This window comes from Micromys minutus (genome assembly GCF_963924665.1).
Source record: "Micromys minutus genome assembly, chromosome: 15".
NCBI classification, from domain to species: Eukaryota; Metazoa; Chordata; class Mammalia; order Rodentia; family Muridae; genus Micromys; species Micromys minutus.
The window spans coordinates 3134203-3278381 of NC_137984.1; the positions used below are offsets into that span (position 1 = coordinate 3134203).

The window sequence follows — 144179 nt, forward strand, 5'->3', positions numbered from 1 at the left end:
AGGGGATAACATTTGAAATACAGAGAATATCCAATTAAAAAAAAAAAAAAGACTGTCTTACATGTAGATCCACAAAAAGGGGCTGGGACTTAAACATCAAGCAGGGGACTCTTCATACTTTTCCTATAAGCTTCTGAGGGCTACAGCTACAGAGAAGAGACAGCTAGAAGTCACATTAACCCCCTTTGAGGTTTTCCAGTGTATGCACAAAACCCTGGGTTCGATTCTCAGCACCAAGGCTCGGAATCCAAGCTCTTGGGAATTGGAGGCAGGAAGATCATAAGTTCAAGGGCAAGCCTTGGCTATATAGGTATTTGGGGGCCAGCCTGGGCTACATGAGAGGTCCAATTTATACACACGAGACACCAAAACACGCCCGCAGCCATGGCAATTTTTAATGATTGTTTCTTTTTAAGACTGTGTCACTGTGTTGCACACCGAGGTTGGCCTTGAACTCCACGTACACACAGCTCTGGAGCACTGTCATGAGGGCTGTCCCACGAAGACAAGTTGTGTTAACTACGGTAGTTATGTGGATGCTGTCTCTGTTCTCTTGTGCATTCTAGAAGGTGAGTGTTCTCAAAGTGGGCTGGATCAGTGGATTATGGACGATACAATACCACGTTTTCTTAAATTAAAAACACCCCCCCCAACAAGCCAGCAGTAATACCACCATTTGCCCCCAGCCCGGAAAAACAAAATAGAACAGAAGCATTCATTTCTATACAACCTATTCATATTTTAGCTGTTTTTTTCTTTTTAAGTAAATTGCTTTCTCTCTTATTTACACAGATACTGAGGGCCCTAGTCTGCAAAAACTCTGTAGATGATTTCATTTAGCGACTCCAACTTCTAGTTATTAAGCTGCTGTTAAAAAATGCTACTTTGGGGGATGGGGTGGGGATAATGTCAAGTAAATAAAAGCATCTCCTTATAGCGACGTTCAAGGCCTCGCTTTTGTACATTTTGCTCAGCCCGCCTCTTTTGCAATCAGATCTGTGTTTCCAAAGCTCCACGCTAAAGCAAACACACGGCTTCCCAAGAGACAGCGGGCCAAGGAAGGCTCTCCCGGTCCCAGGCTCGCCCCGCCAAGCGTGGGACGGGAAGGGCCCCCGCCTCAGGAAACAACCGAGGGCGGCCAGAGGTCGGACCCAGCGCGGCCCCGGGGCACCGCCCCGATCCGGGTACCCGCGCCGCGCCCGGCCGGCCCCTTCCGGCTCCTCCCGGAGCGGCGGGTGCCGGGGATGCTGCGACTCTCGGGGCTCTGTGCCTCCGTAGGCCTGGCCGCCGCGGCCCGCGCCCACGCAGTCCCGCGCGTCACGGGCCCGCGCCTCCGCGCCGCGACCATGGAGCGCCCCGCCGCGGGTGAGAGCGCGCCGGCCTGCGCGCCCCCGGGCGAGCTCGCCCGCACCCCACGCCCCTCGCGGCCGATCCTCCCCCCCACCCCGTGCACCCCGGTGCACCCCGGTAGTCCGGGCAGTTTGGTTGCATCCGTGGGTCTCCGTGCACCACTCCACACCGCGAGTGGAGAGGGTGTGATCCCACGAGTTCTTCGGCCTCTTCCTTTCTCGTGACCCTTGGCCCAAAGTTTTACAACACATCCTTTCCTACTGTGCTGGGGAGGTTAACAAAATCAAGAAAAAACAAAACAACCAAATGTCCGTTTTATTTATATATTTATTTATTATTTTTAAAACGGCAAATAGAAACCCCTGAACACCGTCTTGTCTCATTTAGGATTTTTACTCGACGCTTGGCACTTAAAACGGGCACCAATCTCCTGGCGCCCAGAATGAACTTCAGTTTGGTTCAACTTTAGCTATGTGCTGAACCTGGGTAGGAATTAGAGGATGGACTTGGAAAGGAACCGAGAAGTAACAGGGGGATGGGAAGGGGGAGATGTTATAGGAGATCATTATATCCTGAATGTATACAAAGCATAAGAACATTAAAGTAGGTCGTCTATGCATGCTATGCAAATACTTCACATGTGAATATACATTGTGTGAATAATGTACACGTGTTTGTAACTTTCCTGTGAATGCGGTTACACCTATCACGTGGGGAGAGGCCCCGAGTGGCCCTGCTTGGGATGTTTTTATAAGATGAGGGGGTGTGGGTAATGGGCGGAAGGAAGTAGGGAAATGGAAGGAGAAGGCTCTTCTCATCTACTTACGCCGTGTGGCGTCGCCTTTTGGGATGCTGTTAGCGTCGTTTCCCTACAGAAACAAAGCTTAAGGGGCTTGTCTGGTTTACTGGGTCCTTCCATTCCTGTAGCCTCGATTCGTCAATTTCTCCCTAATCATTGGACTGCTCCCTCTCCCTGAGGAGGAAATGGAAGCACACTGGTAAGCATGGCTGGTGTGAAGTTTGAACGTTTCCGGAGACTCCGCTTTACGCAGCTAATCTAAGTAGGTAGACCATAGTGGATGACCGTCTGTCCTATAGCTGCTGAAGGAGCAGCTCAGGGACCAGGAGAGAGTCTGGCCTAAAGACGCTGTGTTCTGTTGTTCAGCTAGGAAACTTACTTTGCATGACTTGGGCAGTCTGTCTTTGTTTTCCGTTTGCTTATATGACTTGGACCGTGTTTGCCGAAGCGTACCTGTGACTTGTGTACCTGTGACTTGATGATTAGGCTGGCTGTGAGTATTTGAATGCGTTCACATGGGTGGCGTTGGAGGACCCTTTGGATACCTACATCCATGGTTTTTCTTATAAAAGCAATGCTCACTTTAGGAACAACCCAGTGCGGTGGTTGGAAAGTATTTAGCATTCAGAGATGCTTCGGCCTTATTCTTCCTTTCCTAACTGTACATCTTGGGAACATGCAGTCTCCCAGTTTTTTGATTTATCACATGCTTGTTTTGTAACACTGGGGATAAAGCCTAGGGCTTTGCATTTGCTAAGTCGGTGTTACCTCCCAGTCATACCCAGACCTGCTTGTTAGAGTTTCCCCTGTCAGACTCTTCGGAGCCGTGGTTTTCAGTCACTGGACTGAGCATGCCCCGTCTAATTGTTTCTCTGTTAGGCATTTAAATTACCTCCCCCTTCCCTTTCCTTCAAGCAAGGCTATGAGGAGGCCTGTTTGAGTGTATGTGATAGGAAACCTTGGGCGGTCTTCCATGCTCCTCACCTGTTGGCACATTGCTTCCTGTTCCAGTTCACAGAGCAGCCATTAGTATGGTCAGAGTGCAGGGCCTGGTTGATTGTGGAGATGGTGGGTCCTGTCACAGGGCTACTTGATCCAAATGGTAGCTCCTGAATCTACTTTACTGGTCGGCCAGTTTTCTAAATCAGTGCCTGGTGTAATAGTCTTTCTGATAACAGAATTGTTAAGATTTAAATGAGGGGCTGGAGAGATGGCTCAGTGGTTAAGAGCACTGACTGCTCTTCCAGGGATCCTGAGTTCAATTCCCAGCAACCACATGGTGGCTCACAATCATCTGAAATGAGATCTGATGCCCTCTTCTGGTGTGTCTGAAAATAGTGACAGTGTATTCACATACATGAAATAAATAAGTTAATTAAAAAAAAAGTGTGTTTGCCTGGCATAAAGTACCCATTTAAATGTTAGCTAGTAATGCTGGTAATGTTAATTTTTAATTAGCCAAACTGGTAATGCTATTAATTTCCAGTTTCACTAAATAATTATTAGTATATCATTTACTCCCGTGATTATTTGGATTTATGTAAATGTTACATTTCGTTTTAATGACAGATCAAATTTTGGGTGACTTTAGAATTCTTTGTGCCATGTGGCTCAGGCTGAGGATAGCCTTGAACTTCTCATCTTCCTGCCTGTACCTCCCTGGGATTGCAAGTGTGACCTAACATGTCTGGCTTACACATTCTGTCACTTTGTAGAGCTGAATCTCTGTCTGGTACGTGGCAAGCAAGAAGTCTCTCTCTCTCATATCCCAAGCTTCATTAACTTTAAATCCAAGGTAGAAATCTCACTAAATTGGTTGTATGGGATTGTTTTTAAAATTTATAATCCTGCCTCCATCTGTGCTACCAGACCTGGTTTGTTTAAGCAACATTACAGTAACCACAACAGTGAATTTGTGGTTTAAATGCTTAATGAGCTACTGTTTTTTTTATTAATTCATTATATATACGTATACATGTACACACTGTAGCTGTCTTCCCACACACCAGAAGGTGGCATTGGATCCCATTACAGATAACTGTGAGCCACCATGTGGTTGATGGGATTTGAACTCAGGACCTCTGGAAGAGCAGTCAGTGCTCTTAACCACTGAGCCATCTCTCCGGCCTATGATTGACTGTTTTAAGGAAGTTTCCCCAGAGAGAAGTATTTACACCTTATGTAAGAGGCAGTGTGGTTGTGATGGATATATTAATTATTTCCCTTAGACTTTGCCCAAATCCCAGCACATACAGACCTGAAGTTTGAGCAAATCCTGTGGAGTAATCTGCACTTTCTTTTGGGATCTGTGAGGCAGATTTAGATGCACACACCAGCCCTATGCAGCTAAGGTAGGGGGATTGCTAGCTCAATGCCAGCCTGGGGTACATAAAAAGACTGTCTTTACAAAAAGCAAACACACACAGGAGCAAGGATGTGGGGAAAGATAAACCCTTTGATGGGAAGGTGAGCTTGTGTAACAATACAGTGTGACTCAGCATAGAGACTTCCCAGAAACTGAAAACATAGCTACCCTATGGCTATAAGCTATGGCTGCACCCCATAGCCACACCCTATGGCTGTACCCTATGGCTATATGCTATGGTTGTACCCCATAGCTGTATCCTATGGCTGTACCCTGTGGCTGTACCCTATGGCCAGCTATAACACTGCTAGGTATACATTCAAATAGCTGCATATCCACGTTTATTCCCACACTGTTCCTAGTAGTCAAGTAATATAACTAACGCAGAAGCCCATCCACGCATGAGTGGAGGAAGAGAATGCGGCACATTTTCGCTGTTGTAAAGAAAAGTGAAGTCGTGGTATTTGCAGGATAAGAGACAGCACTGGAAATAATTATTATCCTAAGAGAGATAAGCCAAACTCAGAAAAATAACATGTATGTTTTCTCTCCTGTGTGGACCTAAGCTAAATTATATATGTAGATACACATATGTATTTATGTATGTGTGCTTGTAGGTCACGAAGCTAGAAAGTGAATCTTGAAGGGGAGGAAGAAATTCTAAAGGTGGGGACAGTAAAGAAAGAAATGAAGTACTTGTGACAGGAGGACAGAGAAGGGGACAAGTTCAGGATGGTGGTGAAGCAGCTGGAGTGGCCAAGGTGACTGAGCGATAATGACGCACGTGCTTGAAGAGCCCAGCAACTGGCTCACCCCAAACAAAAGCTGACTCCACTGTCGTAGAGTAAAAGAAAAAAAGATTAGTTGCAGGCGATACTCTCTTTTTGGTGTTGAGTCTCGTCTGTAAAAATTCCCTGTTTTGTTCTCTGACGGTGGAAGGCAGTTTGTATTTTAAGTTTTGTCACTTTTGATAAAAAGATCGAGTTTGAGTTTAATATTTAATTGTTATTTGACTATGTGAAAGGATGGTGAGTGGACGGTCATTGTTAGGGGCACAGTCATTCCTGAGGGATGAAGTGGGGAATGAGGAGTTCAAGGCCAGCCTCAGCTACATGTTGAGTTTGAGACCAGCTTGTAATGTAGCAGACTTTGTCTCAAAACCAAGACCAAGGAAGCAAACAAACAAGCAAACACAAAAGAGTGCTCTAGAGTAAATCATAGTGTGCTTTAATTTTTGTTCCTGATACCGGTTCGTTCTAGTTTTGACTTTGGTGAGTGGGGCTGAACCCCTGGTGGAGAACCATGGGCAAGCGGTCTGTGGGTAAGCCGGATCTTCAACTGTCATTTCTTAGGCTTTATTTTTACGCTTTTAAATGAATCCCATGAAAATGAGAGACCATGCCATGCCCGGAGACTGCAGTTAAGTACTGTCATTTTGTCGTGGGTATGGAGACAGAAGCACCACAGTGAAATAGTAACGGTTCCCAGGTGTGTACTTGCTTGTTCAGTCATTCAGTAAAAATTGGTAGGGTCCCTGCTGGCGAGCTGGCTCAGTGCTCAGAGTGGAATTATCATTGGGGAGCCAGACAGATGTTGGGGGGAGCATAGAGGAGGGTGACCGTACTTACTGAAAGTTCCCCTTTCTACCAATATTCCTAACTAGAGTGGTGGGTAACTTGGTCACTTTTAACATGGAGAGGACAGACAGGTGGACATCTGCAGCCATGCACCCCAGTGGGCCCTTCCTGGAGGGAGACTGGGCTGCTCACACACTAGGCAGCCCTTTTACTTTGCGATTGTTTGTGCTTTTTACTGCACTGCATCATTTGGAGAAGGCTCAAGGGACAGGAAAAGTGAGTTCTGGCAATGGCTTTCAAGGGACAGGAAAAGTGAGAGTTTCGGCAATGGCTTTCAAGCTTCCCTTGGGCGTGGGAATCACCCATGAGCTTTTAAGGAATCTGGAGGATAGCCTGGTCTACACCACCTAGACCTGGTTTAACTGGCCTGGGGGTGGACAGGTTTGGTGCAGCGGCTTCTTCGGCTTCTTCAAGTGACTCGCTTAGCATGCTTTTCTTGCTCAGTTGTGGTGCTAAACTGGTCTTACGATATAAGTTAAACTGCATCAAAGACTTAACGAATGACTTAATTCTCCGTGCTATTCAGTGATTCTTCTCGCCTTTAGAATGTATTAGAGCTCAGAAATCTTGGGGCTGTGTGGAAACTGGGGCTTACCGCCGTCCCCCACCCTCAGCATCCCACAAGATGGGGGTGTGCCTTATTTCACTAGCCTGGAGAGAAATCAACACTCAAGATTTCAACATGCTTTCGACTAAATGCTTTCCTGAGCAGCTGACAGGAAGGAAAGTCGAACAGAGAACAAGATTCAGAACACTTCCCACAGACTCTGGACAAGGAACCCCACCCATGTTCTGACCCCACGCCCTGCCTCCTTGGCTCTAAAAACCTAAGCCCATCCCACACCCTGCCTAGTTGGCTACCAGAGCTTCAACTCCACCCCACACTCTGCCTCCTTGGCTCTGAGATCCTGACCCCACACCCTGCCTCCTTGGCTCTGAGAGCTCCCCTTTAATCTTAGTAGTAAAAATGATAACCAGCTTTTGTACCCTCATGAGATTGAAAAGTTCTACTTGAAGCCATTGTAAGTCAGAATGTGGCATGTAGATGTGGGAAATAGTATTGATACAATAATCTCATATCGGGACTATCTCCTATCACTACGTGCTAGATTGAGAAAGAGCTAGGGGGCCATAGCTTATTTATTCCTCCAGTTCAGATTCTGTGCGATCGTCTATATGTTATGGGTAGTGTACAGGTGTCTCTAATTGTATAAGTACTTTAAAAATTGCTTTATCATTGATGTTGTTATTTGGAGTCAAGATCTATAGTGTGGCTTTGAACTCAGCATTCTCCTGTGTGCCATGACTAGAGTCATGGATGTGCTAGTGTGGCTTTGAACTCAGCATTCTCCTGTGTGCCATGACTAGAGTCATGGATGTACTCCCCTGCCTGGCTGACAAGTGCTGTTTGGTTTTCTGACTGTGAGCTGTTTGTGGGTGATGATTCTTTACATAATTGTAAAGATTCAAGATACATACTGATCTTTCTAAACTTTTGTTTAAGTCCAAACTGCATTTGTGTTTCCAAAATGCTTGTAGTATACGTGGTAGGAGGAGAAGGTAGAAGAGTCAGGTGTATCTTTAAAGCTAAGACTCATGATGTCCAGGCTGGTTTTGAATTCATGCTGCAGAAACACTGACATTGAGACCATCCTGCCTCAGGCTCCCTACTGCTAGGATTATAGGCCCAGACAGTCCCAGTTCGCAGGACATAGTTGTTTGTTTGTTTTTCCTTTAGTTGTGTGTGTGTGTGTGTGTGTGTGTGTGTTGCTAGCGATTATTAAAGCTAGGGCCTTGTTCCTATGAAGTGCTGTACTTCTAAGTGTTTTCCGCAGTGCCCTGTAAGTCATAGTTTAAAAAAAAGATTTTTGTTACTATTTTGTGTGCATATGTATGCATGCGTTTCTGTATGTCTGTATGTGCACGTGCCTGAATGTATGAACGGTGCAGCACTCAGGTGTCTGAGGAGTCTGGAAGAGACTGTTCAGTCTCCAGGGAGTGGGTACGTTGCTATATGTGCTTGACCTTGGGACATGAGCCTGGGCCTCTGGAGGGCGCAACAAATGCTATTCCCCACTGAACCATCTCTAACCTCAGGCCACAGCCCATCTCCTCCCGCTTCCCCTCCCCCTCCCACTTTTCCTCCCCCCCCAATCCTCCTCCCCTCTCCCTCCCAATCCTCCTCCCCTCCCCCTCCCAATCCTCCTCCCCTCCCCCTCCCAATCCTCCCCTCCCAATCCTCCTCCCCTCCCCCTCCCAATCCTCCTCCTCTCCCCCTCCCAATCCTCCTCCCCTCCCCCTCCCAATCCTCCTCCCCTCCCCCTCCCACTCTCCCTCCCCTCCCCCTCCAATCCTCCTCCCCTCCCCCTCCCAATCCTCCTCCCCTCCCCCTCCCAATCCTACTCCCCTCTCCCTCCCAATCCTCCTCCCCTCTCCCTCCCAATCCTCCTCCCCTCTCCCTCCAAATCTTTTTATTCTGAGGGTAAGGCTGTTTGGCCTGTGGAGGTCAGGAGAAGGTGTTGGACCCTCTGGAACTGGCGTTAACAGACATGCTGGGTGCTGGAAACTGACCCCAGGTTCAGTGGAAGAGCAGAGGAATTTGTTCAGTACAAATAACATTTGTGTCTGCTAATGGAGGCATGGTGAGGGACAGACCACCAACAGATACACTTAGCGATTAACTGTCAGTTCCGGTCTTTTTCTTGGTCTTCTACCTACAGCACTGTGGGTGCTTCTCCCATAATAAGAAAATAAAGGCCAAGTGTGAAACGTGGCTTTTAGGACATGACACGGGTGGGCTGTCTCAAAATACCGTGAGGATGATTTGCTTCTCATAGTTGAATTGTTAAAAACGCATATTAGGGCCACATATTTCAATGGTTGTTGCGTACATGGGAAGGCAGGCATGGATGATCTGTGTAAGGAGGTCAGAGAACAGCACCACCACCACCACCACCACCACCACCACCACCTGTGGATGGGTTCTGGCTGCCCCAACTCTGGTTGCCGGACTTTCATGGTAAACACCTGTACCCAGGAAGCCATCTTGCTGGTCAAGTCTTTTTAGCCAGATTTACAGTGTTAAGTGTAATGATGGAGTGGAAGAGTTTATAGAGAAAAGAAAAAAGAAAACGCAAGACCTAATGCAAATTAGAAACACAGACTGGGAGGAAAAAAGGATGAGAGGTAAAGTGTGTGCTTGTGTGTGCTTGTGTGCATGTGACTGTGATCAAAACACACTATTTTATCATATGAAAATATTACAATGGTTAGTATATCCTAATTAAATAATAATTAGTATATCCTAACAAAACTAAATTGGACAAAACATATTCAAATGCCCCATATAACTGAAATAGACATGAGAAGATACCATAAACAAGTCAACAAGCAACCTTTGTTAGTTTGTTGTCAGTAGGTGAAAAAATAGGACGAAAGATAAGATTATTGATGTATTCGTCATCTATGTCCTTTGGGAAAGGTCAAGCTTTAGAAGCTTACTGTTTAATGTAAGAAATACACCTTTCAAAACAGGACTTTAAACAAAACAAAGAAAGCCAGGCATAGTGGCTCAATCCACCCAGCACTCAGGAGGCAGAGGCAGGTGGAGCTCTGGAGGTCAAGGCTAGCCTGGTCTACAAAGAGAGTCAAAGATACCCAGGAGTATTACACAGGGAAACTCTGTCTTGAAAAAACAAAACCAACCAACCAACTAACCAACCAAAGAACAACAGCAGCAAAAACCAAGCCAAACCAAACCAAAACACACCCAAGACTCTGTTAAAGGAGCAAGTAAGTAATTGTAGCCTTCCAGCGGCTTAAGGTTGAGCAGGGCCCACCTGAAAGGAGGGCTGGACATGAGCAGGGCAGGGGCGAGAGAAACATGGAGCCAAGACATGTATATAAATGTCAGCACAGTGTATATAAAGGGGGAAACCACAAAACCTATGCCCAGAACGGTAACTCGGGGGTAGCGACAGAACATCAGCAAAGCCGTTAACTCCAGCACATCAAAGCTCACAGATGCAGCCGGGTCTCCCCAGCCTGCCTGGCTGAGGTGGTCACAAGTAATAACCTTTCCTTCTAGAGATTACTATGCATTGAATTCACTCAGCCGAGTTGATTTGGTTTTCTTCCTTGGAGTTTAACAACTAACAGCCAGATGACTTGTTTCTGCTTTTGGTTCGTTACAGGAGAGATAGATGCTGTTAAGTGCGAACTCGTGTTGAGAGAAGAGGAAGGGGCAGGGGACCTGGAACCCAGCCCTGTAGGTTCTCTAGCCGACATGCCGTTTGCTGCTGTAGACATTCAAGATGACGGTAGACGTAAGTAGAGCATTAAAACTCAAATATGTAAAACGCTGGGCACTGCATTTAGCTATACGTTTCATCTTTAAGTTATTCCCTTGTACACGTGTGTCATGCTTTGAGGTGCTCACGGTTTCCGGTACTTTGTTGTCAAAGCTGCCACAGATATTAAGGCATGGCTCACAAAATTTTGGACAAGATTATTCAGCGGCTACTTCTGAAAGTCACGGGCCTGGCAGATCGTTTGGTGGTTGACAGCAACCCACTTTAGTTCTTTAGAACCACCTGAGATTTCAGGACCTGCCCTGTCATGTAATAAATGGTTAGTGGCTGAAATGGGGCTTTGCATTTTTGGGGGTGCTTTTATGTAAGAGGATATTTCATTAGAAATATATAGGAATACTAAATGTTCTCAAATGTAATCAGATACAAGAATGCTAGATACATTTAGAGTCATTCACCAGAACACAGAAATAGATAAATAAACTATAACTGTATATATGAAAGAGGATCTGGTACACGGTGAGGAGACAGAGCAGCTCGGATCACACCTTTGCCTGTTGCTTAGGCGTGATCCAGCAACAAACATAACTTGAGAGAGGACATACCACGACTCAGTTGGTTTCTTCTCTCTATAAGAGAACTGCACTGTGGCTCAACTGGTTAGAAATCTGGGAAGCCTCCAGAAAGCATCTTGTGGTTTTGTTGTTTGTCTCTGACAGTGGAGTGGGCATTAGCTGGGAGAGTCACTCTGCTCATGGGACTCCCCCAGTCTGCTTCCCACAGAAGAGGGGCAGAGCTTTGGTTTCACTGAATTCCTAACAACCAAGCAACATAGTTGCATTTATTTATTTATTTGTGTGAATGCATATGTATGTAAGCATGTATGTAGACAGGTATACGTATGAGGGCATGCATGCCGGAACACATGTATGGAGGTCAGAGGACAACTTGAAGGGATCAGTTCTTTCTCTCCACTATTTAGGTCCTGGGAATTGAACTCACATCATTAGACTTGGTGGCAAGCCCCCTGAGCCCTTAAGCTACAGCTACATCACGATTCAAAAGAAAACATTTCAGAGTTGGTTTTTAGTTACATGACTTTCCTAAATGTGAAACTCACTTCTACAGAAAGTACTAATTCTTATTTTATGTCCTCAAAACTCGTGTTATCTATATGTGTGTATGTTTTGAGACAAGGTCTCATGGGACTCAGAGTGGTCTCGTAATCACTGTGCAGCTGGGGCTGGTCTTGAACTCCTCTTGCCCCCATAAGCACTTGCAATGTAAGTGTGCACTGTCATGCTGGGCTTTCTCACACAGAGCTCTAACATATTAGAGATTTTTGAGATAGAGAACATTCTCATCTCATTACCTCTTAACTGGTTATGTTTATACATTTTAAAGTTATCAAACAAAATTCATCTAAAATCTTTGGAAAAGATTGTATTTTAGTACACACACATATCAGTGATTATCTTTGTCAGTTAAACAGTTACATTATAGTGTGTCCTTTGTATAGTTAATTGGAAAGGCAAACACCACATACAGAAATGAGTCTTGCATAATGCATGGGTGCGTTCTGAGAATTGCTTTATTAAGCCATTTTATTGTTTGTTTTGTGGCATCACAGGGAATATTGCAAACTAAGAGGGCTGTGATGTCACTAGGTGATATTTTATTTTTTTAAAGATGTGTTTATTCTATGTATATGAGTACACTATCGCTGTCCTCAGACACACCAGAAGAGGGCATCAGATCCCATGACAGATGGTTGTGAGCCACCGTGTGGTTGCTGGGAATTGAACTCAGGACCTCTGGAAGAGCAGTCACTGCTCTAACTACTGAGCCATCTCTCCAGCACACTAGGTGATATTTTAATATTTTAAATATACTTACTTTTTTACAACAGTGACTCTATGTTTAGCCCAGGTTGGCCTTGAACTCAGAGTAGCTCCCCTGCCTCAGCCTTCCCAATGCTGGAATTATAGGTGTGCATGGCTATTTCCAGCCTACTTGGAAGATTTCTTCTATCTGCTTGAATAACTAGAGAGGAAATACCAAAACAAAGTCTCATTTATTCTCAGCATTTTAATTAAGAGCAAGTGTGAAAACAAACCACGATAACAGATCAATTAATTAATTTCTCTTCTAATTCACTCCTTTGTTGTTTAGGAGGAATGAATAGAATTGAGGGGAAAAATAGATGATTTACTTAAGCTGACTTGTGGCGCTTTTGTAAAATAACAAAAACAAAAACCTGCAGTTGAGAGAGTAACAGCCCTTGTCAATGACAAGTTTATCGGCACATAGTTAATGGCTACTGAAGTCATTATGAACATTAACAAGGATAATAAATTAAGTTTATGGGTTTACAAGCTGTACTTCCACAGGTGACTCTTTGCTAACTAGTAAAATTGCTATAAATAATCTGGTAAGCTAGATGATTACATCAATCTTTGGCTTTTATCTTTTCATGTGTAAGCAAGGAAAGGAAGTATCAGCAAATTGTCTTTGGGGACACAGATTTGATCCCTGCATTGGAAGGAAAATGAAGCTCGGGGTGAGACAGTAGAGAAACTCGGTTCTGGTCCTACAGATAAACATGGTAAACACAGGAAGACTCTCTGAGAACAGGAGACAGCGTCACTGACAGCAGCTCACGGGTTGCCATGACAGCAGCTCACGTGTTGCCATGACAGCTCAGTGTCACGGGTTGTCAGCGTCAACAGGACAAAAAGGCAAACACACTGCAAGGTTGTAAAGTTGTCCTATGTGTACTCGAGAGACTGCTTTTCAGAGTAATTCTCTGACTTTTCCAGAGGTAACCGAATTGTCATTTTGATTTTTTTTTCTTTTTAGAATCATTATAGACTGATTGGTTTGATCATATTTGATATAATTTACACTACTGAGTTTGATGCTGGATGCTCAAATGATCTCGCCTTTGGCCAATGGAAAGATTGTACGTTGACCTTACAGCCCACGTGACATGATTCTACCTGCTACAGTTTACATCATGAGTGTCCACAGTGGACCATGTATTAGGTCACCAGTGCTGTTGAGGCTGGTGGCACATTGTGCTTGGGGAAAGAGAGGTTATCAGGAGGAAGTTAGGTCATAGGGAATGGATATCAAAGGACATAAGCAAGCCAACCAACACTTCACTTCCCTAGTGGTAGAAAGACTATGATTTCAGATGTAGTGGCTAATATATATAATCCTGAATTTGAGGGGCTGAGGAAGCTTGGTTTCCATAGCAAGACCCTTCGTCAACAAAACAAACAAAGAAAACTAAACTAAAACCCTTTGGCATGTGGCAGAGAATGCTTGTTACTGGTACCTTAAGGTATAAGTCTGTCTGGCCTGATTTTTAAATAAAGTTTTATTGGTACACAGCTGTATCCTTTCATTGTTTTGTCAGAGTTAGACAGCTGAAACATGAGCCAGTGGTCCGAGAAGACTGAACTGTGTATGATTGTGTGCTTTATGGAAGTGCTTGCCAACCCCTGCTTTATATTTGAAAATGACAATTATACAGTATTGCTGTGTATAGATGCTGCACACCTTCCATTTTAAGCTGGGCTGTCATTGTTTACCTGTGTGAGACACCCTCTCTCTCTGCTCTGTTTTCCTCTAGTCCCTGATGTACCTCAAGGAAACCCAAAGAGAAGCCAAGAAAATGGAAGCGGCAGGAGTGATCACACGAAGAAGAGAAAGAAGGCCAAAAAAGATTACCAACCCAACTACTTCCTGTCCATTCCCATCACCAACAAAAAGGTCAGGGCTTCTTACGAACCTGTGTTTACCACAGAATTTTATTCTAAAGCATCTTTAAAGAATAGTACAAGTTGGCTCACTTGCTTTGTGGTTCTGATACTGTTTGATAACATTTTAGAAGGACCGTGTGAGGAGACTTCTCATTTAAGTTATAGAAAGTGGTTTCCGTTATAGTTTGGAAAAATATTACTGAAATTGTCATGTCTGGTGATAACAGGGCCAGACAGAAGCCGGGACATTAGGACAAATGGTAGACAGCTGGGTGACTTCCCTGAAGACACGTGACCGTGACCAGATGAGAAGCCATCGATTTGTTACTTTATGGCGGATCCTCTGGTGTGTTTGGATCTGAGGGTCATTGGGCTGTGACATCTGTTGTTATCCTGATGTACAATCCTTACTCACAAGGACAAGGTCAGGATCCTTCCCAAAGCCTTGCTCAGTGCATCGGAGGAGTCTTTAGAATGCGAGAGCGGTGGCCACGTGGGAAAAGAGGCTCTGAAGTGTCTTTGAGCACAGGAAATGGGCTTCTTGCTGTATAGGTCTTCGTATGATGGGTGTCACCGGAAGGTCATTTCTGTAAACACTGCTCATTGCTGTGTAGGATGCACATCCCTTGCTTAGACAGCTGGAGACCGGAATCTGACACATTTTGGACTAGTTTGGGTTTGGACTAGTGGGGTGTTCATATGAACATGATGAATCTTGGCATGAGATTCCCGTCTGAATAAGGAATGCGTTCGCTTCTTGTGCTTGCCTTCCTCCCGTGTCCTGATGGGAACGCAGTGCGTGATACTTAGTGTGCCCATGTCTCCATTACAGTTTATCACATGGCATCAGGTGTGATTTTTTTTTTTTTTTTTTTTTTTTTTTTTTTTTTTGTATTGTGTTTTAGATTTGGGGCATTTTAGGTTTTAGAATTTTGAATTAGGAACCTTCAATCGACTGCATGTTAAACTCAGCACGAATCTTTTTTTTTTTTTTTTTTTTGCTTTAGGACTATGTGCACACAGACATCTGGCAGGAGCAGGGTAAGAACCTCTGCCATGTTAAGTAAGACAGGCCCTAAGGAGACCAAATGGTAGGCAGCTGGAGTGAGTTCCTGGAGACACGTGACCATGAGGAGAGAAGCCAGGTGTTTGTTTGTTTAGATTTGTTGCTTAGTCACCAATCCACTAAAGTCTCAGTGTGTTTGCTGTGAGGGTGGTCAGGCTGTGATGTCTGTCACCTCTAGATGGCTCAGCAGGTGTCCCTCCCTCACTCCTTTGCTGATTCAACTGTGTTCAGAGGGCCAGTCTTTGTCAGGGGTCTGTGAGTAGCTTGTGCACACTCCTGGCATCTCGGAACAAGCTCTCGGCGTGATCTCTATTTCTGTGCTTTAACTGGGCGGTTTGTTTCATTGGTCGATTGTACATGTGATAATTATTAGACACATGCTCTAGCTCTAAACTACACCCCCAGCATTCTTACTTCCCGACTGGGAGAGGGCCTTACCCAGTTGTCTAGGCTGGCCTTGGACCAGTGATCCCCCTGCCTCAGCCTCCCGAGTAGCCGGGATTCTAGGCCTAGGTCCAGCCGGCAGCTGGATTTCGAGTTTTCCCTTCTTGCTTTTGTTCTTGGATCCATCCTAGGGTGTCTCCGTCCTCCCGCTGTCAAACGTGACTCCTGCTCTTCCGGTGAGGGTTGGTGGGGGCGTGTGATGGGATGCAGCACCCGAGGAAGGGAGCCACGTGGGCTAAGGCAGCGAAGCTCTTTCCATCCTCACTAGGATTTGGTCCGCAGGGGCTGTAGGAGGAAGGATGATGAAGTTCCGTTTGGCCTGGAGTTCACAGACCTGGTAACCTGCCCCACTGCATTACGAACTCTACTGGTCCATGTCCATCCTGCCTGTTTGAGTCTCTCTTGCCCCCTGACCAGGTCACCTCCCATAGTCTCACTCAATCCCACAGCTAAAGGTCTTCAGAGATTCTGGCTGCCTGTCACCTGTCACTCTAGCCGTTCGTTTCCCCCCACAGTGTGTCTTGCTGGTGTTCTCAGTGTCTGGACTGACACTCTGGGAGTTGCTGTATGTATTCGCTGTCATCTCAGGGGATCCACAGAGCATTCCCACCATGCCAAGCCCTAATCCGAACTCCCTTTTCTTTAAGCATGGTGCTGAGGGTTGGACCTAGGTCCTCACATTATGATGAGGAAATGTTTCAGCCCCACCCTCCCACCCCCAAAGTCTTAAAACTAATAAATACGAATGCTGATTTCACAATGTAATGTCAATAGTCAGTTGTTTTAGATGGGGAAGGGTGGTTTATATCTGTGGAAAATGCAGCTTAATTTAATCCTGCTGTCTTGGGAGACTTTTAGGGAGCAGAAAAACTTTCAAGTTTACACAGTACTATGAGGAGAAAAAGGAGAATTGCGTAGGAACAGGACTTTATATTTCAGATCTTCTGCTAAGAGCCTTTTCTGTTTGTTTTAAAGTATCTAATTAACGTTCATTTTCTTTTTAAACTACTTATGAGGCTGGATTGGAAGGCCTGGGAAAGAAGGCCCATTTGCCACATTGTTTCAATGGAAGAATGCCTTCCAAGTTCCAGCTTAGTGACCTGCAAACAGGCTCTCGGAAGCCAGTACATTCACAATGAGTTGCTCTACATTTGGCCTCAGCTTCTTGGCACCCAGTTTTAAAGAAAAAAGAAAGCGCTCAGAATTACAGGGCTCTTCGATTCTAAATGTGTTTTTAGTAGTTGGGAATTCTTTATTATGGAAAATTTTCATTTCACATATTTAAGAAATTAGTTTAGAAATTAGATTAGGAAATAAATTAGAGTTGCAGCAAGTTAGTGTCCCAACCCAGAGCATAGGAGTATGTGTTTCACAGTTAACATGTCATTACGTATTAATTTAAAAGAAGGAAGAAATTGATGGCTTATAGTAAAGCTTATCTTAATGGCTACAACTGTAGAATCATTTATCTGGCTGTTGCCCACATGTGCTTTCGTGTGTTTTCATGTGAGAGGTAACTGTGTGTTGGTTATCTCCCTAACAAAGTGTCTGAGATTGACTCTTGCTGGCCTTGGCTGGCTTTACTTTTGTGCTTCCTGTGAGGTTACTTCCTGTGAGGTTACAGTCCTCTTCCCGTAGGGAGCCTGTGGTGGAGCTAAACTGCTTTCCTCCTGGCAAAAGCAAGAGGACTGAATGGGGACACAGCAACCCTTCAAGGATAGTCCCCCAGTGATCCAGTAACCGCTCACTAGGCTCTCAAACAGCCACTGCTCCTAAGGCCCACCCTGGACACGGAGCCACTAACACAGGGGTCTGGGGAACATTCACGACACAAACCATTGCAAACCCATCAGGACTGAAAGGCTCACCAGGACCCAACAGAAGTCACGGAAACGAGGAGGGAACTAATTTCTAAATAAGCTCTTCTTGCATGCTAATGGACAAATTTCCTTCAGGACTTTTAAAAGTGTTTGCTGCTGGGGTTCTTCATCTTGTGAGAGTCACTACTCTTAATGCAAGTATGGAAGATTAGTGAATTCAGCCCCAAAATAGTAAAGTATTTGAAGTCTTCTTATATTAAACACTTGGTAAAGAATGCTTTGGTTTGAAGCTTTAAAAAAAACTTTTATTCTAGTAATACTAGTTTTTCAATAATTTTCATGGTTGTTGACAGGCACGAAAAATGAGAGTATTTAGTGTTCTCTTTCTCTCTTCTCTCTGTCTCTCTCTGTCTCTCTCTCTCTCTCTGTCTCTCTCTCTCTCTGTATGTGTGTGTGTGTGTGTGTTTATGGGTATTTTGCGTGAATGTGTGTGTACCATACACATGTCCAGTGCCTTTAGAGTCTGGAAGAGAGCATCGGATCCTCTGGGACTGCGGTTGCTGTGAGCCTCTGTGGGTTCCGGGAGCAGGTTCGGGTCCTCTAGAGCAGCCTCTGAGTCATCTCTTCATCCCCCAGGAGTATTTAGCTACAAAGGAAAGTTCGGTAGCAGGCATGTCACATGTACTTTTCCTCCTTGTCTTAGAAATCAAACCTAGATCACCTTGTGTGCTAGACAAGTACACTACCAGTGTGAGCTATACCCAGATTCCTGGATAGCATTCTAGTAACTCTTAATGGGGCACTGATTTAGCAATGACACAATGTTACAGGGTGAGGTCAAAGGCATTCTTTTACTGTGCACTAGAGCACAACTTAAGTCTCTCATGTTGAGGCATGGTAATTTATACCATTTCAAAATCTTATACATGCATTGAGTCAATTAGAAAGTTTCAAAGATATAAAGATGACTTTTCTAAATGTATTATTTTAGGCATGTGGACTATGGTTTGGTGGTAATGTTTCATGGTTCAATATATATTTTTCTATTAACCCAATGAGCGGAATATTTAAGGTTTCAGTAAAGTTTTATTTTAGAAATACCTTTCAATGCTATATTTAAGCTTGACTGTTAGTATTAGGTTTAAAAATATACTTTTTACAGTTATACCAGTGGTGGGGGATAATGTGATGGGGAAGGTTTAATGGTTTTGTAGAATTTTAAACAGTAACTGTAAAAATTAGTTTCTATTAATCGTTTACAGTTAAGATTCTGGAGTGTTTTTCTATCTTTTAAAGATTGTAATTAGAAGTAAAAAGCATCTTAAGATAGTATCAAGGAATTTATAAATTAATTGGAAACATCAAAGCATAGTTAGAAACTTATTGCTTGATTAGATTAGCTTTTAAATTTTTATAGGTTTAAGGTTAATTCTATGGTACAAGCATTATGTGGCTTCATGGAAATTAATAAGTCTTCAAAACATTTTATAGTTTTTCATTTTTAGTTTTGCAATTCGTGGATAATTCAGAGGCACAAATGGCCTAAAATCATGTCACATGTAAGACATTGCACCAAATGCTGATGACAAGGATGGGACCAACTGTGTTTGACCTGAAACTTGTTTCTGGATATCTTCCAGGAGAGAAGGTTCTCGAATAATTTTTCTGAGTTCATATAAAGTGCATACCTTTCTGGGAGAAATCAGAACCAAGAAACCAAGATCTGTAGTATCCCCCAAATCCAGAGAAACCTCCCTATAGTCTCTCAGTTGCTGTTTTAGGGAACCCTTGGATTGGCTTTCCTTTTTGTCCTGAGCAATGGACCTATTCTTGATAGACCTGAACATTTTCTATGGTAGATTTTTTTTTTTTTTTTTTTTTTTTTTTTTTTTTTGTGTGTGTGTTTTGGTGCCGGTCGTGCTGCAAGAGGAGTGGGTTGCTTCCTAATCTGTTTTGGCAGGAACATCGTATCAGATTCTCCACATATTAAGTCAGTGGATTTTCTCATAATTGCTGGGCTAACAGTGCATTGCCTAAGACAGATGAGTTGAGCCTTTAGTGGACTCACGTGACTTTTATCTTTACCCTGGTTGAGGAGGAAACCCTCAAGTGACAGGGATAGGGTTGGGGAGGGGGGTGCAGGGTGGGGATGGGAGGGGATACACTTCAGAGAGGTCAAGGAACCCTCCGAAGAGAACAGTGTGCCCTCAGCATAGAAAGCCCTGGTGAGCCTATCGTCACCTAGCGGGACTTTCGGAGACTGGCTGCAGGAGATCTGGGGACCGGTCAGGCAGACTCTCCAGACTTCATCTGAACACCGCCCTCCCCAAACGAAATACTTTTTTTTTCTTTAAAGCGGTTTGTTGGCTTGTTAGAGCATAAAGCAGGGAAGATGGGTTTTTCTGTCTTCCAACAGTGTGTGTGCGCCTTCCGGCTGATTCTGATCCGAGCCTGTTACCGGAAGTACTGGGGTAGAGCCCAGTGGAGCAGATAGTGTTGGGCTTTATTTCAGTAGTCAAGACCTCCAGTGGCCTCCTGATGGAGAGGTCTCTACCAAAAGGCAGTTTCTTTGGAACAGATAGCATACCAGACAGTGTTTTTCTTACAGTGTCACTCTGTAAGGGTGACAGAAATCTACCAGGTGCAGGGCTTTTTGGGCTAGGACTGCTTAAGACTTCGAGGCCAGCTTCTCCGTTTTCATCCCTGTAGGTATTTTTTAGTCATCTGGATTATTTTTAAAATTTATTAATTATTGTATTTTATTTAGGGTGTTTGAGTGTGTGTGAGTATATGTGTATGTGAATGTATATATGTGTTTGTGTGTATGTGTGTTTGTGTGTATGAGTGTTTATGTGTGTGTGTGTGTGTGAGTGTATATGAGTATATGTGTATGGGAGTATGTGTGAGTGTATATGAGTATATGTGTATGGGAGTGTGTGTGAGTATGTGTTTATGTGTGTGTTTATATATGTGTATATTTGTGTGTGTGTGTTTGTATGTGTATATTTGTGTGTGTGAGCATATGTTTGTGTGTGAATGTGTGTGAGTGTATAGGAGTATGTGTATGTGAGTGTGTGAGTGTATGTTTGTATGTGTACACATCTGGTAATCAGAGAATAACTCGTGGGAGTCAATTCTCCGTTCTCTTCTTCCACCAAGGGTTCAGGGATTGAGCTCAGGCATCATGGCTGGCGGCAGGTCCCTGTGCTCACTGAGCGAGCTGGTCCTGTCTTATTCTTATTGTTCTTTTAAGCTGTTTGGCTGTGGTTCAGTCCTACCTTCTCTGCAGAAGACTAAGCCCTCTGACAGATCTGTGTACAAGACATTTCAGTACTGCGAAGATACTCCTGCTTTGGGTCTGCTTAACTTTGCCGTGCGATGTTTTCATTTACAAGTTCTTTGTAATAACAGAGTTGATGGAATTTAAAAAAATACTCAAGCTGTGTTTTAATGAAAATGTTTTACAAGTGAAGATCTGGCCCTGTAATCGGAGGGTGACTCATCTGCTTTTCCCCGGCTTCTATGCCCGAGTGGTAGACTGCTCAGCCTTCTGACAGTGGAGATAGTTTGGACAGGCCTTTCATGTTTGTCAGCCTAGAAGCAGCCCTTAAAGATCTGGTCAGTATTTGGCTTAGGCGTATTCCACCTGCTGGAGCTATCCTGGACCTTGTGCCTCCCTTTAGTTTGGCTCCTCAGTGCTCCTGGAGGTCACTGGGATCTCCTTTGGGTGCCAGCTTTGCCACTAAACTCTTAGCCCAGTGGTTCTCAGCCTTCCTAACTCTGTGACCCTTTAACACAGTTCCTCATGTTGTGCTGACCCCCAACCATAGGATTATTTTTCTTGTTACCTCATAGCTGTAGTTTTGCTACTGTTTTGAACCATAATGTAAACATCTGATTTGCAGACGCTCTAAGGTGACCCATGAAAGGGTAGTTCCACCCCAAAAGGGGTTGCGATTCACAGGTTGAGAACCACTGTCTCAGGAAAATCTAAATTTGAGTAAGGAACAATTTGTGAATTGGAGACAGTAGAGTTAAAGGAGGTTTAGCCCCCCCCAGTTCCCTTGTGTTGTGAGCAGGTATTTATAGGAGAAGGTGGGAGTAAAGTAGAGAAATTGGTTGTACTTACAAAGTTGCCTTTTATGGTTCACCTTGTTGGAAACTCCTAGTCATGTAATCACTATAGTAGTTGGGTACTTGTGCTTGGCCGAGGTCAATTTATGTCTGTGTAACAGAACCAGCAATGACTAGAAATGACTCCACTCAAATTTTGCTGATTTCTTTTCCATTTGAGCAAAGTTCAGGCAATTTTTAATCTCCTTGGACAATTTTTTAAAAAAGTTATTGATGTGCACTGGTGTTTTGCTTGCATGTGTGTCTGTGTGAGGGGGTCAGACTCCTGGAACTTCAGATGCAGATAGTTTTGAGCTGCCACATGGGTGCTGGGAACTGAACCTGGGTCCTCTGGGAGAGCAGCCACCTCTCCAGCTCCTTCCTTGGACAATTTTAAGGCCAGATTGTTTTTACTTTAACAGGGTCCATGGAGACAGAGGTAGGATATAGGTGGTAGGGAATGACCTTCCTGAGTAAGATGGGCTTTATTCAGACAGAAATACAGTGGGGCTTTGTAACAGGGAACAGTGGTGAGGTCAATGGGCTGATCATTGCTAAGAGGAAACACATGGCTTGGGCAGAACCACAGTTGAAGGCAGACCACAAGGAAGGTGGTCAGGGTACCAGGAATGGGAGATTTTCTCCAAAGTGACTTCATAAGCTTCTTACTCAGAGCAGGTTCTACAGGGACAAGGAGGGGAACCTGTGGGTCCAATTAAGCATGGGACTTGAGGCTGGTTCAGGGAGAAAGTCTGGGACCCAGGACGGTGCCTTCTCATCTGCTCAGTGCATCTCATGGGTGGATAATGTGGCCATTGTTCAGGGTAACACAGACAGTCCAGAATCAGAACAGCCCACCAAGCTCATGACCCCCGCGCTCCCTACCCCTGCCTTTTCTGTTTTGTTCTGCTTCATGCCAGCACAGCCTTTCCTTTTCTCTCAGTAATTCTGTTGTCCTGAGGCTTTTATGAATTCTCAGGGGCCTTTCTGAGGGCTTGCTGTTTTATTTCAGATTACTCTCTGATGTGTGGCCATTTGCAGGTTGACTAGAATCTATGGCTCTCACAGGAAATGGAGGAGGGAGATGCGCTGTCGCATTTCAGTACCCGTTCCAGAAGAGCAGGTGCTGAGCGGGAAGACAGAGCAGACTGACCTGTGGGCTTTTCCCTGTGCACACCTCAGACTTTGGCCGTCTTCAGCTCTGTCTCCATGGTTATGCCCCACCTCTCACAAGTTAGGGAAACATGGCAGTAATCATTGCTATTGGAGTTCCTCTTATCCCAGAGAACCTTAAAGGCAGCAGGGAACAGGTCCAACACACTCGCTGTGGGACAAATAAATGTTACTTCTAACAGAGATGGAATGTTGTCTGCGGATCTGACCTTTCTGTGGAAGAATAAAGCTTTTCTCTTAGGAATGTTCATAATTAGCGAGTCAGATTCATATTACAAGGACACATTTCTAAAAGAATGTGTGGCCACAGGGAGTTTTCCCACTCAGTGAGTGACTCAATCTGCAAAGAAAGAGCGCTGTGCTCAATGCTCGAAAGACAGACACACATTTTCTATGTTTATACATCATACCAAGCATCCAAGTTAACTATCTAGCAAGTGTGGCAATGACTAGACAATTACACATTTACTCACTTGTGGAATCTCAACTTCACTTTAATTTTGAAAGATTGATGCTTATTTTTCTTACTGACTTAAAGTTTTGCTTGCTTAAACAATTCTCTTAAATCCTCTTTTTTTTTTTTTTTTTTTTTTGTATGTGTGATTAGATCACAGCTGGAATTAAAGTCTTGCAAAATTCAATACTGCAACAGGATAAGCGACTGACCAAAGCCATGGTTGGTGACGGCTCCTTTCACATCACCTTGCTAGTGATGCAGTTGTTAAATGAAGATGAAGTAAACATGTGAGTATCATCTTCCCACATCATTACTCCACTGCGAGCAAGCACAGCGAGCCCACGGAGGCGTGAGACTTAATGAAGTCGTCTCTATCCCGACTATTGTGACTGCTAGTCAGTGCACATAGGGTTTGTTTTTTTTTTTTTTAAAGAATTATTTATTTTATGTATATGACTATACCATCTGTCTTCAGACACACCAGAGAGGAGCATCGGATCCCATTACAGATGGTTGTGAGCCACCATGTGGTTGGTGGGAGTTGAACTCTGGACCTCTGGAAGAGCACTCAGTGTCCTTAACCACTGACCAATCTCTCCAGCCTGCAGACAGGGTTTTTGACTTTTATTTTATATAACGTAGACTAGCCTCAAACTTGATGTGTCAAGCATGGCCCTGGACTTCCAATTTTCCAGCCTCAGTTGACTAACTGCTGAGGTGAAGACACATTCTGGTTCAATACCATTGTTATCAGGCATATTCCTTGGTTACACAGCTGTAGTGCCCATGTTATTTATCTAGAACACCCTGGTGTCTGATGCTGCTAGAGTCTAAGCAGAGGATCAGGTGAGGATTCAGGAATTCTGGCGGAACCATCCTCTGTTAGCAGCCTAGCTTACGCTTGCTGTTCCAGTAAGTAGTGTCAGCACGAGCTAGAGCCCTTCACATGCGGCCAACAGGCACTTCCTCATAGCTGTCTGTCATCAGAGCTGTTACCTTCCTGGGGTAGTGCAGAGAATTCTGGTTCAGTTTGCTCCAGTCATTTTCAGGGCCATGGCATTTCATCCCATGCCTCCTGCTCCACACTCTATAAAGGTTGACTAATAAGTCACTGACGACTGGAGTGGAGAATTCCTTGCTGTCTCCTATGGTGTTTGATGTATTAAGTTCAAGCTTGGACTCCTTAGGAAACCAAAGCCAGGATGAACAGAAGATTGTTCCTGTTTCTGCCTTGGCCCATATGGCTCCAGAGAGAATGAAGAAAAGGCTTGAGTTAGTGTCTTATGGTTTTACTGCTGTAAACAGACACCATGACCAATGCAAGTCTTTTATGAAAGACATTTGTAGATTTATGTTAGTGTGATATAAGATTGGGCAGTGGGGAAGTAGGCAGAGGAATAGTAGGAAAACGGAAGAAGAACAGGGATTGAGAGAGGAAATCAGGATGGAGCCAGAGAAAGCAGATCTGGATCCTGGTGACCACAATTGGCACTAGGTAGACAGGAATATTTTAAGGGATTCTATAGGTCTTTTCCAATAGAAGGGCAGTTTGTCATGTAAGGTCCTTTTGTGTCTTTACAGTGTAGAAGGAAGAAGTAGAAATATTTTAGGCTGTTGATTGATAGATAGTTGCCCGATCTTAATTTAAACTTTGGCCTGAATTCAGTTTCAGGATTCTGTTTTGTCGTGGATATGCCTTAAAAAGAAAAAAAAACCCTTATTTAAGTTAAATTTAAATATAAAGACGTCTTTTACAAAGCACTCTTGAGAAGATATCCTACTTTTGGAAGGTTCTGATAGCAATGCTTCCCAAGATGCCCTCTGATTCCTGGATCAATAGCATCTCATTAGGTAAATACTTTGCTTTATACAGCCGGACAACCGAAAGCCTGCACTGTTTCTCCCTCCTGTTTCCTTTACAAGGATTCTACAGATTCATTGTAGCACGTGTTAGTCTCTCATGGTTTTGTAGTTCATAGTTCCACGGAACCCGGATGTAGTTCCTAGTGCCACGGAACCCGGATGTAGTTCCTAGTGCCACGGAACCCGGATGTCTCGTATTCCCCTGAATTTGCTATAGGTATGCGAGAGCTCTGTGATCACGTGCCTTGCTTCGCAGAACTCAGTGAAGGACAGCATTGGATTATGAGTGTTTGTGTCGTGAATGCAATTGGGGACCCCTGACTTCTGAGGTAGACGTGGAGGAGCAGGGGGAACACTACATCTAAAGCAGTTCCACAGCGTTGTGTGGTCTCTACAGCACGGCTGAAGTACATGAATGGGCTCCTTCGGAGTTGGGGTGTGATGGTTAATTCAGGAATATGAAAATACTACCAAAAAAAAAAAATCTGTATTTTACATATTTATCTGGTGACTTGGATGACCCAATGTTAGAAGAGAGTTTGAAAAATCCTCTCCAAACCACCTGTGTCCATTTGTTTTTTAAGTGACTGCTGCCCTCTAGTGAGAGTTTAAATTTTTTCTCATGATAAGGGACATCCACCAGCATTCTTCTCAAGATGCAAGTGATTGAACATATGTCTAAGACCTTGCAAAATTTGATAGTATCTAGCTGGGAGTATAAAGAGCAATGAAGATTTGAAACACAAAGTGGCCCTAAGTGGACACGGGCTGGCAGCCATAACAAGCGTTTAGCTCCTCGGTGGCAAATATAGTTAAACCTCTGCTTTATTTGAATCCAGTTACAAAAACATCGTATCACCAAGAGTGTTGTATTTTGAGAACCAATGCCTGCTTAAGTTTTAGTGGAATGCACTGTAAACAGTAAGTCCTGTCATTATTACTAGTATTTTTTAATCTAGGACTTGGGCTGTCAGATGCAGCCTGGGTTTGATACCGGGCACAGTGTGTGCCTGTCACCCTGACATCTGGGAAGAGGTGGCCACAAGTTCAGAGCCATCCTTCAATAATGAGAACCTGCCTCAAACCCCACCCCTGGAAACAGAAACAAACAGAAGTGTAGCGCATTCCCCACAACCTAGCAAAGCTGTTGTGTGTGGAAGGCTTTTATCATAGGATGTATCATTAGTGAAAAATTAGTGAAGTGTAGTTATAGTTCTTCCTCTCCCCGGAGGGCACTGGAGATTGAGTCTAGGTAGGACCTCAGCCAGAGAAAGCAGGTTCTATGTCTGGGCTGTGCCCACAGCACGTGCGGTTAACCGGCAACGTTTCTGAGTTAGCAATGTAATGCTTGCTGTTTAGTTTGAGACAAGGTCTTATTGTAGTCTCCTTCTACGGTCCAGGTAGGCCTCAAACTCAGATTTGTTGTCCTCCTGTCTCAGTCTCCAGAGTGCCGCGTTTACAGACATGCGCTGCCACATCTCACTTAGAAGTTTCTTGATGAATAATAAAATCTTTAAAAACTATGAAGTTTCTTGATGGGTAATGAAATACTATCTGCTTTTATGTCTTTCATGGTGACCATAACTAGAAAAAGACGCCACTTCTTCTATAATTGTCTAAAGACTAATATTGATTTTTTAACTATAGGTTAGATCGCAACGATATTTTGAACTTTGAAATAACTATTATAATATGCAATTTCATATTATATATTCTATGCATATATTGCATTTATAATATGCATAGGTAGGATGTCTTTACTCCCCATTTTTCTGTTTTTCATCATGTTGCTGAAATGTCATTTTTCACTAGTGGTACCGACGCACTTTTGGAACTGAAGCCATTTGTTGAGGAGATCCTCGAGGGGAAGCACTTGACTTTGCCCTTCCGAGGGATCGGCACTTTCCAAGGTCAGGTTGGCTTTGTGAGGCTGGCAGACGGAGACCACGTCAGCACCCTTCTGGAGATCGCAGGTAAGGCCGACGGCGCCGGACTCGGGAAACCTCAGATGTGCTTTTGCCAGTGGCTGCCATCTTCTCATTTGGAAAGCCGGTGTAATCTCACTGCACATGAGCTTGCTTTGGTGTTTTTTGTGTAAGCAGTGTCCAGAAGCCTGGAAGGTTCTCTTGAAGGGACTCTTGATTGTGGAGCTTTCCAGGGAAAATACTAGACTGGATTCAAGTATGAACTATAAGTCCCAATGATCCCTTTGCTTGTGAGATTTGACAAGTGATTGGCCCTTGATAAATATTAAAAGACTAAGAAACAGTCTCTGTGTTCCTACTCAGAGGCTCGTGGGAACTGTCACTCAACTCTCTATTACTGGGCCAATCGGTGGATTAGCCACGTTTTCATTCATACAGCTCCTTCCTCCCTTTTGGCTACTATTTGCTGAGGATAATGTTGACTTAGGAGAGTCTGAGGCTGCCCAGTCATTACTGGCCACTTATGGCAGATACACTCAACTGTAACACAGTAGGGGCTGGACAGGTGGGTGAACTTTGGATTTGGTTTGGAGACAACAGGTTGAGTGTTCGGCTACATGCTGCACTTGGTACTGTGTAGGCTTACTGTCTGCCATCGCGGATGCTCATTTCTCTCTGGTCTGAAACACTATCAGTCTGTGCAAGATTTACATATTACATATAAACACTGTAGCTGTCTTCAGACACACCAGAAGAAGGCATCAGATCTCATCACAGATGGTTGTGAGCCACCATGTGGTTGCTGGGATTTGAACTCAGGACCTTTCTCCAGCCTGCATGGTTTACTTTTACTTTTTTTCCCCTGTCCTTATCTTTTTTTTCTCTCTTTTCTTTTTTCCTCTTCCTCTTCACCCCTCTATCTACCTTGTTCCCCCTCCATTTAACCACTTAAAAAGTAATGTAGGAACTGAACATCTGGTACTAACATGAAAGCTAAAGTTTTGACAGATTGTTGCTATCATTACAGTCTTTTTCTTGGTCTGCCTCCCTTTAATTTGGACATCATCTTGAAGTTGGTTCCTTGTAGTCTCTCAAAATATATGCATATTTATTTTAGTTGGTTTTAACATAATAAAAAGAATCCCAAGCTGTCCGTGACCCTGTAAGATATGCTTTTATTATTCATATTATATTACCTCTGTGCATTCATAATGGCTTATTAAAAAGCACACTTTTAGTGGAAGGATGGGTGGAGTGGGAATGGGTTTTCATGGTTGGCTTTTCTTCTATGTTTAAAGAATTTGACCCTCTGTAGCAGGGTCGGTGTGGCTGCTCTGTTGCATGGGTGTCAGGTGACGGCAGAGAGGAGAAAGCCTGCGTTTAGGCTCAGTGTTTTAAACTATGAACATCCAAATGAGTAGTAGTCTGACGTTCCCTGAAAAAAGAGGGAGTCTGAGGTAACCACCAGTGTGGCACGGTGCAGGCCTGGGGGGGCAGACCATGCCTGAGAGGACCCCTGCCTGGTGCCGTACTGCATGAGCAGGGCGTGGCACTCCCGAGACCACCCCTGAGACGACACCAGACTGTCAGAGCTCCCAGGTGCCACTAGGGCGAGAGCAAGTAAGTGGCAGAGAAATGGAAGAGAGAGAAACAGAAGGACGCGGGCATGATGGAGAGGCAGAGCTGGAGACTGAGGGGGAGGAACGGCCTAATGGGAGCAGCTGGGACCATGTGGGGTCCATGTCTGGTCGGTGGCCCTGCAGCAGCATCAGGGGTCTGTTTCTGGTCTTGGCTGCTGCCTGGGACTGTGCAGACCCGCCCCCACCCCTCACCTGAGCTGAAGGCAGGAGAGCAGGCGAGCAGATACCACCTCTGTCCAGCCGCAGTATGCAGAGTGCCCTCCTGAATTTGTGGGGTTTGCAGGTGAGCTGGCCCTGAGCATAAGTGCCAGGAAGAGCTGGCCTAACACTTGTTTCCCATGCAGTGGTGGGATACCCTTTCCTCCTTCTTGCCCCAACCCACTGGCAGCAGGTTGGAGACCTGGACCTGGCTCATAAGAACAGGAGAGCTGCTCCTGCCTGTCATGGGAGGCACATGGGAGCAGGCCCCGTACATCACGGGAACCACAGGAGAGCTCACCCTCATGTGGCGGTTGTAGGCGAGCTGGTCTGGAGGGCAAGAGCGCAGGAGATGAGGTCTTACTTCTCATCTGCTGGGCAGTGGTGAGGATGAGGGAGAGACACCCTCCTTCTCTCCCTCCTCCGCAGTCACCTATGGAAGGCAGGAAAGCTGGCCTCGGGGTCATGAGAGTGGAGAACTGGTCATGTTCCTCACCAGCTGCAACACTCAGAGAGCGGGCGAGCACTCTGCCTGGGCAGCAGGGTAGCACTGGCCTTGGCTGTGGGGTTTGTGGGTGAGCCAGCCTGGAGTGCCTGAATGGGAGAGCTGACAGGCTGAGCGGCTCAGGTACTGTTCAGGCCCAGATGCAGGGCTTTGAATTGGCTCAGCCACACATCTACCTCACTGCTGGAGCATGTGAAGGGGCCTGTCCTGTAGATCCAAAGCTGCAGTATCCCCATGACACAGGGCAACAACAGGGTATCCAACAGGAGTCCCTGTGAGGATCCAGTACTGAGTGTGTAACAGAGGCCAGAGACCTCATACTAGACTAATGAGTCTTGGCAGTGAACATTTCAAGCAAAGATTATACCGTGGGACACAGGGTGACACACTACAGCATCCAAAAGGTTTGTTTTCTCTGTTGGGAGGCAGATTCAAGGGTGAAGGGGAAGGTGGGTGGTCTTGGGGTACGTGATGTGAGATTCACAGAGAACTAATACAAGAAATAAAAGAAAATGTGAGATTAGTGTTTTGTGAATGACGATGTTGTCATAGGATTTCTCACTGCTCAGACTATCTGTTGCTATAGAAACACAAGGCAGTGATACCATCTTCTCACTACTCAGACTGTCTGTTGCTATAGAAACACTAGGCAGTGGTAGCACCAATGCTGTCCTGGGAAGAGCTGAAGTTTGGTTGGTTGCTAAGCATCCAGGTGTATTAAACAAAGTGCTGTTTACCTTTCAGTAAAATATTTTTTCTATTATTTACTTGAAAATATTTTACACATGAACAATTTATCTGGGTTGTGAATGTAAAATTTGCTATTGATGTTACAGATCAATTTGACTTAACTAAGGATTTGATAAATTTATTTTTCCTAAATACATTTCTCCTAAATTTATTTCTTTTACATAATTCCAGGGTGAAGGGATGGTACTTTAGTGGGACTGTTCATTACTTTAAGCATAAGTAGTTGCGTGGGATATAAACTTGGCCCTCTGAGGAATAGTCTTACACCGAACACATCCATGAGTGGATGTCATGGAAAGCAATGATTTCTATACCTAGAGGTGGGGCTGTGCATCAGGGTACATAGGAGAAGCTTCTGTATGGAGAACTGTAGGCTTAGATTCTTCAAAACCTACTTAATGAAGGGTTCATAAATGCTTCATCCTCCCTTCCAGCCCACCAACCAGAGGCAGGGGAGAAAGAAGGTTAATAGCAAAAGGGGGTTGGGGATCTGTTTGGACATAGTTCCTGGGGGACACAATTCTGACAGCCCAGTCCAATAGCAAACACCAAACGTAAGTCAGAAAGCAGCAGTGGCAGCAGTATCCAATGGGAACAGCAAGGCTCCACTGAATGGCACCCGTCAGTGGAAGCAGCCAGAGTCACCTCAGTACCACGAGAAGTCCTTTGGTGTTTCTCTCTACAAAGTGAAGACCAGTGAAGCATTGCAAGACCGCCCTCAGTGAGCATCACCAAAACATCAAGATATCGACTGAGCTTTTAAAGCAAGCAGGAATTTCAGAGGACGTTTTCACAGGAGCTGTAGTGCTGATCTGGGCATTGAAGGTATCTACAGTGCATTCTGGTTAACGGAGGAGATTGAAGATATCTACAGTGCATTCTGGTTAACGGAGGAGATTGAAGATATCTACAGTGCATTCTGGTTAACGGAGGAGATTGAAGATATCTACAGTGCATTCTGGTTAACGGAGGAGATTGAAGATATCTACAGTGCATTCTGGTTAACGGAGGAGATTGAAGATATCCACAGTGCATTCTGGTTAACGGAGGAGATTGAAGATATCTACAGTGCATTCTGATTAACGGAGGAGATTGAAGATATCCACAGTGCATTCTGGTTAACGGAGGAGATTGAAGATATCCACAGTGCATTCTGGTTAACGGAGGAGATTGAAGATATCTACAGTGCATTCTGGTTAACGGAGGAGATTGAAGATATCTACAGTGCATTCTGGTTAACGGAGGAGATTGAAGATATCTACAGTGCATTCTGGTTAACGGCGGAGGGCGTTCCTGCAGATGGAAGAGCGTGTGCCAAGAAATCAAGACATGTTTAGGGACTTTGAAGTAGTTCAGCTCTTATTTTAAATTTTACTTATTAATATTATCTGCATGCAGTATATGTGTGTGTGTGTGTCTGTCATCTGTGTCTGAGTATGGAGGTGCCTGTGCAACACACGTGTGTGGAGGTCAAAGGGCAGCTTTGTGGCCTCAGTTTTCTCCTTCTCTTTTTACACGGGCTTTGGGAATGGAACTTAGGCCTCCAGGCCTGCATAGCAAGAGCCTTTCTTGGCCTGTGGCACAATTTTTTTTGAGTTTAAATTCAAAAGCAAACAAGAAAAAAAGTGAGAAAATGATTTTAGGCAAATGGTGCAAGTTTCACGGTCAGGAGAAGCAGAGAGGGGCATTTTAGGATGTGAGTGACAGGACGGGAGGTCACTGCAGAGCGTTTACGATGCTAGTCCAGAAACCCAGGCGCTCTATTTTCTTGGTGCTGTCCTGAGCATGGGATGGAGAGAGGAAGCTGAATTAATGCACACTTGACCTTCACACGCAGATGAGTTAAAGGGACCAGAGGCGTGGGCATTGACTCGGAGTGCTAGATGGTGTCTGATGGTGTGCTGTCTAATTTCTGTTAAAGAATGAATAACATGGAGAGAGATTAATATTGAAAGGATGGGCCAAGAGGGCTGACAGTATCAGTAGAAACCTACAAATGAGAACGTTCTAAGGGTTAGTAGTGGCCAGAGAGCAGTATCTTGAATTTTGAGAATCTAGGGGTGTTATTCTTGAAAGAGATTTCATGGAATACTTGTCCATTATACACAAAGCAGGGCAAATGATAGAAGTTCATTGTACAGTTCAGTAAGGTCACTGGAGGACGTATCAATGTAAGAATATGGTAGGCAGTTGAGGCCAACATGGGTAGAGGCACTTGTCACCAAGCCCAGTGATCTGAACCCATCCTCTGAGCTCCCGTGGTAGAAGGAGAGAACCAGTTCGGGCAGGTTGTCCTCTGACCTCCATATGGTCACTGTGGCATTTGATCGTGTTTGTGCATGATATGCACACTTGTAAATAAATGTGAAAACGAAAGTGCCCTAAAGAGGCATCACGTGTGCCGGTAACACAACTGGAAGAAGGTGAAACAACCTAACAGAGAACAGGTTGAACTTTGGTGGAGAGAAGATTCCAACTATGCCTTTGCAGGGTGCCTTTATCAAGTGATTTCTTCGGTTTTCCTTCTCTTACACTGAGCCAGACCATCAGAAAAATCGCAAACTTACTCAGATAAAGCCACATCTCTGTAGACCTGATACGGCAAAGTTGCTTTCAAGATGTTTTATCTTCATGTCTTAGAGAACTTTTGTCTATGTACTTAAAAGTATATGTTGTTAGTGTTTAATGTGTTAAATAACCAAAAAGCTGACTGAAAATTTCTTGTTCTGTTTTGTTTTTAATCTTGTTGTGGGACAAAGTCTCACGTAGCCCAGGATGGCCTCCCATCACTGTGTAGTTGAGGATGGTCCACATATACCACCAATCCTGGTGCTCACGACAGACCCAGGGCTTTGTGTGTGCCAGACAAATTTTCTACTGTGTTATATCCGACCCCATGCCCAACTTACTTTTTAATCTCAGCATAAGAACATTTTCTTTAAGCAAAATGATTTTTTTTTATTTGTTGAATATTGGATTTTTAACTTGTGTCTTCTGAGACAGACTTGGTTGTGAGCAAGCTTAGATTTTAGTTTATAGACTGCAGGGCACTTCATCCGTCTTCCTACTTTTAGTCTTCCTTTGTTTCATTTCCTTTATTTTATGTTCATCCCTAATCCTGTTTAGGGGTAGGGTCTGACAAAGTGTGTACAAGCAACCATTTGAGCAATGGCCTTTAGAAGCCAAACAGGATGTACAGACAAACGTTAGCTGGCCGAAGGGAGAAAGCTCACAAAACAGCGAAGGCAGGTCATCTCAGAATCAATGTCCACAGTCAACACACTTACTGTATTTTTTTTTGTCTGCCTGAGCACTTGAGAGAACATTCTAGGCCTAAGTCATTTCCTTTGTAATATAAATATCACTGGAACATTTAATTAGTTTAACTAGTCACTCGGCCATTGTCCTTTTAAATAATTCAATGGGGGCTTGCACCGAGAATTCCATCCATTCGCTGCAGATATTCTCACAAGAATTCTCGCCAGCACCGATGAAAGCTGCATTGTGTGCCGAGGAATGTGGGATGGCACCAGCTTTCATGGGAGCAGGAGCTGCACATGCTTATTTCTCAACACAGGCCACCACCCCGTGCTTCCTGACGCACTAGGGTTGGCGGCTAGGGGTATTATACTCTGAAAAGTTCATTAAAACAATACAAAAGTAGGAAATGGAGGCAAGACATCACCACTTGTTAAACTTACTTTTAACCTGTTATTGTGAGGATTGTGCCGTTGCCCATGCTCATAGCTTTCCTGTGTGCTTACAAGAAGTTAAGATGTTTTAGTAGTCATGGGAGATTTTCATTTATTCACACATGGACGCAGAAGCTTCTGTTTATCTCTGTTGCTGTTTTGGGAAAAGGTTTTGTTCTGTAGCCCTGTCTGGTACTCTGTAGTCTGGGTGGCCTTGAGCTTGAAGCAATCCTCCTGTCTCAGCTTCCCAACCAATGACATTGGATGAGTTCCATGATGTTAAGGCTTAGGCACTGCATTGAGAACAACAGGCTCCAGGGTCTGGTCGGTTGCTCCATTTATGGTAGTGTTCATGTGGTCGGAATGTAGACATTTTTTAGTATTTTATCTCTTTATATATTTTTTTGGCATCATGCAGTTGGATGAAGGGCCTTGGCCATTCCAAGTATATTTCCATTACTGAAGTCCATCCATAGTCTGCAGATTTGGTTTTAAAGGAATTCTCCAGGATCTTCTGGAGAACAACAGCATCTTTATCAGGAGCACTTTCTGGTTTCCCCTCAGTTCCTGTTTGAAAGAAGCCAAGGGAGACACTCGGGTAGATAAGCTTGTTGCAGAGTAACGTGAAGCACTCTGAAGAGGGGAGTGGCTGGCCTGTGTATACGCTAGGCAGGTTCCTGAGGTGTCTGCAGCTGCCAGCTTCTCCAGGGCCATTCCCCTGTCTGCGTGATTGGCTCTGTTAGGTAGAGTCAATGGCTTCTCATCAGCTACTGTGCTAAATGGTGATCTTAAAAGATTTAGGGCTCATGAAGTTAGATAGTTAACCATGACCTTCAGAGAAATTGAGGATATCATATCTCCTCCCAGGGCTAGAGATATGACTCAGGTCTCTTTCCTCAAACTGTAATTAGTGTCCTGGAGTTCTAGTCTTCATACAAGCCGTAGATTATGAGACAAGGTCTACCCCTAACATCCTCTAAGCCTGCACATATCTGACTAGTTACCTAGTGGGATCAATACAATACTTTAATATTTGTTTTTAAATTGTATCTCAGCTTTCTGTTCAAATGGTATATTCTAACTTTCAGAAGAATATATTTCATCTAGCAGGATATTATTTAAAAACGTTACACATTACGTGTGTGTGTGTGTGTGTGTGTGTATGTGTGTGTGTGTGTGTGTGTGTATGTGTGTGTGTGTGTGTGTGTGTGTGTCTACGTAGGAATATTAAATGTTTGTCTGGTGCTATGGAGGCCGTGCTAGTCAGACTTTATGGAAAGCAGGAAAGTTTGTAAGGGATGAAAACAGTGTGACTTATCCATTTTTAACCAAGAGGTTTTAGTTCTCAGGTTAAAGTCTTAAAGTTACACAGTTTTTATAGAAAGAAGTGACTTTAGGTGCTACTGTTTGAACTTATTGCTGCAGATCATCAGTATGAGGAATGTTAAGACTCTGGGTGTGAACTCTGGGTGTGAGCCTGACTCTAGCCATGGCTGGAGGACATGAGTTAGCAACCTGGGCGGTACAGTGGGACCTTGTTTGCAAAAGAAGTGATCAAACGATTCAGTGTATAAAATGGGAGAAAATTCTCTTGTGCATTAAAACATAGACTCTAAATTAATGAGCTTTATCCATTGGTGGGATTTATGGTATCATGCCCCAAAATATTTTGTGTGTATATGTTCTTGTGGTGTGCACATGTGTTATGGTGTGTGTAGGTCAGAGTTTTGTGTTCTGTGTAGTTTTTTGTGATTCTTTGCTTTGACATTGAACCCAGAGCTCACTGATTTGGCTAGGCTGGTTGGCAAGAGCTCTCAGGGATCCCCCTGCCTCTGCCCCGCCAGCACTGGGGTTGCTGATGTGCACTGCTATGACTGCTTTCTACATGGCGCTGGGGATCTGAAGTCACGGTCTCATGCTTGTGGGGCAAGCACTTTACCCACGGAGCCATCTCTCCAGTCGATACCCTAAAACATTTTATTTAATGATTTACCTATTTTTATTTTATGTATAGGCGTGTTTTGCCTGCATGTATGTTTCCGGGCCATGTGTGTGTCTGGTATGCACGGAGGTCAGAAGACAGCATCCTGTCCCCTGAAACTGGAGTTACAGAAGGTTGGGAGCTGCCATGGGGGTGCTGGGAACTGAACCTAGGGCCTCTGGAAGAACAGTCAGTGCTCTTAATCTTCCCATATCCAAAGGCATTTTGAACTAAGGAAAAGCTCTGGAGAAGTGGCTGATTACTCTCTGACCCTCCTTCTCTTCCTCTGAAGAAGTTTATAAGCGTAGGAAGAATTTTCTAACCATCCCTGGAAGCAGATTGTCTGCCTTTCGTTTGAGACTGTGTCTTCCATGCCCCTGAAGGAAAGGAATGGCCTTTTCTCTGAAAGCCCAGGGACACTGAAAGGCCTTGCTGAGTTCTAAATAAAATTGTGTGCATTTTCTTGTTACTTTGTTAAAGAATTCCGAGCCCTCAACATAACAAAGTAAATGATGTCCCCTTCCTTGCTGTCACAATTTAGTTAAACAAGCAGATTTGCTGCCACCAATTTTTTTCTGTTCTTCTAATGTGAGCAGTTATTTTGTGCAGGAAGGATGAAAGGGCAGGGCCCATCTGTGCATGTGGGGTGAAGGGGCAGGACCCATCTGTGCATTTTTGAACCTGTGTGTTCATGGTTGGAGCTCCTGGAGAGATGCCAGTTAATTCACCTCAGGGGCTCCAGTTCACATTTTCCTACCTCCATCTTGTTTTCCAGAGACAGCACCAACTTCTTTGCTAGCATAATCCTGTAGCCATAGGGATTATGAAGACCCAGAAAACTAAATTTATATGCCATGTCTTTACATTTACGATGATGAAACTGCTCTGAAAAGCTTTTTTTTTTTTTTTTTTTTTTTGGTATAGAAATGGACATCGAATTTTATTCATTTCTTAAGCTAAATCCACTTTTTTGTTAAGAAGGTTATTAGATTGAGAGATTGCTAAAACTTCAGCCTGTTGGAATTACAGAGGTCTTTGCATACTTTTGTTCAGAATGAGAAAGGTGTCTTTGGTTAGCATGATGAACGTTTCCAAGTACATTTATCTCATAAAATAGAAAATGAGAAGCTTTAGAATGCTCACTCGAGCTTTCTCTTATTTTATGCTTTCTCTTATTTTGACTGTCATTTCCCCCTCAGGGTGGAGAGGACAAACTGCGTTTCTGGTTCTTTGTAAGCAATTTGTTCCATCCCCAGCCTCTCTAGGCCTCCCCAGGCTGCTGAGTTCCTAAGGGAAGGTTTCCAAACGCAGGCTGCTGTTCCCTCAGGAGCTTGCTGACGCTCACCTATGGCCTTCCTCAGGCTTCCTTTGGACAGAATAACTTTGCTACCCTCCCCTCACGTGCTGCTCTTCCTCATGTCTGCGCTCCCTGTCCTGAGCCCGGGACTGGCGCACCTCATTTCATTTCTGCCTGTTGGCATATGTTGTTCTCCCTGCTTCCTTTCTTCCCTTTCTCTTAACCTTTCCCTGTCTCCTCTTTCATTTACTTGGTTTTCAGTCAGACCTATAAATGAACATTCATTGTACTGTACTTTGTTTTGTGTGTGTGTGTGTGTGTGTGTGTGTGTGTATGTGTGTGTGTGTGTGTATGTGCACGTGTGCCTTGTGTACAAGTCCCTGTGGAGGCCAGAAGGGGGCGCTGCATCTACTGTTCCTGGAGTTATGCTCCGGATGTGGGTGCTGGGAACTGCACCTGTGACCTCTGCAAGAGCAGCAAGTCCTTGTAACCTCTGAGCTGTTTCTCCAACCCCTCTAATCATCTTACAAGTGTCAATTTGTTTAATTTTGGCAGAACTGAGGTAGGGCTCATTACCCCTTCCACACCGGGTTACCTGATAGACGAAAATGAGGTTAAGTTACTTGTTGGTAAATGGCCAAGCCATTGTTTGCATCCAGGCAATTTGATCAGAGTCTGTTCTGGATAAATTGTATGAAAACTTGTCAATTTGTAAATCAACTGCTGGGCTTCCCTGACATTTTCCGAGAATACCCCTTACCTTCTTGGTTTAGCCAAAAGCCAGCTTTTTATCGGAAATGATAGTTTCTGTGGGTGGGGAAGCTGTGCATTTCACCAAGCCATCATGCCCAGTACCCAGAGGTGCCACTGCAGTCCCTGGCCCTTGTCTTTTGTTCTTATCCTGACCTCACAGAAGTCTTCCCTCATTGGTGTGTCATGGCATCTGACTTTTTCATCACCCCTCCCCCTTTCTACAGTCACCTTGGCATTCCATTCCTCTATTGAAACTTTGTGTTTCTTAACCTGTACTGTGATTCCTGCTTGCTTCTGTAATTGAACACAGACTGCCTGACCATGTTGGCTGTGATGGTTATATATATTGGCCCAGGGAGTGGTACTATTAGGAGGTGTAGCCTTGTTGGAGGACATGTGGCCTTGCTGGAGTAGGCGTGGCCTTACTGGAGTAGGTGTGGCCTTGCTGGAGTAGGTGTGTCACTGTGGGTGTGGTCTTTAAGACCCTTATCTTAGCTGCCTGGAGGTCAGTCTTCCGCTAGCCGTCTCCAGATGAAGATGTAGAACTCTCAGCTCTGCCTGTACACTGGCTGTGCTGTGTCTTAGTCAGCAGGGCTGCTGTCATGTGGAATAGAACACCTTTACATCTACATTTCTTGCCCAATCAGATGGCTGTCACGTAATGGTAAAGTCACAAATAGTAAAATTTACCACCTTAACGATCTTTCAGAACTCTGGAATTGAGTAGCATCAAGTTTGTTAGTATCACCGCATAAACAGTCTCTAGACATTTCATTTGGCAAAACCGAAACCCAGGATCTATCAAACATCCCCCTCTCTGGCCCCTGCGAGTAGCCTCTGCCCTTCCGTGTCTGGAGACCTAGCTATGGTTGTGTTCTCGTTGGAGAGAAATCACAGAGCTTTTGCCCTTTTTGAAGATATTTCTAAGGTCAGTTCTTTGTGAATTCCACACTGTGTACCCCGTTTCCACTCATCTCCCAGGCCTTCTCTATTTGTCCTCTGCCCCTGTCACCTCCCCCTACCCACGCCAAAATGTCTTGTCTTGCCATGAAGCCATGGTTTGTCACTGCTGTCACACAGCACACCCTCCTGCCCAAATAGGCTTATTTGCAAATGCTCATTGCAGCAAGTCATGGGTGTGTTCCTGACCTCTGCTTCTGTTACTCTCTCAATACTGGGCCCTCACTGGGACTCCTCCTGGGGATCCTGTTGTTATCCTGTGTCATGGAGGTCCTAAAGCTTTGGTTCTGCAGGACAGGTCCCTTCATGTGCTCCAGCAGGTCTACATGGGGTAGATGCTGGGCTGGACCGACTCAAAGCCCTGGGTCTGGGCCCTGTCATAACTGTCAGCCTGCCTGGTGCCCATGTCATTGGGGCTAGCTCTCCTGTGCCCGTGTCATTGCTGGCACCACCATATGTATGCTGGCTGCTGGGTGGCAGGGCCAGCTCAGCTCAGCCATCTCCCATCAACATGGCCGTAGGTGTCAACCCTGACTATAGCTGTCTGCAAGGCATTTGATAGTAATACAGCCACAGACATGAACACGGACAAACTTAAGATCATGCTCAGTGAGACAGGCCGGCCTGAAAAGGTGAATACTGGAGCCAGAGGCCCACCCGCCAATCAATAGGCACCATTAAAACAAGCAAGTGTGTGGTGGAGAGACAGGAGAGAAGAAGCAGACCGCTCCCTGCACTGAGTTTGAGGCCATCCTGGTCTACAGAGTGAGTTCTAGGATAGCCAGGGCTACCCAGAGAAACCCTGTCTCAAAAAACATCGTTACCACCACCATCAATTGTGATGTGAATGGGTGTTTTGCCTTCATGTAAGTCTGTGGACCATGTATGTGCCTGGTACCTGCGGAGGCCAGAAGAGGGCATCAGATTGTGAGCTGGTGTGTGGATGGTGGTGAAGGACCTGGGCCCTCTGGGAGAGCAGCCTGCTGCTCTAACCACTGAGCCCTTCCTCTAGCCTCAACTTCAGGGTGCTTTATGTTGCAGTAAATATTAAAAAGTGGCTTATCCTTTTCTCCCGCACTTCGCTGGCTCCCGTGGCGCCATCTGGCACTACGAGGATTTCTATCTTGGTGCTCTATGCGGCTTCTATTACCTCAGGTACAGTTCACACCACTACCCCTGTTGCTTCTGTCCTGGGTGGATATGGCCGCCCCTGCGTGTTCCTTTTCTCCACTGCCTGGTACAAACATGACTCCACAACTATTAACGTGTCAAACAGGCTTATCCATTTGTCTTGAAAGTGACGTATGTCTCATGACCGTCCGGTACCAAGGCTAAGCAAAGCAACACATTGTGTGTCTACTAAACAAAGTCACTAAGAAATACCTCTCAGAACAAGGACATTCCTTTCCCCGTTATACACCTAGAAAACACTGTGCAGAGAAAATACTCTGGTGAAAGCTAAATGTGCTCTGTGACAAATATTTAGGTGTATTGTGAATAAATATCAAAGATTTTTGATGAAGAGAGTTATGGGAGAAGTTATGTCAAAATCAGATGGAACTAAACCCAATAGATTTTAAAATGTTCAGTTGTACTTGATTGTTATATCAAATAAGGCAACATGTGGAAATCTAATCAGATAGCAAGTAGTGGCTCAGACGCCTCCTGCCTCCATGTGGACTTAGTCCCGTGGTCCCCGTCACAGTCTGAGTGCTCTGCTCTCCGGACTCTGTTGTCTTGGTCTCCCCTGTTTGATTTTGCTCACCCTGGAAAATTTCTGGGCTCCATCTGGGGTTCTCCTCCCACACCCAAGGTCTTACACTGGAGCAATCCAAAGGCTTGGCTCCAGTGCTTGTTTATTTTACTGAGGCGGAAACTTCTAGTTCCTTGGAAAGTCAGTTATGTCAGATGATGCTCTGCTGGGTGCACAGGTGGAAGGGTGTCTTGCTGGAGCAGACACGGGAAAGACTTGTCCTGGAGCGGACACAGGCGAAAGGATGTTTGGATACAGCAAACACGTGGAAGGACCCTCGATGAAGGGGTATGAATGTGACCCACAGACAGCGGGAGACGAGCACTAGGCCTTGGTTGGTTTGTTCTGCTTCGATATTCTTTGCTAACAACACACATGCATCGGTCCACCTTACATAGCATTGTGCACTCAACTTGTGGTAATGCTGCCATTGAGAGAAACTCACCCAAGAACATCCCGTGAGGCTCCTGCAGCAGCTTCCGAGGCCTTCCTCATGCTGTGGTGAGCCTTGCTGTTCCTTCAGGATTGAACTGCTGGCTCCTGCCTGGCATCTGGCGTCTGCCTGCCTAGAGGACTGGTCTGCAGCTGCTCAGTCAAAGATGGGGCTTGTCCCCAAAGAACTACTGCTGACCAGGTCACTTCCCCTGTGTCCTAATAACTTTTCTTTTCCACTGCCTCTGCTGGGTGGTGGGCTAGAGGAGAGGGTGAACCTTTATTAAAATAAAAATAGGTTGCAAAAAATTTATGCTTGCATTTATTTATTTATTCATTTATTTTTCATTCATTCATTCTATGGACATGAGGTTTGAGTACACTGTCACTGTTCTCAGACACACCAGAAGAGGGCATCAGGTCCCACTGCAGATGGTTGTGAGCCACCATGTGGTTGCTGGGATTTGAACTCAGGACCTCTGGAAGAGCAGCCAATGCTCTTAACCATTGAGCCATCTTTCCAGCCCTATACTTATATTTTATAATGGACTGTGTGTTTGTGTGTGTATGTGCATGTTTGTGTGTGTGTATCTGTGTATATGTTCGTGTATGTGTGTGTGTGCGAATATGTTTGTGTGTGTGCTTGTGTGTGTATGTGTGTGTGTATCTGGTGTCCCTCTTCTGCTCTCTACTCTATTGTCTGCATCAGAGCATCTTGCTGAAGCTTATTCTAGCCCAGCTGTCTCGAATGTTCTCTGTTCCACAGTGCACGGGTTCCAGGCACACACACACACACACACACACACACACACACACACACACCCATAAAACACAAATTGGAAACTGTAATATCTTTATAATGCAGTTAGTCATCTCTTGAACCAGCCGCTTAATACCTAAAGATAACCACGCGTTCCATTAACATGCTTGCATTCTTTTTGTTTTCTTCAGAGACCGCGAAAAGAACATTTCAGGAAAAAGGCATCACGGCTGGAGAGAGCAGAACTTTTAAGCCTCACCTGACCTTCATGAAGCTGTCCAAAGCACCAACGCTCAGGAAGCAGGTGAGCACTTGTTGTGCAGGGTGCAGCATGGTTGGGGGTGTAAACGATGCTTTGCAGTTTTGGGTTGTTCCTGGGACTGTCAGGTGCACACTGACCTCTGATCGCTGCGGCATCTTCTGCGACTCCTCCCAGGAGCAGCCTCTAGATGGCGCCAGAGTTTGCCTTCTTGCTTAGGCCCTGGGCCCCTCAGCTCTCGGAGCCTCTGTTCAAGCCCTGGCTGAGGGATGCTTTTAGGTTCTGTTTTTTGTAGGTCCTGGAGCGATTCCAAAAGGCAGCCTTGCACTTCCAGCAGTCAGCTCCGCTCGGGTCTCAAACACTTACCACGGACTGAGTGTCTGTGGGCCTTCCCCTCCCGGGGCTTCTCCACAGGAGTGAGACCAGTGACAAGCTAAGACAAGTGCCTTAACTTTCTTTAGCTCTGGGTGATTTTACCTCCCTCCCCCATACACACATTCCACAGCCCACATCTTTCCTTGATATTTCATTTTACACACAAACACACACAAACACACACACACAAATATACACACAAGCACACACAAACACATACACACATACAAGTGTGCACACTCACACGAATATACACACGGTCGCATATTCAGCCCAAGGGTTAAGTGAGCAGCTGGCCTCTGTTACACCAGGGTTTCTGAGATGACACAGATGGGCGTCCACCCTGCCCACATTCCCCTCTTGTTGAGACCTGTTTGCAGCTCTGTAAGGCCAGACTCATTAGTAAGCAGAGCCCCCTCTCCCTCAAGCTTAGCATGTTCTGTTCTCAGAATCATTTGTGTTCTTTAAGCTTGTGTTTGGGTGACCCATCCTACAAATTGTTGCTTAAGATGCCCTCAAAAATATATCTTGCGTATTGTTGATAGTTACGTGAACAACTCATTGGCGTGCACACGAGGCATGATCACAAACATCTGTTGGGGAAAACACTCCGTAGGTACTACTGTCTGCAGCCTTGAGTACGGGCTGCAGATCTGTGCACTTTGGCTTCTCACTCACTGTCTTTCCTGTTTTGCTCTCAATGGATCCTCGTCTTCCAAGTGGTTTCCCACTTAATGCCAGAGTGAAAATCAGTTGTGAAGGTAATTCCCCTATTATAAATGTTGGTAATTGCTGTTATAAGTGTTGCTTTGTCTTTATGATATTAACTTGCAGCAACAGTCACCTAATGGCTGTTTAAATGCCCAGGTTCTGGATTCCAACCTTTCAGACTGTCTGCATGTGGTTTCTTGGCTGTTAGTTGCTTAGAACTGAGTCTCTTTCTCCCCCAGAGAAAAGGGACATGGCACCCAGAGGGTTTAAATGCTTTAAGTGAGGTCACAGCTCAGTTTGTGAGTTCCGTCTCTGCGTCTAAGAACCTGTCTTATTTTCAGTCTCATGTCCTTCCCCCTCGCTGGCCAACTCCAGTTCACCCAAGCTCATTGGGAAATATGGGGACTGGTTTCGTAGACCTAGACTGGTAATCAGAGTGGAAAGTTTCTGCATGGGTGGGAAATCAACTAGAAGCCAGGTTGCCTTCTGTTTAGATTAGAAGGCTTAATCTACAGAAAACAAACGACAGCATTCTCTCTGTTCTCCACAGAGGCGCAGTAACAGGGACCCCAGTAAATGCCTGAAAACACAGATATCACACTGTGTTCTTTTTCCCCGTGTGCTCACTCACTCAAAGAAGCACACCATGTCTATCTTTGACACATCAAACGCCAGCATCATCACTATACACTTTAGGGTCTTTATTATGTCTTTTTTGGTTTCTGTACTTTTGATTAATTAATGAATTAATTAAATTTTATTTCATCTCTTTTTACAGTCCAGATTTTACCCTCTGACTGTTCTGCATCCCCTACCTCCCCTCCCACCTCCATAAGGATGTTCCCCACCCCCACTCCACTGATTACCCCACTCCCTGGGGCCCCCAGTCTCTTAAGGATCAGGTGCATCTTCTCTGACCGAGTCCAGACCTGGCAGTTCTCTGCTGTATATGTGTTGGGGGCCTGATATCAGCTGGTGTATGCTGCCTGGTTGGTGGCCCAGTGCCTGAGAGATCTCGGGGGTCCAGGTTAATTGAGGCTGCTGGTCCTCTTACAGGTCTCTCAGCCTCCTCCAGCTTTTCCCTTATTCACCCACAGGGTCAGCAGCTTCTGTCCATTGTTTGGGCGCAAATATCTGTATCTGACTCTTTAGCTGCTTGTTGGGTCTTTTAGAGGGCAGTCACGATAGGCCCCTTTTTGTGAACACACCACAACCTCAGTAATAGTGTTAAACTTAGGGGCTCCCTTTGAGATGGATCCCACTTTGGGCCTAACAGTGGACCTCCTTTTCCTCAGGTTCTTCTCCATTATTGCTCCTGCAGTTCTTTCAGACAGGAACAATTATGGGTCAGAGTTTTGACTGTGGCATGGCAACCCCATCCCTCACTTGATGCCCTGTCTTTCTACTGGAGGTGGGCTCTACAAGTTCCTTCTCCTCATTGTAGGGCATTTCATCTAGGATCCCTCCTTTGAGTCCTGGGAATCTCCCCTCCCAGGTCTCTGGTACATTCTAGAGAGTCTCCCCACCTCCTTCCTACCTTCTGAGGTTGTCTGTTTCCATTCTTTCTGCTGGCCCTCAGGGCTTCAGTCCTGTTCCCTTTACCCAATACCTGATCATGGTCCCCTATTCTCCTCCCTGTCCCCTTTCTCACCCAGGTTTATTCCTCCCCCTCTTGTGATTGTTTTCTTCTCCCTCCCAAGTAGGATTGAGACATCTTTACGTGGGCTCTTTGACTTGTTAAACTTTGAGTTCTGTGGATAGTATTCTGGGTGTTTTGTACTTTTTTGGCTAATATCTGCCTTAGTGAGCACATACCATGCTTGTCCTTTTGGGTCTGAGTTACCTCACTCAGGATGATATTTTCTAGTTCCATCCCTTTGCCTGCAAAACTCAGGGTGTCTCTGTTCTTAATAGCTGAGTAGTATTCCATTGCATAAATGAACCACATTTTCTTTATCAATTCTTCTGCTATGGGACATCTGGGTTGTTTCCAGCTTCTGGCTATTACAAACAAGGTTGCTATGAACATATCGGAACATGTGCTCCTGTGATGTGGTGGGCATCCTTTGTGTATATTTCCAAGAGTTGGATAGCTAGGTCTTCAGGTAGATCTATTTTGAATGTTCTGAGGAATCTTCAGATTGATTTCCAGAGTGGTTGTACCAGCTTATAACCCCACCAGCAATGGAGGAGTGTTCCTCTTTCTCCACATCCTTGCCAGCATGTGCTGTCACCTGAGGTTTTGATCTTAGCCATTCTGATTGGTGTGAGGTGGAATCTCAGGGTTGTTTTGATTTGTATTTCTCTGGTGACTAAGGATGTTGAACATTTCTTTAAGTGCTTCTCAGCCATTCGAGATTCCTCTGTTGTGAATTCTCTGTTTAGTTCTTTCTCTACCTTGTTTTTTGATTGGGTTGTTTGGTTTGTTGGTGGTTAGCCTCTTGAGTTCTCTATATATTTTGGATATTAGCCCTTTATCAGATATAACGTTAGTGAAGATATTTTCCCAATCCGTAAGTTGCTGATTTGTCTTATTGACTATGTCCTATACCTTACAGAAGCTTTCTAGTTTCATGAGTTCCTACTTATCAATTCTTGATCTTAGAACATGAACCATTGGAGTTCTGATTAGGAGATTTCCCCCTGTGTTAATGAGTTCAAGGATCTTTCTCTGTTAGTTCCTGTTAGGTTTGTTTTTGTAGGTGGCATTATGTTCATGTGGTTCTCTCCTTTTAGCTTATTGTGAGATGATTAATATCTTGTTTTTTTCTTTGCTGTATGTACTCTCTTCGTGTTGGAGTTTTTCTTCTATAATCTTCTGTAGGGTTGAATTGGTCGACAGATACTTTTTGAATTTGGGTTTGTCCTGTAATATTTTGGCTTCTCCATCTATGTCGATTCGAGAGTTTTGCTTGGTATAATATCCTGGGCTGGCATCTGTGTTCTCTTGGAGTCTGCTTGACCAGGCTCTTCTGGCTTTTAGTGTCTGTTGAGGAGTCTGGTGTGGTTCTGATAGGTCTGCCTTTATATGTTACTTGGCCCTTTTCCTTTGCAGCTTTTAATATTCTTTATTTGTTCTGATTACTGTGTAACAAAATGGTTGTTTTCCAGGTCCCATTTGTTTGGTGCTCTATAGGCTTCTTGTACCTTTATGGCCATCTCTTTATTTTGGTTGGGGAAGTTTTCTTCTATGATTTTGTTGAAGATGTTTTCAGCTCCTATGAGCTGGGAATCTTCATTCTCCTCTATTCCAATTATTCTTAGGTTTGGTCTTTTCATTTGTGTCCTGAATTTTCTAGATGTTTTGGGTTAGGAGTTTTTTACATTTTGAATTTTCTTTGACAGTTGTATCAATCTCTTCTATGGTATCTTCTACACCACACACACACACACACACACACACACACACACACACACACACACATCATACACATACCACACACACACACAAACATACACACCACACACATACACATTACACCACACACACACATACACATACCCATACACCATACACACACCACACACACCACATACACACACCACACACACCACATACACACACCACACACACACACACCATACATACACCACACACACAAACACCATACACACACCACACACACACCATACACACACTACACACACCATACACACACCACACACACACCACGCACACATACATACACACCCATACACCACCTACACCACACACACAAATACATACACATTACACCACACACACTACATACACATACCACACACAAACACCATACACACACCACACACACACACCACCATACACACACCACACACACACCACACACACACACATACACACACCCATACACCACCCACACCACACACAAACATATACATACACATTACACCACACACACCACACACATATCACACACACACATAGACACTACACACATACACCACATACACACACATGCATGCACACACATGCACACACAGGTCCACGTGCACACATACATGCACATATGCATACACATGAATGCACAAATGCAACCATGTATGAATGCATAACCAGAGAAAGCAGAGCGTTTAGAAGACAAGTAAAATCATTTTCATTTTCTAAGAACTTTTAAAAAATAGCAGGAAGCTGATTTTATTTAAAAATAAGCAAACAGAACGTCCATTGGCTCTAAATCCACACAGCACCCCTCGCAGTGACGGTGAGTGACCTCAGTGTCATGAGGCAAGCTAGCCTTTACAAAGGCCAACTGGAAGAAGTTGACGAGAGTCTGGCACTAAATTACATCACAAACCAAATGGACATAAAACACACATCCTGTTGGGTCTAGAGGTCTTTCCCCTCTGTCTCCTCCATCCCCTCTGGCTCTAACTTTTTTCTGCCTCCTCTTCTGTAGGGTTCTATGAGCCCTGAGGGGACGGAGTTTAGCAGAATGTTGCTAGGAGCCATTTTATTGCCAGTTCCTTTAACAGTGTTCTTATTAAAGACTCAACAACTAAAATCTATGCATAAGCTAATACATACAGCATTTTCTTTGTTTGGTCGGGGTGACCTCCCTGAGGATGATCTCTATTGTGTAAATGTTCTGTTTTCTTTATCCATTCATTGATGGATGTCTGGGTTATTTCCAGTTCTGGCTGTTATAAAATGAGTGGTGATGCACATGGCTATCCAGTGACTCTGGAGTGGGTTGAAATGTCCTTTGGGTGTGTGCAAAGGGAGTCAGGGCTGGAACTCAAGCAGGTCAGGAAGCAGGAGCTGATGCAGAGGCCATGGAGGGATGTCACTTACTGGCTTGCTTTCCCTGGCTTGCTCAGCCTGCTTTCTTATAGAACCCAGGTCTACCAGCCCAGGGATGGCACCACCCACAATGGGCTGGGCCAGGGATGGCTCCACCCACAATGGGCTGGGCCAGGGATGGCTCCACCCACACTAAGCTGGGCCCTCCTCCCTTGATCACTAGTTGAGAAAATGCCTTACAGCTGGATCTCATGGAGGCATTTCCTCAACTGAGGTTCCTTTCTCTGTGATGACTCCAGCTGTGTCAAGTTGACACAAAACCAGCCAGTACAATGTCTAAGGTCTACACTTACACCCAGCCTTCTGAGAAGCTGCAGCATTGATTTCTACAGTGGGTGTGCAGGTTACGCTCCTACCAACAGTGGCCGAGTGTCTCCCTCACCCCACTGTAGTACAAGGGGCTGACACTTGGCCATTCTGACTGGTGTAAGATGAATCCTCAAAGTAGTTTGATTTGTATTTTCCTGTTGACTTAAGGATGTTGAATGTTTCTTTAAGCATTTCTCGGCCATCTGTGATTTCCCCTTTGAAAATTCTGTTTAGATATGTGCCCCATTTTTAATTGGGTTGTTTTCTTCTATCTAAGTTTTTGAGTTCTTCATATAATTTATATTGTCCCTCTATCAGGTGTGTAGTTATTTATAAAAATCCCATTCTGTAGCCTGTGAGCTGCTTAGTCAGATGACGTTCTTTGCCACATAGCAACTTTTTAGTTTAGTGAGGCTCCACTTACTAGATGTCACTTTAGTAGTGTGTGCTGTGGGTGTTCCGTTCAGAAAGCTGCGTGCTGCTGTGGTCCAGACTATTCCTCACCTTCTCTCCAATCAGCCGCAGTGTCTCTGGTCTTATGTTGAGGTCTTTAATCCATTTGGAGTTGAATCTTGTGCAGGGCGGTAACAATGAATCTATTTGCTTTTCTCTATATGCAGCCAACCAGTTTGACCAATACCATTTGTTAAAGAAACTGTCCTTTCAGTACATATTCCTGGGTTCTTTATCAAAAACCTGGCCTCCATGGGTGTGAACTTATTTCTGGGTCTTAAATTGAGTTCTATTGGTCAACATCTCTGCCTTTATGCCAGTACCATGATATTTTATGCCAGTACCATAGTACTGTAGTACAACTTGAAATTGTCATTGTGATACATTCAACAGTTCTTTACTTGCTTGGGATTATTTTAGTATCTTGGGGTTTTTGTATTTCCATATGAAGCTGAGAATGTCCTTTCAAGTTCTGTAAAGAAAGGTTTTGGTTTTTTGATGGGGATTGTATTGAATCTATAAGTTGCTTTTATATATTAATTTTAACAGCCTATGAAGATACCTTCTTCGATTTCTTTTTTTACTGTTTTCAGTTTTTTATATTATTATTTTATATTATTAGTAATAAATTCTTTCACTCTCTTGGCTAGAATTACCCAAAAATATTTTATTATTTTTGAGACAATTGTGAAAGTTGTTTCCCTGAATTCTTTCTCAGTCTGTTTGTCATTTGTATGAAGGAAGGCTACTGATTGTTGTGTATCGTGTATCGATTGATTTTGTATCCTCCTGTTTGCCAAAAGTATTTATCAGCTCCATGGAGTTTTCTGGTGGAATTTTTAGGGTCACTTATATATACAGTCATATCATCTGCAAATAAAGATACCTGAACTTCTTCCTCTGTACACCCTCTTGATCTCCTTCAGTTGTCTTATTGAAATACTGAGTAGGTATGGAGAGAGCAGACAGTATTGTCTTATTCCAGATTTTAGTAGAAACGCTTTGAATTCTTTTCAAATGTGTTGATATTGCTGTGAGCTTGCTGCAAATCACCTCTGTTATGTTGAGGTTTGTCCCATGAATCCCAAATCTGTCTGGGACTTTTATTCTGAAGGTGTGTTGGATTTTTGTCAAGGATGTCCCAAAGCATTCAGCCTGTGTAGGTAGAATGGAGTTCACAAACTGAATCGCAAGGGCTGTAAGTGGGGAGGGGGAGCGGTTAAGAGCAGGAGCCAGTTAAACATACAACACAAGCGTGTCTTACTTACCATTAATTATTAAGGGCAGCAGCCTATTGACAAATAACATGATACTCCATACAATGGAGCATGTAGAGACAAAAGCATTTTGCAATCCGTATGTGAATATTGATGTGGCAAATTTCCTGACATAATGGAACTGGCTTTTAGAAAGCACCGAGGACAAAACCGTATTTATGTGAAAAGTTAAAATCAATTTTCATTTGCATAGGAAAATGAAACAGAACAAGAGCACATGATTTCCTGTCATAGAAAAATTTTTATGAATTTTTTATTATTAATAGGGGAAAATTGTATTGGTAGAAAGTAAAAATTAATAGAAAGAATAAAACTCAGAGACCATGACTTGGGACTCTGAGGTCAAAGTGTCAGGACAGGTGGTGTTGGGGGGGGGTGATATTTCCTGCTGAGAGGCTATAGTAGCACCAAGAGGACCTTGTTCCTGTCTTCAGCACCCTCTGCCCCTGCTGTGTTGGAAACAAGGAGAGGCAGAGGGAGGAAGATGCAGAAGAGCCATTGGTCTCCCTGCCCTGCTGAGATCTGCATTGTGCTCAGGTGGTTTTTATGTGAAGGCTTCAATACTGAGAGTTAGTGTTTTCAGAAGGTTCCCCTCCCTGTGAAGTAAGAGCCACAGCACTTAAAATAAAACCACCCACCCACCCACGTGCAAATGGTTATGCTCTTGGTAACTCTGCCTCATCTCATGGTTTCTTAGTCCTGACGCTTAGAGATGTACAAAATTTCAAGTGCTATCACATCAGGTTAGCATTTTCAGTTGATGGCTTTCCATGGAGCCCGGCCCAGGCATAGAGACTTAAAGAAAAAAAATTTTCGGCATTTATTTTTATCTGAATCCAAAATGTAATATCAGGCTCTGAGAGATTGACGGAAATAGGAACTGGGTGCCCAGTGGAATGACCGCCTGACATGGATTTGTTTGTCATTTCAAGGGAGTGAGAAAAATAGAGCCTGAATTGTATGAACCGTTTATCGACCACAGATTTGGAGAAGAAATACTGTACCAGATAGATCTTTGCTCCATGCTGAAGAAAAAACAGAGCAATGGCTATTACCACTGTGAGTCTTCAATTGTGATCGGTGAGTGCTGTGGAGAACACCCTGCAGTAATTTATTACTGATTTCTTAACACCACTGCTAGAATAAAGATTTCAGGTTACTTGTTTATTTTTCAAAACACTGGGGTTTTGTTTGTTTGTTTGTTGTTGTTTAGAGGTGCTGCCTTGAAAAACTGTGTAGAGAACTTTCCACTCAGCCTCTTAGGTCTTGAAAAGTCGATGGGACTTTGTTTTCATTTAATTTTATCTCACGAACACAAAGAAAGCACTTCTTCCAGGAAGCACCTTGTGCCTACACTGCTCCCCCAGCTGGCCTTACCATGGTAGCGGCCATTAACAATGGGTAGTGACCGGCTCTGGAAGTTTCCACACACAGATGGCTTGGTGATCATGTGGGGTTCATGGGACCGACCCCAGTCAGTCCCCAGGAGGACCATGCGCACCAGGAGCAGTCCTATTCTAACACCCTTCCAGCACGTGGGGGTGTGCACCACAGGAGGCTGCTCTGTCGGACCCAACTGTACCATTTCTAGGGAGACACCTTTGCCAAGAGCTGAACTTGAAGACAACCGATTTACATGCCTTTTAAAAAGTAACAGGAAGATAAATTTGCATCTGTAAATATCTCGAGTTCTTCAGCCAAAGCAATCTCGCTCCATGTCAGCTTAAAACAACATCCTGCGTTGGATTGGCTTAAGATCCTGAAAGAATCATCATGTGATAGACGTTCATTGAAATTTTGTAAAAAAATGTTCAAGAGGCGGTTTTACTTCAGAATCTTCATTACAGAGCGTCACAGACATCCTCACCCCAAAGGTCTGTTTTAAACAGAAGATTTAAAGTGGAGTTTGGGTTTCACCGAAACCCTCCCAGTCCTGTTTCAAGGAAGATGTTTGGTGCACGTTTTCAGAACCCGCTCAGGGGTTTGGTCAGGTCCTGCTGACACTCACACACAGGGAAGTTGTGGATCCACTCTGGAGTGTGGGTTTTGGCAGGTTTTCCAGGTTTCTACTATAACTAGGTTAGTAACCTTGAAAAGGGGTGTGGTGCCCCCCAGGGTGATTAAGACAAAGGAAGAAAAGGTAGATCTAACTGAAGATCCTGAGATTTGCATTTTAAAACCCACTGTGTACATTTGCTCAGTGGCCAGCAGGGGTCACTGTCCCACCAGCCCCACTTCAACCTGTTCCAGCAGGTTTTCTGCATTCCTGTTCTTTTGCAAGAGTGGTCAGAATGGTTATCTATCCACCGTCTACTGCAGAGTGACCATGTCAGTTTCTGTCCCAAACAATGATGACAATATGAATTTTAAAATGACACCTCCTTCTAACTTTATTATAATTAAGTTTAATATAAACTGGAGTTTCTCCCAGTTCTGGCCTGTTACTCTCCACCCTGTTTTTGAGGCAGGACACTCACTGAGGCTGGAGCTCACTGGCTGGCTAGAGTGGCCAATGAATGATCCCTCCAGGATCCCCCTGTGTCTCCTTCCCTACTGGGTTCAAAACCATGCCTGGCTTTCTGGTGGGTATGGGGAGTTGGAACTCCGATCTTCACCCTCGCTGCTCAGCACGCCAGACCATCCCAGCGCACACCTGTGCTGTGCATTGCTGCAGCATTATTGCTTTTAAGACAAAGATTAGCACAGGAATCTAGTTATTAAAGGTGTGAGGCAGGGGTTTGATTTTAGGGATATATCATTGTGTTAAAGGGCTTTGAATATCCCTCCAGCTTGGTTCTGTTTGCACGAGGGATTACATCCTGGAAGCCCTACATGCTGCATTTGATTTATTTGTTTCGTAATTTGAGCACTTGTTATGGTTTAAATATCAAATGTCTCTCATTGGTGTGTGTGTGTGTGTGTGTGTGTGTGTGTGTGTGTTTAAATACCTGATCCCTAGAGGGTGGCACTATTTGGGGGCACTATGTGATCTTTAGAACAGTGGCTCTCATCCTTCCTCATGTTGGGGTAAGCCTTCTCTCCCATTATAACTGCAGTTTTGCTACTATCATGAATCATAATGTCTTGAGTGCCCCCCTGTGAGAGGGTGGTTGGACCCTGAAGGAGTCACCACCCACTGGTTGAGGACCATCACTCAGGAGGGAGAGCCTGGCAGAGAAGTTAGGTTGTTAAGGATGGAATTTGGGGATCTTGCTTTCCTGATGTGCAGGAATATGAGCGAGCTCCCACAGCATTGAGCTGCTTCTGCTGTAGCCCAGCTGTGAGCTGCAGCCTTCCTGTGTGTGGAACAGCCCAGCTGTGAGCTGCAGCCTTCCTGTGTGTGGAACAGCCCAGCTGTGAGCTGCAGCCTTCCTGTGTGTGGAACAGCCCAGCTGTGAGCTGCAGCCTTCCTGTGTACAGAGCATAGCCCAGCTGTGAGCTGCAGCCTTCCTGTGTACACAGCATAGCCCAGCTGTGAGCTGCAGCCTTCCTGTGTACAGAACAGCCCAGCTGTGAGCTGCAGCCTTCCTGTGTGTGAAACATAGCCCAGCTGTGAGCTGCAGCCTGCTTTCCTCATCCTTACCACAGGGGGAATGGATCTGTGCAGCAATGCGGGTTGATTTTGTATTACAGATTTTAGATTTCTGCCTTCTTGTGAACATTTCCAGTGCGGCTGTATTGTTCCATTTTCCGCATGGGGCGGGAGGCTCACTGGAGTGTGTCTGAGTATCCCCCTGCCCACCATACATTTCCACCACGGCTATTTCTTCTTCTCTGTGCCTTCCCATGGAGTAAGTGTGAGAGGGATTTGAAAGGATGTGCTGCTGTCCTGCTCAGACCAGTGAGGCTCTGTCTCTGAGAATGAAAGGAAATGCCAAAGGACAGTGTAGAGTACCAGGGGGCTCTAAGCATTTGAGCTCCAGGAGTGCAAATAAAACACTTTTTATATTTTTTATTAAAGCAAGCAAAACTGATGTTTATAGTTTGTATAGTCCAAGCTCAGTGAATACAAGCTCAGTGAGTGAGTACACGGGGTGTTATGTCTTTGCTCATGTGAGAGAGCCAAGAATATATATATATATATATATATATATATATATATATATATATATATATATATATATTCTTTTATGCCTCTTCTTCCACCCCATGTGTGTGTATGAGTGTGTGTGTATGATGTGTGAGTGTTTGTGTATGTGCAAGTGTGTGTGTGTGCAGGCACATACTCACCAGGCTATTGTCACTACTCTGTCTTTCTTTGTTTTCAAGTGTATTTAGTTTCATAGTTTATGCAGTTCTTTCTAGAAGGCCACCTCCTCGTGAGAAGAATATTCTGCATTCTGCCCCATTCGTAGATGTAAGAAAGTAGGTTTACAGCTTCCTTATACAGGTTCCCGAAAAGTACAGGGATGTCTGCAAATGTTAGAAAAGACACATTTGAGTTGTCTCATAAATAAAACTTGGGGCAGTAATATGACTATCAGCCATTGCGCTCCTGTGGAGCCTAACTTCACTTAGCAGCTAAAAGTTGAAACTAGATAAAGAAACCCAGTTTTCCTGATGGAGCCAGGGATGAGAAATACAGCCCAGAAACACTAGGGCTGTGTGGGCACTTGACTTGGGCTTTTTATTAGTGCTCAGGCACCTCTGTTTCACTTACATTTCCCTGGGGAAGATAATCCACCCTTTTGTAAGGCTGAAGGACCACTTAGGGTTTTCAAATACTGGTTTACTTTCAGGTGAGACATACTTTATAGGAAGCAGTGGCAAAATGGGGAGATGAGTACGTCTAGAAGTCTTATTCCCAGAGCAGCGTATTTGCTTATGACTTCTTGAAGCAGAGGTAGAAACAATAATTTGGGGTGTGCGGTGTTTTGAATATGCTTGGCCCATGGGGAATGGTCCTGTTGGATGGTGTGGCCTTGTTGGAGGAAGTGTGTCACTGTGGGGTAGACTTTGAAGCTCTTCCCAGTGCGGAGGAGACAGTCTGCTCCTGTTTGCCTTCAGAACAAGATGCAGAACTCTCAGCTCCTCCAGCACCGTGTCTGAACCTCTGTACCTGTGAGCCAGCCCCAGTTAAATATTGTCCTTTATTAGAGTTGTCTTGGTCATGGTGTCTGTTCACAGCAATGGAAACTCTAACTAAGAGATGGGGGAGTCCACTTTTTATTTTGTGCCTAATAATGATTATTTAACATTAATTTGGCAACATAGTACAGTGTGTTTACTCCTCTCTGAGTTTTCATGAAATAGAATAAGACCCAGCCCTGGGGAATGAAACAGTGTCACTGGCAGCTAAAGCAGCTTCTGAGAAACAGAGAGGAAAGAAGAGGGCTTGTTCCAGGCAGTATGGACTTTGGTATTGCGCCGTGGAAGAACTTTGTAATTTTGTCTTCTGGGAGAGATGCGGGGGAGAATTTAACTGAGTGTGAAGGAGATGAGGGGCAGAGTAGGGGGTGTTTTAGAGCAGTGGGGAGGGGAGCAGTGGGTGGGGGCAAACACCAGAGTGAACCAGCAGGGTTGGTGGGTGAGGAGCTGTAGACTGGGGCTTCCTAGGCTGGTGAGCAGATGGATAGGACTGTCGTGCAGAGATGGTGAACATAGATCAAAGAGAACCGAATGAATAGTTGAGGGATATGTGGAGCTTACTACTCAGACCTTAGAGATGCTTCTCATCTTGGGATGGGCTATATTCAGCTCGATAAACTCATGGCAAGTTGAAAATACTGTAAGTAGAAAGGGCATTTTGTACACATAGACTAATGACCACATAGCTTAGGTAGTTTGCTGGCCTGCTGTGGCAGGCAGGTTAATCTATAGTGTGTACATTATCAACACAAAAGCTGGGCACTCACACTTGTGTGTGTACGTGTGTGCATATGTGTGTGTGTGTGTGTGTGTGTGTGTGTGTGAGAGAGAGAGAGAGAGAGAGAGAGAGAGAGAGAGAGAGAGAGAAGGTCAGAGGGCAAACTTGGATGTCACTTCTCAGGAGCTGTCCACCTTTCTCTTTTTCAGATAGGGTTTTTCACTGGTCTTGAACTCACTGAGGAGGCTGGCCAGCAAACCTCAGGGATCTGTCTGCCTGGCTCTGTTTCCCCAGAACTGCAGTTACAAATGAGCCAAGTCACCCAGATTTCCCCCTCCCCTACTTTGTTTTCTTTTAATATTTTTAGCTTTAAATTTTATTTTTTATTTTAAAATTTCATACAATATATTCTGATCACTCTTTTCCCCTTTCCTAACTTCTCTCAGAGTACCCACCTTTCTCCCGCCCAACTGCCTTTATCCTGTTCTTTAAAAACAAGCAACTCTCTCTCTCCCTCCTGTCTCCCCCCTCTCTCATACACACCCTCACTCTTGCTTTCTCACTCTCTTGTTCTCTCTTACACACTCACTCTCTCTCTCTCACACACTCACATCACAAAACACAATCAGAAACCAAAATATATAAGCAAAAGACTAATAATAATAATAATAATAATAATAATAATAATAATAATAATAAAATCCCGGACACAGCATTCTAAGGGTCTGAAGTGTGGGGTTATATTTAGTGAGGCTCTTTGGAGAAGACTAATTTTTTCTTTGTAACTATTCACCCACCTTTTTTTGTGGGTTTTGTGACTGAACTTGTCTTCAAGCTTGCTCAGGTCAGCAAGCACGTTACCCACTGAGCTCTACATACCTCCCACCCCACCACCTTTGAGACAGAGTCTCTGAAGTCACCAAGCAGCTAAGGATGACCTTGATCTTATGATCCTCCTCCCTCTGCCTCCCAAGTGCTGAGATCTGCTAATACAATCTTAACTAAATGTGTTGTATCCAAATACACAACATTGCCAGTAGAGCGCTAATAGCTTGCTCTTATGATCACGTGGTTAACAGACAGCTGAGCTCCACCTCAGGTCTGGAGATAGAGTTGTGCCGCACATTGCTAGCCCAGAAAGAAACCACATTTCAGATGGAAAGCTCAGTTCCTGCTGATTGTGTTTTGCTCTTGCTCCTCTGTTAAGTTGAAAATTGGAGCTGAACTGTTGTAAATCAGTATGGCAAGAGTGACTGAGTCTGGTCTGGTCTGGTGGTAGAGCAATGGAATACAGGCCCAGACTGTAGGTCTGAAAACCTAAGTTTAGAGAATCCAGTGTGAGCCAAGTCCATAAATTATCCCAGAGGTCCTCCTCATTGAGAATGTCCCCTAGGAGGGCTGGCGGTTAGTGGTAGAGATCATCCTTTTAGTCTGAAAGGCTTGCAATGTTTCTCCACCCGAGCTTTTGAGTACTTGAGCCAGGGGATGATTTAACATTCGGAAGAACTTTTGCTTTGAATGTGCAGTTGGGTGTCTGACTGAGGATCCTTATGTCTGACTTGAGTGTGACTTAGGGGGTGGGACAGAACTCTGAAGACATAGCTGCCTACTGGGGCTGTGTGCACTTACAATATGTGTGTGTGTATGTGTGTGTCGGGGGGGGGGTATAAACTCTCTACAGAAAGGAACACTACCAAGAATGGAGAAATGGCTCAGCAGTTAAAAGTACTTGCTGTTCTTCCAGACCTGAGGTCAGTTCTCAGTACCCATGAGGGCCTCACAACTTGTGGATAGTTTCCTTCTGTAAATGCTCTCTCTCTATCTGTCTCTCTCTCTGTCTGTCTCTCCCTGTCTCACACACAGAAATACATTTTCAAAAAAGATAAAAATAAGTTTTCAAATAAAAAAAAGCAAGCCAGTGTGACTCACCTCCGTTTGCACTTTGAGAACTCAGAAGGAGAGGAATCAGTGGGTTTTGTTTATCCCCGCTGGGTGAAATACAGGAAAGAAATCTGAGAGCTTTCTAGAATCCTTGAGCCTAGACCTTGTTTGATAAACATTGAGAACGTGTAGCTCGACAGTATGCGTATGACTCATATCTTATGCTCACTTGAAGATCCACTCAGTAGAGAGAAGTAATTAGTGAGAGATATATCCTTAACCGACTCCTTCACTTTCTTTTTGCAGTAGGAAATGGACTTCATTGTGTTTGTCTGTGGGTGAGCTGTGGTTCTGTTAACTTGCTAATACCTTTGTGGGTTTTAAATTCTTTGAAAAAATACTTTAGGTTCACCAGCTCTTCGAACCTCTTAGACACCTTTAATGTGTCCTTGAAGAGAAAGTTGTATGTATGTATGTATATATGTATGTATGTGTGTATGTATGTGTGTGTATGTATGTGCGTGTGTATATATGTATGTATGTGTGTATGTATGTATATATGTATGTGTGTGTGTATGTATGTATGTATAAAGGTAAGACAACACTTGTTCCTCTCACTGGGTCAGTTACACTATTTATGCTAAAGCAATGGTGGATAAAACTGTGCCAGTAGGAATCAGGACAGAACAGCTGCAGTTCAAAGCAACAAGTGTGTGTGTGTGTGTGTGTGTGTGTGTGTGTGTGTGTGAGAGAGAGAGAGAGAGAGAGAGAGAGAGAGAGAGAGAGAGAGAGAGAGAGAGAGATGTGTGTCTGCGTCTATGCTGAGTTTCTCTGTCATGTGTATATATGATATGCATGCCTGTAGGCATAATTTTCAGTCTATTTTATTTGGGTTCTTTTCTCTCTACCTTCCTTCCAACCTTTATCTTCAGTTAGGGAGGAGAGAAAGATGGATAGAGGGAAAGGTGATGTAGGTCTCTATAAATTACTTCCTGCTGATTAAGGGCGGTGACTTCCTTGGAGTAAGTCCAGGATGTGTCTTATCAGGTTATCTCCAGCCTCTTCTCATCTCTTTCTCTCCACCAGCAGCAGCAGCAGAAGCAGGAACCAGCAGGAGGAACAGCCTTGTCTTCTTCAGACCACTCCTCCCCCTGTCTCTCTGGCCTCTCTTAATTGTTTCTCGAATTAAACTATCTGCCGACGCAGATCCACGCCCCTTCCAGGGCTCATACAAGTCAGCTACTGAGGACAATCTGAAGCAGCCCCATTTCCCACGCCTGGGATTAAAACAACAAAAGTGTTTACATAACATAACTAGGAACCCAAACTCTCTCTACAGTGGAGGATGTACCGGGTGCTCTAGTGCATAGGTTTGTCCCCCACTGCCTTACTCCCTCAAGGCAGGGAACTGGACGAGACGCTCTGCTTTGATTGGGTCTGCCCGGCTCTGCCCACAGTGCCCGAGGTCTCTATGCAGATCGAACCCTACAACCATACTCACACTCCATCCAGCCACAGAAAAGGGTAAGAAGAATGTTGGAAACCTTCACTCCATTACTACGAGCTTGCCAACATCCTAAACATCAAGTATCTCCCCCAGTTTCTATCACAGGAAATCACGTGCACAGCGGTAGAGGTTGTAGTGTGTGACAGTGAACTGTCTTCATTCAGATCAGGCGAGGAAGGATGTCTTACTTGTGACGATGCCTTCCCCAGGGGATCTACTTTTGAGGCACAGATCAGTCCCAACATCCCACATTTAAAGCTTTTCTAGGTACTGGGGGTGGTTTTTTGATGTCATATGGTGCAGGAAACCTGAAAGGTGTCAGTAACTCAATGGGTTGGTGTTCTCCAGCTCAGGTTGCAAGCCCACACAGGATGACAAAAGGTGGGGTGCTGTCTGAATGTATAAAGGATGAGACATCCATTTGTGACCTAACTTGAAGACATCACAACTTGTCCGTACAGAAAGCCACAAGGATGCCTTACAACTCTCCGAGTTCAGTAAATATCTCTATGTATATCCCCATATAAAAGCTCCTTGGAACGAGGGACTATCAAAAATTTTGAACCTCACAAAGATCCCTTAAGGCAAAGCATTTTAAAGCCTGCTACAGTGACTAGGTCTAAGAGGTCATGGATTTTGGGTTTCAGAATTTTGGCCAATATTATTCTGATAAACTAGTTTAAGTGGTTCTTGCTACTCAGCATTAAAATGTATACTAGTTTGATTTCTGTCTTATTTTTTCAGCCTTCCCATTTAATTTCCACTTGAAAGTAATCACTTTGTGAAATCTGGATTCTGTAATCTAACAATGTCTGTTTTGTGATGGACGTAAGTTGAGGAGTTTTTGTTTCTTCTGCAGAGGCCAAAGGGGTATGATTAAGAACATTTCATATCTCAGGCTGATTAAGATGAGTTCATCTTAAGCATGTTAGGAGGGAGAATGGGTTATAATCCAAAGGGACATTTTCTTTGTTTAAAAGTATTTTATGGCTTAATGACAGCACAACACAAGATACTTGATGATTTCCTTTTTCACACAAACTGGTTGACTATATATTGGTTGAAAAAAAAAATATGATTTACCATGCTGTATTATGTAAATGGAAAAGAAGGATCTATGTACTACTGTGACAAAAAGAAGAAAACCAAGACTCTCCTGGCTTGGCCATATCTCACATAACCCTATTTAACAAGCATAGTATTGTTTTAAAAAATTGAACTTTTGGTGTGTTGAACATTATATATCAATTGGTAGCCATTCCTTGTTGTAACTTAGTTTTCATATACTTTTTGACGAAACATGTTCTCCAAGAAGAAGTTTGAAATTTCATTTTTACATGCTCCTTATCCAGATGAAGAACATCCTAACATTGGAGTTCTTGGGCTATTTTTTATATTTGTATGAGTCAGACAAAGCTTTAAGATACGTAGCTGAGAAGCTTAATCCTGGTGTGGGCCACGATATTTTAGCTGGCATATCAGATGTTAATCTGGTTGCTGGCACAAAGTGGCAGTCTGGGCTAGTCTGGAAAATCCATCTGCTGGTGTGAGGTCGCACCTTGTGGTTCATTAGACACCTTGGCAGGTGTGTATTAAGTGGGAATTATCTTCTGACAGAATTAGCCATGTGACTCACATGGAGCAGTAATAGATTACCTTGTGAGTCATTTGTGGAGCCTCCAACTTTAAGTGTATTTTCAAATAGTTAAATATTGGACCCCCAGTAAAAAGAATAAATAAACAACGTGAGTAGAACTCCGGTACAGGGGAGTTGGTTTTCTTTGTGTAGCCGCTGGTAGTACAGTCATTCTCCACCAGATGGCAGTGTGTCCAAGAGCATATGGGCAGTACACACTGTACCTGGTGGTTTTCTAAAGGAGAAAACCAAGAGGACACCAATCCGGTGGGTTAGGAAGGGGGTGGGAGTAGGTTGGTGAATGTGGTCAAAATACGTTTATAAAATTTTCGAAGAACTAAAAAAACCCCAGCAGTGCAGGGAGTTTTATGACTGACAGGAGATAAAGCTAAAACACGGCATTCCTTAGACCACGCAAGACTATGTAACCATTGACTCACACTACAGTACCATTAACCATTGACTCACACTACAGTACCGTGTATTCAACCCACCCAACATGGACCATATCAACAGTCAGTCCGGGAAGGGGAGGGCCTGGATGCTGAGCCCACAGGCACAAGGATGACCTGGTTGACCTTGGGTTATACAGTGAAATAGGTATACATAAGTGCTAGAGAGAGATTTATGGGAGGTGGTCTGTGTGCAAGGAATGCACATGTGAAACTGAGAAGGAAGTAGAATAAATGTGAAAGATAGGACATTACTATGGGGAGGCCCTGTCGCCAGCAGTCAGTCCTAGCCAACCCGCCACACTACCATGGTGTCTATGACAAATGTTTACTATGCTAACTACGACTTAATAATGCTTTCTGAGTGCTCGGCATATGACTTCTGGCTTACGGTGTTATATTATGCACATTGGAATACTTACTGCAAACATGTTCTTGCTTTTCTAACAGTAGAGCACCTGTTTTTTTATATGTATTATTATTGCTTTATTCCTGGTTCATGGTCAGCACTGCACTTCAAAAGCAGGGCTGCGTGTAAGTTTCTGTGTAGGATTGATGTGGTATATAGTATTACTTACTGCTTCGTTGCTGTAATTAGACACCTAACAAGAAGCAACTTGGAGAAGGGCTTAGTTTGGATCATAGCTTGAAGATGTAACTTTCGTGGCTGGGAATGATTGGTGTCAGGCATGGCGGTGACGGTGACGGCCGTGAAACTGCTCGCTCACGCCCTGGTAGCCAAGAAACAGAGAGAATGTCTGCGCTGTCTGACTTTGGCCTTTTCTTCTAAAAATCCAAACTGTTATTACTATAATTGGTTTTTCAGGACAGGTTTTTTTCTGTGTAGTCCTGGCTGCCCCAGAACTCACTCTGTAGACGAGGCTGGCCCGGGACCCAGAGATTCACTTGCCTGTGTCTCCCGAGCACTGTGCAGGATTGCAGACATGCATCACAACTGTGCAGAAAAACGGTAGATTTATTGTGTGTGCATGGCTAGACACGTGCATGCACACGGAGGCCCAAGGCTGGCCAGGTGGCTGCCTCAATTGCTTCCTAAATATTTCGAGGCAGAGTCTTCCACTAAACTCTGAGCTTGCAGACTCAGCTAGATCAGCTGCTCAACAGACCTCAAGAAACTTCCTTTTTCTGTCTCCCCACTGCTGGGATTACAGCTGCATGCCACCATATCCAGCTTTCTTATGTGGGTGCTGAGGACTGAACTCAGGTCTTTGTTTCTGCTGCAAGCACTTCACAAGAGTAGCATCTCCCCAGGGCTCCTTTCTCCCCTTTTGATTCCATCAAGGCTCCTAGCTGTGAAGTGGTGTTCTTTCGGGACACACCCATGGGAGATAGCCAGAACTACATCTTTCTCTAAATATTCCAAATCAGTGGTTCTCTATCTGTGGGTTCCAACACCTTCAGGTCAATTTGTTCCAATAAAAACACATCCTGCATGTTAGATATTTTCATTATGGTTCACAAAGTAGCAAGATTTCAGTTTCTGGAGTAGCAGTGGAAATAATTTATGGTTGGGGTCACCATAACATAAGGAACTGCAGTAAAGGGTCACAGCATTAGGAAGGTAGTGTTACAAATCCAGTTGACAGTAACAAGCGACTGTCACAATGTATGTAAGTGTACAGTGTATGTACATACACGGATGGAGATGCTTTAGCTGTGTCAGCTGTGATAAAGTTGACAAATGTGAATATTATCCAAGATAATCTGGCAATGAGAGGAGGTCACAGGAGACAGTGTGACATGTAGTTAGTGAGGAAGATCCGAGGCTAGTACAGAAGAACATACACACACACACACACACACACACACACACACACACAGCATGCACTAGTGAGCTAACAGAGTGCAGAGGTGAAAACACAGTGAGGTAGACTCAGGCCTTTTCTAGTGTGGTACTGATTCCCAGGTACACAGCTTTGTGTGCAGTGATTCCAAACCATCTATAAAACAAGGACAGTAGTTGTGACCCCCCAGTCTCCTGTGAGTGCTGTATGAGGTCATACACACACTGTTAGCATCAGGCCTGGCCACCTGAGCTCCTTGTAACTGCTGCCTGTGACAGACAGTGCAGCTTTCCTGAGCCCGGGAGAGGACTTAAGGAAAGGCTACTGAAAGAAAAAGAAAATGCTGGGCACTTTGTTTATTTGTTTAGTGTCTGTGCGGAATACAGGCAACAGGAATCCGGATTCTTAGGACGGTCAGGGCGTTCAAACAGTGTACTGAGGGATTTCATAAAGTCTCCTTACTGGCCATCTTCCCAATGGGAGAGAGTAACCTGAGATCTGGTGTTTAACCTAATGTCGGAATAACCCAATGAAGTCCCTTCGATGGTCAGGATCCGTACTTTAATCTATTTTGTGCAAAAGTGCAGCTTTTGTTATAGCTAGATTGTTATTACTACATTTCTGATGAAATGCTGGGGAAGTAAAATTCTCATCTTCCAGCTTCATATGAAAATCCAGTTTCCATCCTGTTTTCTGTCATTATCCTCAGTCTGGGAATGGCGTGAGGCACAGCAGTAGAGAGGAAAGGGCTTTAGATGTCGCTAGTTGTCACGCCTTCAGAATGTACTCAGGGTCCGTTCATTCATTCATGCATTCATTCTGCAGCTGAAACCTTGTTGACTATTGTATATGTAAAGGCTTCTCCTTTACCTTAGAACATCTTCAGTCTGGTCTGGATTGCTAAAATTATCTGTTAAGTTTATTAACAGATAATTTTGAACGTGTCAAGTGCCAGACATTATGCTGTGTATTGACCATCAGAGATGGTTCAGCAGAAACCTTGCTCTCAGGTTGTCACTAACAGGCACTCACAATTTAAGGTGGCAATACTGTAATGATCTCCGTGGGAGCCAAGCAAGGATACTGCTTCTTGGACCTTGTCTGAGGATATAAACACTAGCCTACAGTAGACTTCATGCTTTTCCTTCATTTTCAAAGTGTTTTAACATGCAAACACTTAGCTTACCCTTGAATAAGTAATGTGTCAGTTTTTGTGACTGTGTGGTTAATACACAAAAAGGACAGACTACAGAAAGCATGGCTGGACGGTATCTGTAGATGACGGATAGGTCCGTCACTGCTGGGCAGGAGTCATCCCTTGGGTTTTCTTGCTCTTCTGGGTCTATGGCTGGAAATAGAGGGCTCGCTCTGTTTTGTACCTTGCCTTCTCATCTGCTCTGATTGGTTGAACTATTCTGTTTCAAAGTTAACTTCACCCCTAGAGCCCCTGTGCCCCTTGTCTTAGCACATGGAATGTGTTCAGTGTGGGGACCCGCTGTCCGGCAGGCTGGAGATGCTGAGTGTCAGAACCCCGCCGTCGTCAGCCTTCTTCAGCCTCCTCACTCCACTGGCCAAGCTCTCTCTCTGAGCACGGAAGTGAGTTTTCCCCTGTCATTTACTTCTCAACACAAGAGAAGGCGTTGGTTACATGTGTTGTTTAAAGCCAGGCTACACTTGCATAAAAGAACAGACGGATAGTAACCATGGAGGGGGCATTTGTGACCTGGCACCAAGCAGAACTCTCTTAGCTGAGATTTTGGATACCTGTTTCGGATTAATTTGTAAGGAATGCGCTGGCTGGGGAGGCTCATATCTACAGTCCTATCAGTTGGGAGGCTAAGGCAGGAGGATTGCTGTGAATTGTGGCTACCCTGCACTATAGAGTGAGACTTCATTTCAAAACCACAAAACAGAAACAAATAGAGACTTTTTATTTTATTTTTTAATTGGATATTTTCTTTATTTACATTTTAAATGTTACCCCCTTTCCCAGTTTTCCATCTGCAGTCCCCCTATATCCCATCTCCCCCTTCTTCTGCCTCTATGGGGGTGCCCCTCACCCACCCACCTACTCCCTCCCGCCTCTCTGCCCTGGCATTCCTCTACACTGGGGCATCAAGCCTTCAGAGGACCAAGGACCTGTTCTCCCATTGATGCCGGATAAGGCCATCCCCTGTTACATATCAGCCGGGGCCACGGGTCGCTCCAGGTGTACTACTCTTCGGATAGTGGTTTAGTCCCTGTGTGTGTGTGGAGGGGGGGGTCTGGTTGATTGGTATTGTCTCTGTGTGTGGGGGGGGGTCTGGTTGATTGGTATTGTCTCTCTGTGTGTGGGGGGGTCTGGTTGATTGGTATTGTTTCTATGGTGTTTCACACCCCTTCAGCTCCTTCAGTCCTTTCTTTAACTCCTTCATTGGGGACCCCAATGGTTGGCTGAGAGCATCCACCTCTGTATTTGTTAGGCTCTGGTAGAGCCTCTCAGGAAACAGCTCCTGTTAGCAAGCACTTCTTGGCATCAGCAATAGTGTCTGATTTGGTGACTGTATGTGGGATGGATCCCCAGGTTGGGCAGTTTCTGGATGGCCTTTCCTTCAGTCTCTGCCCCACACTTTGTCTCCGTACTTCCTCTCCTGAGTATTTTGTTGTCCCTTCGAAGAAGTACTGAAACATCCACACTTTAGTCTTCCTTCTTCTTGAGCTTCATGTGGTCTGTGACTTGTGTTTTGGGGATTCCGAGCTTTTGAGCTAATGTCCCATTATCAGTGAGTGAGTGAATACCCGGTGTGTTCTTTTGTGATTGGGTTAGCTCAGTCAGGATGATTTCTAGTTGCATCCATTTGCCTAAGAAGTTCATGAAGTTCCCTTAACTCACACATGCTTTGGATGGTATATTTTTCTCCCGTATGCTTTATAGGAAAAAGCAACCTCTTTCAAATTACATGCTAAAATTACACAGTGAATGGTCATTTACAACCACACATTTCTGTAACTTTTATCATACAAGAAAACAGAAAAAAAAAAAAAAAAAAAAAAAAAAAAAGAGGAGGAAGTCTGCTGGGATCTGACACAGCTGGAGTGATGAAGAGCCAGACCTAGACAGGCTGATGGACGCCCCGAGGGCAGACAGCCTGATGGACACCCTGAAGGGCAGACAGGCTGATGGACACCCTGAAGGGCAGATGCCCGTCCTTCCTTACAGACCAGAGGTAAGGGCATCGTTTGCATATCAGTATTCCAGGGCTCCGAAACCTTCTGGGTCTGGGCAGCGACAAGTGCTCATTGTGATTTGTTTTTCCCTTGCACAGAGAAATCAGGCTGTGCACGTAGCTCAGTTGGAAGAGAGCTTTCCCAGAAAAAGTCACACTTCATTTCCAGCACCATATAAACCATGCCCATGGACCAGCACTCGGGAGGAGGAGGCAGGAGGATCTGAAGCTCAGAATCATGGTTGGCTCTGTAGCTAGTTGAGGTAGTGAGTGTCTCTAAACAAACAAACATAAAGAAATAAAACATAAGATGGGATGCGATTACCCCATCTCCTTTAGGTACAATAGCTTGTCTTCTGAGACCTTAGAATTACTATTTTTTGGTTTCAATAAATTATTAAGCATTTATGTGTATATGTACATGTTCATATAATATGTGTGCATATACATGCAGGTGCATAGGCCTGTGTGTGTGTGTGTGTGTGTGTGTGTGTGTGTGTGTAGACCAGAAAGAGGTCAATATATGGTGTTAGCCTCCATTTTTTTGAGGCCAGGTTTCTCACTAAAATTAGAGCTTACTAATTTGTCCAGACTGACAAGCAGAGAACCCCAGGGACATCCTTTTCTCTGCCTTGTGACATGTGCCACCTTGCCCAGCTTTTACATAACGCTGGGGATTTGAACTCAGGACCTTGTGCTTGCATTACAAACACTTTGCTGGCTGAGCCCTCCCTCTAGGCTGCCCAGGGCCTTAGCTTCCCTTCCACTAAAACTATGGCTGTTCTCTTACCGAGTCCTTTTGTGTGCTGCCCATTGTTTCACAGAATCGAGGCCACGTCCCTTGCTTCAAATGCATATACATTGCAGAATCTGGAGTGAGAGAGCAGGCCATCCCCTTCCTCAGGCTTTAGGACTTAATGGCCTTTTCCTCATCATTATTCTAATAAAAGACTATTTTCTTTCTTAGGTGTCCACAAGTCATTCAACTCATGTCGTCTTTAACCAATTAGCCAAAAGGCTGAGGAGCAAGAATTAACAGCAGCAACAATTTTATAGCTTTAGAGTTACATTATGTAATTAATCAGATTTTGGTTTTCTGAAGCAGGGTCTCCCTCTGCAGTCCAGGCTGGCCTGGAACTGGTGGTCCCTGAGCCTCAATGCTAAGTGTAGTGTGTGGGTGTTCATTGACAACTCTGGCTTCAGAGTCAGCACAGAGGCTTATAGAAAGCTTTTCCCTTTATTTTGAGTAGGACTCAAAAGTACTCTGAAGCCTGAGTGTGTGCTCTGAAGTCCGTGTGTGTGTGTGTGTGTGTGTGTGTGTGTGTGTGTGTGTGTGTAATTAGTCACAAATAGAAAAAGATGGCCAACTGCTGATGTAGAGAGCAGTTGCATCATGGTGAAGCTTTATCTATTAGAGACAAGAACTGGACCCAGTACTTCGAATGGCAGGAACATAAGGTGGTTACCACCCTTACAGGATTGCTTTCATTCCTGCCATTTTTTAACCATTATAAGAAAAGCCCCAAACCCTAGAGGAGATATATGTATATATATGTGTGTGTGTATATATATAATATTATGCCCTTAAGTACCACTTGCCTGTAGCCAGGCTTTCAGGGAAAATGGACAGAACAGGTTAAGGTTTGCATTTATGTCTCAAGCTGTATGTGCCAGATACACCTCCTCACTGGGGTCAACCTATCTCAGTTTTATTTTTAAGGTACTTATCACCGTGTAGCCCAGGCTGGTCCTCAGCCCCCTCGGTATGAGGTTAACCTTTTACAACTCTTCTGGTCATAATGCACCTCCATATCTTGCTAAAGTGACCCCGCCATCCCTCCATAAAACAGGGTGAGAACCCTTGGAGGAGCTCTTGTGTCTCCTCCAGGGCAGCTCTTTTTGGGCACATTCCCATACTCACTTGCTCCCAACTGAATCTTTCCACAGTGGGAGGCAGTGTCTCTAAGCATCATCTCCAGAGGGATCTGTACTCAGGTCTTCTGTCTTAAAACGTGGTCCTATCATGTTAGCAGTGTTCATAAAGCCTGTGGTGGTGGGACGTAGGGAGCAGAGTCAGGATTTTAAGTTACAACCATGAAGACTGATTAAAATTCATTTCTGCACATACAGTGTAATTTCATACACTTTGGCTAAGAGCCAGACAAACTAGGTTCACTGCCCACTCCAACTTTTCCTCACCTTACTTTTCTGAGCTTAAGTTGAGATTTGGGGCTAGCTCATGTGTTCTAGAGCTGTTGTAAGGATTGAATGGGTGAGCAAAATTTTGTACTGAGTTTTGCATGGAGGCTGGACCAGCAAGCGTTAGATTTTTAAACGCCTGCCTACAATTTCTCCCATGGTTTTCTATCTTTCTGTTTGTGGTTGACTCACTGTTTCTTTTTCCAGTTTAGCTTTCTGTCTGTTGAGATGGTGTCCACCTGTGTGGCCCACGCTTCTTTACATTCAAGATCCTCTTGCCTCAGCCTTTGAAGCACTCAGATTCTAGGCCTGTGCCACCATGTCCAAACAACTTAGCTCGCTCTGGGTGTTTGTGGAGAAGTCTGTAAGGTCATGTGGCCCTTTTTAGAATAGTCTTAGAAATACTGGTCCTTTGCTATGGACACAGTTTTAGATGCTTTTACTCACAATTGGAAACTCACAGGTTTTTGGAAGCAGCAGCAGTGGGAGTATTTAACAGGGTTGAATGGTGACATGTGCCATAAGGCTGTCCCCCGCTGGATGCTGTTTTGAGTTAAGGGGTCTTGTATTAAGAGGTAGGGTTCAACCCGGCCGACTGGCAGGGCAGAAAACTGTCAGAGGACTGGGCAGGATGGCTGCTACAGACTCTGAGGTGCATATAGACAGACGTTCTGATCTTGTCCTCCATACTCCCCCGTGCTTTCTACTTTCCAATGACATTTTAGAATTTGAAAATTACCAGTGAAGATACTCAGATCCTGACAGGTTAATCTTTCATGGTTGTAAACACCCAGCAGATCTTGGATTTACACATACATGATTCTAAAGGTCACATCAGGTCTGGGAGATGACTCGGTTGTTAAAGTGCTTGCTGTGCAGTATGAGGACGTGGGTTCATGTCCTAGAACTCAACATTATTCGCTTATTGGTCTTAAGAGGTCCAGGGGCTGGAGAGATGGCTCAGTGGTTAAGAGCACTGACTGCTCTTCCAGTGGTCCTGAGTTCAAATCCCAGCAACCACACAGTGGCTCACAACCATCTGTGATGGGATCTGATGCCCTCTTCTGGCACTCAGGTGTATGGGTGCATATATGTATGCACTCATACATACAATAAATAAATAAAATTAAAATTAAAATAGGTTCCCATATATTATTTACAACTACACACAAAAATCGTATTTTGTGGTTTAAAGTTTTGCCTCATGTGTGGAAGAACCTGAAAGGAAGCAGTGGAATAGTTTCAATAGCCAATAAGCTGTGAACTAACAAACTGGATCCGACAATGAAATTTGGCTTAAAATTTTTGCATAGTTCATTATATAACCAACAGAGTGCTCTCTTAAAATACAGACAAAACTGAACATTATGTTTATGTTTAAAATACTCCAAAAGGGGGGGGGGAATCTGATTAAGGACATGTGATGTTTTAAATACTAGTTTTAATTATGTTAGAAACCTGGGAATTTCACATAGTCAAATGTATGCTTTTTATTACATAGACCTTTACAGTATTTCTAATCTTGCAAATTAGAAGTACTCGAAGTCTGTCTTAATGTGCCCCATGCGTCACAGGAATAGCTCATATCTCTTGACATACTCTGAAAGTTCTCAAGGTGTGTATAAAACTTAAGAGCATCAAAATTCTGCCTGCTGTACTGTTTACACCCCCGTCCCAGCTACACCGGGACTGAAGGTGGAGGGATCAGGAGTGGCTGAAGCAGGAGGATCACTCCGGCTGAGCTGCAGAGTCCAAGACCTACCTGGGTAATAAATAGGGTCTGCTTCTCCCCTAAAGGAGAGGAGGGCGGGGTAGAGATGCCTGAACCAGTCAGTGCTGCCAAAACTATGCGAGAAGGCTACTGGAATTGTATTCTACTGCAGGCCAGGCTTTTGCTCTTAACCCAACACCTAGAATGAGCAAGATTGACGGGTTTATTCTATGCAGCATATCCTGGTCCGAGTGTCTACAAAGGTTTGTGTGCTGTGTTCAAATCCACTGGGAATTTCCATCTTACTTCGCTCTCCTCGTAGCCACTGGCAGATCGATTGATGTGTGGGGCTCACTCGGTCGCTCTGGAGGGAAGGAAGAAGCTGAATGGGGTCCCCTGCCCTGAGAAGGCTTTGGTTCCCGTAGTGTCAGCACACATGGCCACGCCCTGAATCAGACCACAGCTTTTAAACAACCCCAGGATGCCCGTTACACTCTCAAGAGTCTCAGATGATGTCAGTGAGTCTTGAGAAGAGTAGTTTTGCTGCCCTTGGATTTGGCAGTCACCTTGTGTCTTCTTTCGGAATGATCCCCTTATCCACGGTCTAGTTCTCAGCAGTTCTCAGCGGTATGCGGTGGTTTTCTCTGCCGCGAAGATGTTGGATGCTACAGTTTAAAATTTCATCATGTTGACTAATGATTTAATAAGAGAACCAGGGAATATTTAAAAATAAAAAGAGTTACGGAAGATAGGTGTAAAGTGCAGAAAACAGTTGATTCCAGCCTCTCCCACCCCGTTTCTATTGTTTATACAGTTTGTTGGGTGTTTAGAGGCACTTGAGACGAGTCGAGTTTATTGAAAAGAAGTGGGATTTATAGTGTTCTGCTGTACCATGTTCTCTGCACACAAGGCGATAAACAAAAGTATCTTGGGTAGTTCTTCCTCTTTAAGAGAGAAACGCTGGCTTTTAAAATCCTGGTTAGAATTTCATGTGTGATCGCTGCATTGGTCTGTGGTAAAGACTCAGGTTTTCTCCTTCACCTTCTTACTGACAGCCTGGCTTCCACACGTGGTTGGTCCTGTTCTCAGGCTGGCCAGGGCTTGGCTGCTGGGAGAATTGGGCGAGCATATGGCCACTTCCCTAGCCAGTGCGTCCCGGAGCAGTCTCTGGAGCTGGAGGCCGGGAGGAGGAGCCTTTTCCGTGAGGCAGCGAGCGAGCTCCCTTCCCTTTCTCTCGGCGGTGCCGCGCTGAGCTCCGGGCTGCAGGAGGCGGGCAAGCAGACCGCGGTGTAGCCGCAGCCTCCCGGGTGGGAGCCCGCCAGGAAAGCCGGGGCCATGGGCCAGCTTTGCTGCTTCCCCTTCGTCAGAGATGAGGGCAAGACCTGTAAGTAAGGCGCGGAAGCTGTGGGGCTTGCCTATAAGGTGGAGGTTGCCTTAGGGTTAGCTTTGGGTCCTCCCCTCCCCGGGAATCAGCAGGAAGAAATGGGCTGTGATTCTCAACTGTGCATCTAATGCAGGTGTGAAAGTACAGTGTTAGGTTGACACCGGAAACTCGTTTTCAATTGTCCTCTGCTGATATTCGCACAGCCCTTTCTCATGGCACTGTCTAGCCCAGAGTTTAGTTTTGAGTTTCTTTAAATCATTGCATTCGGTTCATCTGTTGTACAAGCCAGAGCCCCTTCCTTAGGGGCTGACACTGGCAAGCCTCCGGAGCAACACCCAGTCATTGCATGCAGGGGTGCTGTTGGTCCCGAAATGAGGCTGACTGAATGTTTGCAGATACTTTCACGTGTCCTCCGCTTTGTTCTTGGGGAGGGTTCAGGTGTAATCATAAAGCCACACCAAATGGGTGCTGCCTCTTTGCCTCTCACCAGAATCTGGGTGAAAAATACTCTGAACATTGTGTAATTTTTGAGCATTTAAAATATAATATTTTAAAATGTCAGGCAGATTCTGCATCTGTTTCTGGACCATAAAGAGTTCAAGTGGAGGTGTGTGTGTCTAAAGACCCCCCTCGGGAGCTTAGATGCCTTTACTTAAAACGTTTTGGTGTCTGTGTAGGCTGCTGGCTTCAGAATTAGTGTGAACGACCTGTCTTAGGCTCCTTATCCCCAAAATAGGGAATTTTTACTTCCCTTCAGATGAAATCTTTGTAGTCATACCTCTGAATTTGCAGTCATATGTGTCAAACCAGTGTGTGATTCTCATTTAAGAGGGTCACAGAATTTCATAGCTAGCTCGATATGATCCCAAGATCCCATCTGGTTTTTGTTTCCTGATGTTCGTTCCTCAGGAAACTGAGCAAGGGCAGGTTTAAGAAGTCAGTGGATATTCTATACTCATTACTACCCTAGGGAGTCAGTTTTCCTAGGAAATCTTCTGGTATGACTTTGGAATAAACATTGACAGACTTTGGAACATTCAGCTCTTAATAAGAGTCAATAATGTCTGTAAATTTTACTTTTGAGTGTCACTGAGCACATGACAGACCTGCTCTTAGAACCCGAGACACACCAGCTACTTTCTAAGACCAACCATAAGCGTTCACTGAGCCGTTGGACACTTTCTGGATGTGTCAGAATGACTTATCTGTAGTTCTGGAGATCAGGGTATAGACTCACTTTCTGGAGGCCATCCCTATCTGAAAAGCCTTGGCGTGGACATTTGCAAGGACAGGAGTTCTTGCCTTAACTCTGCGTCTGGGTCCTCTGTGTGGGCTTTCCCTGCACCGGTTTGCGTTTGCCCTTCCCAGGGAGCTCTTCCCGGCTCTGCAGAACAAGTTCCCGTGTGAGGGGAGGGCGGCTTCTGCTTTGCCTTTGTCATCTGGGGCTGCTGCAGAGCCAGGTCTTGTATCTCTAGACACACCGCTTCTAATTTTGGTTTTGGGAAGTCCTCTATAATGCGCTTTGGGTTCTGTTTCTTAAAATGTAACGTTCCCACAGGAAAAGGAAAATAGTATGGTCTGTCTGAAGGAGTCATCTAGACTGCTTCCTCTCCACACGAACCCAGCCAATCCCTGGTCTTGCACGTTCCTTCCACATCATTCTTTCCCCATCTCTGGCTTTGTTATGACTTCACTGATCCTCAATCCATTTACACACCCCATGCACACACACATTCCTGTTGTAGTCAGAGCTGCCAATAATGCTTGCCTAATAGGACTTACCCAGTTAGGGGCGGATGTTAAAACACTCTCATGGAGGCAAGGGGAGGAGGGAGGGGGTAGGGGGATTCTGGAGGGGGGACCGGGAAAGGGGATAACATTTGAAATAAAAGTAAAGAAAATATCCAATAAAAAATGGGCAGAGATTTCATTGCCCAGTGTGTCTCAAGAAGAGTATAAATCAGCACTGACTGGACAGATCTAGTCTTTTAGTTGTATTGGAATGTGTGGGGAAAAATCCACAAAAGACATTTGAGAGGGTCCAGAATAATTTTGCTCCAGTCACTAGATTGTGCAGTAACACCCAAAAATGCAGATGTGGCTTCTTGTTGGGTTCCCAGATACTGAGTAGCCTTGTTAGCCTCATTCAAGTCACCTTTGAATCTGCTAGGGGCAGAGCTGAAGAGTGCTCCTGTCTGTGACTCAGCCTCCTAATTCTGTCCCCGGGGGCCATGGGCTGCTCTTCCAGTGGGTGGCTCAAATTAGAGACAATCCAATGGGATGTTGGTGGAAATTTATATTTGTGGGTATCATTCTCAAAACACAGGCAAGTTGGAAAATCCGTCTTCTTCTGCAATCCCACAGAGACCCAGCAAGGATAGTTCCATCGAGCCACATGGTAAGAGTCAAGCAGGACCTCTGCTCCTGTTAGTCTATCCTGCCCTGGCCTTTGGTGGTGGTGCTGGAGGAGGGAAGGGACTCTGGTTTAATTGATTAATGTCGCCATCTTAATCTGTTAATAGCAACCAGAATGATCCTCTTATCGGCCAATTATAAAGGGCCTAAGTTCATTAACTGACAATTAACTGTGTGAACCTGGAACTCTTGGTAAGAGGGTGAATGCTGAAATGTAGCAGAACTGGTTGTGGTTTGGATATCAGTTAACAAATGGAAGCAGAAAAGCCATATTTACCCAAATCTCAGTGCTTGGACATCCCCTCCCCAAGTTTTATAGTTTTAAAATTTTGGACTAAAGTAAGAATAATATTGAAAATGATTCTTAGAGAATGAGATTTTTATATTCTATGTAGAAACACTCCTGACAGCAGAAACAAGTGCTGGAGCTATTCGTCAGTATAGATCTGAGTTTTTTCCTAGACTCTTTCCCCTTTGGATTACTGAAGTTTTAGTAGTCTGGAGGGAATGTCCATGAATAAAAGTGTCAAGGCAAAAAGGTGTACTGAGCGACATCTAATACCTCACTAAGGAAACCTCAGTGGCAATTTGGCAACAGACACTTTAACCAAGTCCTCAACATTCCCGTTGTGCTCTCCCCAGCGCACACTCTCTTCTCCTGAGGCACTCTGTGTGAGAAGAGCAGGTGAATGGCCTCTTGAGGGAGGCAGTCTGTTCCACTCCTTGTTAGGGATGTTACAGGGACACTGGGTCAGCCGTCAAAGACATATGTCAACAGCTCAGTTACTGGCTTTCTGCGATGCTGTTCCTCAGTTTTCTCCTCTGCACACACGGGCTTCGTGGTTGTGTTTCATGTGTGTGCTCTGTCTCCTCACGTGGACGTCCAGTGCTGACCGTTAAGAACAGCTTACAGATTTCTGCAATTGCTGCAGGCTCCGCACGTGGCTTCCCCGCTGCAGCCACGCTGTGAGTGCCTGCAGTGAAGGGGGTGGTTCTGGCTTCCTGTTAGGCTGAGTGTGGCAGGGTTTGCAATGAGTAAGGTCAAGAACTACTGTGGATGGGGTGTGGCTGCAGAGATGGCTTAATGTTTAAGAGCACATACTGTTCTTTGTTTTACTTTTATTGAAAGTAGATCTTTTTTCATACGGTATGTTGTTGTGGCTTCCCCTCCCCTGGCTCCTTTCACTTCCTCTTCACTTTCCCTCTCATCTGGATCCATGCCCTTCCTGTCATTTGAAAACAAGTGGCACCTGAGGAATAATAATAAAATAAAACAAAGCAAAAGCAAACCTTCTGGAATAGGACAAAGCAAACAGAAGAAAAGGCACAAGGAACACAGGCAGATGTAGAGACTCATTCACACACACTGGAATCCTATAAAAGCACAAAACTGGGAGCCAAATATATACAAGAGGACCATAAGGTTCAAAAGAAAATGCCCAGAGACGACAAAGGGCTGAAGATGCCATAGATTTCATTCTGTGATGGCCATCTACTTCTTAGTATGGGGCCGGCCCTTAGGAATGGTTTGTTTTCCCAGTGAGACTCTATTGGAGAAAACAAAGTTTTTAGAAGATTAATTATTTATTTATGTATTTATTTATTTATTTATTTATTTATTATTTATAAGTACGCTGTCACTATCTTCAGACACACCAGAAGAGGGCATCAGATCTCATTACAGATGGTTGTGAGCCACCATGTGGTTGCTGGGATTTGAACTCAGAACCTCCTAAACACTGAGCCATCTCTCCAGCCCAAAAACAAAATTTTAATTTTCGAGTGGCTATCAGTTGGAGATAGTTTTGGGGGACAGTATGGGAGCATATGTCCACATCTCTCTCAGCTTCAGCCTCTGTGAGTTCAAATACAGGCACACACTGTTCTTACTGAAGACCCCCAGTTTGGTTCCTTGTCTCGACATTGGGCAGCTCTAACTGCCTGTCACTTCTGCTCCTGGGAAATATAATAACTCCAGCCTCTGAAGGCACTGAACTCATGTACACATAACCAACCAACCAACCAACCAACCAACCACCAACCAACCACCAACCAACCACCAACCAACCACCAACCAACCAACCAACCAACCAACCACCAACCAACCACCAACCAACCAACCACCAACCAACCAACCACCAACCAACCAACCACCAACCAACCAACCAACCAACCAACCAACCACCAACCAACCAACTAACCAACCACCAACCAACCAACCAACCAACAACTCATATGGAGCTGGAACGATGGTTCAGCAATTAAAAGCACTTGCTTTTATAGGGGATCAAAGTTTAAATTCTAGCACCCAAGCTCCAGCGACCCCAGTGCCCTCTTCTGGCCTCCATAGGTTCAAACACACATGTGCCGTTCATGTACACAGACACAAAAATATAAAAATCTTTCTAAGAAGCATTATTATCCCTAACCCCCATTTGCCTCTTAGTGCCAAAAGGCTAGGGGCTTCAAGAATCAAGCAAAGATCACTTTAAAAAAATCTGTCTTCCAAGCTGGGCATGGTGGCGCACACCTTTGATCAAAGCACTCTGGAGGCAGAGACGGATCTCTGAGTTCAGGGTCAGCCTGGTTTACAGGTAAGTTCCAGGACAGCCAGGTCTACATGGAGAAATCCTGACTTGAAAAACAAAATCAAACAAAAACAAAATCTCTCTCCTTCTCTGCTGCCTTCTCTTTCCCTTCCCACCTCCACTTTGGCCTAACTTTTTGGATGCCTACCATCTGCCAGGTACCCTACCAGGGTTATTTTCACTGTGTTCAAGAGGATCAATTATTAGATATAAGCTCCCTGACTGCCATGTTTCCGAGGGGAAGTTGTTGGCAGCCAGAGAAGTGGGGAATTTCTCAGTTATACTCCTCTGGGACAGTGGGGCTGAAGCTGGCACAAAGCCTGGATCCCAGACTGCTCAGTATCTATTACCCTCTGAGCAGAGAAGGGGGTGCATTGTGTAACTCAAGACTGCATTGTGCATGAGATCTGGGCGATGTAGTGGTGTCCTCAGTCTTGTTATACAATGTAAACCATTTAGCCATTGTCAATACTTATTAGATTTTCCCATTGCTAAATGATGTACACCCGGGAGGAGGTTTGTTTCTAAAATTGAAACATTAGAGCAAATGCTGACGATTACAGTTCATGTTTCACCTTCCCAACTCTGCTGGTTCACAGGCTGTGGTGTGACTGTATTTCCTTTCAGTGTTGTTCTTAGGACTTCTGAACATTGAACATTGAGAGAGATCCTCTTTCCCAGGCACTTGGCAAAACAGGTTTGGGTTTCTGATGTTGTAGAGGAATTTTAATTCTAGGGATCACATCTAAAGACCTAGGCCTATATGATCTGATGGGAACGCAGACACACCCGGGACTACAGTATGGTCTGGCTGGAGTACAGACATGCCCTTAGTATGCATCTTTAATCCTAACAATGAGGATAAGGCTAGTCTGTGGAAGGAAGCAGCCATGTTTGAAAGTGACATCTAGTTGAGGGTCAGACAAAATGACAAACTGGAGAAAGATTTGACAGAGTGAGTCAGAGATAGGATATGCTCAACTCTCACAGGAAAGAGGTTATTTAAGAGCAGAGAGAGGGAGGGAGGGAGGGAAGGAAGGAGGAGGGAGTTTGCAGAAAGAACAAGGTAGATACAGGTGAAGACAGATGAGCCACAGAATGAGGAGCTGGAAGACTAGAACAGATTGCTGAGATTAGTATGAGGCCAAGCAGAGCATTTCAATCAGAACTGAGAGAAGCCAGATTGAATTAATCAGCTTGGAAGATTAGGTTGTGCAGGGGCAAGAGGCTTCCAGGCCTCGGCCTAGGGGTAGTTAGAAGATGGAAATGCTCTTGAGTATTTCTGAGCAGTGCATTTGTGGAGCTTGAGAATGGCCCTCATCTCATTCTGTCATCCGAGGAAATAAAAGCAAAGTTCACACGACATATCCTGTTCTCCAGCAGTGTGCTGTGACCTGACAGTCTCAGGAGAATTTCAAGTGTGAGTTTACATCTTGTAAAATCTTTTGAAGTGGGTAACCATTTCCTGTAGATCTGTTTAATTTTTTTTCCATTTTACCCATAGTAAAGAGACTCAAAAAAGCTCTTGTGTGTTCAATGGCATGTCATAGACAGTGGAGGTATTTGGAGACATAGTGACCCAGTTTGTAATTTTCATTTTGGTACTTACTGTTTCATTTTTACACTTCATACTTCAATCTTAAAATAGTATCTACCTGTCATGGAAATTAAATTTTAACCAATATTTATCTAATATTTATGATGAGCCTGCCTGCTAGCCACTCTTCTTTAAAATACTTGGGAAATATGATTTCTCTATAATAAATAAAGTCTGTGTTAATTGCAGCTCAGTTTGGCACAGAGGTGGTTTTATTTTTATCTTACCTCAGAGGGGGAATTAGGACTTAGAATTTCAGCTCCACAGAGTGTCCGTTTTTGGAGAATTCTCTCCCTGTGTTTTTGAGGGCCTGTCAGTCCCAATGTCTTGCTTCCTGCCCAGGGAGACATGTGTGATTCACACATTGCCAACTTAAGTCTTCTTGGGTCCCACAGAGGGCCAGTCTACAAGTGAGGCCTGCACAGGTAATGGAAGAGCCAGGGAGGGAGGAAGGTACCTTATCACTTTAGCCATGTCTAAGAACTTCTCCAGCACAGAAAGCAACACATACTTGCCCTTTCTTTGCTTAACTTTATTTGGGTTAAACTTTTATCACTTGCAGCCACAGACTTTGGACATTAGACTATGAGACTTCCCGTGTCTTTAGTAGATATGGACCCCTGTCCTGCCAAACTGACTTAAAGTATAGCTGTGATTATACATTAACACATTCTTATTGTTACAGAGAACTGAGACTTAATGAGTTTATTATGTGCCAAACTCGAGTGTATATTCTGGTAGAAATACACTAGCCCCAGTGAGAAGAGACAACTTGCGTACTTCTTAGAAACCTCCATGCTGTGTTTGGTTTGCCGTGAGATGTGGCTTTCCTGGAAGATGCTCAGAGGAAAGTTTTGTTTTACTTCTGCTAATACTGCTAAGCTCTCTCCATCTAGGAAGCTCTGACCTGGTGTTCAGAGGACACAGGAATGAGTAATGCGTAGCTGTTATTGTTGGAGGATTCTTTTTAAATTTACATGAGTTTTCAAAGCAAAGGTCTGTTGGATTTTGAGGTTTATTGTCCTCTCAGTAGTACAAGCCAACCCGCAGGATCTTTCTTTCTAGCAGGTGATGCCACGCCCTTCCGTGGTGCCGCTTACTTCCCATGATGCAACACCTTCCCTGTGATGCCACGCCCTTCCCATGATGCCACACCCCTCCCTGCCTGGAAGGCTGCAGAACCAAGTCCAATAAGAGAAGGTTATTTGCCACGGAGAGAGGCATTTGTGCAAAACTTCTCTCATTGGTGACATTTACAATTTGATATGAGCAAACACAACTCCTACAATGCACATTTTAGGAAATTAAGCACTCCGTGGCGAACATTCGTAATGTCAGAGTTTAAAGTTAACAGAGCTTGGAACTACTGAAATAAATCTTTCAGTTAGGAAACAGTCATAGACAAAACCTGAAAACAGCAAGGGTAGCTTACACTTAAATATTGTGTTAGCTGTGAATGCTAATTTTACAATAAGCCATATAGAAGATATTTGAAACTTATAATTTCTTATTTTCATATACTGTTTCCTCAACTTACTAATTTAGTTAAGGATATTTATAAACAAAAGATATATGTATTGAAAAAAGCGAAGTACCAGGAAAGAAGAGATATATAAGCAAGATACTTGGGATACAGGAAATAAGTTTCTCTATCCCCCAAAGAGATGACGTTTACCGATGCTGCTTGTAAGGGAAGGGGGACTCCAGGGAACATAATGGTCCACACTTGCCCACCTGCCCCACAGCCTTTACCCCATGATAACTGTGGTCAGAAGTGTTGTTGGCATTTGCCATGTGAATGGCATCAGACTTTAACTGGATTTTAACAACCTTACTTAAAGTTCTGTTGAGCTGGAATGTGTCCTAAGGGAGGTCAGGATAGGGAGGAGTCTGCAGACACACCCTAGGAGGCTGAAGGATTCCAGCCATGGGTTGGGATGAGGGAAGAACTAGCTGCCTTAGAATAAGTAGGAGGTTAGAACTGTGGAAGGGAGTGTGCTCCTTGTGGTTTTTCTGAGACTAACCTAGGAACAGCAGATGTTGTAGCAAAGCTGGGCCTTATAGTGAAGCAGGCTCACTATACTGGTGCTTACTGCTCCAGTGACCTGATTTTGATCCTATGTGGTAGAAGGTGAGACCTAATCCCTACAAGTTGTCTTCTGAACTTGTCATGAGTGCTGTGGCATGTACATACCCCCCCACACACAGAAACACACCACAGACATGTAAATGTACAGAGTCAAATGGAAATGATACGTTAAGTCCAGAAACATTCTAATTATGTGGACAGTAAGTTTTCTATTAAATAATAAAATATGAAAAGGGACTATTAATAGAGACATCCAAGTAAACATCCTTCCCTCTCACCTCACCTCCTGTGATCTTCTGGTCCTTCCTTCTCTCACCTCACCTCTCCATCACCCTCCTGACTTCCCTCTCTCCTCAGAAAAAGGGAGGCCTCCCCTGGCTATCCGCTCGCCTTGGCATATGGAGTTGCAGTAGGACTAGGCACATTTTCTCTTGTGTGGTTAGACGAGGCAGCCCAGTTAGGGGACAGGACTAAAAGGCAGGCAGTGGCCATATCCGCTCCTGCTGTTTGCAGCCCCACAGAGAACCCAAGCTGCCCAACTGCACATATTTGTTGCAGGGCCAGGTCAGCCCCGCGCATGCTCTCTGTGTGTTCCAGTCCCTGTGGGCCCTGTGGGCCCAGTTTCGTTGATTCTGTGGGTTTTCTTGTGCTGTCCTTGATCCTCTGGCTGCTTCGATCCTTCCTCCCTCTCTAACAGGATTTTCCAAGTTCCTGCTAGCGTTTGGCTGTGGGTCTCTGCATGTTTCATCAGTCGCTGATGTCTGTGACAGCTGTGCTAGCTGTCTTTCTGCAAGTGTAGCCGAAGACCGTTGCTTGCTGTCAGGAGTGGGCTCTCTCATGGCATGGGTTTCAAGTCGGGCCAGTCATTGGGTGGCCATTTCTTTGATTTCTGCTTCATCTTTATCTCTACAGATCTTGATGGCTGGAGAAATTGTGAGTCTAAGGTTTTGTGGGGGGGTTGGTGTCCCAGTCCCTCCATTGGAAGTCTTTTCTGGTTACAGGAGACGGCAGGTTCAGGTTCTGTATTCTCCATTGCTAAGTCTTAGGGTCACCTTCATAGACTCATTGTCCTAGGTTTCTAGCTCTTCCCAGAGCCCCCCTCACCGACTCCAGTTTTGTCTCCCCGAATTCTTTCCCTCTGTCTTCTCTGAGTGGTAAAGGATTTTAAAGTCAAAAATTTCCCAACTGTTTTTGTCACTAAACTTTAAGTAGAAGACCAAAACCTTTGATAACAATGTGTGTTTCTAAATGAATTATTTTACAGTGACTACTGAGTGGTATTCAAATTAATGCCTTTAGGATCTGAAAACTTGTAGGGCGATTGTTTAGGCACACCATTGTCTGCCCTAAGTTCTATTGTAAATCTTGGTTATTGAACTCTCTGAGAACCAGCAACTCCTAGTTATGGTAAACTATAGTGTGCGGCCTGCTGTGTGATTGTCTTTAAAATGGAAATTGTTTTGGAAGCTTTAGATTTACTCTAATGTGCTTTTTAAGTTGCCGTATTAAACCTAAGCCAAGAATTCACCAGGATGAAAGTATATATTCACCACTGTATACATACAACCTACTTAACCTCTAATGGAACATTCGACCTACAGACTCTTTATAAAACTTTGTTAATTACGTACAACTTCATGAAGTTTATTAAATTAGAAGGTTATAATAGGTTATTTTATGAGGAAGTTTGTTCCCGAAATAATGTAGTTGGAGCTACTTTAACTCGTATGCTTTTTCCTTTGTACCTCGTTTCTGTGCTGTTGGAATCACCAGTAGTTACACAATTGTGTGAAGGGAAATACAAAAAATAGCAGACATTAGTAATGGCGTGGCGAAGAAAGCAGGGAGCTACACTGGCTATTCTAAGAGGATTTAATGTAGGAAATCAGTAGCTAGACTGTGCAGTAATAGTATAGAGTCAGGACTGAAGTAAGCAGACATCACCTTTAGGCTTGGGTGACCTATGGAAGGGAGGGTCCTATGTGACTGAGATATTTGAAGAGAGTTGCTGTCTCCAGGCAGGGCCTCTGGGACTTGGGAAGGCCATCAGTAAAGCTGACATTTTGGCTCACAAGGTTGGGACATTGGTCAGCTCTGCTCATACCTCCAAGGGAATGACGGAGGAGTAAGGAGAAGAAATAAAAACTGGAACCAACTGCTTCTGGAACCTGGAGTAGTGTGGAGCAGTGAGGAGCAGCAGACAGAACTGCAGAGCAGTGAGGAGCAGTAGGGAGCACCATGGAGCAGAAGGAACAGTGAGGAACTGTGAGGGGCAGTAGGGAGCAGTAAGGAACAGTGGGGAGCACTGTGGAGCAGCAAGGAACAGTGAAGAATCATGAGGAGCAGTGAGGAGCAGTGGGGGGAGTGAGGAGCAGTGGGGGGCAGTGGGAGGAGTGAGGAGCAGTGTGGGGAGTGGGGGGAGTGAGGAGCAGTGTGGGGAGTGGGAGGAGTGAGGAGCAGTGTGGGGAGTGGGGGGAGTGAGGAGCAGTGTGGGGAGTGGGGGGAGTGGGGGGAGTGAGGAGCAGTGAGGAGCAGTGGGGGGAGTGAGGAGCAGTGGGGGGCAGTGGGGGCAGTGGGGGGAGTGAGGAGCAGCAGACAGAACTGCAGAGCAGTGAGGAGCAGTAGGGAGCACCATGGAGCAGAAGGAACAGTGGGGAGCACTGTGGAGCAGCAAGGAACAGTGAAGAATCATGAGGAGCAGTGAGGAGCAGTGGGGGGAGTGAGGAGCAGTGGGGGGCAGTGGGGGCAGTGGGGGGAGTGGGAGGAGTGAGGAGCAGTGTGGGGAGTGGGGGGAGTGAGGAGCAGTGTGGGGAGTGGGGGGAGTGAGGAGCAGTGGGGGGCAGTGGGGGCAGTGGGGGGAGTGAGGAGCAGTGGGGGGCAGTGGGGGCAGTGGGGGGAGTGAGGAGCAGTGGGAGGAGTGAGGAGCAGTGTGGGGAGTGGGAGGAGTGAGGAGCAGTGTGGGGAGTGGGGGGAGTGAGGAGCAGTGGGGGGCAGTGGGAGCAGTGGGGGGAGTGAGGAGCAGTGGGAGGAGTGAGGAGCAGTGTGGGGAGTGGGGGGAGTGAGGAGCAGTGTGGGGAGTGGGAGGAGTGAGGAGCAGTGTGGGGAGTGGGGGGAGTGAGGAGCAGTGGGGGGCAGTGGGGGCAGTGGGGGGAGTGAGGAGCAGTGGGAGGAGTGAGGAGCAGTGTGGGGAGTGGGGGGAGTGAGGAGCAGTGTGGGGAGTGGGGGAGTGAGGAGCAGTGGGGGCAGTGGGGGCAGTGGGGGGAGTGAGGAGCAGTGGGGGGAGTGAGGAGCAGTGGGGGGCAGTGGGGGCAGTTGGGGGAGTGAGGAGCAGTGGGAGGAGTGAGGAGCAGTGTGGGGAGTGGGGGAGTGAGGAGCAGTGGGAGGAGTGAGGAGCAGTGTGGGGAGTGGGGGGAGTGAGGAGCAGTGTGGGGAGTGGGGGAGTGAGGAGCAGTGGGAGGAGTGAGGAGCAGTGTGTGGAGTGGGGGAGTGAGGAGCAGTGGGGGCAGTGGGGGGAGTGAGGAGCAGTGGGGGGAGTGGGGGGCAGTGGGGGGAGTGGGGAGGAGTCAGGAGCAGTGGGGGGGTAGGGGGCAGTGGGGGCAGTGGGAGGAGTGGGGGACAGTAGGGGAAGTGGGGGGCAGTAGGGGGAGTGGGGGGCAGTAGGGGGAGTGGGGGGCAGTAGGGGGAGTGGGGGGCAGTAGGGGGAGTGGGGGGCAGTAGGGGGAGTGAGGAGGAGTCAGGAGCAGTGGGGGGGTGGGGGGCAGTGGGGGCAGTGGCAGGTGGTGGGGCAGCAGAGATGGGGACAGTGAGCAAATTGCAGAGGGAAAGTTCCTTCACCTTGAAGCAGTTTTTATTTAGTCTCTAGCCATCCTCCTGGGAGAACCCAACAGGTGCATCTGGTGGAGAGATAAATTCGGGAGCTCGGCCTTTGTATTGCCAATCTTAACGAGGAGAGAAGGGCTGGAGCCGAGACACCACAGCTTAATAACAGGCCCGTACTTGTTGGCTATGTTTTAATAATATCGATGTTTTTCATTGCTGCAAGATAAACATTTGGTTTATGTTAATTTGTAGTACTTCTTTGGAGACAAAAGTACCAATCATATTAAACAATGATATGAGCTTTAAAAAAAAACTAGAAAATTTGTAGTTTGAATAAAGACATTTTAAAGTCTATATATGTGACTATTTCAAAATGGGCATGGTATATGGAAATTCAAGTTAGTTAATATTTCTAATGAAAAGGCTAATTTATATATATCTAACAAACGTAAGTGCACAGATTATTATTATTTTTTTAGTTACTATACTAAAGTTCTGGGTTTAGGTTCAGGGCTGATGTATGTGTTTATATGTTGCTCACACTCACCCCATTACTCTCCCTTGCCCCATTCCACCCTCTTTGTCCATCTCCATGAAAGAAAACAAATTACTTAAAAGCTAATTTGTCATCAGTTTGTAGATACTATTTTTAAATGCCTTATTCATGCTGCTCGTTGGCAGTGGTAGACGGCTCTTAAACTAGGCCTGTGATATTTTATCACACCGTTGCCAGTCCCTGCTGTGGGGACACTGAGGACTATAGACCACCCATTGTCAGGGCTAAAGAGAACTAAAGGCCCAGGGCAGCACTGGCTAAAGTCTGCAAAATTCTGGGAGGTGCCTGGGAACCCGTCAGAGTAAAAGCAGGGACAATGAGCTGTTATATCAAGACAGTCTTAATGAAAATGAAAATCTATGAGAAGAAGACACTGACTCCTGAGTGCAAACAGGACGGCCTACCTGAACATTGTCCACCTTCTACTTCCCCACCCGTAAGTTCAGTCATGTGCACACACGTGTGTCCTTTTGTATGCTCGTGTGTGCACGTGTATGCATGGCAGCTTCTTCTGTTTCTTCTTGAGTCAGGGTTCCTACCTTGGGGCTCATTCGGTTTGGCAAGATTGAATGGCCACCCAGCCCCAGGAGTCTTGTCCAGTGCTGAGATCATGAGTGTGTGCAGCTGCCTTGGCATTTTTGTGGGTTCTGGGGGTTGAACTCAGCTCCACATGCTTGCATGGTCATATCCCCAGCCCCCACCTGCTCAGCTTTTGCTTGTTGTTGGGGGCTGTGGCTCCCAGCAACTTCCCTGTCCTCACCCTCACTGGCCTCACTGGGTTATGGAGGTGGGACTTCCCTCAGCTCTGGGAAACACAGAGTTCCTCTCTCCTTCCCACACAGAAAATCAGGAAGTGCTCCTGGAGAGCTATTGAGCTGAGCAGCTATGGCCCACCGGTGACTTTTAGCAGCAGTGGAGGAACTGTAGAAAGCCAGGGGAGCCAGGACACACAGGTCAAAGTGGAGTGAGTCTCATGATCTTGTTTGCTTAGGGAAGGGGTGGGAGGAAGGCAAGGAAGGGGATTGGGAGGGATATGGCCCTAAGCCCGGTGCAGCCATGGAGCAAGCCTGATCCAGAAGGCTCTTTGGCTCCTACCATGGAGAATCGCCATGCTGCTGTTTCCTCTGAGCTTGAGGCCATGGCGAGTCCCATGGCGCTGTGATCCACCCCTCTGTGACCTGAACTCTTCTCTGGTCTTTGCTTATTAAAATTTCTTTTTATTGGCCCTGATATGTTTTTACTTCTAGCTGAATTCCACCACTGTTTTGATGCTGATGACCGTATCGGATCTTTTGGGCATTTAGCAGAAAGGAGTGACTGGAGGGTGGGTGATGATGGCCAGGAAGATGAGAGAGAGCTGAGGTGACGCTGATGAATGGCTGTGGCACCCGTCACGTAGTAGGTGCTCTCGGAGTTGCATGCAAACCGAACCCGATGTAATTATTTTTAATGCGCCTCACGTATGAGTTTAGTGCATCTAGAAACCGAAAACCATCTGTACAGTGCTATTCCTGGCGCGGTCTGTTTATATGTCTGCTGAGCACTGATTTACAGTAGTTCTTCTCTAAACCAAAACGGGGTATCCTTTGATCGTGAAGGGATGTGGCTTAAGCTACACAGAACAATGCAGAACATTTCGAGGAGCAGCGGCGCTCACCCCACCTGTCCCTGCAACGTAAACTTCTCATTAGTGATCATTTCCACAACTTTAAGACGACTTTTAAAGCAATAGTGGTGGTTCTGGAGAGATGGCGTAGTGTGCAGGTTAAGACTGTGTGCTGCTCTTGGGCAGGGCCCAAGTTCAGTTTCTAGCACCCAGGTTGGGGAGCTTACAACTGTATATGGGTCAGCTTCTGTGTGCCCAGAGCTCTCTTCTGGGCTCTGCTGACACCTGCACGAACACAGCACACCCTGCTCCTCACACACACACACACAATTACACAATTAAAAGTAAACATCTTTTTAAAAGACAGAAAAAAAATACTAAAGTGCTTACAGTTCAGTCACTGCTTTGTTTTAACCTTAATTTTCACAGTAGCCGTGTCTGGCTTTCAGAGGGACAGGTGTGACAGTCTGACCCTGTCACTTGAGAAAGGGCATTAACATATTTTATGACTCAGTCTCATTCGTTGTAGAATAAAAGGTTGTAAGAAGTATAATTGTGTAAAGTTACAGGTAGAGGCTAGCCTAGCATTATGGTGACAGTGTCAGAAGTCACATTGGAGCCGTGCAGCCGGTATTTGGCTACAGCGTTGGCAGCTTATAGAAATGTAGAGTTAGATAAGTGTCCAGGTCTCCAGAGCCTGTGACGTACGTAGAAACTGGATTGAGCTTTGGACTCACATGTGTGAGAGAAAGTCCACATACCAGGTGCTTAATGTGAGGCAGCTGGCAGGCAAGAGCAGAGGGGACCTGTGTGTAGGACAGCGGGTCCTAGGCCATGTCCTGGTGGACTCGACTTCCCGTCCTTGGTGCTCCAGGGAGGGGGTCGAACAGCTCATCCCGTAAGGAGGAGCGATGAGCTGAGTTCCTGTCATTCTGGTCCCCTTCTGTGCATGTTCCCAGCACCCACTCCCTGAAGGAGCCAAGCTTGTGGCCTACACAGGAGGCCCCACACAGTGACTGTCCCTTGCCCGCCTGGTGCCATCTGTGTTGGCTTCTTACTGACATTTGAATGACTGGTCAAAGTTCTTCTCTACATGGAGATCAAGTAGTCCAGAAGCAAATACCGGCTGACGGACCAGACGCATGTCCGTTTATACACCACCTGTGCAGTGTTCCGGAGGTGTGCACGCTGGTTTGACTTGCTGCGGGAGGTTCCTAACAGAAGTTCCTAATAAACAGTCTTTTAAAAAATTTAAATATATATATATATTTGTTTATTTATTATAAGTACACTACAGATGTCCTCACACACACCAGAAGAGGGCATCAGATCTCATTACAGATGGTTGTGAGCCACCATGTGGTTGCTGGGAATTGAACTTGGGACCTCTGGAAGAGCAGTTGGTGCTCTTAACCACTGACCCATCTCTCCTCCCTGTAAATTGGTAGTCTTAAGACACTAAGAAAATAAAAATCCACCGTACGTTACTTTCTTCAGTCATTTTTCCCCTAAAAGTTAAGCACTTAAAGAGGTTACCAGGCCTCAGTTTCTCTAGAGGGTATTGCTGTTTCTTTCCTCGTTTTCACTGTGTATGTCCAGGGATGGTGTTTGCCTTGACTTTGGCTGGTTGATCATCCTGCTCCCTCTCCCTTCGGTGCTTCCTGTTCACTATCACCCGCCATTTCTGCTGTTCAAAGTCCTGTGGACTCTGCCCATGGCTCCCCAGTGTTCACAAGCATAGTGACCAGAATCCTGTTTACCCAGGTTTGCATGGTCAGATTTTGAAAGGTGTTTACTGGCCGTCAAAGCAAATCAGAGGCACTTTACCTATTTGATGTTTAAACCCGAGAAACACACCTCTTACTCATTCTTAAGCGCTTTAGTTTAGTGTAGTTGGCTGAGTTAACGATGGCTAATATTGAATAATTAAAACTACACCTTTTCTTTAAATATATGTTTCTAGGCTAGGGTTGTAGCTCAGTTGGTAGAACACTTACTTAGAAGGCATGAAGCTCTGGGCTTGATACCCATTGTTGTGTAGGCTGGACATGCTTGGCACATGCATGTAGTCCCAGTAATCTTGAGGTTAGGATTGATAATCTTGAACAGGAAGGATGACCTGTTCAGGCTGTCTTTAGATACATAGGGAGTTTGAGGGAAGCTTATGTGCTAGACTCTGCTTAAAAACAGGAACATTGTACCCACGTGTGCGCTTGTACACACGTGTGAAGTGTGTGATGCTCTTACCCACTCTGTACTTACTCTGGTATTTAGTGACCCCAAAGAGGTGTCTGCTTATTTACAACAGAACTACGATGTCACTTAGTCAGTAGCAAATGTTGTGTTTTCCTATTAAGTGATAGGTCTTTGTGAACCAAACTTACACACATAGCAGTGTTCTAAGAGTTGAATCATACCCCAGCAGTTGAAGAGAAACAGTGTTTGTTGTAGATAAGCCTTTAAAATGGGTTCCCCGATCTTTGCTTAATGTTTTGGTGTGGGTGTCTGCATCTACTCCAACCGGCTGCCAGAGAAAGCCTCTCTGAAGAAGATTGGACTAGGGTACCTGGCCTGGAATATGAGGTCTCCATATAGCCAAGGATGACCTTGAACTTCTGACACCAAGCTTCTGCCTCTAGATTGCTAAGATTAGAGGCATGTCCCAGAATTTCCATCTTATGAACCGGAAACTTTGTGCTTATAAGCATTCTACTAACTGGGCCACATCCTAGTCTATAGTTTTTAAATTTTTTGTATTAATTTATTTAACATATACAGGTGTTTTGTCTATATGTATGTCTATGTCTCGTGTATGCCTGGTGTCTGCAGAGGCCAGAAGTGAATGTCAAATGCCATGGGATTGGGCTTCCAGAGGATTGTGACGTGCTATGTAGGTGGCGAGAATTGAACCTGGGACTTCTGGAAGAGCAGCCAGTGTTCTTACCTGCTGAGCCATCGCTAGCCTGACAGTCTTTATGTGTGTTTTCACTTCATTTTCCTCTTTCCTTCAGAGTATCATGGCATTGTGTCACTGTTTGTCACTGATTGACATGCATTTCTATTGAATTTCGGGTTTTCTGAAGGTATGGCCATGTTGCGTTCCTTTCTGTAGTCTATCTTCATAATGCAGGTGCTTTATCACAGACAGAGCGCACTTAGTTGATGTTTGTGGAAGGATAGGTGGAGATATGAAAGAGAAGGGAGAGGAAAGAAAAGAGAAGGAGAGACAAGATAAGGACTAGAAGGGCAAAGGAGGAAAGGAAGAATCTGTGACCATCAATCCAGTTACTTAGACTGGAGTTTTCAGTGGAGGAGGAGTTCCTGTGAGTGACAGCAGAATTTCCTGGGTCTCTAATCAATCTTCCTGTCATTGGTGATTTTCACATTTACAGACTGTGCTCCAGGTTGAGAGTTCTAAAGCTACCCTGCCTGGGGCAGATGTTCCTTCCTGGTGGACTTAGCTTTCAGTCTTTAGTGGGAGAACTCCGGATTCCCATCCCTGAGGCTGTAGAATCTGACACGTGTTTTATAAACCCCTGATGTCACTGTATTTTAACACTCGCCTTACCTCACTGTGAAAACCAGGTTGATAATGTTTCTGACCCTGCTTTATAATGCTGGAATCCCTCTAAATGGGTAGAGGAGGCTGTCCCTGTTATCGCCATGGCGACCCGGGGAAATGGTCTCAGTGTGGTGTTCCTCCTGACCAGGGCGTGTCTGTATTGCCTATAAAGAGCCAAAGTGGCAACCATAGCTTAAGTTTTATGTTCTTTGATTAGATTGGTTGGCAACACGTACTCGGCTGGTTTACCTTGGTGAATTCAGCATTTACAATGGGAAAATCTCCTCCTTTCTGCTTGAACTAAGGCCTGCTTTAGAACACACGCTAGTGGGGAAGAGCATGTATGATGTCAAGCAGGTGTTTTAGTGAAATGATGGAGAGCTCAGAAGTCAGCTATTATCACTAACACTCTTAAACCGATGGCCAATCAGATGGCCGTTACCAACGCTCTTAAACTAGACGGCCAATCAGATGCCGTTACCAACGCTCTTAAACTAGACGGCCAATCAGATGCCGTTACGATTCTAAAGCTCCGCTCCATTTCCAGACTTCGTGTTTTCTGCAGATCAAGAGGTAATTTCTTTAAAATGGTATGCTTATGACATGTCTCTCCGTCCCAAATACTCTTTCAAAGATACTCACCCTTCTATGGATAGTCCTGTAGACAAAGATTTGTATTAATAATACCTACCTCTTTTTTCCTGATTCAGTATTATAAATCTCAGTCACTTTTGCACTGGATGACCCAGTGACTTAGCGACCAAATCAGGGACCTTAAATTCTCACATTCCAACGGGAAGAGAAGCAGGAGCTGATGTGTAGGGCGGAAACTCCATGGTTTCCCTATATGTGATAGAAATTGTAATGTGGACTCCTAGGTAAAGTCTGCAGATAACACAGAGCCAATCCCAAAGAAAACTGCAGAGACTCTGCCACCCCCAGGAAACGGATTCCAACACAGGAGATTGTGATCACCTGTCAGCCTCACGCCGGTTTGTTCTCTTTGAGCAGACTGAGCCGATGGTATGTCTGATACAGAGAAAGGAAAAAGAGAAATGGTCTGCTTGGCTCCTATCCACTCTCACAAGTCACTCCAGACAATTTTATGGAAAATATTTTGATGCGAGCAGAACAGAAAACTATGACTCACAAGGGAAGCAATGGAGAAGCAGGCCTGCGGTCGTGAGATTACACGAGTCGCAGTTGGGGTGTGTCTTAAAATAGTGAGGAGCCAGGAAGTCATCCTTATGGGCAGCCACAGCCTGATGGCAGAGCGACAAACAGGCTCATCAGGGGGCCCTGAAGTGACCCCCGTAGAGGCAACACTTGGAAGAAACTGTTTCCAATGATTTTAAAAAGCGAAGTCTATTTTACATGTGGTAAACCTGCTCTTACTCACATTTAGTTCTGTGAGCTTTAATGAACACGAGAGTCATAATAATGAGGTCCTAAACAGCTCCACTACCCTCCAAAATGCTTCCACATTCCGGTTCACCCATCACATGGAGGCTGCTTAGGTGGTTTCTAGTTTAAGGCGCTGTTGAGTAGCGCTCCAGGGGTCACTGGGTATTTGGAGATCGGGTGCGTGCATTCACAGGTTTTCAAGTTAAGCTAGAAGGTGAGATTGCTGATAGCGTGGTGAGAACATAAGCAACTATTACAGGCAGACTCCCCAAAATGGGGTATTTGCTTTCTCACCAGCAGTAGAAGACCTTCTTGCTGGCTTCATATCCTCAGCAACCCTTAGTGTTTTGTGTCCTTTTAACTGAGCCGTTTGAGTGGGTGAGTAGAGCGTCTTGTCACTGTGACTATGACTTGTCTCTCTCTGATGACCAGTGACGCTGACTGCCTTTTGCCATGCCTGATGGCCGTCCATCCATTTCTGCTGTTAGATTTGAAATGGGGTCACTTTATATTGTTCTGACTGTCCTGGGCATACCGTGCTGTGAACTCACAGAGATCTGTCAGCCTCTACATGCTGAGTGTTCACCATGTCTGATATCCATCCATGGCCACAGTTAAAAACCAAAGTCCTTTTCTGTGGCAGACGTAGTTGGGTTTTTAGAGCAGCAAGTGTACATTTTGAAGTAATGGGAAGAGGCCTGAGGAAGGCTTTGTTCGGATCTAGGGAACTGCTGCTCCTTTCATTTACTTCTTCCATTTGTCTTTTCAGCCCCCAGCCCTTACTGTGTAATGCACACTGTCCCCTGACATTTACCCCCTGCCTCTGTCTTCCGAGGTCTGTAATACAGGGCATGGGACAGTCCCGCCTGGTCATTTGAACAGTCTTGGCTGCAGGCCTGTGAGGCCACCTGAGAGGGTTCAGAAGCATCACCAGGGCGGCTTTTCTGACAAGTTTTCAGTGCTCAGTGACCGAGCAGCTCGTTGTAGGGAGCTGCTGTCAGGCCCTACAAGCTACCCTGGGACATCTGCTGCCTCAGCTTGTTGGCAGCCTGGTCTACCTCACACGCTCGGTGTCCTTGTCCCATGGCCTAACCTGCTCACATTTAACTGATTTCACCTTCTTTGAAAACACTCCAGCTTTTCCTAGTGGAGGTGAGGGATTCTTTCCACATCAAGTACTGGCAAGCCAGGGTGGCTTCAGTTTACTGTGTACTACAGTGACATACGGCGGTGTCCTACTGCGCTGATGTAGGAAGCATCAAACCCACTGGCCTCTCAGCCTTTCTTCTGTGGAGTTCCTCCTGAGACTTTTCCAGCAAGTTGGTGTCAGTAACAACTTCTTCCAGACTTCCCTTTCCCCAGTTGCCATCCCAGTGACTGGTTCTGCATATCCCGTGATGATGACCTTGAGCTCTGCTTCCTCCGGCCCCCATCCCCCAAGTACCAGTTATTGGCATGAGCCACCCCAGACGACAATGGCTCTTACTACTCTCCCTGGGTGCGGGGTTTTAATCGAGACTTCCCATTTTCTGTCCTTTCAGTCCGTGCAGTCACATCAGAAAGCCCCTTAGGTGCTGCTTCCCTAGGGAACTCTTGTCCTCATTTCTTACTGTTTGTCTTTTAACGTTTGTAGTTTTCAGCATGGCGTGGAGTGATTGGGGCAAGTCTTCATGCCAGCCTTCCTTTTGTGTGTATGCCTTTGAACATTCGTAAACCTCTCAGCTTTTCTTCTTTTGCATTTTCTCGTGATCAGGCTTATGGTATAATACAATATGTTCTTTGTGTGGCATAGTGACAGCAGTGGACTGGCGTGCTGCTTTTGACACTTGGTATGACAGCTGCTGCTGTTCTCAGGTGTGAAGACTCCTTTTGATATGTCTCCCCACTGTGTGTGGGTGAGTGTGTGTGTGTGTGTGTGTGTGTGTGTGTGTGTGTAGCGGTAATAATAAGGTTTTGTTCTGTTACTACTGGCTCTCCTCAGTCTCACTCTGTGGGTGCTGCTCTAGTGTGAATCCGAGCACACTCCCCTAGGCGGTTAGTTCTCAAGCCTGGTACCCAAAGGTCTCATTCCATGGGCCCTGCTTGCCCTCACCTCCTGTGGGCAACAGAGCTGGAACTGCTAGTTCTCAGCCATTGCTTTCTCACACTGTCCTCCACAGCCCAGTAAAGTCACAACTCAACAATCAGTAACTTATCAAACAGGTTTATATGTTAAATTCTCAATCCACACTCCCTCTACACAATAAGCTTACAACCGGTTGACAAAGATATAAACTGCCCACATAGATAAGATAAATTGACCCATAGAAACCCTTGGAAATAATTATAACAACTTCATTTATATAAAGATGCCCCGAGAGAAACATCCGCATCTGCTTCCATGTTGCCTCCTCCCGAAAACAACTCCTCCTCTTCTGCTTTTTCAAACTTTCTCCCCGCCCACTCTCTACTGTCCACTCATGTATTGCCTTGACATCAACCAACCTGTGTGTGTTTGTTGTGTGTGTGTGTTGTGTCTTTCCCACTTCATCCTCTCCTTTCCCTCTATCATCTTTATATTTTCTGATTAAAAATTATATTACCATCCATTGATTTATTCTTGTGGGTACAAACAGGCACTTAGACATTGGCAGCACATAGGAAGAAGGTCAGTCTCTAGAGCCTTTCATGTGACATCAGCTCAGCTTTTGTTGGGGCATCTCATATGTTCAGATCCTCTGAGCAACACTAAGACTCATCTCAAGTTATTCTAGGAGTTCTAAAGTTTTCTTGCCACCACAGAGGGTTTTTTGTTGTTGTTGTTGCTTTATTTTGTTTGGTTTTAATGAAGTAAACAATCACTGACCTGTATTGGTACCAAAGATCTCAGTAAATATAAAGAAAGCCAGAAGACTAGTATAGACCACAAACAAACCATGCCACATTCAAAGAGAGTTGCTTACTCTTAATTGCTCGTGTGAAGTTTATTGGAAAATATTTTAAATTTTGTACCCTTTGGAATATACTGTATTGAGTGGATTCATTTTCTTTTAGTGATCTATATTTTTAGACCCGGAGTGGTCTAAAACTCACCATAAAATTCAAGTTAGACTCTCATTTACCCTCCTGTCGCAGCCCTCTGGGGGCTAGGATCATTGGCATAAGCCACCTTATTTAGCTGTGTTCTGTAGTTTTAAAAGATTTTTTCTTTTATATTTTTTATGTAAGAGATATTGTGGAGCTGGGTGTGGTGGTTATAACTGGAACGCTGAGACAGGGATTGTCTGTTGTAGCTGTTCTTGGCTCTGTGATGAGTCTGTGCTGTCCTGGGCTACAGTGGGAGACTCAGTCTCAGACACTACCACTAAAGACATGTTAGGAAGATTTCTCAAATACAATATCAAAGGCAAAAGCTTGGAATGAGAGTCAGTACACCACATGCACCAAGAAAGGATACTTGGACCACAAGTTTGATGTTTTTATTAGGAATATTTTTGTTTATTTAAGTATCTTATTGGAATCTAAAGAGAGTTGTGTATATTGGCATACTGTGCTGGGCTGCTGTTATTAACGAGGCATGGGGGAATGCCCTTGGAGGTCAGCTTGAGAGGCTTCTGTCCTTACACAACTGTTAAGCACAGGAAAATTACAGCATAAAGTTAATCTGAAAATGTCTTGTAAGTTGCACCAACTCCACTGAAAACTAAAAGACAGGTTCACACACACACACACACACACACACACACACACACACACACACATTTACAGGGTCTCATGTATCCTAGGCGGCCCTAAGCTTGCTGTGTATCCAGGGATGAACTTGCACTTCTCATCCTTCTGTCTGAACCTCCATGGTGTTAGGATTACGGTCGCATGCCACCACGTCCCATTTGCTGTGGGATTAATAGCCTGCGTTTTACAGAAATTATGTGGGGAAGCTGGAGTACAGGTCAGATTTGGAAGATTTGTTAATGTGCTTATTTTTAATTGGTGAACTAATTACTTATTGTGGATTGTTAATTAATTTATGATTGGTAGAAATAGGTTTGTTTTTCCAATCAGTTTCATCAGTTAAAGTAGATGTAAATTTTCACACAGGCAGGGCATTTGGATTATTTTGGAATTTTCTGCTCTTGCTTTAGGTTTAATTTTACATTTAAATTTCTGGCCATGGTGTACTATTTATATAGGACAATAATATTCAAAACTGTTGCTACCACTTCCAAGAATTTCAATTAAAATATTCACTTGGCAAAAATAAAAAAAGTTATTGGGCATTGTAATGAATAGGCTGCCATATGTCAGAAGAGAGGAAGGTTAAGAGAGAAATGTTATAGTTTCTGTCCTCAAACCTGTGCTTGTGTAAGGGTACATGTGTATACATGCATGTGTTCAGCTTGTGTAAGGGTACATGTGTATACATGCATGTGTTCAGCTTGTGTAAGGGTACATGTGTATACATGCATGTGTTTATACATGCAGGCATATGTGCACAGGCGTATTCATGTAGATAGAGGGGTATGCATCCCAGACATAGATGGGAGGTGTTTCCTTAATCATACTCCACCTTATGTTTTGAGCCAGGGTTTCTCAGTGGATCTGGAGTTTACCAGTTAGTTAGGATAGTTGGCCAGTGAGCTCTAGGGCTCCCCCACCCCAGTTGCTCTCTGCAGATGTGTACCCCTGCATGCAGATTTCCATGTGTTCTCTGGTGGACCCAAGTGCAGGTCCCACGCTAGCATGCAGGCATATTCCTGACTGAACCATGTTTCCAGGCACCGGATTATGCCTTTGTGAGTTAATAAAGAACATTATTTATAAAAGAATTAAAAAAGAAAGCCAGGAGGATCTTGGTTTATTCTCTGTGGTATTTTTGTAGGCTGAGAGAATATAAACTCTGTTTCTATAGGCATGTAGTAAACACTTAGGACACATTTGTGAGTAAGTGACAGAATGACCAAATGGACACACACACATGCCCATCCCTAATGGACACACACACATACCTTTCCCACTGACCCAGTAGACACACCCATATACCCTTCCCTAATGGACACACGCACATGCCCTTCCCATGACCAAATGGACACACACACACACACACACACACATGCCCTTCCCATGACCAAATGGACACACACACATACTCTTCCCATGACCAAATGAACACATGCACATGCCCTTCCCATGACCAAATGGACACACACATGCCCTTCCCACTGACCAAATGGACACACACATGCCCTTCCCACTGACCAAATGGACACACACATGCCCTTCCCACTGACCAAATGGACACACACATGCCCTTCCCACTGACCAAATCGACACACACATGCCCTTCCCACTGACCAAGGCAAGGAGAGTTTCGTGGAGTAGGTAAAATTTTAATGGGAGGGGGAAGGGTGGGGCCATTTATAATAAGGAATGATCTGGAAGTGTCTACGGATGTTGGAATTTGAACCAGAAGTGAGACAACAGTGACTGTTTGGGAAAGCTCAGGAAGTTCTGAAATGTAAGCTCGCTTCCCTGGGAAGTGGCAACTGGAAGGAATATTTTATCTGTTTTTTTTTTTTAATTAACAGATTGAATGTTTGTTACTTTGTTTGCCTTTTTGCTTCTTTGAGACAGAGTCTCACTATGTAGGCCCTGCTGGCCTGTAGCTTGATCTGTAGCTCAGTCTGGCCTCAGATCCACAGAGATCTGCCACCTGCCTCTGCCTCCCAGGCCCAGTGATTAGAAGTGTGTGCTGCCACGCCCAGTGTGAAAGGGACACTTTAGGAAGGTGAATCTGGAGGCATTTTGTCAGGTGCCTTGAGGACAGGAGAGATTGTGAAGCACATATTAACAGTGTTCTTCAACGAAGCAACGAAGCTGATGGCAGACAGGAATACGAGCATGTAAAGTTTCACTGACAGACATAACAAGGTACTGATGTTAGAACTGGGAGTGATTTTGGAGAATGAGTTATTAAATGAAACTGAAGTTCAGCCTCGTTATCTTTACAAGTGAGAAAACAGACTGAGCTCTGGAACAGTCCACACAATTAGTTTCTGGTCTGGGTAGAGCCTAGGTAGGAGGTTTAGAAAGTCATTTTAAAAGTCATGTTTTGAAAGGTCCTTAAATAGCATCCCTTCATTTGCATCTCATTTTCTGTTTCAAATTTGAAGAGCTACTATACAAACAGTCACCTGTAGTGCATATGGAAACATTATCGATATGTGGCAAATATTGTAATGTAAGACTGAGAGCAAATAATTTAAATATTCGGTAATATTTCTACACATTCTTACCAGGGAAAATCTGAACTTTTGCCTAAAGCTATATTACTAACATTTTTTTTTCTTGCTTTCCACAGTGTCTGTTTAGTAGGCTCTCTGTAATTATCCCGAGTCAAAGCTTACTCAAATCTGAACATGTTTTCAGTGCACATGTGCTTAAACTGCTGATCATGGCGTCTGCCATATTGCCACATTTGAGGGGATGCGGATGCTAAGGCATCTCTCTGGGTTGGTCTTAACCCATCCTCCCTTTCATTTGTGATGTTTGTCTCTGGGAATGAGGAGGTAGCTACCCCGCATGTGTGCCTTAGACAAATAACAGGACTCTGAAGGCAGCCAGGGACCAAGTATGATCCTGGGCATTGTTCTCCAAGCCCTGTTATATATGAGGATAGAAAGTGACTTCTCTGTTTCTGATCACACCCTGAGCATGCAGGTATAGCACTGGCTTGGTCATCACGAGCCCTTGGCTTGTCCCACAGTGAGCTCATCTTATGGTAGGTGGGCAATGTACTCCATCTGCTTTCCAGCCTACAGCTCAATGCAGGGAATGAGGGTGCTTCCTGGACATAGCGCAAGAGCCCCCTTTGCCTTTCCTAGGGTTAGAAAGGATTTGGATCGGTGTATGGGTGACACATAGCCTAAGGGTTGGGGCAGGGGTGGGGAGAGGAGTGGCTCTCATTCACAGCAGCAAAGTGAATCAACACTTTACGTGCTGACACCTGGGCCTTCACCAGCGGACAGAAAAATGACCCTAGAATTTCCTGTCTCTAGAATTACAGTGATATCGATGAGATTTTAAAAATAGGATGCTAGCCCTGCAGTCCTATTTTAAATCAGTTGCTACTGGCTGTGATTACTACATCTAACTTGGCGTGAGCGCTGGGAAATTATCGACCACCGATCTCTGTGCCAAGCGTCTTAACATGGGAGGTCCTCATCTGTAAGATGATCGGGGCAGTCTTGGTTCCCTGATAGTTGGCACTGGAGAGGGAGCAGCAGGTCGTGTGGCCAAGACCCCAGGTGTGAGTACAAGGGGCTTACAGTAGTCCTTAGCTTTGGGTAAGACTGGAGCCATGCAGAAATGGAAGGCTGCAGTGCTGTCTGCTAGGGTGCGTCAGGCTGCTTTTCAGCCTGAAGTCTGCAGGAATAGACGGGCTCCTGCTTGGAGGATGCTGTAGGAAAAAACAACCCACTCTTGTTGGAATTATAGATCCCATTTGCCAGAGTGAGGGACACTTGCTCTTTTAACTAGCTGAACCAGCCTGGCCCTGGTGGCCTAGTTGCTATGGCAATACGAGCTCAGTGACCTCTCTTCTCTTGTGGAATGTAGGTGAGAAGGACCGGAAGGAGCCTGAGGATGCAGAACTGGTCAGGCTCAGTAAGAGGCTGGTGGAGAACGCTGTGCTCAAGGCAGTCCAGCAGTACCTAGAAGAGACGCAGAACAAAAAGCAGCTGGGGGAGGGGAACTCCATCAAAGCTGAGGAGGGAGATCGGAATGGCGACGGCAACAACAGGAAGTGAGAGCTGAATCGGTCCACTGCCCCTCCGCTAAGTCGCAGACTGATTGATTGGCAATGTGCTAGTGAAGTGTCTTCTTGAAGCCCTGGAGATCACCTAATACTTTTATGATTGATGCGATTGATACGTTCGGTGTGGCTGCGACACGACAGAAAAGAATGGGGTGCAGGGACCAGCAGAAGAAGTTAATTCATGGAAGAACAACACTAAGTCCGTGATGTCAACCACGCACAAGGGAGAGCGGGCACATCGGGAAGGCTGCCCGCCTCAAAAGGCGGAGGGAGAGGACTGGCCACCGACGGAACACTGCCGGTTACATTGCTTCGATCCGTTGACTACTTTATCTGAGGGCAAAACTTGCACACAGCTATCAAGTGCTAAGTTCAGTTTGTCACTGTTGAAATGACCATGAGTATAGTGAGTTCACAGTGTTTCCTGTTTGTCCCTACGTGCTGTTACCACACAGTGATCTTTATTTACAGTAAATTACGTTTTGTGTAAATTATATATTTTTGGCAAAATGCAATCTTTTCTATGGAATGTGGGTAATGTTTTAAAGGTTTTCAAGCCTTATTTTGATAAGTCAATGTGCCATATTTAATGTACTTCATTGATATTTGTACTTTAAATGTATTATATAATTTTCCCCCTTAGGCAAGAAACCAGTTGGAACCCAAGACTTAATTAAGGAAGCTTTGCACCGGGAAAGAATGGAGCTGAAGTCCAAAGTGAAACAGATCAAAGAGCTTTTGTTAAAGCCTGAGACTCAGGCCAAGATTAGAAAGGAGCTATTTGAAGGAAGAGTCTTTAATAATGGCAGTCCAACAAGTGATGCTGGTTTCCACACGGCTCTGCCATAGCTCTTCACGGTGTTATCGTGGTAAACTGTTTAAGAACTCTCAGCTCATTAAATAGCTCTTTGGTGAGTAACCAAAGTGTTCCTACGGTTTCTACAAAGCCCACAAACCAACATTTGGTAAGGAATTAACAACTTCTTGCCAAAGAAAACATACTTTTGCCTTATCATGGTCATTGTCACCACCACCATCATCATCATCTTCACCATAAAGCTGAGTTTTAGAATGTTTGTTTTGTTATCTTTGACTCATTTTATAGAAATAAGTTCTTAATTAGCTGTTGTAAGATGTTCCATGGGTCCTTGCAGATAATATCATATATATGTATATGTATATATATATGCACACACTATGAAAAACCCTTTATAGACAAAAACAACAAAACAAAACCAACAACAGTATTCTAAGGGTCACCTGCCTCCTGTTGGTGTGGCCCTCGTTCCTTCAAAAGAAGCATTGTCCAGGCTTGTCCAGTCTCACGGTCCTTTTGCTGAGAGTTTGAATGATTATTGAGTATAAGTACTTGAATGAACATTAGCAAGTATAATCATTGTAGTGATGCTTTAAGAATGTTTTATAATGTCTATATTATTATTTTTCACTGATGAAGGTACAGTTTGCTTTTTTTCTTAGTGAACAATGTTCAGGGTTCTTATTTCCTACTCTAAAGATGAGCCCAAGGCTGTGTTCTTCACTATTTGAGTAGTTTGCACTGGTTCATTTGTAAACAAGCATTCTTGAGGCACACCCCCATGTTTATTTGTAACAGCTCTTTGGGTGGTCACTTTAAAATTGCTGCTACTGATAGATAATGGGGAAAGGATTAGAGATTAAATGGTCATCTCACACACTGTCCAGTTTGCTCATGGATTTCGGCTATTTTTTCACTGGGTAAATGATACTACATTAATTCATGATGTGTTCCTTTATACGTTCCTACATTTTCATGTTCTATAATAAAAATGCTCTTCCCCTGTTGCTGTTCTTCTCTTCCTTCTGGAAACCATTGGGCCATGGTTGGTGTTCCAAAGCAGGGTCTTTGTAATGTTAATGTCTCCGGCCTTCATACTAAAGCAAGCACAGAGCTGCACCACTGTCACCTTTAGACTGTTGCCTGATTTCAAAGCTTCAACTCCACACAGTAATAGCAGAACAGAAAACTCAAAGACAACCCAAGTGGTGTCTTCAAAATAAATAATCCTGTGTCAAGAGTGGCAAATATGAAGAGAACACATTCCTATATGTGTGAATCTGCTAGCTGTGGGCTGTGAAAGCCTCTAAGAAGCTGGCCACGAACCATGAACCCCCTCTTAGTGGCGATCCATGAGCCTTCTGTGAGGGGGGCTGACCATGAACCTTTTCCGAGTGGCTAGCCACAACTTCCTTGGGAGCTGTGGATGGAAACCCCCTCTTAGCAGTGGAGGTCATCACAGCTTTTCTTGGGCAACCCCAAAGGAAGGAAGCCAAGGTGCTTAGGCCTGTCCTTGTTTTTCAGAGGAAGCACACTTGAGGGGTTTGGTGCCCTAGTCAGAAAACACACTGCTGTTAGGAATTTGGACCTGAGCCGTAGCCCAGTGGCGCCAGGGTTCCACTGTTACTTTTTCTATCCCCTAATTCATGCACACACTTTCAGATCAGATTTTAGCACCAGTCCATATCCTCTCCTTGAGGACATAGCCACAGTCTGTCTGGGGAGCTTGAAAGATGTATTCAGGTGCCTGTCCGTTTCTGTTGTTAAATACCCCTGAAGACCTGGGCTATAGTGACAGGTGATTAAGGCACGTGGTTAAATCTCTTCCTAAGTGTTCCTAAATTCTCATAGGAAGTGATTAGTACTTTCTAGGCTAGGATGCTTTATGCCGAAATGGCCAAGGATGTAGAACAAACAAAAGACTGCTGAATTTAAACTCAAATCTATTCTACCTAAAAGGTGACATTTCCCACAGTGGGGCACTTACCAGATACAAGATTTCAAAAATTAAAGATGAAGAAAAAAGAGAAAGTCCTTGAATCCTCCACATATACACCACAAACACAGTGACACACACACAGAGTGATACACACAAACACATAGTCACACAGAACAGTCATACACACATACACAGACACACACAGTCACACACACAGACACACAGTCACACATAGTCACACAGACACAGACACACACACAGTTACACATACACATTCACACACACATACAAGTCACACATATTTATACACACACACAGTCACACAGAACAGTCATACATACATAGTCACACATATATATAGTCACACATACATAGTCACACACAGTAACACAAACAGTTACACACAGTCATACATACATACATAGTCACAGTCACACACAGTCACACACACAGACACACACAGAGACACAGTCACACAGTCACACAGACACAGTCACACACATACACATTCACACACACATACAAGTCACACATATTTATACACACACAGTCACATAGTCACATACACAGACACAGTCACACACACATACACAGTCACACACAGACACACAGTCACAGTCACATACACAGTCACACACACATACATAGACACACACACACACTCACCTGGTTCTTAATTTCTACAAATATGAGTGTGGTCAGCTGATTCTATAGAGGAATAGCATCTAGCTCTAATGATTCTAATCCTTGTGGAATCCCATGTGACCCTGCTCACAGAACCCTGGACTTCACACTGACGGGAAACCTTGAGCAAACCAGTCATGTTCTGAGCCTCACTTCCCAGTCTGGCCAGGTGGTTTTAAGGAACCCAGGGCAGTTTTCTTTGGTATCTGCCCTGACACTTCCATGTTGGCTTCTTGACTAGGTCACATCATTCCCCCTGATGACGCTAAGCGCTTAGGTGTCCGGAGGATGTCCCCTTCTGCTTCACTTGTGGGCTGTCAGTTTCATGAAGGGGAACCATACAGGAAACATTCTCATTTAGAACCACATTCCTACATCTGAAGAGTCAGTCGGTAGAAAAACAGATCCTACAAGAGTAAAGATCTAGGACGTTGTCTTTTAAACAGTGGGATACTGTTGTGTCAGCCTTCAGCTTGGTCTCACTTGTAAAACTCAGATTCTGCTCGTCCTCAGTGGAGATCGAATGGACGGCGTTTGTCCTTTGGATATGCAGGTTGCTGTATTTTATATGACATTTTTGGGGTCAGAAGTATATCTGACTTTAGATTCTTTTCGTATTTTGGATTACTTGTGATCCCTCAGGTATAGGCCCCGTATCTGAATAGGAACTTCATCTGCAATATGAATACGTGTTTATTTTACTCACCAGTCTCAAGGTCATTTTCTATAATCTTTATTGCAGCTCATCCCATGAGACCAGGTGAGGAACGTTCTGCTTGTGATGTCCTGTTAGCATTCAAATGTGCAGAATTTTCAAACCTTTAACTTCCTTAATTTTGCCTTAGGAATGCTCGACCCATATTAGGTTCACATCCAGAATATAGTTAGAATCAAATGCTTTTCTGAAAACGCCCAAATGTGTCAATTCCTATAAATCCATGTTCACTGAGGAGGAAATGACAGCAGTCGGACTTCATAGTCCGCATGTCACATCAGGCACACAACTAAGGAGACGTTTGCTCTTCTGTGCACCCAAAAGACAGAGCACATGTAAGTGTAAATTGGGAGTGGGTGCCGTGTCGTCAGCCATTGTTCATCTTCTTTTCTTCTGTTCTTTTTTAGGGTTTGTTTGGCTTTTGAGATTATGACTACATCATTCCATTCCCTTTCTTTCCTTCAAATCCTCCAACATTTCCCACTAACCTTAAATTCATGATCTCTGTTTTAACATTGCTTTTACACACACACACACACACACACCACACACACACACACACACACACACACACACACACACAGTCCTAAATTTGCAATGTAATACATATTATATATGTATGTTATGTATATATACCATATATATCACTAAATACATAATGTAGCTGTTCAGTCCGTATAATGGTACTTGTACACGTGTACTGGATAACTAACAGGCATGCTCTTCCCTGCTCCCCACTTTCCTTAGTTGCCTGTAGTTCTTTGTCCAGGGCTGAGGCTACCTGAGCCCCCCTCCGTGTGAGCACGTCTGCTGGTGTCACCTGCTAATGTTCTGTTTTGGTGGCCATGTTGATAAGACATCATGGCAGAGCTGCTGACATTCTCAGGGGACACAGTCACCGCTTCTGTGTGTTTCAATGGTCACTGAGCCTTTCCCATGGGAGCTGTAGATGTATCAGTTAGAACTTGGCTCGCAGCTCTGCAGTTTGATTGGTTGTGGCTTCCTGTAATGGTCTCTATCCGCTGCAGAGAGAAATTCCCTTGATGAGGGTGAGGACGACAGGTATGTGTGGGTACAAGGACACATGTTTACAATCCATCCTCAGCATTTTCAAACGTCACCTGCAATAGTCTTATCTTCGAAAATCTCATAGATGCGTTCATGGATTCTAGATTGAAAAATATATTAAAACCAAACAATTAACCAGAATACATTCAAAACATTTCCTAGTCCCCGTTGTGGTGAATCTCCAACCCCATTATTCCCAGGCAAAGAACTCACATCTCAGTTATAATATTTATAAGCAGCTGCCTTGATTGGGCAGATCCACAGCTACACTACTCTAGTCCTCAGCTACGAGACCCCTTGCTACTTGCGGCTCCTGCAGGCCATGTGGTTCTGCTCCATCTTCCTCCCACCTCCTCTTCCTCTCCCTCTCTCTCTCCCTCTCCCTCTCCCTCTCTCTCAGACCTCCAGCCCCACCTTTTCCTTCCACTGCCCAATCACAGGCTCTAGCCTGTATCTGACCAGTTGAAGTGGGGAAAGGTTCACATGAGATCACCTGATCACCTGAGTAAGGGATCCGTTCCTCGTGATCCCTCCTCAGGGCAACCCCTCTTGAGGAAGCAGAATTAGCCTCAAAATGCAAACAGCGCCAGGGAGACCCACAAGTCCCTGCCTGCATTTGAGAGTTGTGCACACACCAGTGAGATAAACTAGGTGGTTCCATTCACATGTTAAAGTGGATATTAGAGTAATTGCCTTGGAGTCAGCGAATTTAAAATTAGGAATATACAATCCACAGCCACTCGTCCCTGTGTACTGGGGATAACGAGGCTCATTTAGAAGGCCATCTGAGAAATTCTGAAGATAGGCAACATTAACGTCTACGATACACTATGCTCTAAACCACCAATTCGTATTTCTTTAAATGCAACTGATGAATTCAGGTGATGGCTTTAAAATGAAAACTGCTCTATCTGGTCCTCTATAAACCCCATTATTAGTCACACATTGGAACACCATGAAATTCCCTTGTAATGCTAAGGACGAATAAACTAGAGGCTGAACAGTAGAACAGAGAACGTGCTCCCTGGGTACCTACAGTGGTTTCCTCTAATGATCCAAGTTACTTTCTAAAGGCTGCTCTCATGTGGAAGTACCCCATACCTTACAGGTTATTTTCTTGGACTCGTGTTAGGAGAGTGACCGAGTCCTGCTTGCACCCCTGCCCACTTAAGTAATTCTGTGGCTTACACAGTTCTCACTCTTTAATCCCTACATTGTTAGTTGGCATAGCATTGCCAAGATCTCAGTTTCTGCCCGAACCCACCTGGGCACAATGTCTCAGTGATGTCTTTGTACTAAAGACATTGATTCCCCCCCCAGCATACATTTCATTTTACCCATAACTTCAGAAAATATTTTATATATACATATGTGAGATATAAAAAGTTGTAGGAGGTGAGAGGACCAAGAGACAAGAATCTTTACAGCTCAGCAGAAAGGATGGTGCTGTGAGCAACTGAAAAGGCGCATGTGCACCGAATGCAAATGTCTGATAGGGCGATTTAGTGCAGAAAACGCAAGAATATGCCACAGTGGGGAGAGACCCTCCAGGACAAATTTGGAAGCTGTTCTCGCCAAGTCTGTGTTTGGGGAGCGCCTTCAGGGAAACGCTTGCTTTGAGGGCTTTCGATGACTTGGTGGACATTTGTCACAGCTAGTGACACAGCTTGGTATCTTTACAATACCTTTCCGGTGTCTCCACTTCTCAGGGGAGATGCCCCAGGAAGAGTTTTGGAACTTAGCATCTCATTGGTGCGCTGAGATTTAGATCTGGAATCTGGGCTCCACCGAGTAAGAGGGAGTCAGGCCTTCTGGTGAGGGTGGTGGCTCAGAGAGGCAGCAGTGGAGCTGGGAGGAAAGTTCCTTCCCTGCGAGCATGGAGACTTGAGAGCAGGTCTCTGGATACATCCACCTGTGACCCCAGTGCTGGGTTAGGGCAGAGACATAAGATCTTCGCAGTTCACGGACAACCAGTGAGCCCCAGGTCCACTGTGGACAGTCTCATATGATGTGAACGATTGAGGAAGACATCTGAGATCAACAGAGCTCCTCACGCAGATGCACACACTTACATATGTGTTGCAGTAAATATTAAATAGAATCTGGCTTATCTCTTTATTGGCCCCCGCGGTCTCACTTTGCTGGCGCCGCTTAATACGGAGCCATGTGCACGGACTCTGTCACTCCGTCCACATGACGCCCCCTCCACACGGTTCCCTTGTGGTTCACTCCGCCGGCCCTACTGCCTCTGTCTCGGGTGGAATTACCGCCCCTGCGTTTACTCTCCTCCACGGTCACAAACATCACTTCAAAGCCTGGTAACTTTTCAAACATTGCAGCCACCAGGATCTAAGTCTGCTTTCCCCGGCTCCATCTTGATTTTCCCCCTCTTCCGTTTTCCTTTTCTCCGCCTACCTCCACTGTCCAATCATGTATCTACTTAACATAAATCTACACATATGCCTATGTATGTGCATGCACACACCCCCATATGAGCCTGTATACATACCACTCCTATATACATATGTAGCTTGGTTAGGGCTGATATACTGCCAGTGGATAGTGAGTGCTACAGGGGTGGGGGACACTCAAGAGTAGCTGACAATGTAGTGGAGGACCGCTCTTTTTCTTGGCTTCCCAGACTGATCTTCTGAGTCCCCCAGGTAACAACTAAGACCTGGTTCTGCTTTAAACTGGCTGAGACTAGGCTGGAAGGATGGCTCAGCAGTTCAGGTCACTTGTTGCTTTTGCAGAGGACCTGGTTTCAGTTTCCCAGGATCAGACTCCATCTCTGGCCTCTGTGGGCAGCAGTCACACACATGGTGTATCTACATGCATACATGCAGGCAAAACACGCATACGCATGAAACCAATGAATATAAAAACAAGAAAACTCAATAAAGCTGGGTTTAGTATTTGCAATTAAATATTCAAACTAATCCAAATTATTTTTTTAAGATTTATTTATTTCTTTTACGTAAGTACACTGCTCACTGTCCCTCTCTTCAGACACACCAGAAGAGGGCATCAGATCCCATTGAAGATGATTGTGAGCCGTTATGTGGTTGCTGGGAATTGAACTCAGGACCTCTGGAAGAGCAGTCAATGTTCTTAACCACTGAGCTATTTCTTCAGCCCATTGAAATGATTTCTGAGCAGCGTTTCAACACAGGTCTTAGTGGGCACTTAGTGGATGCTTCTGTGTGTTATGGGTGTGACACATAAATTGTAGGAGTGGTTGTGGGCACTTGAGGAAGCCTCTATTCCTGATCTAGAGGCACCGAATGCAGCAGCAGACTCCGGGTATTATAACAAGTAGCCTTATCTATTTCCTAAATAGTCTCCAAATAAGGTCACCCAAGCCCCAGTTGAGAACGTAGGAATCGCTGCCCTGGCAGTGTAAGAGACAACGTTCTTCATTTCTGCCCTGTCAAGAAGTACTTTATCCTCCAAAAGTGCACGTTCACTGGGACTCTGTGCATGTTATCTGGTTCCTAGATAGAAATGGGAAATGAAACCACCTTCCTGTTTTGAAGACAAAATCATTTATTACACTTAAAAATAGTTGGATAAGTCATTTGTAACAACAGTTCTTATAAAGTCATCGTTGCACAGATTAACTGGGGTAGCTGACTTAGAGACTGAGAGAAGGCAATCTCCAAGTTCTAAGAGTGTGACCTGCTGAATATATTATTATTATTATGTAATTATAACAATAGGCTACTTCTTGTTCAACTTTATAAAAACACTTGAAATATATATTATGTACTCAATGAAAAAGTCCAATTTTCTGATAGAGATGTGTTAGAAATATGGGGGATTTTAATGTAAGAAAAATATTAATTTTCTCTGAGTGGCAGGGTAGAAAGATTTTAGATAAAGGGATGAGAAAGAACTTTCCCTATAGGCTTTATTAAAACTTGAAGGGTAGCTTCTGAATTGAACTGGCTGGTTTTATGTGTCAACTTGACCCAAGCTGGAGTTATCACAGAGAAAGGAGCCTCCCTTGAGAAAATGCCTCCATGAGATCCAGCTGTAAGGCATTTTCTCAACTAGTGATCAAGGGGGAAGGGCCCAGCCCATTGTGGGTGGAGCCATCCCTGGCCCAGCCTATTGTGGGTGGAGCCATCCCTGGGCTGGTAGACCTGGGTTCTATAAGAAAGCAGGCCTAGCAAGCCAGGGGAAGCAAGCCAGTAAGTAACATCCCTCCATGGCCTCTGCATCAGCTCCTGCTTCCTGACCTGCTTGAGTTCCAGTCCTGACTTCCTTTGGTGATGAATGGCAATGGGGAAGTATAAGCTGAATAAACCCTTTCCTCCCCAACCTGCTTCTTGGTGATGATGTTTGTGCAGGAATAGAAACTCTGACTAAGACAGGGATTAAATGGTATATGGAGATGTAGAGATGAGGCCAGTGGAGAGGCTGTGTCATGGTGAGCACTCTGAGATGTCCAGTGGAGTATTCAGAGGGAAGGACCAGAGCAGAAAGAAGAGGACATGTACGTCACCTTCTACACCGACTGTGGGGAATTTAGACTTTGAAAGAAAAGTAGGCAGTTCTCGGTGCATCCAGAATGTCATAGTTACACTAAGAAAACTCTATATGGCTTGTTTCTTACTATAATGGGTTATTTTAAGAAGTCAGGGACTATCTGGAACACACCTAAAAGGAAGCAGTTTGAGTAAGGATGCTGGGCCTGTGACAGCCTGGATCCCTGTTCCAATTCTTCATCTCTGTAAAGGTTCTCTTGCTTCTTCTACAGAGACAGCCTTTTCTGTGTCATTTCATAGCAAACCTCTATCCTGCTGATAAAAGACTTGACCAGTGTCTTCTCTTGCACAATGGGGTGTAAGTAGATGAAGAACAAGCTGAGGCTTAAACCATGGAGACAGACTGAACCAAGCCTGTAGCCTAGAGAAGACCTCTGCAGTAAGGATGTGACCAATGGTCCTTCCCAGGAATGCGCAGGGTTGGTCACTGGTTCTCTTGCAGCATTATTGTTTTAAACACTGGTCAATATGGTTCCTGGGAGACAAACTGAAACACAAAAGCAAAGTTAAGCCCACAGTGCAGCACAGCCATTTTGGGAATAGTTGAGTCTCCGATGGGGTTGGGAGCTGGTGCCAGAAGCAGTCACCCATGCCTGGGACTTTTTATTAAAAAGCCACGACTAGGGCTGGAGAGGTGGCTCTGAGATGCAGAGGATCTATATTCCATTCCCAGCAGCCAATTGACACGCTTACAATCATACATAACTCCAGTTCATCTGGTGTCCTCTTTGACCTCTATGGGCACCAGGGATGCCCATGGTCACAAACATGCTTGCAAGCAAAATACCCAAACACATGCAAATAAAAATATCTTAAAAGATTAATGAAAAAGAATCTCATGGTTGTAGAGGTCATAAGCCCAAGGGGGGAAACTTACAATTATTATTGAGATAACAGTGTGAGACTGCCTTCTTAATATCTATGGATATGCCCACAGGCAAATGCGGCTCTCACCCTTAGTCAGAGAAGCCTCTCTTTGTAGTGAAGGGCAGAGACTCACCGCTGCTCAAGGTGCTAAGAATAACTGATGGCTGAGGGCTCAGCCCTAAACAAGGCATTTATACCACCCCTCTAAGGTTCCAGGACCACCAGGGACAAGGGAGCAGAAAGAATGTTGGAAGCCAAAGATACAGAGAAGGTTTTGAAATGCATCCTTCTGGGTATTTGCAAACACAGCACACAGCAGCAGTGGTCTCCTGTACTGAGCTTGCACAGGGTTGTTCCTATCAACGATCAGTCGTGGATAAAGAAGGTGATAATGCATGGGACCTAGCTCCTTCCTGCTGGATATGTACAGATTCTGGGAGAGGGCATTCCTTGTCACACAGATACAGTTTAGCCCTGGCTAAACTCAGTAGTCATAAAGCAAAACAAAAAGTCAGAAGTACAAGAAAGGGATTTGTAGAGAAGAGGAGAATTTGTCATGGGTGGGGTTGAGAGTTGTCAGATTCATTATGAATAGATGCAGTTATCAAAACAAAATTTTAATTAATAAAGATATTTGGGAGAGAAATGTCTCCCTCTGGGGCATATTTGTTAGTGAGGATAATAAAAATTTTCTGTTTCTAAAAAGTAGCCAAACCTTATAACATTTTTGTGGACATACTGGCTATATCAATGAGGCATTATATAATTTAATTTGGTATTTAATATTTTAAGCAATATATGTTAACATGCAAAACCAAAATATTAGTAACCATGCTTTCTAAGTGATGGTATTAAAGATGTGTTTACTTCTTAGTTTATATAATTGGGGATATTTTGCAATGTCATTCAAAAATATTGTTATAAGCCAAATCATACATGCTTTTGAAAAAGTATATAGATATATTAGATAATATATTTCATTTCAGTCATAAATGAATACTGTGTAAAGATTACATACTTATATGTATGAATATATGTTCGGATGAGGAATGAGCTTTAATACCAGCATGTTTTATTCCTTCCTCTGCAGTCTCTTTGTTCCTCCATCACTCACTGGGCTTATGATCCTGTCCTGTCTTCAGTGAGAGGTCACAAACTATCTAAGATGCAGACAGAGGAGGCTGATTTTCACAGACTTGAAATTTGATCTCCCACTGCCCCAGTTATTAGTGTGGAACCACTCGATGCAATGCTGTCTACTGCTGTGCCCACGGCACAGACTTCAGACTCTGGTTACAGACCATCAGTATAGAATATCAGTGTGCTGAGGGACAGTCTCTTCCCCACAGCAGCATGATTGGGGGAGTGACGATACCCAAGGACACTAGACGGGCAACAGAACTTTGTGAGGATGAGGTATCTGGATCAAGATGTACCTTATACTGTCTTCTATATTGCAAAGGGTATCTGCCTAGAACTATAAAAACTCTTAAAAGGATTCATCTGAACCCTCTACATCATGTGACTGAACAAAACAAGTGTGTTCATAGGCCAACAAGTGTGTTCCTAGGCCAGCAAGTGTGTTCATAGGCCAGCAAGTGTGTTCATAGGCCAGTCCTTTCTTTTTTTGGAGCATTCACTAAAAAGACAAAGACAAACACACAAACCCCCCCAAACAAGTAAATCTTACAATGAAAATTTTTTCATTTATCCCTTTAAAAATGTGCTCATTCAACTGTGGAGTGTCTTCCTCAAGGATCTGGAAGGCATTCCTTTGAAACATCATCATCAGAAAGGCAGAACTTTTATTTTTGGCTTGTTTGTTTGAGAGAGTAGAAATCCACATCTATAGATGTCCATGATCAGGGCAGAAGTGGCAGCCAGCATATTTTCTCTGGAAAACCCTCTTTTGTAACTCTTTTTGGTCGGTCCTAGGGTTGACGTTAGGATTCTGCACCTGCCGAGCAAGTTCTCTATCAGTTCCCTAGGTTCCCAGCCAACTTTGAACTCACTTTGCAGCCTTGGTAGGCTTTCGGTTTGTGATCTTCTTTAGCCTCCTAAGTAGCTGAGATTACAGGCCTGCACCGACAAACCTGGCCAGCTAGAAAACTGTCCCTCAAACTATAAGCCAGAATAAGTACTTCTTTAAATTGCTTTTTTGTCAGGTATCTGGTCACAGTGACAACCAAATGCCTACTACAGCTGGGTTCAGGGATGAGCAGATATGATGCAATGGAACAAGAGAAAGGTACCCAGATTCATTTAAAAGGTTTCATGTGGCTCAGTGATTCTGAACAAGGACATGCTGCCCATCACATAGAATTTGATGCTATGTCAACGGTTTTTGCAAAAACAAAGCAGGCTTAATAAAGGTCTATGGACTTACTGAGAACAATCTTAAATAGCCCTTCTGATTGGCCAATGAAAAGTTCAAGGTCTTTGGGACCAGTTAATACTTCTGATATTTTGACCTTGACTGAGGAGAGTCACATTTTGCTATTTTGGTGTTGTGAATTCAAGGTCGGTTCCCTGAACTCTTTAATTTTAGCTCATGTAACCTCCTGTCCTTAATCGATGTTTCTGTCAGTCTTGGGCTTTAATCCCTCACAGATCTATGCCATTCTTAGGTCAAGAAAATGGTCTGTGAAATATCTTACATAACATAAATCCAAGAATGTTTAATGAAGGCATCCTAACAGGGGCAAGATCTGGGGCACAGCAGAGCGAGAGAGAAGTCAGAAATGCAAAGCTGGTTAGCGTAAACAAGACCAAGCCAGCTGCGTTTGCTGGCTGAAAATATGAAGATTAGGGTTCAGTTCCCCCAGAGCTCTGGACCTAGAGGCTTCATTCTTTTGATGTTTTTCTTGGGAATTGCTGTTAGGTTCCTGAGGGATAATTCTGGGCTGCAGAAGACAGGTGCACGACTTTAAGTAAACCTTTCTTAGCACAGGGCAGCAGAAGGTTCTAGCCTACTGAGGAAGGATCCGGTCTCAACAACCTTGTTAGTAATGAAAAGCCACAGGAACAGAGGAGCTTGCAATGTTTTGAATATGAAGCTTGGAGAGAGAAGGCAACAGGCTTCCGAATGGTCCTGATTGGAAGACGTTAGCCCTCTTCGGATTCTTCCCTGGCCACTTAAGTCTTCAGAGCCTGCAGCACCCCCTTTCCTTTCTGATGGCCTGTAGCAGGGCGTCTCTAGGATGAGTACCTTACGATCACCATTTGAAGGTCAAAGTCTTTGTGGCTTGCTTCAGGGGACAGGAATGGCAGAAGACCATGCTGTCTTCCTGCTCTTGTGGTTTGTTTGAAATCTCAGTGTACCCTGGGCTGTATCATGTTTACCCTTGCTTTAACTATTACCTAGCTTTGTTAATTTTTTCTGCTCCCTCAGTTCAAGCTCATCTCCGTAGAAGCTTCCTGAGTAGCCCAGGTCTCTAATTTCCACTAGTTAGGATACAGTGGGGCACAGAAGACAGAGGTCTGAGGCCTCAGAGATGAGCACGGAAGGAGCCAAAGTGTCACCTGAGAACCTTGAAGGAAGATGAACTCCAGGCTGGCTCTGGGTGAGGGCCTGCACTCCATTCACAACTGTTCCCCATGGGATAGAAGCTAATCTGGGCTGTCAGTGGGACGCAGGGGGCTGTTATGGCTCAAAGAGGTGGGAAAGCTGGGAAGGATATTTGGGTACCATTTAGAGCAGAAATCTATAATTCTAGGCCAAGGGGGAAGGCTTGCAGGAACCCACAGCTAGAGAATACGCCAATAATCTCTTCCTCCTCTCTTTCTCCTCCTCCTCTTCTCTTCTCCCTCCTTCCTTTCCTTCTATCTTCCTTCTTTTCTCTTTTTCCTTCTATTCTTTTGTTTCATCCTCTCCCTCCCCTCCTCTTCCTCCTCTGTACTGGCTGGTCTTGTGTCAACTTGACACAAGCTGGAGTTATCACAGAGAAAGGAGCCTCAGTTGAGGAAATGCCTTTATGAGATCCAGCTGAAAGGCATTTTCTGAACTAATAATTGAGGTGGGAGGGCCCAGCCCATTGTGGGTGGTACCATCCCTGGGCTTGTAGACCTGGGTTCTATAAGAAAGCAGGTTGAGCAAGTCAGGGGACGTATGCCAGTAAGTAACATCCCTCCATGGCCTTTGCATCAGCTCCTGCTCCCTGACCTGCTTGAGTTCCAGTCCTGACTTCCTTTGGTGATAAACAGTGATATGGAAATGTAAGCTGAATAAACCCTTTCCTCCCCAACTTGCTTCTTGGTCATGATGTTTGTTCAGGAATAGAAACCCTGACTAAGACATCTTCCTCTACAGAATTCTGAAGACTGAAAATATCAGCACCTAAAAGCATACTCAGCCACAGTCCCCATGTCTGTCCCTGATAACAGGATGAAGAGTGGAGGAGGGATAGAGGAGACAACAGGATTGGAAGGCTGGACTTCCTTCTCCGCTCTCCACCCATAGCTGCAGCATGGCAAATGTGGGTCGGGAGGATACTGGGCACTAGGCTGGGTGTGTTTAACTATCACAGGACCAGACACCCTGAGGGTGGAAGTCGTGTGTTACAGAAGGTAACTAAGGGAACCTGTAACTCAAAAGAGAAGCCCCAAATCCAAGGAGCGGTAAGAACTGTACCCTGGTGCCGTTTACCAACACGGGTGAAGTATGATGGGGCAGAGAAATAAAAGCAAAGCTGTGTTTGTATAGCATCTCAAGTCCTGTTTGCTCAGCAAACTAGTCATGGCAAGATGTTGACTGGATTAGATACCTGTCATCTCTGACCAGAGTGGAGAAAGTCCCACTTTGAAGAGAAGGTAGGGGAGAAAGCAGTGTATAGAAGATGAGGGGTATGTGCTGGGGAGCTATTTTTAGTGTTTCCTTGGGCAGTTGTTCAGGAAAGGTCAGAGACCCTCCCATTCTTTAAGTTTGGGATATGTGACAGTGGCAAGGTCTCTGCTTCATTTCCATCTAGAAGAGAAGGGGCCTGTGCTGTTGTTCTGGGAGTGAGCTGTATGAGTGAAAAATGGAGACTGGGGTGTGGCAGGGCCAGGGCGGAGGTGGGATGGGGGTGGGGTGCCAAGATGTGAAGATGCAGAGGCCGGTCCACATACCTCTGCCCTTGAGTGTGATGCATTTCCTGAGGTCCCAGTGCTGATTTCTCATTTAACCTATCCTCAAGTTACTCATTAGTCCCTAGTATAGCCGGTGCACCCTTGTCTAGAGGGATATATGGTCCACAATCCTCAGAGGAACCTGAAAATGATGGGATGCTATACAAGCTATATGAATATGTATAGATAGATACACATGTCTGTCTATCCCTATCTGTCTGTCTGTCTATCTATCTATCTATCTATCTATCTATCTATCTATCTATCTATCTACCTATCTATCCATCATCTATCCCCTATGGACAAATTTTATTCTTTAAGTTATGCACAGCAACAGACTAAAAAATACCTAACACAATGGAGTAAGTATACTGTAATAAGTTATTTGTCATTCATGAGTCATCTTCCCATTTACTATTTTCAAATGTGTGAGTTACTGTGGGTGGCTGATGCCTGGAGACTAAGTTGTTATCAAGTGAAAACAGGGTTTACCGTGGGATACTGATGCTAGAAAATGAAACAGGTTGAAACAGCAATGAAGTGAATTATAAAACCCTCTGGGGAAGAGTTTGAGAGTTGACAGCATGGGGGAGGTGTGAGAAGCCAGAGCACTCATGTCCTTTAGGCAGGGATCTAGGTTGATGCCACATTTTGGTAGCACAGTTTGGTGAAATCCATGGTAATGAATACACTGGTAAAGTTAGCCCTGAAATTAGCCCCACTTCACTGTTATCTACAATTCTATTTGTATGACTCAAGTACAAAGGTGTTCACTACGCCATAGCTTGTGATGGTAACACCAGCAGAACTAAATAAATGCAAATGTTTTGTTAGGAAGTACAGCCTCAGTTATAACCCAAGACTAAATACACACTAAGAATAAATGACCAGGCATGCTGACTCATGTTGCGATTCCGGCACTTGGCAGATGGAGGCAGGGAATCCAGGAGTTCGTGGCCATCGTCAGATACATGGCTGGTTTGAAGTTACTCTGAACTATAACCCATCTTACAGATCAAAGCCCAGGTCTGGAGAGAGCGCAGTTGTTTAGGTCACTTGCTGCTTCTGCAGAGGACCCGTGAGTTTGTGGTGGTTCACAACCACCCTTATTTCTAATTCTAGGGGCTCTGATGACCCATTCTGACCTCTGAGGGCACCCATACATGGTGCACATACATGCATATAGCCAAAACAGTCATATGCTTACAATTAATAAATAAGTGAAAAATTAAAACAAAAGCAACAACAGAGGAATAATGTAAACACAGTTATTTTGAAATAAAAAGCTGAGAAAAGCTGTTAAGCAAGAGATGCTGTACAGGACAGCATGAATAAAATGTTTCTATTCATAAGTGAGATTTCCAAAATGTGACCATGCATTTACATGCAAAGAACATTCCGGAAGAATTACCCTCTCTAAATCACTGAACATCATTCCTTTCTAAAGTGTGACTGAGAATTGTGGGTGAGGTTCACTTTCCACAGGTGCATGCTGGGAATTCAAGCCTCCAGGGAAGGTCCCAGACCCAAAGATTTCATCCCATCAGGGACCAGGACAGTAGAAACGGGTAAGAAGACTTCAGGAGACCTCGGTCTTGGATAAGGATACATTGAGTCACAACCTCAGGTAACAAGGCAGGAATTGAGGACGGCTAGGAGGAGGCAGGGATTCAACTGTTCTTCAGGGTTGGGATGCACACACCTGGGAGAGAGCCAGAGATGGTAAGCAGACGGCAGTGGGAGAAACCAGAGAATAGTCTCTCTCTCCGTTTGTCATGGGGATTTTCTATCAGCACAGGACTTAAGGAAGAAACGTGGAAAATGCTTGACCCAGGATGTCTTTTTGTTTGTTTTGTTTTGTTTCTCTCTGTAGAGCGTGGAAGGCCTACCGGTGTCTGCATCCACGGTAATTGAGTGGGAAGCCTGTTCTCTCCGAGAGGGACTCTGCTACAGTGATGGCACCTGTGCATCAAAAATAAAACCCACCCTGGGTGTCATTAACAAGTGGCAACAAAGAAAAGCAGAATAGAAAAAGGTAACAGTGAGGGGGTTAATTGTGTGAATCTGCCTCAGACACTGACAACATTTCCTGGATGAAGGGGCTCTGGTCAGCCTGAGCATGTCAAACAGGCTCTGGCTGTCCCTCTGTTTCTCCCCCATTCCTTGCTAGATTATGTTCCTAGAGCTGGTCACCAAGGTCTATCCCCTTGTTTGCCTACCTTCCTCCTCCCAGGGTCCAGCTATCAAAGTACTTCAATACTTGAGCTTAGCAATTAAAACTAAACTTTGGCTCACCTACTTAACATGACAAATTAAAATTAAACACCTCATTCTAACACAGGTTTTTCCCTTTTTGCCTTTATAAATTGCTGTTTGCCTATGGGTCTGTCTCCTCTATCCAGAAGCATTCCTTTGTGTCCACCCCCCACACTCCCTTCTCTTCCTGTTTCCCCCAGTCACCCCCCCCCTCTCTTTTCACCTTATTTTTGCCCCTTTGTCCCTCTTGGGCAAATAAATCTCCTTTGTGCTGAGAACTTGACCTTGGGGTGTCTTGAGGTTCCCTACACAAAGCACCTCTCAAAACCATGGAGGTAATGAAATGATGTTACTTCTTTTAACTTCTCCCCCTCGTGTTCTTCCTCCTTCTCTTTCTTTGTCAGGTTGAGAATTGAACTCCTGCTTCCTGCGTTCTGAAAAACCATTTCTTTTGAAGAGAGAAAAACGAAGGGGAATATAAGGAAAGAATACATGGTAAGTTATACCTTTTAGTAAAAGAAAACAAAAACGTCTGACTTTTGATTATCTTTTTAGTTATAAATTTAAAAACAGTGGTCCCCAAACCTGGAGAAACAAAGCAGAAGCCAGGAATATGGAAACAGTGACAACTTCATGACAATGGCAGATTACTTAAATTTGAGCTCTATGTTTTAGGTATGTGGCAATGAGAGCTTACCTGATCCGGAAGTACACCATTTGACCACTATTTCTTAGATATGAGATGTTGAAAGCCTAGCTGACCTAGAAGTACATTATTTGAACTTTATTTCTTAGATATGAGGCGTTAGAGATCCTAGCAGACCCAGAAATACATCTGTTGAGCTCTAGTTCTTCAATATAAGGTGTTGGGGAGCCTAGCAGACCTGGAAGTAACACCACTGTACAGATGCCAGAAATAAGGCTGTGATAACACATTAATGATGCTGACATGATGATGTCACGTGGTACTGATGGAGATTGGCAGTGGGATGCTTCCTGCTGATTCCTACTAACACACTGGCACAGATAAAGGTGCATGATATTTAAGTCAATTTGAAGGAACCTTCACAGTAAAATTTAGTTTGCAGAGGCTGTGTAAGTTCTGTGTATACACCTACATAGATTCTTATAGCCACACTGTGTAGCCAAGAAACAAAGTGTTAATGTTCCTAATACCTTCAAACCACCCATGGCTTCACAACCTCCTTTCTTCTTAACCCTAAAAAACTCTAATCCATCGGCTAGTCCTGTGTTTTCTGCCTTTTCCAAAACATCACATAAATGGAAATATATCGTTAATAATTATGGAACTGGGTTCTTTCACTTGTACTAACACAGAAATGGAATACATATTATTTTATTTTTAGAAGCTAAGCCTAAAGGAGTAGGTCAGAAAAGCCCAGAAATGCAGACTTCACAAGGCACCACCACAACGCCATGTTCAGGTGACAAGAGCAATGTGTATTCCCGTTTATCATTTCTATTTTGGGCATGTTCAGATACAGGTTCTTTAGAGGCATAATGAGAAAAAAAACTCAAATCACTGTAGGCGTTCCCTGTCTCTGCAAACAGAAGTGTAATTATCTGGCTTACAATTAAATTTGTTTGTTAGCTGGGCACCAAGCACATTCTATCACCAGGGAGGAAATCTCATACCCATTCCCTTGATCCTGGAAAACTGCTGACCTTCTGGGCTGTCTCAGGTTTATCCGGCACAGGCCGTATGGCTCAGCACAGTTGTCCACAACACACCTCAAAATTGAGCTGGAAATCTCTGTGCTATGAGAAGAAGCATGCTCCCTTCTTATTGCCCGAGGGATTACTTCTAGCTTCCATTTTAAGCATCACATTCTCCTTGCTGCTGAATTCTGCTCTTTCATATACTGAAAAGCAGTATTTAGGAAAGGGATTAGTGGCATGCTTTGGAATGTCTATTGAGGTAAACATATCGAACAGATAGATCAATACTTACAGAGTAAATAAAGAGCAATCTCTATTTCCAGCTCTGTCTTGCTCTTACACACAAGCACACACACACACACACACATACACACACACACACACACACACACACACACACACACACGAACGTGCACATGTACATCTTTGTGTAGGAGATGGTTGTTTGCAATTTTGGATGAGGTAGCTAGGGAACAATTTGCAAACTGGTCTACTGTTGGTGGTTTTCACTGGTGTGCTTCCATGAAGCTGCAGATGTATTGTGGGATGAGGAAGATGGGCCACTCAGTTCAGATAATAGCTGTGTGAAAACCTGCTCGATTTATCCAAGGCTGTTTGAGTGGATCAAGTTTGCCAGGAGGCTCAGTTCTGTGCTTCCTGCTCTTTTCCTAAAGATGTGCTAAAATTACGAATGGTTTTGCTTTTGGTTTTAATTTTTCTGTTCCATTTCCTTTGAGGTCTACCAGTTCTCTCTTTGTGATTAAACTGCATGTCTGGAAGAATATTCCAGAACAGCAGTAGAATGATGGGTCAGAGCATGAAGTTCTGCAGGTCACCACTGTTACACTTAGCACACTGCAAAAACCCTTTTCTGTTTGGTCTTTCATGAGAGCTAATAGACAATCCTAGTGCTGAAGAACTAGGCTGAGTCTCAGTGGGCAAATAAGATCACCTCGACGTTGGCTGAGTGTCCCCCACCTTTGAAGCAGATAACTTTAGAATGAAGGGTATATCTTGAATGCCATAGATTTGACAGCCTCTATAGTAATAGGAGGCCATTTTACTCCTTGCTCTCATGACATTCTGAATATAGTCTCCAAATGCGGTTACCATTCCTGCTTTTCTGGAGTGCCTTGGAGGCCTCTGAAAAACAGATTTTTCTCTGTCCACAAAAAGCTCAACAGATGTGTGAAAAAATATGCATAGATTGCACTTTTCCTGTGTTTGTGGATCTAAAAACCAAATGCGTGTGGCTTTTTAAACAGAAGTTTTTGATTATAGTCTGCTGTAAAAATAAGGTAGTGATTTGTCAGCTTACGTCTCCTAAATACTCAAGTTAAGGATTCAGCTTCCTCCTGCCCCCACCCCTTTCTTTTCCCTGCTAGAGAACTTCATAACCATCTACTCTGAGGGCCTGTGACTACCTCGAGTCTGCCCTTCTTCTCTGGAAAAATGCTAGAGTGAGCTCCATTCTAAGATAGAAAACCATGCGATCTACAGAACATCATGCTTCCCTATGGGTCGTGATGCATTTCCGTGGTTGTTCGTCTCAGAAGCAGAGCACAAGGGCCCACCTCAGTGACAAGCGCAAGCACACATTACAGTCTGGATGTCCAAACACACTGCATCTTGACTCGATGTCACTCTTCCAGTCACTGGAGTTTGGTGATGTTAGCTTGTACTCTCAGCTGTTTGGGCAGCTGAGGAAGGGCAACCACATGTTTAAGTCCTTCCTAAGTGACAGAGTGAATTCAAGGCAGCTATTGTACACGTTTGTTTTTGGTTTTTTTTGATGAGAAATGTGATGATATTTTGGTAGGTTTGTTCTTTCCGGAAGTTGATATGTTCTTAGATTTTAAGACTGCTTTGCAGTTTTGGCATTTTGACTGTAATATGTTGTGGATGGAGAAAGTCTTTTCTGCTGGTGTTGACTGTGGCTGTAACAGACCCTTGTGCGTAGATGTCCTTCTCTGTGCCTTTGAGGACTTGTCTACTCTCATTCCAACGAAGAGATTCTGTTTCTTGTACTGTTTTAAAACCTCAATTATCAAGTCCAAGTGGATAAAGACCTCCACATAAAATCAGATACACTGAAACTAACAGAAGAAAAAGCAGGGAAGAGCCTCGAACACATAGGCACAGGGGAAAATCTCCTGAACAGAACACCAATGGCTTATGCTCTAAGATCAAGAATCGACAAATGGGACCTCATGAAATTGAAAGGTTTCTTTAAGGCTAAGAACACTGTCAAAAGGACAAAACAGCAGCCAACAGATTGGGAAAAGGTCTTTACCAATCCTACATCTGATAGAGGGCTAATATCCAATATATACAGAGAACTCAAGAAGTTAGACTCCAGAGAAACAACCCTACTAAAAATGGGGTACAGAGCTAAACAAAGAATTCTCAACTGAGGAATACCAAATGGCTGAGAATCACCTAAAGAAATGCTCAAAACCCTTAGTCATCAATGCAAATCAAAACAACACTGAGATTCTACTTCACACTAGTCAGAATGGCTAAGATTAAAAACCCAGGTGACAGCAGATGCTGGTGAGGACATTGAGAAAGAGAAACACTTCTCCATTGCTGATGGGCTTGTAAGCTGGTACAACCACTCTGGAAATCAGTCTGGCATTTCCTCAGAAAATTGGACATAGTACTACCTGAGGACCCAGCTATACCACTCCTGGACATATACCCAAAAGACTCTCCAGCATATAACAAGGACACATGCTCCACCATGTTTATAGCAGCCTTTTTTATAATAGCCAGAAGCTGGAAAGAACCCAGATGTCCTTCAACAGAGGAATGAATACAGAAATTGTGATACATTTACACAATATAGTACTACTCAGCTATTAAAAACAATGACTTAAAGAAATTCTTAGACAAATGGATGGAACTAGAAGCTATCATCCTGAGTGAGGTAACCTATTCACAAAAGAACACACATGGTATGTACTCACTGATAAGTGGATATTATCTCAGAATACCCAAAATAGAATTTACAGACCACATGAAGCTCAAGAAGGAAGACCAAAATGTGACTGCTTCAGTCCTTCTTAGAAGGGGGAACAAAATACTCATGGGAGGAAATACAGAGACAAAGAATGGAGCAGAGACTGAAGGAAAGGCCATTTAGAGACTGCCTCACATGGAGATCCATCCCATATGCAGCCACCAAACTCAGTCACTATTGCTGATGTCAAGATGTGCTTACTGACAGGAGCCTGATATGGATGTCTCCCGAGAGGCTCTGCAAGAGCCTTACTGATACAGTTGCGGATGTTCGTAGCTAACCATAGGACTGAGCACAGGGACCCCAATGGACGAGTTAAAGACTGAAGTTGCTGAAAGGGTTTGCAACTCCATAGGAAGAACAACAATATTATTCAGCCAGACTCCCCAGAGCTCCCAGGGACTAAACTACCAACCAAAGAGCACACATGGAGGGACCCATGGCTTCAGCTACATATGTAGCAGAGGACTTCATTGTCTAGCATCAATAGGAGGATAATAAGCCCTTGATCCTGTGAAAGCTCATTTTTACAGTGTAGGGGAATGCCAGGGTAGTGAGGTGGGAGTGGGTGGGTGGGAGGGGGAGCATCGTCATAGGAACAAGGGGAAGGGGGATGGGAGGGGAGAACCAGGAAAGAAGATAATGTAAATACATGAAATATCCTATTTTTTAAAAGGGGGAAAAAGCTTCAATTATCTTTTTGGATTTGTCTTCCATGTTGATGAGCTTTCCATCCATGTGGTTGATTCTCTCACTGATTTTTTGACCCTTTCTGGGGTATTACGGGCTTTCTTCTGATTGTCTTCTCTGAGGTTGGTGATCATTTTTACCAGCAAATCGAAGTCTTCATCCAGTACATCATATTTCCTTATCTTCGATCGGAATTGAGGAATCATGATCACATTGCGTAGCACTGCTGCCTCCCATGTCTCTTGGGTTTCCATGTTGAATCTTTGACACTGCCATGGGTATTTATCTGGTTTTAGTTGAGGATCTTACCTTTCAGCCTACCCTTGGAGATTCAGTCTTGAGCGCCACCCAGAGAGGGAAAAATAAATTGCTGTAATAGTGATAACATCCAATGTTGCAGGGCATAGAGATTTGCTTAAGACTGATAAATACCCACTAATTATCGCCAATGATACGTGATATGAATTTTATAATTATTTAGGGCAAGTGTGGAAATCATCAGTGAATGAGATAAAGGAAGGGTGGCAGGGGAAAATGCCAGCAGAAATGGGGAAAGGGCTAAGTAAATGCAAGGAAAATGGGGACAATGGAGAAGGCTCTGTCTGCTTAGCACTGGTCAGATGGTGAGATGTAGCCTGTGCAAGGACAAAAGCATAAACTGAAAGGAATGTCTGGGGAAAGGTAGACCAGGTGGGCTTTGTTCACAGACAACGTGATTGGGTCAATGAAAGTTGGGGTCTGTGAGTACTTGGAGGCTCTGAGATAAAGATGCCCCACAGTGCCATGTGGCCCTACGGGTGCCAGCACTAGTATGGGGTAAAAGGTTACCCTTTTAATATTTACCTCAACAGATGGTTCCTATAGACTGTTAGGAAGCTTATAGGGTCAGTTGAGAGCGTAGCAAAGTCACAGGACTCAAGGTCAGGGTATAAAATGCATGTGTCTCTAATGTTTTATCAATGAGAATTGGATCAAAACATTAACAACTCTTTGAAACAGCATCCTCAAACATGGACAATTTAGAAAAAAAAATCCAATATGCTTAAGAGTTACAGGGTAAACACTATAAAGCATTAGGAAAGACAAGAAGTCCTAACCAAACTGAGAGCGAAATCAAGATTTTGAGATAGAAGGGTCAATGTTATGTAGATATAAGTTTTCCACAAATTGAGCAATGGGTTCAGAGCATCCGTGTAGGCGGTTTGCTTCCTCTTTAGGGAGGAGATATCTGCCTTGGAGATGCTGAGCCTTCCATCCTATGAGCTGAGATGTGAGCTTTGAGCTCATGGTCCCGAGTTTATGGTGCGTGCACAACATGGCCTTTTAACTTGTTCTCCTATTAAATTTGGTATTTTGTAAGCATGCTTATCTAGGTGGAATATTTTCATTGATACAAACGGTGATGGTCTTTTAAAATTAAATACTGTAAGATTTTTCTGGTTTCAAATCAAAGTTCCGTAGAAACCACTGAAGTCCCCCAAAAGGTGAGTGGCCTGGTACCAGTGTCTACATGAGCTGTTTTGAGTCATTTGGGGTTGCAATAGAACTTGCATTTATTCTTTCTATTTATAAAATATAACAAACAACAACAACAATAACAAAAACAGGGATCATGGAACCCAGTGTTTCAAACACAGCTCTTGGGGATGGAGTTCATAATACTGCTTTGATTCTCTGGGGTCTCACTTTCCAGGTTGTTGCCCATGGCCCAGAGGATTCCCCAGGATGTTTACTAGAAGTCGGAACTCAAACTGGATTTCCTTCATCTGTATTTTAAGAAGACTCATGGGAGATCCTTACAGGCTTTTAAATTTTAGAAGAGTTACAAAGTTGGCTTTTCATATAATGTCCCCAGATAGCCTGGCCTGGCCGATCCTATTCTAGGAAAGAAATATTAGAAACATTGCCAATGTCATGTCCTCACCTGGATGACTTTCTTCTTGATCCGCACATATCAAATTCTCAATAATTTTGATTCTACTTTCCTTTGACAAGAGTTAGAAGCAAAAGGATTATTCTCAATGAACATATTCTAGAGCTTTAGAAGCTTTATGTTTTGGAGAGAACATCAAATACCAAACACAAACTTATGCACGTAAATATATATTATATATAAGGAAGAGAGCACATAAAACTGAGATATAGAGAAGGAAAATAATTCTAAGATATGCCTTCTAATTTCGTAAGCGCCATTAAGAGTTTTCTCACATGAGACTCACATGTCCCCCGTCCCTTATTCATGGTTCTGCTTCTTCGTTCCTTTATTAAATGTCCACCGTGGATGCTATTTCAGATGTGACCCGGGAAGTAGAAATGGACACAGCCTTAGCTTTTGGGAAGGTTTACAGTCTGGAAGGATGGGCTCCAAAGCATGAGGAACCATGGTAGAGCCATGTCAGGCTCCAGGGGTGAGAAATTTAACCTTGTTAGGACCACGTTCGTTAGACGCTCTTAACCACCCGGCCATCCCTTTCACTTTTAAAAGGATCTTCTCTTTAGTGAATGTCACTATTTCCTTAGGTCTTTGGGCTATGAACTGAGTTTTATCTTGAAGTGTCAAAATTACCTTTCCCCTTCTTGATTTCATAAGCTTGGTGAGGGCTCGGAAGCTCTACAGCAGCGTATCCTCCGTCCACGCAGCGTATCCTGCAAATTCAGACAGCCTCGCAGGAGGACTGCCAAGTGAGCAAACGCGCGGACGCTGAGTGGATGAGGAACGGGCGTGGTGTTCAACAGCATTTGGACAGACAGCAGTGAAAGCAGAAAATCAGAACCGGAGCCGTAGATCAGAGACAGAACACGGCTGCTTAGCTTAAAAAGCAAGATCTTGAGACACAGATTTCCAGCAAACAGAACTGCAGAGCCCAATTTAGAGCTCTTGTCTGGGTTTCTCTTTATAGATGGCACCTGGCAGACTCCACATTGGGAACTTCTTTTCAGCCCTGAACCAAAGCAGCCATGGGGGAGGGGAGGGGGAAGAGGGAAGGGGAGGGGGAAGCAGACTGTGACTGCAAATGTGAGACCAGTGGCGCCATCAAGCCCCTGCGCTGTCACACAGTAGGTCGACCAGTTCATGTTGGAGCCGGCCTTTTGTGGGCAGCTGTTTTCCAGCTTCAGTTCTATAAACCCGTGTGTATTAAAGCGGGTGCCATCCGGTTAACAGTTCCAATCAATATTCTTGGCCATTAGCCAAAACAGTTTGTGACACGGGGCGTATTCGATGGCATGTGGGATTTCTTTATAGGAACTGTTTCTCATTTATTTATTTGTTTGTTTATTTTTGAATAGTTTTAAAAAGTGCCGGATTTCCTATGACTGTTTTACACCCTCGGTTGTTGGTTGAGCCTCGCCCTCCCCCCTCCCTGTGGAAACCATCTCCACCCCTCCCCACTCCCCCCAGGTTTCTGTTTTCCACTTTCCCAGCCCTCTCTCATCAAAGCCTCCTTTTTCTCCCCCAGTGGGCTTCTTTGTGGTCTTCTGACCTATACTCATGGCTGCATAAAACTTAGAAGCTAGAACCCACATGCGAGGGGGAAAAGGTCAGCATTTGTCTTTCTGAGCCTGCTTACCTAATTCAGAATGATCATTTCTAGATCCTTCCATTTTTTCCCTGCAACTTTCACATACCTTTTTTTGCAGCCAAATAATATTGTGTTGTGTACCATGTTTTCCTTATCTGTTCCTCTGCTGAGGGACTTTGCAGGCGGGTTCTGTGGAGCGGAGAAGCCGCCCAGAGCTGAGACATAAAAACGTGGCCTTGTGGAGCTGGTCGATTGGAGCTAAGGGCAGCCCGGATGAAACGTGGTAACAATTCAGGGTTAGGAGAGTGGATTCTAACCTATTGCGGGGTAGACAGCTGCCCAGCTACTGTGCTGCTTAGGCATGGGGAAATAGAGTGTGTCTTTCTTCCGGGAACTCAATAATCCAAGGTGGGGTAGAAACCTGGGCGGGGATTTTAATATTTTTCTACTACACCTTGCTCCTTTGAACAGAGCAGCAGGAACTATGCACAGGTCTCTGTACTAAGGTACAGCGCTCCCAGGGCTTGTGTGTCTAGGAGTCTGTGGCTTATCTGGGATTCTATTTTTACATCCGAGAGTCCTCCAATCTCCATATTACACCAACTGCTGCTGCATTTTCTTTTTCCTCAGCAAAGGTGAATATGAATTCCTCTCTCCTCACATTTGCTTTCTCCGTGGCAGCCATTCTGACAGTGAGATAGACTCTCTGGTAGTTTTAATTTGCATTTCTCTGGCCGTTAAGAATGGCAAACATATTTTTAAATGTTTATTGGCTTTCACATAGAGATTTCTTAGCCACAGGATCTTTGGTCTTGTTCTGCTGTGTATAGGAACCGTTATATTTCAAGTTGCTTAGACATCGTTTTTGTTCACATTTTGTGTGTAATCGTGCTGGTGGTTTTGCAGGGATAGAAGAACTGTGAGCAAGGAAACCCAAGGATTTCCGAGTGCTACTAAAAGCATTATACCTTAGCATATCTACTGGACAAGTATACTTGACAGCCCTCCACGTGCTAAGCCCTGGCATAGAGGTTAGACCGAAGCGTTATTATAATAATTGGTGATAAGTGCTTTAGAAGCAGACACAGGTCAAGGAAGATGACAGTCTAAAGTCTGGGACTGTCAAAGCTGAGAGAAGCCAGTGTATGCAGAGAGGGGACTGTCACACTATAGGATGCCACAGCCTGAGGGACGAGCAGGTGGTGTCAGAACCGCTGAGGCTTAGCAGCACTGCTGGGGTCCCTTTGGTGTAGAGGGTGGATGGTTATTCTGGAGATGAGGTTAAGGATGTGGTGAGAATTGTTGCCATTTGAGGACTTCGATTATGGAAAGGAAAGGGGAGTTGGGTACCAGGAGCCATTACAGACTGGATGTCTGAGACCCTCCAATACCCATGCATGCTGGATAGCCCCAGTGTGGTGGTAAAGGAGGCAGGATCTCTGGAGAATATGGGAGTAAGGTAGCATGAACCCTTTCCTTATGCAACGGCTTCCAGAGTCTTCTCTCAACCTCTGTTTTGAGACAGGGTCTTGCTGTGTAGCCTAAGCCAGCCTAGAACTCACGTCTAGGCTAAGCTTAAACCACAGCAATCCTTCTACAGGAGCCTTTGCACCACAAAACACAGTTTTCATTCTCTTGCGACAGGGGAGAGAAGGTTCTCACCTAGAGCTCAAGCCCGGGGCATCCTGAGCTCAGCTGCCAGAGCCAGGAGCAATGTGTACTGTTTAAACCTCTGCTCACGCAGTGTGTCAGCTAAGGCGCAAATGAGATTGGCTGTCTTTTTTTCCTTTGTTTCTGTTTCTAATAGGAAAAGAGGCAGGATGGAGAAGTTAAAGACAGAAGAGAGAAAAAGGGGGGGGGGGATTCTGAAATTTTTCATCCGTCTGTTCATCCGTCTGTCCATCCATTTACTCCTGCACCAGGAGAGAAAACCAAAGTCTCCCATATTCCTGGTCAGTGCTCTGGGGCTAGAGCTGCACCAGCCTCCATTTTAATGTTAATGTAGCATCTTGCTGTGTTACCCAGGCTTGCCTTGGGCTCCTTCTGTGGTCTAGGTAGAACCTATAATCCCCAGGGTTTAGACTCTTGACTAGCTGGATTTAGGGGCCTGAACCATGAGACCTGGACTCACGTTAAAACGTAAATATAGACATTCAGAAGCAAACAGGGATTTTTTTTAGCTTTAAAATGCTCATTTATTTAGTGCACGCAGCGGTATGCTCGCGTAGAGGACGTGCAGGCCTCAGTTCTGTCTCCCCTTCACGGAGCTCCTTTCAGAGCACGCGGACATTTCTGCTCAATGATGCCAGGGGTGAGAGCGAGTTCTGGAAGGACAGGGTGGGAAGGAAGCAACAGCTGTTTGGACGATCTCACCATGCCCATTACACAAGGTTGTGTAGAAAAGACACTAAAGACACAAGAGGCAAGTCCCAGATCAAAACTTTAGTGAAGCAGGGTACACGTCAGATGAAAGGGATTGGTAATGGCTCAGGACTCTGGAGACCCAGTTCTCAGCACAAAGGAGATTTCTGTGCCCCACAGGGACAAAGGACAGGGATTAGAGACAAAGACGGAGATAGAGGATGAAGGAGAAGGCAAAGGGAACAAAGGGGAGGGGGAAGGGTAATTTGTCCCAAAGGGGGACAAAGGATGGTCTCTGGATAGACGGGAAAATGGTGGTTTATAAAGATAAAGGGGGAAAAGCCCATGTTAGGATGAGGTGTTTGATTATAATTGACCATGCAATTTATGTGAGCAGAGAGGGCTCTTCGTCTCTGAACTTCAATACTTTGATAGCTAGACCTTGGGAGTCAGCCTCAGGAGGAAGTGGCAGAAAAAGGGTTCTTGGGAGCGTGCTTTAGGAATGTCATCTAATGGTGTGTAGCAAGGTAGAGGGGATTGAGAAGGACGAGGCCGGTCAGGGCAGTGCTGACCATGCTGGAGCTGGACAGTGCCCAGATCAAAACCAACCGGTGTGCCAGGAACGCATGGACAGATGAAGACAGACACAACACTGTAACAGTTACTTAAACCGTCTGCAGGAAGCTTCACTAATAAAGAGCAAGTGGTTCACAGAATGGTCCCAGAGAAGTAGATTAGACCTGCAGGTGGTCCAGTAAAGAGCCCAGGAGGGTGGAATGGTCTGAAATTTACAATATCCTCAACATACACATAAGAGATAGAAAATAAAAGGGTTTGTCTAGGGGATCCTTTGACTATCAAGGGACTGCAATGTTATAATAATTCTTAAGTAACATTTGGTGAGAGCTGCCTAGCTGTCTAATAACATATACATATGCCAATATATATGAATATGTTTGTATATACACAGATCTGATGTAAATATACACATATATAAATGCACACGTCTCATGTGTATCAGATTCATGATTGTTTATTGAACTTGGTTTAAGTGCAGATTCAATAGTGCTAGGAAGAACACAGATCTGACCAGTGAGGCTGAGGTTGGATGATTTATTTGTATATGGAAAGCTTGTCAGAACCTGCTGTTTATTCTTAGGTGTGTTTGAAATTCTCTGTAATAAAAGGTTAAGCAAACAAGACCAAACAGCAGCTCTTTATATAACCTTAGCCAACACATAGATGGGTCTCAGTGTCTCAGTAACCAGGCTAGATCATACAAGGCACATACACATCATGCATTTTCTTCTAGGGAGGAGATCCTAAACTCTAATTAGATCCCCAGCAGTTTATTTTGTTAAAGTGTGAATAACAACTGGGGTAAGTCGCCTGTTAACCTTTAGCCAACCCTCCTTGGGGATTATTTCTTGCAACTGATGTTGAGAATGGAAATTGGAAAACACAGATTTTAAGCTTATAATCCCTTGGAAAGACCCTGAAACACAAAGGAGACTTGCCAAACCACAGAGGTTCTTGAAACTATTGCAGCAAAATAATCAGAGCTGGAGAATCTAAGACCTTTCGAGAAACTGGAGGTGGGGGGAGTTGAAGGTTGCAAGAGAAGCATTGAGAACCGTTGTAACATGCTGTAAAATTATTAAGACGACATAATTGGACAAAACGTTAAAGAAAGGAATGAAAGGGGCGTGCTAAGAGGGTAATAATGAGCCCCATTCATTCATTCGGGCGGTGGCTCACTTGGTAGACTGTTTCTGGGGCATGAAGCCCTCGGTTGGCTCCTAGCACCGCATAAAACCAGGAACAGTGGCACATGCACATATGTAATCTCAGCATCAGGAGGGGAAGCAGGAGGATCCAGGGTTTAAATCTCCGTTACACAGTAATTTGGTGGCCAAGCTAGGATGCATGAAACCTTGTCTCAAAAACAAAGCAAACAGGGAAACCATGGACTTCTTCACTCGTTCTGTCTCCCTTCCCACAATGAGCAAACGGCTTTTAATTAATAAACAAACGGTCTCAAGATACAGCGAGGTGGTATTGGCGATGATCGGTAATGATTGCTGTAGACACTGTCTAAACTCTTGTTAGTTCACCATTCAGAACAATCATCTGAATCTTGGGGATGGATAAACGAGACAGGCATCTTTCAAAGACACTGCAACATCAATTTTTCCTGTGACCTCTACAGTTTTAGAATTCTATTGGTGCAGAAAAGTTAACTGAGAGATTTGTGTGACTTTGTCTGGAAATCGGAAGTCCAGTTCACAGGTTAGCTGCAGCAGCTTGATCCACTCGCAAACACTCCCGGGCTACACCCGCGGTCCAGTTCGGTCACGACGGGAGAGCAAACACGAATCAGCAACAATGGCACTACCCAGCACAGACAGCTAAGCCTCAGCCTCAGCTCACTAGAGTCAGCAGGAGGGACCGGGGAACCAGGAGAAGTTCTCGGCTGTGCCTCTCTCAGGGAAGTGAAGATCAGCAGAGATGTGCAAGCCCAGCTCAGTCTCCATCACTGCCTGTCAAGTCCTTCTTATACCCTCCAAATAACACGTGCCCTCCGTGGTCTTGCCTCCACACATGCGCCTGTCTCATCTCAGCAGACGTCACTCTGCCAATCAGCCCAGAGTCGGCAAAAGGGGCAAGAAACTGCGGCACACCACCAGAAGTTTTTGGTGTTTCTCTCTATGGAGTCCTGACAAATGCAGCTTAACTACATAATGTTAAGGCTGACCAATACATGCGTGTTGTTGGCAAAGAATCCTTTAGCACGTGTCCTTTCACGTGCTTGCTTTAGTAGAACATCCTTTCTCCTGTGTCTGCTTCAGGAAAACACTCCTTAACATATTTGGCCCAGGAAAACACCATTCAACACAACTGAGTTTCCAAAGAGCCCTTAAGTTTCCACGCCAGATTTGTGTCAAGACACTGGCAATACTTATTGTATAGAATTAGTAGAGGTCTGTGCATGCTTGTGTGTGTGTGTGTGTGTGTGTGTGTGTGTGTGTGAGAGAGAGAGAGAGAGAGAGAGAGAGAGAGAGAGAGAGAGGTGGGGGAGAATCCAAAAGTTGTGGTCCATTGCCTTTTTGGACATTAACCAACTCTGCTTCTCTCTCAGTAATCTCTTTCTAACATTCATTTACTAAATTATCTGTTAATGCCCAGCTTCTCAAATGCTCTTTGGATCAGTTTAAACATCTTACTGTTATCTCATTAATTAACGAGCTAAATAAAACTCTTGATACATGTTCATTTTCCCCCTACCTTTCAAAAATAGTTTTCTAGTTAGCGTACAAAATAATGGCTTTCATTATGACATTTTGCACAGATTTTTTTTAACATTTTGTAATTTATACTCCATTACTAGGTATGTCACATACAACTGTGTGTATTAGCGTGGGGGAAAGATGTATGTATTTGTGTGCACAGATTTGTGTGTGCAAACCAGAGCTCAATTCTGCATGTGGTTTCTCTGGTACTTTCTGTCATTTATCTATCTATCTATCTATCTGTCTGTCTGTCTGTCTGTCTGTTTATTTATTTATTTATTTATAGACAGGGTCATTCACTTGCCTGAACCTATCAAGAACAGATGACTCCTGCTTCTAGCTGTCTCTTGCAAATTCAGTGCCAGGATTACCAGCACTGATTACTATTCCTGGGTTTGTCTTTGTGATTTGCTCTTTGCTTTTTTTTTTTTTTTTTTTTTTTTTGTTGTTGTTATTTTTGTTTTTACATAGGTTCTGGGGATCAAATTCAGACCTTTATGCTCACATACCAACCATTCTACCAACTATGGTATGGGCTGAACCCCACATAAGGCTAGAAAAGCCTTGGAGGTCATTGAAGGTACCTGGGGGGCTCTATCGAAGTCAGTTAAGGGACAGCAACTTCAAAAGATAAGAATTGACTCTGGCTCTGGGTGGAGACACAACATTCTTATCCACGTCAAAGATTAGATTATATACCATCGTCTCCTTCTCCTAAAAGTTCACCCAGTTGGACCTGTCAACCACCTGGCTAAGCCACAGCCTCTCAGGCTGATTCACCTAAAGCCATGGCAAAGAGATGGGAGAGATTGTCATCTCCCTTTCCAGAAATCTTTATAGACACGTACAGAATCCTCATATTGTGGCACCATAGTCTGTTCACGTTTTAACCCAGAAAATACCTTTTTGTCTTCTTTCTGTGTTCATTGGGGTGTCTGCTGGCCAAAACCTGGGTGTATCTCCCTGGATGCTCTGTGCTTTCTCACCTCTTCTAAGCTGCCCTCTGTTTGCTCACACGGTATGACTGCTTACAAATGATATAGTTTCCTGTTCTCTATGATCCTTCTCTGAGCAAATGTCACGATCTACAGCTTGCCTGCCCTGATACTTTTCTCTTAAACCCCAACCAATTGTTCTTGAGCTTTTTCTGAGCCTGTTTCTAAATTATTTTCTTTACAAAGATTTAGAACTATCTTGTGTATATGCGTGCGTATATTCAAGTGTACATATACACATCACAGAAGAGGGCTGATCCTCTAAAATTGGGGTCACAGGCAGTTGTGAATTTCCAGATGCAGTTGCTGGTCACCAAACCTAGGTCCTCTGCAAGAACAGCAAGTGCTCTTAACTACTGAACCCTCTACCCAGTCCCTCTAAATTCTTTCCCTAATGAGACTAAATACTCTGAGAGGGAACACCCGTTTTCCTGGCAACAATGTTTAAGTGATGTGACTACTATATTTTGTGACCGCTAAGAAATTTGTTCTATTTATATCCACATAGTAGGATGTTGAAACTGCTTTCAAAACTTCATCATCCTAAGTTATGACAGCCCAAATGGAACTTCTGAGTTATAGCTTGTTGCTGTAAATATTTAAATAGTGTAAACCTTTAATCCCTCACTAGTGCCAGCACCTGTGGGGCCACATGGCACCGTGGATGTGTCTAACTTAGCGGCTCCATGCTGCCTCTAAGAACTCAAGCACCGTTTACTCCACTGCCCCTGTGTGGTGTTTTCACTCACTCTCCTCCACGGTAGAACATGACTTCACAATCATTAATTTATCAAACAGGTTACATTTTAAATTCTCAATCCACAAACCCTCAATAAGCTCACACAAGCGGACAAAGATATAAACTGCCCACCCAGACAAGATAAATTAGACCGTAGGAACCCTTAGAAACAATCATAACAACCTCACCAAGCTGATTATCTTCGGTATGAGTAACTCATCCTTGTGACAGGAGTCGTTGATGGAAAAGAACAGCTCAAGATCTGAGGGCAGAGGTCTTACAGGTTGGGGGGGGGCGTGCTGAATTACTGTGTAAGGGTAAAGGCATGTTTTGAGAGTTGGTAGTTGGGCTGGTTGTATGAAACCGCAGTGAATCTAACCAGCAAGCTGGATGGCTGCTTACCTCTGCTGTGCCTAAGAAAGGCCAATGGCTCTTCTCAGACATCAACCTCAGTGGGTGGTCAAGCATCCAGAGCTGGATGTTTACCAGAGATGTAATGACTCCATGGCTTCGGTACAGGTTGCGGGTGTCCTCCAAGAAGTGTACTCAGAAATCTGTCCTGGAATGTGCAGTTTGGCAATAATGACTTCAGGCAAAAATGAAACATTAAAGATGTAGTTTTAATTATTTTAATACAGAGCAACAGGTTTGTTCAGAAATTAACAGCTGAGAACAGAATAAGGCTTAAGTAGCAGAGTTGTCTCTGCCCTCTATAACCCAGAGTTTGGAAACATTACAGTCAGTTTTTTTTTTTTTTTTTTTTTGTGGCAGACAGGAAAGATCAGTAAGAAAAGTGTTCTGAAGTTTAAATTCGTACTTTCCCCCAACAACTCTTAATTGCAAGTCTTCAGTCCCACCCCCAAATTCCTCTGAAAAGCATGACTTCCTCAGAAAGCCTCCCTTTCTTGAGGAAACACTCTTTTCACCAAGCTCAGTGTTCACAGAAACCTGCCTCTTCTCCAACAGCTCCAGAGGGTCAGCCACGGTTTCTGCTGGTGTCCTTTTCTTCCTGGGGGCAGCCTCACATGAGACAGGCTCAGGAGCCATTACTGTAACTGCTGTGGCAGGAGAGGTGGTGGAGCTGCTGAGGCGGTGATGGTGATTTGAAGTTCAGCCATAGGAGGGTGTTGTGTGATGAGTCTTCCTGGGGAGATACGTACGTGCACCCTAGAGAAGGAGCCCAGGGCAGATCCAAGTATGAATACCAGTGAGTTCAACTTTGGGTGAGGGGAAATGACAGGAACAGAAATGACTCCAAGACAGCTGCATCACCCAAACCCACCCCGGCGTGAGTGGCCGCTCACGAAGCCCGGGAACCAGGAGCGCACTGCAGCCTGGGGTTTCTACTTTTCCCAGGCAGCTGGTCCGGACTCAGTCCTCTACTTAAGGAGCTTCTCTGCAGAATGGAACGTTTCAATCTTGGAGGAAGCTGTTGATCCACAGAGGGGCAACAGGAAGAGAGCCGAGCGGAGCTGGGATTAGTTCTGGAGGCCTTTCTCAGGATGGGTTTAGACACTGGGAGTTTGTTGACTGGAGAAACTGTGACATTGTAGATGCCCACTTGTCCCCTGGTCTGTTGGAGAAGCTACAAGAGACTACAAGGGTTGGATGGACGATTTAGTGGCTAACAGTGCTTCTTGCTCAGAGGACCTGGGTCTAGTTCTTAGCTCCTAACTACCTGTAACTCCAGTTATTTCTTCTGGTCTCTGCAGATATTACTCATACTTTAAAAGATGAGGTGACTTATTTCACGTTGCTTCTGAAAGTGTTTCCTTCTGGGACAGTTATTTTATTTAGTTTTCGACAGTTGGACTACTGCCTCATTTCACGGCTGGCTTGTGTGCTGATGCTTTTATCACCAAGTGTGTAGAATCTGGAAGGGAAGCAAATGGTCCCTCTGTCTTTGCAGTGGTGACTGAGAGGGTGGAGGCTGGAGTTTTGGGAAACCGCAGAAACGTCTTGGTCAGTGTCTCTGAGGATGAGGAAAGGGAAAGCGATGGACATTGTCCTGTGGAGGCAACCGGGAATCCTGGGTAGCAGGGGACAGAGTTCTGTCACCAAGCCTTCCCCTGACTGTCTTTTCTCCTACTCTCTAAGCTCTGAGGAGACTCAGAAGAAAACGTCAGAGATGGGCTTATTTGAATCCTGGGACATAGAAAACACCTTAGAAAGCTTCACTCGTAGAAAGGTCTGAGGCCCTTTGTTTCCAAAGCATTATTACTGACACTGGGAGGCGTGGCTCTGCCATCACCGTGTGGGCTATGCATCACTTTCTCAATAGAAGCTCTTTGCCTTTGGAAAAGCTCTTCCCCAAACCTGGTTTGATTTTTGTACATGTTCCCCCTGTTCTTTTCATTTCCCAGAAAGCAATTTCAGACGTAAGCAGTTATCTGCCGGATCCACTAGATTTAACAAATGTAGTGTAATTCTATAATCCTCTGCCATTTCCCAATTACTCTTCAGATGCTGCTTCAAGTTGCTGAAGAAGCATCTTTACTTATGAATTTAACTTGTTGATCTAAATTCTAGGCAACTAAATTCTTAGTTTCCAAATAAATTGGTATTTATAATCATTTAGTGCAATATTGCACGACGTAAGGCAAATATTTATTCTGGAAATAAGTACTTCAAGCTCATGGGCTTATTCCAATTTCCTGCCTTCTCATTACATTTTGGGGTTATTTTCTTCTATTAGCTTTCCCATTCCTATATAATCCTTAGGGAAACTAAGTTTAAACATTTTAATGGAAATTTTTAATATTTAGATATATCAGTGTTAGGACTGAATTATTCCAAGCGCTACTGTTTCATTTTCAGACTCTGTTTAATGATAGGGAGAAACTAAATTCAAGGTCCCGGCCCTAGGGGAGCTGCGGCCTCCCCTTTAGCTGAACAGATTCTGTTGTAAACAGTTGTCTGAGTCCAGACATCTCAAGGGCAACTTCTCCACCTTGCTGGCCATTTAAACAAGTTCATGTTTCCAGCCTAGGAACAAATACCTATTCTAGCCCTCCATTTATTTTCTTAATTGTATGTTAACAGGTAAAGAATATGTAAATTGCTGTTAACCTAAACCAAGGTACATAAATTATAAAACTACATAACGAATTTAATTGCCTGTTATGCCCCACTTAACTACAGACCTAATGTCTAGGAGAATGAATTAAGGGCCTGGAAATCAGGTACCCAGCCCAGTCTCCAACACGTTTTCCCTGCTTAACCCATAATGTCAGCATACAACTGGATATCACTGCGGCTCCCCCCAGCTACCCCTCACTTTGTGTTCCCTTCCTTTAAAAATGTTCAAATTCTGAACCGGCCGTCTCCCTGAGCGCTCAGAAAACAAAGCTTCCGTCTTTAAGCTTCTGTATCTGAAGTGAGTTTTCTCACCTTCCACCCTGAACCCAGCATTATTAGTGTAAATGTGAAGCCCAGTTGGCTTTGTTGGTTTATGTATGTCTGTGGGGGCAGGGCTGGGGGAAGAGGTCAGCAGTTCAACCCAGACAATAATAAAGCTAAGTTTTAAAAGTGTATAGTATTAGCTCAATCTTCTAAGGCATAAAAAAATGGCGGTTAAAGATGCTGGCTGGATTGCACAGGTAAATAGTAACAATTCCACATTTCAAGAGTCCAAGTAAGTATTTTGCATATGTCACTGTCACATGTTTTTCCCTCCCTTGTGACACCGTTACAGACTTTGGAATGAAGGTTTATAGTTCAAAAGTTTGTCTCTCTCACACAGTATGAGGTGCAGATCCATGATCTGATTCCAGGCTTTTTTCAACCAAATGCCTCACACTGGTAGAACGTCTCCTTAGCAAAATGTATAATAATAACATAAACATAGTCATATCCTAATGATCTATCGAGACTCATTAGCCTTCAGATCTTTCTGGCTTCCTTATGTAAAGAGTCTGTCTGTGTGAATCAGCATACGATTATGACGTTTGATATGAAAGGCTCAGGTTGACAGATTCTACAACTCAACTTGAAAATCATAGCTTTAAATTTAATTCATTAGTTTTTGGTGGGTTTAAAAAAGTACTTTATGTGTCTTGGTGTTTTGCCTGCATGAATATCCGTACGCTGTGTGCATGTATGCCTGTTGCCTAACAAGGCTCGGAGAGCCACAGTGCTGAACTCCAGCCCTCTGGTAGAGCAGCAAGTGCTTCTAACTATGGATTTGTCTCTCCAGCCTCTAAATTTTTATATTTTGAGACGGGTCATGTAGCCCAGGCTGGATTCAAGCTCACTGTGTACCCGAGGATGGTCTTGAACTCCTGATGTTCCTACCTCTAGCTCTTAGTGTTGTAATTATGGGCATGAGCTGCCGCATTCAGCCGATGGCCACAACTTTGTCAAAAAGTTTGCAGCCTTGTCTTTGAAGTGTCTCTGGATTTTAATTTCTGATTATGAAAATATGATTTCACTTCATCTAATTATTTTTAACACCCAGGGCTTCTTCATAGGTGTATAGTTGTCTCCTTGAATTCAACTTTCCCCCATAGATAATGTGGAAACTGTGAGGGCCTTCTAATACATTTTTAATCAGATCTACTTCCAAGCCCATGTGACCTTGATTGGTTATTTACTGAATTGTGCTCCCAAGGGACATACAGAAATGTGCTATCTGTCCCACTCTCCTGTCTCTTACCTTCATTGTCAGCAGAATGGACCAAAAGATTATGTTGTGACCCATTTGAAAATAAAGTATCTTGAAATTAAAAAAAAAAAAAAAAAAAGAGGATCACTTCAATTTTGAAGTTTATTTTCATCATTGTCTTGAAAAAAAAAAAAAAAGCTAATACAGGAAGTAAAGCCCACAGGGGAGCCTGTGAGAACTCTTATGCTCTTTGTAAGTTCCTCAACATTGTCCACAAAGCATCTGGTTATGTGACCAGCTTTAGTTATGGTCACGGTGGGACAGTCACTGAAAAAGCTCATGGTGCCTGTTCTGACTTGGCTTCCGCAACATGTAGCTGACGTGAAAACAATGGCAAGGTGGAGGAGAGACCAATGAGCTGCCTGGGGTGACATTCTGTTCCCCAAAGGAGGAAGGGCAAAGGCCCTTACTGACAGGCCTTCTTGGAAGCAATGCCCAACCATTCTGCCCTCAACCTGCTGAGATGCCGAGCTTCCCTGAGAAGACAAAGAAAGCTGACGAACGTTCAAGACCCTGGAAGAGAACTGAGAGCATCACCAGCCCTCAGCAGGGACACATATGCATTCGGGAAAGCAAGAAAGAAACAGTGAGTTCCTCACAACCGCCCACCTGTGAGGGCTTACACTATACCACAACATACCTGTGAGGGCTTATACTATACCACAACACACCTGTGAGGGCTTACACTATACCACAACACACCTGTGAGGGCTTACACTATACCACAACACACCTGTGAGGGCTTACACTATACCACAACATACCTGTGAGGGCTTACACTATACCACAACACACCTGTGAGGGCTTACACTCTACCACAACACACCTGTGAGGGGCTTACACCACACCACTGCACACCTGTGAGGGGCTTATATCACACCACTGCACACCTGTGAGGGGCTTACACAACACCACTGCACACCTGGGAGGGGCTTATACCACACCACTGCACACCTGTGAGGGCTTACACTACACCACAACACACCTGTGAGGGCTTACACTATACCACAACACACCTGTGAGGGCTTACACTATACCACAACACACCTGTGAGGGCTTACACTATACCACAACACACCTGTGAGGGCTTACACTATACCACAACACACCTGAGAGGGCTTACACTATACCACAACACACCTGTGAGGGCTTACACTATACCACAACACACCTGTGAGGGGCTTACACCACACCACTGCACACCTGTGAGGGGCTTATATCACTCCACTGCACACCTGTGAGGGGCTTACACAACACCACTGCACACCTGGGAGGGGCTTACACCACACCACTGCACACCTGTGAGGGGCTTACACCACACCACTGCACACCTGTGAGGGGCTTACACCACACCACTGCACACCTGTGAGGGACCATATAATACTGGTGATCCTTGGCACCTGCTACAGAGAATTTCCACTGGTTACTTCAGGCGAGGGACTGAGAAGGTCTAGAAGACAGTACACAGGTTGTTTGCTGCCCCAGCCCCCATTTCCAGATTTCCCTCAGTGTTCTTGTGCTTTGCTTCAGAACAACAATATGGAAGAGAGAATGTGGTGGACACAGTACTTTCTGTAACAACGACAGCATCAGACTGAAAAGAAAGAACTATTGGGTGGTTTGAAGAAAGTATTAAACTCCTCTGTCTGTTGGTCTGTCTGTCTGTCTGTCTGTCTGTCTTTTTTCTTGGACAGGGCCTGATTGTCTAGCTCTGTCTGTCTTGGGACTTCCTATGTAGACCAAGCTGGATTAAACTCACAAAGAAAAAAAACAAAAAACCTACCTGTTTTGGCCTCTTAGTGCATGGCTTAAAAGTGTGTCGCAACATGCCCATCATTAAAAATTTATTTTTATCATTTAAAAATGATGTGTGTGTCTTTAGGCCTGTGCATGTGTGAGTCCAGGCACAGGAGGAGGCCAGAGGCATAGGATCCCCTAGATCTGGCATTAAATGTGTTTGTGAACTGACCAGTGTGGATGCTGGGAACTGAGCTAGGGTCCTCTGCTAAGACAGTGCATGCATAGGCACACACACATGTACGTATACACACACACACACACACACACACATGCAGTGTGCGATACTATATATATTGTGTGAATCAGTGCCATGCGTATGAGTTGCCATAGAGGTCAGAAGAGGGCAACAGACCCCTGGGAGTTGCAGTGACGGGTGGCTGTGGCTGGACGCTGGGGACTGCATCAGGTCCCCTGGAGGAGTAGCAAGTGCTCCAATCACTGAGCCATCTCCAGTCCCTTGTGTCTTTCATCTGTCGTAGCTTGTAGGGTGGGGTATGCAGTAGCCTGCTTAAGCAAGGTGGGATTATGAGAATAATGCCATTTGCAGACATAGAATTCCATCACGCTGGTAGTTGCTGCCTAATGGGCCGCCTCTGTCTACTCTATCTGCAAATTAGTGACTGAAACCAATAGTACACATGTACATGTACACATATGGCATATATAATCATATATAAGTATATATGTCTATAGAGTCACTTAGTTACTGTAGGTCAGAAATTCAGGAAGGACTTAGCTGGACAGTTCGGGTTCAAGACCTTCCAAAGCTTAAGAACCATGAGGCAGTGGAGCACCTGGAATAGCTGGGGACTGAGGGCATCTCTCTCTCTTTACTCTCATATAATATATGCACATACATACAAACATACATGTCTGTATACACATATATCCATAAATCTGCATATATATACATCCATATACACACTCACAAATGGACACACATCAAACACACATGTATCTACATATATCCACATATAAAATATGCACATACACATACATGTACACACACATATACATGAGTATATATACACACATTCACATATAATATATTCATTTAATATAAACATGTATATATATATACTAAAATATGCATACAAATCTGTGTATTTATTATCTGTGGTGTGTGTGTTTGTGTATGTGGTGTATGTCTGGGGCGTGTGTGTATGTGGTATGCATGTGAGTGTGCATGTGCATATATGTATGTGTGTAAGGCTCCATTAGCTTTCCCTACAGTTTGATGGTCTTGGGGTAACAGAACTCCTCTTGTGGCAGTTGAAAACCTCAAAGCCAATCAGGTTGCAAACCTAAGCTTTGGAGGCCAACAGAAGCACAGGTGGGTCATCCAGTTGTTTATGAATGAGCCACAAATCTCCACATACTCAGGAAAAGAGGAGGTAGCCTTCACTTCCGGGCAAGAGAATGACACGGTTCTAGAACACGCAGTGCATGGGAGTGTCTGTGAGGAGTGAAGTCTATGACAGCCGCTTTACAGACAAGTGTTTCAAATCCATGGCCATTAACATGGTTGCTGTAATTTGTGTGAAAGCATGTTCATGTGGATACAAATGTATGTGCAGATACATGTATAGGTATGCTCATGTATGTGAAGGTCAGATGATGCTCTTTCTCAAGAGCTGCCCCCATTTTTTTTTGAGCCAATATCCCCCATTGGCCCAGAATTCCCAAGTACACTGGCTGTCAAGTGATCCCTAGAAATCTGTCTGTCTCCTCTTCCCTGGCATTGGAGCCACAGGTTCATGCTACTCTGGCTGCTTTTTTATGTGGCTTCTGGAAGTCGAGCTCAGGTCCTCGTGCTTTGGTGGCAAGCACTTCACACACAGGGGCCACTCCCCAGCCTGTGGTGAGCATCAGTGTAAGCTCAGGCTGTGGTGAACACTGAGCTTTCCTCTCGAGCTCTGGAACACTGAAGGTGACCTGGCTAATAACTCTCAGATTCAGGTCCCCTTTGGCAGGACAAAGCAAAACAAAATCCCAGGCCAACAATAATAAAGATCACCTCTACCACCTCTAAGCAATCTAGGGAGACTTAATAGATAGACCCCCATGTGGAGGGTGTACAGAAAGTGGTTCTGGAAAAGGTAGTTTAACACTAGACATTGTAGGAAACCACTCTTGAAAAAAAAATAGCTACAGAAGGTAGCATCTTTGGAGTGGGGTTAACCTTATTAAGCAGGAGAAATAATGTCATGTCTGATTTGAGAAAAAAATAATGTCATATATGATTCAAGAAAGAAACAGTGTCATATATGATTTGAGAAAAAAATTTTACCCAAAAACAAGAAGCTTCAATATGATAAAGAATTTAAAAAAAAAATTAGGAGACAGACAGAAAGTACGCAGGATGATGCACCTGTAGTATTGCCTCAAGAAGGACTTCATCTCAAAAAGCTTCTGTCCCATGTGCACACTCATGAGACATGAGCCAAGGACATCAGCGGGCACGCCACAGAAAAAAGAAAATTTTGCCAGGGAAGAAAAAGTAGAGTCTTCTCCTTGTTCATCAGAATTTCCATGGTTATGTCCTCACAACACTAGTCAGGCCAAACAAATATACCTAAGCAAACCCTTATGTCACATGTGAGTTTTAAGCAATGATGACCCAAAGACTCAGGAGGAAATGTATTTACTTCTAAGACTGGTAAGATGTGGGAGTTTGTGAGAAATATTGCTGGATAAAGTGGGGTGCAGTCTGCTGGCCATAAACAGAGGAGGGCAGTTGTGTTCACGCGGGCTCTTTCCTGTCTCTCTAGGACACCCCTTCTCCCAGTGCTCCGTCGCTGGAATATTCTCAGGAGAGAAGAGAGGAAGCTGGAAAGTGACCTGCTAGGTAGCATGGCTTTGTCTGGGGAAGAAAATTCTGATTTCTATGCCCTGCTTCTGTGGGAGAGTCCTCAATTCTATGAGCCACTCCAGAGTAACTAGATATTCAGTGTAGGCTTAGCTTTTTCAAAACCTGGTTTATTTAGGGTTCTTCTAACACACCAACCAGAGGTAGAGAAAAAAGAAGGCTAATAGGAAAAGGGAATTGTGTACCTGTTTAGACGTAGTTCCTTCATGCAATTCCACTCTCCTTTCTCAGAGTACCACAGCTCAACACCAACAATAGTAACACCAACACAGTGGGAACAATCCAGCAGAAACAGCAAAGCTCTACCAAATCGGTACAAGTCAGCGGAAGCAGCCAGAAACAGCCAGAACACCATGAGACGTTCTTTGGTGCATATCTCTCTACAAAGTGAAGACCAGCAAAGGTCAGCAAAAGCCAGCCAAGTGTTGCACAGTGGCGTAGCAATGCAAGGGCATCCTCTCACTGTCTGTGGGGTTCCATTTGTGATCCTTCTAAACACCCTGTACCCTTTCAAGCATTTATTTTCAGAAAAACATCACATGCCTTCTCACAAGACAGCTTCTAGAAAAGCATCATGTTACACAACTGAGTTGTTTAAGAAACAAAATGTTCCCTTCATATAAATACCGTGTTCCATATTCCTTAGCTCAGAATGGTCAGTATGCCAAGGAGGTACTTATTATACTTGGGGTAATGTTCTATACATGTTCTGAGTCCCAGCAAGGCCAAGGAACCTTCTCAGGCATCTGGGAAATAAAAATGGAAATGAGTTATCATCTTCAATCAGTATTATTCTTAAAAAATATTTTTAAATTAAACCTTGAATAATATGGAAGCGCTACCCAATGCGGCACCTCAAATACAGCACTTTGGCATCAAGATCATTTTGATCGAAGTGGAGCTGAGGAAAAGCAATCTTAAGAACATCACTTGCCTAAAAGTGGGACATGAACTTGGCAAGGTGTCCCTCTTCTGTGTTCTACCAGGAAGGACAGAAGGTGATCGCTGGAGACAAGCCAAGGCGCCAGAGCAAGCTGTACAGTGATAACCACTATCCGTCACTAGCTTGCCCGAAGATTTATCTTCATCCAGCTTTAGCCCTAGAAACTGAACCCTTTTCTTTTGTCATGGCATTATCAAAACTCTTTTTGTTTGTTTTTTTGTTTTTGTTTTATTTTGCTGAGATGTTCCACAAACATCTCTGTTAATTTGAAATTGACAGAGGGATTAATAAAGAGTGTGCTTAGCTTTCATTTGAGGTGTGTTGGACGGGAAACTTATTTTACTTTGCGATGTCTTGCCATTTTTACAAATGTTTCTGTAACAGGTATTATTGCATTTGAATTAAAAGACAAAAGAAAAGAAATGGCTACTGGATGTGTTGGTTAGCCTGGTTTTAGGTACAAGCACATGCCTATTTAACAAGCATATGAGCCTCGGGGGGCCGTTCTCACACTCCTGTATGTCCTTGTGAAGAGGGATCCTGGAATTTCTACAGCTTGGCCCCTTTTAAATATCCCAGATACAATAGGCTTCA

General features: G+C 44.5%; 1 protein-coding gene across 3 annotated transcripts; it reads left to right on the plus strand.

The window, feature by feature from the left end:
• The first annotated feature begins 1237 nt into the window (after nt 1-1237).
• On the plus strand, nt 1238-100815 carry AKAP7 (A-kinase anchoring protein 7). 3 transcript variants are annotated; one of them, XM_080929294.1, is made up of 8 exons: nt 1238-1365; nt 10345-10476; nt 14099-14238; nt 23452-23588; nt 26977-27137; nt 42002-42114; nt 50928-51075; nt 99654-100815. In XM_080929294.1, exons 1-8 carry the CDS (start codon nt 1245-1247, stop codon nt 99857-99859), a joined length of 1158 nt encoding a protein of 385 aa, XP_080785420.1. In that variant the 5' UTR covers nt 1238-1244; the 3' UTR covers nt 99860-100815. The 3 variants fall into 3 exon arrangements, with proteins under 3 accessions (XP_080785420.1, XP_080785421.1, XP_080785422.1); XM_080929295.1 differs by having other exon boundaries at nt 98812-99796; XM_080929296.1 differs by lacking the exons at nt 1238-1365; nt 10345-10476; nt 14099-14238; ... (2 more) ...; nt 42002-42114; nt 50928-51075 and adding an exon at nt 71445-71582 and having other exon boundaries at nt 98812-99796.
• The last annotated feature ends 43364 nt before the right edge of the window (nt 100816-144179 follow it).

Coding starts and splice junctions, on each gene's coding strand:
- AKAP7 (XM_080929294.1), top strand. CDS start 1,245: ATGCTGCGACTCTCGGGGCTCTGTGCCTCCGTAGGCCTGGCCGCCGCG. Junction 10,477..14,098: donor CATTCAAGATGACGGTAGAC/GTAAGTAGAGCA, acceptor GTTTTCCTCTAG/TCCCTGATGTACCTCAAGGA. Junction 51,076..99,653: donor TGAGTCTTCAATTGTGATCG/GTGAGTGCTGTG, acceptor TTTCCCCCTTAG/GCAAGAAACCAGTTGGAACC.